This window comes from Arvicanthis niloticus, chromosome 12 (assembly GCF_011762505.2).
Source record: "Arvicanthis niloticus isolate mArvNil1 chromosome 12, mArvNil1.pat.X, whole genome shotgun sequence".
In the NCBI taxonomy this organism is placed as follows: Eukaryota; Metazoa; Chordata; class Mammalia; order Rodentia; family Muridae; genus Arvicanthis; species Arvicanthis niloticus.
This window is the reverse complement of record NC_047669.1, coordinates 35,200,559-35,344,737: the sequence shown is the minus strand read 5'-3', so window position 1 is coordinate 35,344,737 and position 144,179 is coordinate 35,200,559. Positions and strand designations below refer to the sequence as shown.

Genomic DNA, 144,179 nt, shown 5'->3' with positions numbered 1-144,179 from the left:
TCTCATGCATGTGTAAACATTGTGTTAGATGTGTACTTCCAGGGTTCTACAGATTTTTAGAAGGACTTCTGTATTTAGTTATAGTCACAGCTAAAATTTATTACAATGAAAAGATAGAGCAAGATCCACCAAGGCAAAAGGTTCATGGTACAAACCCTAAAAGAAGCTAAGTAGAGGTTCCAGTGGTACTGTTGCATCTTAATTCTCCAAGGCAACCTGGGAAATGTCATCTACTAGGGGAACACTTTAGAGGCTCGGTGTTCAGTATCTGAATTGGGAGTTGATGTCATAGACAGTCTTGCTATGACTAGTACATATCAAAATTTTAGACTCCCAGAAGGAAAGCAGATGGTCAACATAAAAACTCATATTATTCATAGAAGTAGGCACAATGTGCCACTCTATCTGGTGGGGATGATGAGAACACCCCTCCATTTCTAGTTCTCTGCTGCTATTCTAATGTGTAAACCATGATGTCAGTAACATGGACCAGGGATGCAGACCTTCCAGGGTATAGCAGCAGGGCCAGTCATAGACCATGTCATATCATGTATGTATGTCTAATTCTCGCCCGTGGTTATATTTCATTTCCTAGACAGATGATGTATTTTTCATTCTTATATAGGCAGATATCTTTTTAAATGGAACTACTTCTGTACCTGCAGTATTTGTGTATGTTTTACATAGGCATCCAGATACAACAATAACAATAATCCAGAATAACAACAGTCCTGTTGTTATTCGATTTGATAAGGAAGAAAGGTCACTGTGTTGGTATTCTAGTGGATCCACAGGACTGTAGAAAGAGTGTGAGAAAGAGGAGAATTAGGAGGCAGGTGGCAAGGTCTAAACTAAACCAGGGGATAGACCTTGGCAATTGTGCCCTTCCCCCAGGCCTGAGCAGGCCTGCAAAGTCATTTACCACAATAGACCAAGCAACAGTAGGACCTGGGAGATGCATTGCATTACCAGCCTTGGAGCCTTGGAGCCTGCTACCTGAGCTAAGAAGAATGGACTGCCTGCTGAGCTAGCCTTGACACCTTCGGGACTGCTATCTCCTTGCCCAGCCCCTGGGCTGAACCGAGAAGAGACTCTGGGGGGGGGGGGGGGGCTTCCCCTTTATATGTGAAAGCAAATTATTAAACTTCGAGCCTTGATCAGAGAACTTTGTCTTGGCTTCATCTCTTCCTGCCTGTTTCCCTATTCTCAGCCTCTCTTGCAGGTGAACCCATTCAGCTGTTGCTGCAGGTGGCAACAGGCAATGAGCAGAAGTGGTGTTCACGTCAGTGGAAGGCAATAGGATAGTCCCTAGTGATGGATGGAAAGTGAGTCAGGAGTAAGTGAAGGTGACATAGTTATATGGCCTGAAAGCTAAGAAGTAAACAGTTTGTAAGGACATCAACTATGGAGCAGTCACAGGGACTCAGGGCCAATGGTAGGCACTTAGATTTTCAGTTATTCGTCCATCGTTCATTCATACGTTAGGCAAATGTTCCTGCTGGTGCTTACAATTTTAAAATTTTTTATTTTCATTTTTTTTTTTTTTTTTTTTTTTTTTAGCTAGCAATGATATTCAATATAGATTTTAGATAACTTGGCCATTCATCAACTTCATTGCTATTCTTTTGTGAATGGCACACAGCTCAATAGAAGCTGCAGAGAGTGACGATGAGTCAGGTCTCAGATGCTCGAATAATTTGCACACACACTCGAGACTAAAAACACAAGGAGGGAAGAAGAAGAAATTATGAAATCTGAGAGGATCTCTCTTATGTCTGGGTTTCCAGATAGACTCCTTCCAGAGCTCCTATCTCAGACAGGTGGCCTTTGTACACATGAACAGGTGATCTACCTCCCTCCTGCCTGCAAGAGTCCTTTCTTCTGCAAACTGCAAGCTTCCCCTCCTGGGCATCCCTGTGATGTGGGAGAGAAACAGAAATCAGCTCTCTCTATTCAGTTCATTGATTTGGTCTCCCTTTCGCACCAGTCTCTTCTTCCTGCCCTGGGAGCCTAAATACACACATCATCCGGACACAAATTGAAGGATAAGGGAAATTTTATTCCCATAGGGTTTTATGCATCCCTTCAATAGACATATAGGTCTATGTGCATTTTATTTGGCAACTTGTTTGAATTTGTATTGATGTATGCATCTGGATGGAGTTTAGTTGGCTGGGAGAGAACCAGTATTACTCATTCATTTGTACCCAGTATGTATGGGTGGGAGATCATTCTTCATTCATTTGCACTCCCGGTGTATGGGGCACATGGTAGCACAGCTTCTTTGTGAAAAAAAAAAAAAAAAAAAAAAAAAAAAAAAAAAAAAGAGTTTCCTTCTTCTTAAACTCATATTAGGGAAGAAGTCACTTTCTTTATCCTCCTTAGTTACTTGAGTGTCTTTGTTTTCCTTTTTATTCATCTTCAAAGTTGAGTTCTATTCTCCAGAGAAGATACATACAAGGCTGTAAGCATTTGAAAGGGATGTTCAGCATCATTGGTTAGTAGGAAAATGCAAATCAAACTCTCAATGAGGAACCAATCCTCACTCATTAGGACAGCTCTCATAGAAACCCCAGACAACAGCAAGTTCAGAGAGGATGTGGAGAAATCAGTTCTTGTCCATTGCTGGCTGGAAAATGAAAGAACCCTGTTACTGTAGAAAACAGTGGGGGTAGTTCCCCCTAAATTAAACCTAGAGTTACCCCGAGAGTCAGCAATCCTGAGTAGGAGTCAAAGAGCAGGTCCAAGTGGCTCTTCTTATACTAGTGCTCCAGTAGCGCTGTTCACGGTAGTGAGAAGTGGAAGCTGCCCAAAAGCCCACTGAGAGATGAGTGATCAATAAAATGTGATACATCCATCTCAAAAACTCAACTTTAAATGAGTTCTGACATATGTTGCAATCTGGATAAACATCATTCCAGATGAAACTATTTTTAACCCAAAAGGCAAATTCCCTGCACAGTTCTATCAATATATTCAGTTCTTAGACTGTCAGCTTCATAGAGACAGGGAGCAAGACGGAGGCGATCGGCCTGTAGGACTAGGAGAACATGAGCAACTAGTTATCATATATTTGTAGAATAGAGTTTCAGTTTGGAAAAATGTTAAAAGGTCTGAGGTTGGGTACAGTGATCCTAACACTAGGAAAGTTAAGGCAAGAGAACTATGCCATTGAGGTCAGCCAGATCTGCATAGTGAGAAGTTATCTAAAAATTAAGAAAAAAAAAGTCTGAAAGCAGATTATGATGATGGAGATGACTGTACATCAATGTGAACATACCTAATGCCCTTGAACCATCCACTTAAAAATGGTTAAGACAGGGTGATAAGATGGTGGAAGATAGTTCTGTTGCCATACATGTATGGGGACCTGAGCTTGATTTCTAGTAAAAAAAAGAAAAAAAGAAAGAAAGAAAAAAAGCAAAAGATGGTTGTGAGCACCTGCAATTCCGGTGCTTGAGAGGCAGATACAGACAGGATTCCTGGCTAGCCAGCCTAGCAGAGTCCATGAGTTTCAGATGAGTGAGAGACTATGGCAGTAAGCATGCTGAATAATAATAGTACCTGAAGAACGGCACCCAATGTTGACAACATACAATTCACTCTAAGTGTCTTTACTACTATTTTAAAAATTCAGTAAAATAATACAGTCAAGACTTGTTGAGTGATAGTTACTATTGCTGTGACAAAACACTGTGACTAAAATCAACTTGGGAGGAAAGTGTTTATTTGGCTTACGTGTCCTGTGTCACAGTCCATTGAGAGAAGCAAAGACAGGAACTCAAACCAGGAGTGAACCTGGAGGCAAGAGCTGATTCAGAGGCCATGGAGGCTGACTTGCTTGTTCCCCATGTCTTGCTTTTATAGACTTGAGGACCATCAGCCCAGGGAGGTACCATCCACAATAGGATGGCCCTTTCACATCAATCACTAATTAAGCAAATGTTCTAGGGCTTGCTTACAGTCTGGTCTTATAGATGCATTTTCTCGATTGAGGTTGCATCTTCTCAGATGACAGACAGCTTGTGTGAAGTTGACACAAATCTAACCAGAACACTGAGTAAACGTGACCTTTGGCCACTGATAATTTCCTTCCCTTCTTTTTCCTTGTAGCACTTCCTCTAACCCCGAGCTGTGTTGCAATCACTGATCCTCAGTAGCTATGCAAGCCAGCACTCTAGGCTTCCCTGTGTCTCCACTGAGGCTTATCTGTAATTTTAAATGCCTGGCTGTATCTCCTAATGAAGAAGGTTTTCTTGGGCCCCTAAAACTATGCCCCTAGACTCCCCATGCCTTCCCCAGAGAACTGATGTCATGAAAAAGAAGTCATCCTAGGCATTTCAAATAAAGAAAAATTTAATTTAGAAGTGGAACCATTACCACAGACACCAGGTTCTGAAGTCTTCTCCTCCAGGAGCCTCCTTGCTTCTGACTCTTGATCTTTGCTGCCTACTCAGATGTTTCACAAGCCAGCAGTCACAGGCCATGGCCCTGGACAGATAGTCTACCATTGACCCCTCTGTGAAGTTATGCCAGGCTGTGCTGCTGGCGTGCCTAGAGCACCGCCCACAGACCACTGAGGAGAGACAGAATGGGGGTCTTCAGCTTGTGTTTCCACTGGTGGAAAACATTGGGGTCTGGGATGATTGTTGGGGTTCCCAGTTTTCTGTGTACAAGGGTGCTGCTGAGGTATGGCTGTGAGTTGGGAATAGGGGTCCCCAGTCTGTGCTTCCCCTCAGGATTCTGTATGCCAGTCAGGAAACAGAAAATAGATCCAGGGACTGAGGTGGAACTGGGTTTAGTTCCAAGTGAGTGCTGAGAGTACTGAGGGGTTGGGACAGAGAAGGCCTTCTCAGGAGATTTAGTCCTGGTTCTTTATGACTAACCTCCTCCCACCCCCATCATTGGTGAAGAGATGGTCCCCGCTTGTCCAAACTGCTTTATTTGATGGCCAGTGTAAATGAATACACCTTACCCAGAGTGAACCAGGGATTAAATACCTTTTGTAGGAAGGAATTCCCAGGAAGGGAAGCTCATTGGCCGAACACCCAGGGCCCATACCTCATTAGCAAGGAGAACTCCAGGCTTTTATGCTAAGTAACTGATTGCTATGGTCCTCTCAGTGAGGTCCTCATAGTTACACTTTCCAGAGCAGATAGAGTTTAGCAGGGAGCTGGGCCCACATCCAGAATTTGGTTGTGCATTTCACAGGATTTGGATTCCCTCAACCTGACCAGTTCTTCTGTCTAGTGGCACGGTCCACTTGCCCCTCAGATTTAGCATTCAAGTTTTGCTATCCAGCTGCATATGATCCACTCTTTTCCCATGAAGGCAACCCTTGGGCATGATCTATAATGGAACCCACTGGCAGAGAAGTCTGGGAGATGGAGTTTAGATGTTTCTGGCCCTTGTTATTCCACAGAGCACACACAGAAAGGTAGCTGCTGCACACAGCAGTCGATTTCCTGCAGGGAGAGACTCAATCTTGAGCAACAGCTAGAGTGAAAACTTTGCTTTGCATAGATGAGGTAGCTTCTCCTCTAGAAGGATCATGGCTCCCATGTGACACAGGCATGCCTTGAGATCCCTGTGTCCTTGGGCAACAGCAGCAGAAGCCATTTTCCCAGCTCCTCCAGGAAGACACACATGCTCTGTGAGATACTTTAGACCTAACACCAGCCAGTTTGTGAGGGAAGGTTTGTAATTTGCATTTTAAATATTAGGTTGGACAAATGACAGAGCAACTGATGGTGGGGCTGCTGTCCAAATCCAAGCCTGACGGACTCCTGTCACATCTTAATCTTCTGAGCTCGGATTTTTAATTCCCAGGGCTACTGGAGTTTCAGCATGATCCTGAACACCCACCTACACTTTTGTGTTTAGTTCCTCGTCTGCAGCAATATCGTATTCACTCTTCTACACTGGCTCCTGTTTCCTTCCTGTCTTTCTTTTCTCTTTTTTTCCTTTTTGTAACATTTGTTAAATTTGTTTGTTCCTTGACAACTCAATATATATAATGCACTCTGCCTCTCATATCTCTCTTCTTCTCTTCTGCTCATCCCCACCTCTCCTCACCTGTCTCTTTCCCACATCCATAGCCATGTCTTTTTTGCTTTGTTTTGTGACCCACTGAATCTGACCAAGGCCATCCGTTTGACCATGGAATGGTTTGAAACTATCCACTGGAACTTGGTGAAGTCTACAGCAGAAACACAACTAAAACCTCTGGCTGTCCCCTCTCTAAAACCTTGAGTAGTGGTTCTCATTTTCACTGGGCTCCTTTGTCAAAAACAAGTCCTGCATGTTGTTGTTGGGTTTTTTTTTTTTTTTTTTTTTTTTTTTTTTTTTTTTTTTTTTTTTTTTTTTTTTTGTTCTGAAACTCTACCTTCCTCTGCAGAAGAGGGACAGGTCAAAATTCCTGCCTCCTTAGCTCTTAAGAATGCACTTCCTGGATACAAAGAAGTCAGGAGACTTCTCATAATTTCTGCTACCGAGCGACTTTATAGTTATCATCTGTATCTGTTTACAGTTTCTGCTATTGTGAATAGCCCTCAATTTGGTAGCATCGCAAACAGAACTATCTGTTATTCCAGTTCTAGAGAACGGGAGTCTGTAATCTAGCTCTCAGCAGCCATACGTGAGGGTGATCTTCTGTCTTCTGGTGACTTCAGGCATTGCTTGAAGGTTCCCCATTCACCTGGTGTCATCTTCTATGTATATAATTTCCTGTTTGTCTGTTAAGTCAACTTCTGTTGGTTTCTGGCCTTACCTGCCTGATCCAGGATAATCTCTTCGAAACATATTTAACTTAATCCCACTTGCAAAGACCCTTATTCCTGGACGATCAATCCCTGGGGAAAGAAAATCAGCTCTCTTTAGGCACACACTAGGAAGTTTGGTGTTTACAAAGACAGTGTTGTTTTCCCGCTCACCTATACAAAATTAAGCTCAGTCCAATCTCATTTCCAGCCACTCAGTCCAGCAACATTCCTGCTCAGTCCCCACCCCTTACAGAAACCACCCAGACGAACTCCTGTTTCTTCTGTCACAAACACACCACATTCCATTCTGGCTTCTTCTTCCTGGAGTTTATTTCACAACAGTATTTCTTTAGATTGCCTTGTTTCTGAATTACTCCACTGTTAATACTCTCTGCTGAATCCTCAGAACCAAACTCCTGATTCCTCCTGTTCAACCCGGGACCATTCAGCATACTAGCGTTCCTCACTCCTTCCCAGACTGTTATTTATATGAAGTTAAGGTACAGCACTGAAGTTGATAATATACTCCCATAAGGGGGAGAAAATCACTGGTTGCTATTTTACACAGGATGTGGCAGAAGTGATTTCTGCTCTCTGGAATCTCAGTGCAAAGATGGCTTCTCATCTACACGATGATAAATACCTTTATTTCAGTAGTTAGTTCCACAAGACTCATGGGCTCTCACTGTTCAGGCTTCTATCCCACTTAGGGGACACACCTAGGGACGTTTTGACTTAGTCCATCCACTGGCCACTCTGGGCACAGCTGCTCTAAAGTCGGAGGAATACCTCCTATTTGCGCATCTCCAGCTTTGGAGATTGTTTGCATCCACTTTCATTTCATACTGAGAAGCATGAAGCAGTTGGCTGGAGATCACTACCTTCATTTTACAAATTGAGACTTCGTGGTTAGATGATTAGAATGGAGTCACCAGCCTGAATATGGCAAAGTTGTAACCTAGGAATCTCGGCTATGTAGGTAGTTTGTTTCCTATGCCTGGACTAGTCCTCATAATCCTGGTTTCTTCTCCATTGGAGTGATAAGCACTGACAAAAATGAATTTGGGAAAGGAAAAGGTTTATTTCAGCTTACAGGTTACAGACCATCATTGAGAGATTCCAACTGATGCAGAAACCCTGGAGGAACGCTGTTTACTGGCTTGCGTTCCATAGCTTACACAGCTGCTTTTCATATACAGTTCAGATCAATCTGCCTAGGGATGGCACCACCCATAGTGGGCTGAGTCCTTCTGCATGAATTAGCGACGAAGAAAACACCCATAGACATACCTTTGGTGGGAATAATTCTTCAATCCATGTTTTCATTTCCCAAGTGACTCCAGTTTAAGTCAAGTTGACAAAAGCTAATCAATACACCCCTTACCCTGTTTGTTGTTGTTGTTTGGTTTTGGGGTTTTCTTATTTTTTTTTATCTTTGCTCCCACCTTAACTCAGTTCTCTACCATCTATCTTCCTCTATTCTCTCTGGATCAAAATACACTAGCTTCATCATCACCTGTAGAGTCTTTGGCACATTTCCTAGCATCTTTGATTTTCAGTCTCTTGGTCTGAGAAGAGGGATATCATTAAATTTCCATGTAGGACTATGGTTTGTGTTCAATGAAGACGTGAAGAGAGATAAGAGACTTTAAACACCAACAACAAAGAGACTTTAGAAAGACCACATGTGCATAATAATAATTAAAAGTCTGCAACCTGCTTGGCAACCAGCAGATATTTCTTTGCTCCATTTTTAACAGCAGGGATTCACAGCTAAGATGGTACACACCCATTCCCCATTCACCTGCATCATCCTTATCATAGAACTGCTATATCTGATTTATCAGGAGACCCTGGCTGTGCTACTGTGACTGCGAGCTGTGACCAAATGAGAAAATCCTGATAGATGTGGTCAGAGTGATTAATAGCAGCCTGTCTCTAGAGCTATGGGAGTGGCAAGTGACATGCTGTGCCCTGACTCCCCTTCTAATTCTGCACTGTCTTTTTCACTTGTTTGGCTAAGCAGAAGCCCCACCACCTCAGCACAGTATCTGGCTGTGGTCCTTGGGTTTCCTGTATCACAAAGATATATTCGCTGGGTGTTGGCATTTATCCAGAGTACAGTTTGAGCTCAGGATGTGTGTGCAACTGCATGACTACACTTGACTGATTGCATCTCAGGACAAAGTGTGGGTCAGAGCAGGCACAGGAGAGTCACGCCTGTGTATGTTTCATCCCTGCTACTGCAATGTCACTGTCTGGAGCTTTTGCGACGAGCAATCCATCAGTAGAGCCTCATGCTGTACAGTGTTAAGAGCCGTGTCAAGCCAGAGACTAGTCTCATTTTCAGATACTGTGGTTACTGATGACACATCTTCTGGAAATGAAATAGTAGCCTTTTGCTAAGCCCCGTACTTACCAACTCCCCCTCTGCAGATGTCCAGATGCCTCTAGGCTTAGGTCAGGAAGATTAAACAGAAAACAACAACAAACCAGCCAACCAACAAACAACAACAGAAAACAATTCATTGACCTACCAAAGCTAGATTACACCACCCTCATGACAATCACCACCACCATGTCTTAATTGCTGCCATTAGAGCACTCCCTGATTTTATCAAGGGTAAAACAGCAGTGGAAATGGCTTATTCTTCCTCAAGCCAGCTCTTAAATAGAAAACAGAGTTTGTGGGACTGCAATGTGTCAGGAACAGGGAAGTGGAGGTCCTGCCTTGCTGGGTCAGCCTTCCTGATCTCACCCCCTCCACCCCAGTAAAGTTGGAAAAAACACAGCAGTTCCTATTTCAAATTACACAGTTGGATGATGTTTCTCTTGGCTCCAAGTAGAAAGGCTGGTGCCCAGAGCGATTTTTTTTTCTTTTTTTTTTTTTTGGCAAAAATGTAATGTATGAAGTTTTTCTTCCCTTCTAACATTCTCAGCATCACTCTTAATCACTTTTCTCTTGATCTCTATCCAAGTTTCCCAAGAAGGATTTCTTTTTTTCTCTCTTGCCTCATCTACTTGTGAACTCCGAAGGATCTGAAACAGTTTCTCCATCTCTAAAATTCATAGCCGTGTTTCACAACTGTAATGTGTATATGAATCTGCTATACTTAGTCCTGTTCTGATAACAAAACACCTGAGTCTTATCAAATTGTAAAAAAGAAAGGTTGGTTTAACTCACAGTGTAGGGAGCTGGGAATTCAAATAATATTGCACTAGTTCTGGTGAGGACACTCCTCGCTACATCGTATCATAGTGATAGTATCAGTAGGGATCTTCCATATGAAAGGGAGAAATGGCGTGGCAAGACAGAAAGCCAGAGGGCAGGGAGGAACCAGTATTGCTTTGTTACATCAACCTCTTCCAAGAACTGACTCAGTGTTCAGGGAACAGTGTTATTTCCTTCCATTCCTTTTATACCCATCAATCTTGGACACCTAATTTTCCTTCATATTAGGATTTACTACCTCCCAACATGATGGCATCTGGGCAAAATCAGAACACAAGAACCCATGTTGAACATACTCAAACCACAACTAAACCATACATAGTATTGTGAAAATGCAAATTGAGATCCAGTAGTTCTGGAGTGGAGTATGAGTCTGCATCTCTGACACGATTCTAGCAAGGATGGTGTGGCACAAAGCCATAAACCAATGCCAGGGGAGGAAGCCAACCAGAAGAGTCATGGGAGTATTTAAGCAGGAAGAGGAAGTTGGGACAGGTGCTGAACTCCCTGGGAATAAATGATGATGGCTATGGTCTGAGTTTCTGCATGCTATTTTAGTCTAGGAATTAAAAAGTGATTGCTCACGATTTTACCTTTGTGGGGCTTACACTCAGGAAACATCACCAGCTGGACACCTCAGTACTGGATGTCCCCAGGGAAGGAGGACCAGATCAGCCCTCATTCCACCATGATTAAAATGTTCCAAGTAATGGGATTTCTGAATAAATTAGCTATTCATCATGAAAGAGGTATTATAGATAAATACCATAGCTCATTGCTATTCTAAGCTGTCCACCAGTCATTGCTTTTAAGGAGAAAAATAGAAGAATTAATGTGATTCTGAACAGTGATCTGCTTAATGATTTCAAGGTTTTTTTTAATCTGAAGAGTATTTCAATAAACTACTTTAAAAGAAGTGGAAGGGGGAAAGATGCATGAAGGGCTGATAAATTGCTGAAAGGTTGGTTCTCTAGGACTAGAAATCATGAAAAAGGGGGAATGTTATAGGAAGATGTTTAAGTACTTATTCAGGAAAACTAAATAGAAAATCAATCAGAAAAATAAAAAATTCATAAATCCAATTGCCTCTAATTGGCTTAGCACATAGTACAGAATTTCTAATGTTTGTCTGTGAACGACTCAGTCTCTTGAAATGATTCCTCTCAGCGAAGGAGAGAGTATTTGGGTTACATTTCTTTTCCTATCAAAGAAAACTCATCAAGCCTCAAGCCCACAGCAGTCCTTCAAAGGCTCAGTTTGAAATTTAAAAAAAAAAAAACAAAAAAAACAAAAACAAAACAAAAAAAACCTCCTTATGGTGGCTGTTTATGGTGAAATTCCACTACTAAAGATTTTCTTAAGTCAGGAAAAACACATTTTCATACTAGTCATTTAATCATTTATTAATTTCCTACTATGTACACAGCACTACACTGGGTCCCACAGGAGGGACGACATACTGAGCTAGAATTCTTGAGAAGTTGTGGTTTGTCGGTGTGTGTGTGGGGGGGGTATTTTTGAAGGAGGAAAGAAATGAAAGCCTAGTTAACCAAAGAACAAGATTGACATGAGTAATTACTTACAGAGATCTCACCACAAGGCCTGAGAAGAAGAGATTGGGTACTTTCTGCTGAAGGGAATTTCAAACGTTTCTTAAAGGAGGTGAAACTCTCATGTCAGTGGGTATGAAGCTATGTCATAGAGGGTGGGAAACCCCACAACTCAGTGAGGCTCAGAGAATGTAAACTTGTAGCTCTTTATAGTGAGCTCAGGACATTCTGAGAACCCGAAGAAATGCCGCCGATTTTGAGGTTCAGTGTCTGCCTCTCCATGTTTAACTTCATTGACTTGGTCGAGCTTCCTTTGTTTCTCTTGGCAGAACACAAGTATTCCACACTGAAGGCTAGAGAGATGGCTCAGTGGGTAGAGCACAGATGACCCTCCCAGAAGATCTGCATTTGATTTCCAGCAGACCTGAGTTTGATTTCCTAGAAGCCATATCTGGCAACTCACAGTCCTCGATAACTCCAGCTCTATGATATCCAACACCTCCGCCCTCTATAGATACCCGTATTACATGCACGTACTCCCATCTGGAAATGTACATGTACAAATAATTTAAAAAGGAAAGTAAATATTTTAATAAAATATTCTTGTGTTGTTGATAAAGTAAGGTTGTCCCTTCCAAGGAGTCTTTCCTTTACTTAAAAAAAAAAATGTATTTCTTTACTGTATATTTGCTTAAGAAATTGAAGAATTGAAGATATGGGAGCTTTCATAATGTAAACAGTAAAAACAACTTTGTGAAACCGTTGGTCTCCTCCTTCCTTGCTTTTGTCTTAAGCATTTTCAGGATTCCAGACCTTGATCAATGTCTGTTTTTACAGTGGAAACAAAGGAAAAGAATCAGTTTCTTTTCCAAGGCGCAATCTTTATCCCCTAGGGGAATTTCTGGCACCTGCTTGATGGTCACATTTTCAGACCTGAGGATGTACCAAAGGCCACCTTTTGTGTAGTACACAAGGAGTATGTGTTTTAGAAAAGGAAAGTCCCAGGTTTTGCTTCCAACTCCACCTTTCATAGCACTGGCTCTCGGTCAGGTTGTTCTGCTTCTCAGAGCTGAGAACTATATTTGTGCAAACTGGAAGTGACTGGTTAGAATCAAGGCCAGATGACATCACAAAGTCTCTTCTCATCAAGACATGAGGTAGCTGGTGTGATATTACCCATGAGCAAGTCATTCTCAGCACAGCTATGGTAGGCACGGCTTGCCAGAAGGGCACAAGGCAGCTATAGTGTAGGTTATCGGGTCCTCCTGCCTGCCACTAACTCAGAAGACCTTCACATACTCTTTCCACAGCCCCTGACAGCATATATCACTGTCTTTGTCCAGTTCTTGCAGGTGGGTGTAATCAACACTTGGCTTTTAGGGGAAGATTTCTTTCTCCAGAAGACTTTGCCCCCCACACACAAGGCAAGTGCTGGTCTCTTCTCGCTGCTGTGGTGATTTCTAGTTTACAAGCATTCAGTGTCCTCACTGCTTCAAGCACCAGCCTGACCTGTTGTGGAAGAGCACAGACATTCTTGAGTGAATTAATAAAGCAAAAGGGAAAGTAAGGGAGAGAGAAAGAGAAGGATGGAGGGAAAGATCCTGTTAAAATTCACTGCACTCCAGCCAAATAGACCAGTGTGGGGGAGTGAAGGATATTGTGTTCAGACTCAGTTGGCAGCCGCCTAGGAAGGATCAGAAGTACCTCCCATTAATATGCTATGATCTTTTCTGAAAAGAGCAGAAAGGCAGCACAGGGGCTCACTCATTCCTACATGCGTTGGCTTCGCTTTCAGCACAATCCTCGCTAATGTTTAACCGCTATCACCAAGATCCTGGGGCCACATGAACTTCACACAATAAATTTCCACAGACTGACACTCCTCTGTGGCTCAAGAGAGCTTCATAGACTCGTTCACCTGCTTTATAAGCTGGTCACCGTTTACTAAGTAGGGTAGATGAATATTTTAAAATAGCCTTTCAGGAAAATAGAATAGAATATTCTATGATGAGATATTTTGTATCTGTTTGCAATACAAAATATTTGATGGGGCCTGGGATGGGGAATTTGGAAGGCTCTCCTTGTTTGAATCTTGGCTGCATACTGAAAGACCTGGAAAAGAGGGGATGAGGTTATACAGAGGCAGGGGATGCTCAGCAGGTGATTTAAAGTCCAGTGTAAGGAATCTCCATGAAGCATTTAGTGGGCTGAGCAGCTTAAAGTAATGTCAAGTGTCAGACACCTATCACGTTAATAATTAAAATGTGTTATGCAAGTGTGGTGTCGGGTACTAACTTGTCCCACTTAATCCTGTCACCTCTGCAGTTGAGACCATACTAGTTGTACCAGACACAGAAATCAATTTAAAGTGTGTACAAGGGACTGGAGAGCTGGCTCAGCAGTTAGGTGCTCTGAGTTCTATTCATAGCAACCACATAGTGGCTCACATCCATCTGCAATGGGATTCAGCGTCCTCTTTTGGTGTGTCTAAAGACAGCAATAGTATATTCATATACATAGACTAAATAATTCTTAAAGTGTGTACAAATCAACACACAGGAAGGACTCATAGTCCTTAACTGGTAAATTTAACAGACATCCCCAGTCTTGGGCAATGCAGCTCAGGCCCAGTTGGCAGGAATGGAGGGGGAGTGGAGTGTGAAGATGCTCCTTATCTTGAAGAAGCCATGGGAGTACAAGGTAGGAGGAACTCACGTTCTCTTTCTCATCCTTCCCAAAATTACAGAAACTTCTTTTTTGGAACTAGAGAGAAGTCTATTGTGCATTGTACCCGCTGTTTCTATAATCCTCTCTTGTCCCTCTGATCCTAATATTGTGGCTACAGCTGACTAAACCACAAATACTGAGGGAAAGAAAACACCTTCTAGGCAAAGGAAATCAACTTTTCAAGTGCCTGTTGTTATAATGCCTCAAAAACAAGCCACTCCATGGAGGCAAGTCTAGACTTGAATTCTGCCTGGCCCTGAAGCCCTACAGTTCAGTAACCTTTAGAATATTATCCTTTAAATATTTATTCAGCATTTGTTTAAATGGGTGTCTGAAATCTACCACATAAAAGAGCAGAAGGAAGGCCATATCCTTGTGTCCCACAGCCTGCCTTTAGGTCTGGTTTCAAGCATCTTGTTGATTCATCAAGGCCAAGGGTCTACCATAAAGAAGATCAGTTTCCCTGTTCCTTCCTTCACTGACTTCCTCATACCTAACTCTTCCTGTCATCACATCCCCTGAGAGGCTAGTCTTTCACCCACTTCCAAGTACCTTAAGCTTTCCAAATGCATGTGGTGATCTCAGAGAAGAGTTGGTTCTCTATAACCATTTGGCACCAAACTACATTTAGATGATGCTTCTAGAACAGTGAGTGGTTCTCAGTCTATGGGTCATGACCCCTGGGTGGGGTCACATATCAGATATCCTGCATATCATATATTTACATTAGCATTCATAACAGTAGCAAGATTACAATTATGAAGTAGCAATGAAAGTAATTTTATGGTTGGGGTCATCACAACAAACTATATTAAAGGGTCACAGCCTGAGGAAGGTTGTCAACCATTGTTCTGGAAGATTCTTTACTGGACTTGATACCTGTTGCTCATCTCTAAGACAAGGAGAGATATATTGCAAAGCTCAGTTCATGGCCACACAGGGCCTTGGCCTAAGGATGGTGGGAGCCACTGGAAGTTTTAAATGGAAGTACTGTGGTTTGTTTTCTATAGAGACTGCTGTGAACAGGACCCTTTGCTGTCTGTCGTTGGAGAGTCTACAGCATTGAGAGTTGGCAATATTAGAACCACTCAAAACCCCAGGGTATTTTTTTTATTTAGTCATAATCATAGCCACAGTGCTCACTTTTGTCTTTCTGATTCAGAAGGCCTGAGACAAAAATGATAATTCAGTTTCTCTTAATAATTCAAAGATAAAAATTAGGCAGGTTGCAGCTTGTTTGAGCCCAGAGCTCACGAAGCCTGTCATATCTTTCCTGTTCCAGAATTTACTGTAGTAGTCCAGCCATTCCCTGTTTCAACACCCATTCTATACTTGCTGACTTCACTGTGCCCTTTGCTGCCTCGTTGTCTCCTCACTATGTTTCTGAATGTCACTGTCTTACTGGTGAGTGTGTCTCAATAATTCATGCTCAGCCCTCACACAAGAGAGAGTCTGAAAAACTCAAATAGATAGCATCCAACAGGGAATGCTTCTTGTTAAATGAATACGAGCAATAATTAATCTCAAAGTCATAGGCTGACCTTGACATATCCATCCAGTGCTGACCAGGCTGTCAGGTGCACATGGCAGATGGGGGTGGAGACACTGTGAAGGGCAAGCATAATTGTGTAATAGACTGCACTTTTAATAAAACAGAATAGAGATGAGCCCTTGTCTGGGCTCTAGACCTAAAAAGAACAAGAGACACAATAGAGGAGGCCAAAGAGGTGGCTCAGAAATTTAAAGTGAGTGTTTCTTGCTCTTCTGGAAGAAGTAGATTTGATTCCTAGTACTCACACGGTGGGTGGCTCACAGCTATCCATAATTGCAGTCTCAGGGAATCTGGCACCCTTTTTCTGACCTCTGGCACCAAGCAGGAAGATAGTGTGCATAGCATATGTTTAGGCAAAAGAGTCATACACATAAAACAGAAAATAAACAAATCTGTCAAAAGAAGGAAGTAGTCTCACGCCCAGCTCTTTCCCTCCTGGTAAAGGATGGGAAATCACCTTACCCACCACATTGTCTCCTGGTCTACCACTCGTTACTGTGTCTTAGTCATGCTTCTTCATCTCTTGGGGCCTCAACCTTTTCATTTATAAAATTGGTACAGTAGTTATGAGGTTCCAATGTCACAGAGTTTTGTGATATAAAATGAGAACAAATGACTTAATATTTTCTACCATAAACTTTTCCCTTCCTTTATTCCTGGATTTCTAAGTGTCTTAGTTAGGATTTTATTGCTGTGAAGAGACACCATGACCACAGCAATTCTTTTCAAGGAAAACATTTAATTGGGGGCTATTTTACAGTTTCAGAGGTTTAGCCCCTTAGTTTCATGGTGGGAAGCATAGCAGCATCCAGGCAGACACGGTGCTGAAGAAGGATCTGAGAGTACTGCATCTTGACCTGAAGGCAGTAGAAGGGGACTGAGTGAACACTTGGTGTAGTTTGAGCATAGGAGACCTCAAGGCCTGGCCCCAGAGTAACAAACTTTCTTTAACAAGGCTCTGCCTCCTAATGATGCTCTCCCTATGGGCTGAGCATTCAAAGACACAATTCTATAGATGCTGTACCTCAAAAGTCCCCATCGTCTATCACAGCAAGCCTCTGTTGAACAGGTTATCTGTTCTCTCTCCATCTAGAAGAGCCATGTTGCTTCTTAGCTCTTTTAATTTTATTCACAATACTTCTACCACTTAGTGGGTCTTCCTTTCTCTAAACCCACTATGGCCTTCCTGAAACTGTACTTTTTTTTAGCCCTGAGACACACTAGGAAGACAGTGTTGAGCACTAAAGCCCTCAGACCTCAGAGTGCAAACCCTCCTGTCATGGACAGTGATGTTGGCTCAGCCCAACGTCTAATGCTTCTTTTCCAACCTCCTACTTACGTCATTCTTCTTACCTCATATCATGACACGTAATCACCCTTGCCTCTGCTTTTCCTGCTCCCTGCTCTAAAAGCTACTTGGTGTTCAGCTCTCAGATCAAAAGGATCTTTCAACTTTTCTTTTCCTCCCCAGAACAGACTAATCTCACCAGCTTCCTGTTCTCCTCATTGACAGACTTCTCCAAAGAGCACGGGGGAATGCCCGCTGCAGTGAGGTATCTAACACCCATCTCCCCCCTTCACTGAAGTGAAAGCTGCTACTGTTTAAAGATCAAATGTTTCCTGAGTGCCTACTGTACGTACTGTGGTAGTGTGCTGACTACTAATGATTCAATGGTCACCCAAGCGATTTGTTCCCTGCCTTCATGAATTCTATATAAAGCTACGTAACTGAAAATTTGAGCGTGAGCTCTTCGAATTTATGGGGCCTCTCATGAGCTGCTAGTACCTCTTAAAAATAAAAAGAGAACGAGGCATTTCCCCCCCTCTAAATTGAAGTGCAACCGTGATGGGATTTCTCTGGTCAAACAAAAACTGATAGAAATATCTCACGATCCTAACAGAAGAAATGGAAATGCCACGGAAAGGTTTTGGCTTAGGGGCTCAAGGGAGATACTGAAGTGGGCTGTCCGTTTAGATTGGAGATTTATTAGAAGAGTTGTCAGTGCCATAGACAGACAGTAGCACATCGAGGGCTCTGTGAGCAGTGTGGGGCCTTTACTGATACAGGTATCAGTAGAAGAAGCATTCTATGTAACATGATTGATCAGCAGTTCTTAGTACATGCTCACAGTAAGACTGTTCCTAATCAGCTCTGAGGGCGGGGAGAGTAAGAATGTAGAAACTATCCCATTTCAAGCAAAATGTAGGGTTATAAAATGGCATGGTCCTACCTAACACTTTGGGATTCTGGTCAAAGAAGACAAGTTACCAGGACTAGCCAGGGGCCCTTTTCACCTGTCTTATTTAAAGGATCTACACACGCCATTCTTATATTGCTACCCACTTAACAGTTTGCTTTAAGAGAGAAATTGGTCCTTCTATTAGACTTCAACAACTCTCACACCTGACTCCTGCCTGGACATCCAACCCTCTACCCCGATGGCTCCCATCCAGTTACTGCCAACTGTGGACTGTCGTGCTAGTCGGACATCACCTCCATCTTCCTCACCCAAATGACTCCTCATTCTTCAAGGATTCATTCAAGGTCATCTTCCAACAGCCTTTCTTCATTTTCTTCTTCTATTTTCTTTCTCTGAGTGTCTTCCTTCTCCCTTTCTGATCCAGTAATGATGGGTCAAGTGTTTCTCTGGGCACACTCAACAGCACAGCAACACTCACAATGCTAAGCCTACTGGGTTACAGTGACCTGCTTTTGCCTGGTAGCTCTACCACTGTTTCTGGGGCAGATATATATTCTAGACCTTGTTTAAAGAGATACTTTGGTGTCTATATTAGTTTTCTATAGCTGGTATAACAAAGTATAAAAACTGAAGTGAATTTCAGAACCATTATGGAGATCTGAAATTCAACATCAGGCTTTCAATTGGGGCTATTCTCCTGCTGACCTCTCTGCTCTATGGGAGAATCCTTCTTTGTGTCTTTCAGCTTCTGACGACTCCAGAGGTTCCTTGGTTAGTGGTTGCATGATACTAATCTTTGCTTCTTTTATGTCTCTTCTGTCCTTCCAAGTAGCTTTGTCATTGGATTTAGGGACCTCTGTTCAATTGAGGATAATCTCATTTCAAGATGTTACTTGTGGTCAGAGTCTGAGTTGGGTATTCCTTGGTTTATATCTAAAGAATTGACTTAAAGACTCATAAAGACTGCAAAGTACTAAGGAAATTGCTCAAATCAGGACTAGGGCAACTTATATAATGAAAGGTTGATTCTGAACTTACAATTCCATGGGGATAATACTCCATGCAGGATAGTGGAGTACAGGCAGCAGGCAGCAAGCAGCTGAAGCAGGAGCTAAGAGTTTACACCTCAAACCACAAATAGGAGACAGAGAGTGCAATGGGCAGGGCACATGGGTTTTGACATTAAAGAGGTCCTAAATGGCACACCTTGTCCAACAAAACCACAGCTCCTAATTCTTCCCAAACAGATACACCAATATGGGGACCAGCTATTCAAATATATAAGTCTACAAGAGCCATTCTTATTTAAACCACCACAGGGTCTGAGAGCTTGTTTTTTTTTTTTTTTTTTTTTTTTTTTTTTTTTTTTTTTTTTTAAGGGCTATCATACTAGCATAAATGGTTCTCTGTTTTGGTTGATATGTTTGGATTATGTAAGCTTTGGCTTACTGTGCGTGAGCCTACCCATGATGCATCTGCATGTTTCCCCCCTTCCCACTTTGGGAACAGATTCTTTTTTTCTCTTTGAGAGTCTCGTGAAATGTGTTTTGCTCATATTCACCTCTCTCTCCAAACTCTTTCCAGCTGGATCTCTTTTCCTTACTCACACAAACTGGTGTCATATATTTTTAAGATCAATTGATGCTATTCAAATATTCTTGGATGTGTGTCTTTCAGCTAGAGAGTGGTCAACTTACTAGGGGCTACATCCTTAGAGAGAAGTATCTCTACCTCTTCTCATTAGCTAACAATAATGCATCTTGTTTTAATCATATGCATGCCTAATTATAATTAGGTATTCTTTCTAAAGGTTCACTCAGAGGACACAGTTTGCCTTATTGATATTCATCCAAAAATGGTCTGAATTGATCCCTTGCTTATAGGTTCCAGATGTGTTTCCAGATGTGCTTGGGTAGAAATGGGCATTATCCAGGGAGCACTAAGGGAAATAGCTTACTTCCATTTTTAAAAGCAGTTATGTGCAGCCTGATATAGGTACAGGTACCAAGTTACCAGAAGGTTGTTATATGTATTGTTATAAGAGAGGCGTGTTCTATGCCATTCTCTATGCTTACCTCAAAGAGTTTTAGCTTAATTGTGTCTTCAACAATCCTTTTTTAAAAAAAAACAAACAAAAACAACAATAACAAACAAAAACAAAAATACTATCACAGTCTCAAGTCCCAACTATTAGAAGAGGGTATATTTTGAGAGGGTCACTACCCAACTGTGTAGACTAGGCTGTGCCCTGCTCCAAGTTACTGTCTTTCTCTAAGTTTAAGACTGTGATTATAACACTGTGCCTTGCCATGAGTAACTCCATTTTACTAAGCAGAGTTTGGCTTCATGTTGAGGAAGAATGACTGTGCATCTCATTTGTGCATGTGGACACCATCTGTCCAGCAGCAACCATAAGGAACTAATAACAGATAACTTTTTCCTGAAAATAAAAGGATACTGCCTATAAACTTAGCAAAGTAGATCAGAAACACATGGGTACATGGACATATTAAAACCACATGAAATAATCTAGGCTTCTGAACTTCCCAAACACATCAGACCATCAAAGATGTCAACATCCTTAAGAATAATCCATGAAAGGAAAGACAACAAACATATACAACTAGGCTGGTTTTGTCATCTGCATACACACCTACACATATCTGGGAACAGGATTTTAATTATAAAAACACTTCCATAAGATTGGACTGTGGGAAAATCTATGGAATATTGTCTTGATTAACAATTGAAGGCACTGTGGGCAATGCCACCCTGGGCAGATGGTCCTGGGTTGTATAAGAAAGCAAGCTGACCAAGCCATGAGGATCAAGCCAGTAAGGAGCTATGATGGTTTGAGTGAGAATGGCCTCCATAGGCTTATAGGTTTGAATGCTTGGTCTCCTTTTGGTGGAACTGTTTGGGAAGGATTGGGAAGAGTGGCTTTGTTGGAGGAGGTGTGTCACGGGGAAGAGCTTGCAGATCTGCCTCTCCACTGATTCTACTGCCATACATACACCCTACCATCATGAACTCTAATTCTCTAGAACTGTAAGTTCATCTGAACATTTTCTTTTATAAATTGCCTGGCCATTATATTTTATCACAATAGTAGAAAAGTAACTAATACAGCAATGTTCCTCTATGGTCCCCCACTTCCAAGCTCCAGCCTTGAGTTTTTGCCATGCTTCTGTCAGTGATTGACTATAAACTGCAAGCTGAAATAAACCCTTTCCTTCCCAAACTACTTTTGGTCATGCTATTTGTCAGGGTAATAGAAAGCAAATCAATACAACTGCAATAAAGATGGGCCCAACAACCTGTCATGAGACCACCCTGTGTGGTGTGTGTGGTCAAAAGACTGACAGGCAGAGAATTCCTGCCTTTGAGGCTTGAGTTTAGTATTTCCTGACTTAGTTCACTCTAATACCTATCCATCAATCCTTCTATTCAGATCTGGACATCTGCCTACCCTAATGATTCTTTGTCTCCAACCCAGACCTCAGCCTTTGGTCTCCGTAGATTTAGTTTAGTTTCTCCAACCTCTAGCAGAATTCTGAATGGGTACATTAATATCTAACCACTTGCAGTGACTTCCTCTGCATCTGCATCAACTAGCTCCCTGCCTCCAGCTGTAAATAGTCTTTAAAGTCTAGGGATTCTTTAAATTTCTTGTAGCCATTCTATAGTGTGTGCAAAGTGTAATACATGATCTTAGCATTGATGTTAGGAATTAAGCTTGGAAAAGAAGAAAGTGTGATTGTGGATAGCCACACTGTCAAGAGATAGATAGAGTGATTATCTGGTAAATTGAAATCAGTGAGAGTAGCATAATTTGTGAATTTATTGCTATTCAAGAAACTCTGATATTTATGTAAAGACACAAATGTGTCTATGTTTCTGACAAGGAATACCCCTGATGCCAATACAGTTTCCAATTGCAGGAATTGATACCTCAGTTATCAGTGGGCCACCTGGTGGCTATTCAGATGAGTCACTGAGAGTTAGTCACTCTGTCTCTGGGAAGTGACTGGGAATACCCATGGTCAACCACATTCTTTTTTATTTTCTCTTCATTACGCTGGCATGACTCACTTTCTTGGAGTTTCCCTCCATGTAAATTTTCTAAGGTCCTTTATGTCTCTCACCTGAGAGGTTGAAGTTGCTAGGGGAGGCATCCAGTAGACTTCCTGCTCCTCCTGCTCCGACCTTCAGGATAGGAAAGCCTTGATTACTTATGATAAGCAATAAAGAAAAGTAAGTGCTTTAGAAAAGGAGCAAGGTCATGCTGTCTCGGGCTCAGTTTCCAGAACTCTGACGTCAGACCATCCTTTGATATCTGACAGTTTCCAAAACCAGCTTCTTCTCTGCAAGCCTCTACGTGTAGGTTCCACTCACAAAAGAAAAGTTCCATGCCTACCTTGGACCCCCATGGGGTTATAGAGTGAGAAGGACTTTCAGCAGAGACTGGGAAAGGAAAGGCAGTTCACTAGCTTGACAAACTAGGGGGCAGAAGAGACTGGGTGTCTACATAGAGAAGGAGGAATTGCCTTTGGGAATGGAAGATTGCAGGGTCTCTGGTATAAAACAGTAGGTTGTATATGGATGGATGGATGATTGTACCCTCAGCTGTATAGGGGTTGCTCTGCAGCCCAGTTGAAGGCAGAGCATGGAAAGACTTCTGAAAGAGGAGTCAGAGAGGGAGGAGCTGAACTTTTAAATTATCATTATTTTTTACTTTTAAGGATTGGGAGGAGTATGTCTTTTGGTAGAACATTTTCCTGACTTCCCCAAGGTCCTGGATTTGACCCCAACACAAGAAAACATAGGAAATATAAACGAAACATAAGAAAGTAAAACAAAAGCTGATTTACTCTTATCAAAACAATAAGAAGGTGAAAGAGGAAAATGGGGGGGGGGTATGCAGTGGTTCATGCCTTTAATCCCAGCATTTGGGAGGCAGAAGAAAGTGAATCTCTGAGTTTGAGGCTGAGTGAGATCTAGGCCAGCCAGAGTCACACTGATAAACCCTGTTGTCTTGGAAAACAAACAAAACCAATGCAAAAACAAACAAGGAAGGGAAGGAGGGAGGGATGCACATGGGGAGGGAGGAGGAAGGATAGAAAGAGAGACAGAGAGAGAGAGAGAGAGAGAGAGAGAGAGAGAGAGAGAGAGAGAAGAGAGAGAGAGGAGAGAGAGAGAGAGAGAGAGAGAGAAGAGAGAGAGAGAGAGAGAGAGAGAGAGAGAGAGAGAGAGAGGTGGATAGAAAGGAAAAGGAGAAGAGAACAGGGAGACCAGCTTGAGAAGCTGCTGTGGGTGGATCCCCAGGTGTTTTCCAGGCCAGGACTTAGAACTGAGGTGACAATGATGTCAGAAACCCATGAGGATTGTTGATTTATTAACTGGGGTGAACTTTAAAGGGAGAGAAATCTCAAATCATGCCAAACTGAAGAGCGTGGGAGACATTTAAGAGTACAGATTTTTTTTTTTCAAGATGGGCTTGCTTTGGGACATGTTGACCTGCCATAATGTCGTGAAATTCAAATAGAAATGCCCAGCTGTTTGTTAGAGATGCCTCGTGGTTGTGCTGTCACGGCTGCAGGTTCGTCCTGTCACAGGCTGCTCTAACAGGCTGTCTCTTGGGGAGACAGCTTCCTGTTAACTCCACCAAAGCTTCCTCTGCCTTATCTTGAATGTGACCTTTCCCTTAATGTATAAAATCTCCTCTGCAATCTTTCATTATGGTAGTATTCATTGTATACGCTCTTGTAGTGGGAGGAAGGTCAGGGCTACACATTTATTTGTTCATCAGATGTTTATCAAGCAGCATTGTTGTGCCAGGCACCGTGTTAGGGCTCAGTGTGCAAGAATGAACACAGCAAACATGACCACTATATCGGGTAGAGCAGATAAATGACAAATAAGGGTGACATGCGTGAGAAGAAAGGGCAAGCTATTTAGCTATACAACTCGAAGCCTGGAGAACCCAAAGGTATACTATGCATTGCAGTCAGGTCTTGCAGAACTTTGTGAGCTGGTCAGAATTGATCCTGCCTCATTCTAACCAAGCTCATAAGACATTAATAAATATAAACCCACTTATCTGTTTGTTAATTTTCATGCAAAATTAGAGTATCTGTCACGAAGATCAAAGATTGACAGCCTAGAGGTGCTGACTCATGCCAAGTAAATTCCCAAGGCATAAATATATGCAAGCCAGCATGCCGATTTGCTAATTTTTTTTTTCTATGAGAAGCAGAGTCTGTCTGTCAAGCAGACCTGAGATTGACAGCCTGCCCTCTCTCTGTATAAAGGGCTCCCTGGGAAGCTTAATTATCCCAGTGCTCCTTAGTGAGCCTGGAATCAGAGTCAAGAACAAATAGTTACATGACCCACAGATTTATGGACTTCAGCCTCTGTGTCAGATGTACTTGTCTCTCGTGGGGACAGGCTCAGTGGGCTTGTCAAGAAAAGGAGCACAGGGTGACCCCCACTTCTATGCTCCAGAGCTCATTAACTGGCCTGATTCTTCATTCCATTCCCTAAGCTTAATGTGTTTACTACATAATTTGATAAAATCAACAGGGTGTTAATTGAGTAGTTTAGTCCTATTGCCCATACTCTCGGGTGACTTTCCTGCTGTCTTTAGGCCCCCTTATACCTACGAGCTAATTTGAAACCTTAGTGCTGTGGTTCCCCAAAAGCTCACAAGCTTTTAGTCTCCAGCACAATGTTGAGAGGTGAGACTTAAATGGAATTGCCAAAGTCATGATGGCTTGGCCCTCAGGGATGAAAGGATGCTATCCTAGCAGGAGTAGCATGGCTGTGGCCAGAGTGGATTCTCGATAAAGAATGAGTCTGTGTACTTTCCCTCCTAATGCATAGAGGATATCTCATCTTTCTGTGTTCTATCAGCATATGTCACAGCAAGATGATCCTCAATAGGTGTGGGCTCTCTACCTTGGGCTTCTAGTCTTTAGAGCTCTAAGGAGTAAGTCTCTCTTCATAAATTACCCATTCTCAGACATTTTGTTACAACAATGCAAAGCAGGCTAAGATACTGGATATTCAGTGATTGTAGACATTGTAAGGGAAGGTAAATGTAAATCCACACGTGAGTCACCCTGGGGTATCATTTAAGTCATCTTGGAACGATAGGAATTCACACCTTCAGACTTCCTGCTCCTCACTGGTAGGGCTGACCTGGCTACATACCCCCAGGCTCTGGCCTTCGTATACTCAGTCCTGCTTGGTTTCATACTTAGTGTGTGGCTAGCATGAACCTTACTCTTAGTCCATTTCTGGTTGGTATAACAAAAACCACAGACTAGATAAGCTATAAACACTTCAACTTTGTTTATTTGATGCCTCTAGAGCAGTGGTTCTCAACCTTCCTAATGCTGTGACCCTTAAATACAGTTCCTCGTGCTGTGATGAACTCCAACCATAAAGTTATTTTTGTTACTATTTTACAAATGTTATGAATTATAATGTAAATATCTGATAAGCAGGATATATGATATGTGGCCCCCATGAAAGGGTTGTTTGACCTCCAAAGGGAGGTTGAAAAGTCCAGGAGCTAGAGACCATATCTGGTGCTGTCATTTCTCTTGCTGCATCTTAATGTGACAAAAGGCATCTCACAGTGACAGAAGACACATGGTGAAGAGCACCCAGATTCTTTGATAATGAATATTGATTCCCGACTTGATTCAATCTAGAATCAACTAGGAGATGACCTTGGGGATGTCTGTGAGAGAGTTTCTAGATTAGGTTAATTGAGGCAGAAAGACTCATCCTTTGTGTGACCACTACCATTCTACAGGTTGGAGTCCCCAGTTGAATTTAAAAAAAAAAAAAATGAAGTGATCGGGCCGGACACTGGGAGCCACCATTCTGCTTCCTGTTTGTGAATGCAATGTGGCTAGCTGCCCCATGCTCCTGTCGCCGTGCCTTCTCTGCAATGATGGACTCTATCCTTAAACTGTGAGCCCAAGTCAACCCTTCTTTGCTTTAGTTTCTTTGGTCTGATTTCTTCCTAGCAACAAGAAAAATAACTAATGCACTCCCCCCCCCCCACCGCTTTTATTCTCAAGTACCAACCTACCCTTGAATAATCAACTAGTTCCTCCGAAGGCCACACCATCACAACGGCCTTCACATTTCAAGACGGTGAGTTTGCAGAAGACATTCAAGCCATCACACCACCCAGAAACATACACATCCTAATCTCTACAACCTGCAAAGACACCTTGCGGATGTGACTGCATTAAGAGATCTTGAGTAGGGAAGTGGATTATCTGGACCCAGTATAATCACAATAGTTTATATACAGAAAGGAGGAAATAAATAGGAAGAGATGAGAGTATGGATCACAAGTTAAGATTTAAAGATGCTATTCTGCTGGCTTTGAAGATGCATAAAAGGGCCAGGGAGTGTGACAGCCTTTAGAAGCCGGAAAACAAACAAACAAACAAACAAACAAACAAACAGATTCTGTACTGGAGCCTATGGAAGAAACACAGCTCAGTGGACATCTTGATTTTAGAACACCGAACACAGGACTGTAAGGTAATGTGTTTGTGTTGTTTCATAGCATGTTTGGGGATGTTTCGACTGAACTGGAGGAAAATACCTACCGTTGGTTTTTCTCGGTTAGTTTCTAAGACCTGCAGGGCATGGTTAACTCTAACTTCTCTACACTCACTGTACACATTGAAGGTCATGTTGGTGGGTGATAAGTCCTCGATGTTTGTACAGGACAGAGTCTTATTTCTCACAAATAGTACAAAAGCATTAAATCCTCAGCTCACTGTTGCCTGTGTGTTAAGTGATGACTCCATGCCCAGGACCAAAAATATTGTGTGGCCACCTGTGTCTGATATAGCCCTCCTGGAGTGCTGTTGAAGATATGGGCTTCTTTTGAAGTTACTTGTTCAGATCAGCTCTATGGGGGGCCTGAAGCAAGATGAGAAATAGGTCCAAGACTCTCATCATGATGCAGGTTTCATATCAAAATGCACAATCAACTGACTGGAACAGGAAATAATTAATCAGGACATTACAAAGTAGTTAAGTATAATTAATTCATACAAGAGAACGTGAGTGTGTGCAGTTTTAGCTGCCAGAGTGATTTTATTTCCCTGCAAATCTAATTCACAATAAACAAACATCAGAATCAAATCATCTTTTCAATTTTTTCCTGACTCATGGGTTATGACTTCCTAATAGTTACCTAGGATATTAGCAAATCCATACATGACCATCTTAAGGTTGTCTGTTCTTGGTATGGGAACCTAACTGTAAGAGAAATCACTTCTTAGTTGTATTGATACTCGTGTGAGTGTGAGTGTGTGTGTGTGTGTGTGTGTGTGTGTTTGTGTGTGTATGTTGGGAGGAAAGCTCGCTGTGGGTGCAGAATAAAAGCTGGAGGGAAGTTTTTATTTCTGCCCAAACAACTTAAAATCTGAGCACAATGCATAAAAAATTTATGCTGTGGAAACATCATCTGAGAAAGTGACTTGATCCCAAGGGTAAACTTACTGATATTGTATGGATTTTCCTTTCCCCTTATCTTTGTTTTGTTTTCCCTTCGCTATAACTGAAAACTCTTTAGAAGGGAAGAGGTGAAAAAAATATTTGGCATTCGGAGCTGGCTGCGTCAACAATGTTATTATTGGTCTTCAACCCAGTTCTCTTGTCATAGTAGGGACTCCAAAAGCCAAAAGCCATGCCCTATACAGGGAGTTTTATGTAGAGGTAGAAAATTCATCACACAGGATTGTGGGAGGAAATATTTCCTCCCCTTTGTGGCTTCAGAGAGCACAGTGTGCTCTGCCGAGCTGGACAAATAGAACTAGGTTGGTGTGATGAACAGTTATTGTTTGGAAGTGCAGATCCATCAAGGCCACAATAGGAAAGACAGGGTTCAGACAGATTGCAATGGACCAGTGGGCTCCTCTCTCCTTGATGGATGTCTGCGGGGTCTTAATTTAATTCCCAGATTCACCTGATCGCAAATTATACACAAAGGGCTTCTCTGATCACCTGGGTCACACAGGGGTGTCCTGTCATCTGGGAAATACAGTGCTGTTCCAGTTTCTGACCCCACCCACAGTGCACGACGCTCATTTCTTTCTAGGCGAATAACTTGCTGCTGGAATCTGTCTGGTACCCAAGAACATTGCTTTTATGTCTTCAGTCTCTGCCTTCACTGTAGGATGTGCCTTTCAAGATGAAAGTTATGACCCACCTGTACGTTTTAAAATACATTTAGTGGGTCACAACCAGCATTTTTTTTTATTTTAGTTTTTTTGTACGAAGAAGTAGAGCAGAAAAGAAAGTGCCAGGATATGTCACACCTATCTGTAATGGTAGTGTTTAAAACCTAAGTTGCAAAGAAAATATGTGTGCTCCTATCTATTTATCCTCCCTTATATACATCCATGTACACACTGACAGGTTGCATCTACATAATGAAAACTAACTAGCACTGCGGCAAACATCAGAATGCCCCTGCCATATGTGTGCATAGCCTACTGTATCTCCTCCAGAACTATACGTATGAAATGAGATGAAGTAAGTCTAAAACAAGGAGAAATTATGGGTACAGACAAAAAGATGAAGACATTCAGAAACATAACTCATAGAAGCTGGCCTCTATAGCTGCCCCTGACCCTGCTGAGGTTTCTATATCTGCCCACAGACATGGCTCTCTTCCTGAATGCCTAGAATAAGCTGGTGATACTTTTTGCTATGCATGTATATGGGATGTTTGAGATTTCATACATCAAATGGGATGTAGTTAGTAAACTAGGAGGCACATATGGAGTCTCTTAAAAGGGAATGCAGAAGTAGATTGTGTAAGGAGGAAGAGGAGCCTGGAAGAGCCTGGTGCTTCAGTACCACAGGTCCTTCATCACACTAAAAATAACGGAACCCTGGGAGATGATGTGCTACATAACATACATGAGAGCCTCATGGACCACTGCTGACTGAGAGCTCCTTGCAGCCCTGTGCTGCTGATTTGTTTTATGGGTTTAGGTGTTTGTCTTACACACTCAGAACTTATAGTACAGGTTTTGCAATAGAAATTCTTGCAGTCTCTATTGTCCATTTGTTTCTGTTTAACTGAAACAAAGGTGTGTGTAGTGCTATTTAGTTTAGGTGTGGTTCTGTGGGCCTACTATGCTTAAGTCACTGCAGAACACACTGAGGGATGAACAGAAAGCATTGTTGTTTCTTCTACTAAAAGGCATCGAATGCTGAACAGAAGGTGCAGCTGCGTCTCGGACTCACCATTTTTAAGGATTTTGGGGGGCACATGGTTTTAGAATGTGGGACGGTGGTATCAGAAGTGCTGATTAGGCTGAAAGCTAAGCCACATTAATATTAAGCCTAATATTAATTTAGGGAACAGTGATGACCTTAGGGTGTTGTGTTAAAGTTGTAGTGTTTCTTTAAAAGTGTTTATCTTTTAACAGATATAGCACCGAACATTTATTGATGAGAAGCCATGACAGAGGGGATTTGCCTCACAGTTTCCCTGGGGCAGAGAAGGTGTGGGTAGGGCACAGAGGAGACAAGACAGCTCATGTGTTGCAAATCTTGGAGTTGCAGAAAGCATCCATTCAATTCTTCAGAACCTGCTTGACAGTTTTCTTAATGAAAAACTTTAGTGTCTATTTTATGGAGGTATTTGTTCTTCTAACAAGAATATTTTGAAATCATATTGTATACTAGGTATTGATGTTCTGGTCAGACACTGTTTCAGTTTCTCTTTGCAAGATGCCATTGATCTTCAGGATATACAATTATTTTAATTGCAGCTTTTTAATTCTCCTGACTTAAAAGATCCATAGCTTTTCTGAAAGAAAAAGAGATAGGGAGAGAGAGAGAGAAAAAAGTACCACATTAAACCTATGCACTGATTTTTAAGATATATCTTGGGTTTAGAATATCCATACTATGTACCTTAGAACCAAGAAAGAATGGTGATTCTGTTTTCCTCTGTTTGGTTCTATAGTAAAATCGACTGTTCATGTATTCACTTTTAAATGTGTCAGAATGTAGCCATCAAGCTGAAATAGGTCAATCTGGTCTTACTGCCACAAGGCCTGTTAGTCATCCGGATGATATGGCTGCAGGAAGTCACTCTGGTATGTGCTTCAGGAAGACAGCTGTAGAAACCATGTTTGCAGCTGGTATACACTGCTACCCAGAAGCCAACAGATTCAATGGTCTGAGATTCAAGCAGCCTTCCTTGGCATTGTGGTGAACAGAGTGGGGCTTTGAAATCTGCCAGTGTCTGTTATCAACAGGGTGACCTTGGATAACATTTATTTTTCTACAAACCTTGTGTGGCTCATGGATAAAACGTGTCGAAAGAACTTTCCACACAGTGTTGTGGGATTTAAAGAAATAATAATAATTCCCAAGTGCTTAATAAAGGGTTAGGAGTTCTTAGAAGCTTAAGTTGTTATTACCGACTACTTCCTGGAACCTGAAGCGAGCATCCATCAGTCTATATTCTGGAAAAAAGTTTTGTCCCAAATTTCTGAAGGGTGCTTTTGATTACTGGTCATTCTATAGAGCTATAATTGGTGAGTTCATAACTCAAGAATGTCCGTAGGTCATAGCTTAACTTGGTCTGCTGCATCAGTGTCTTGTAGACAAGGTAGCTTGAAGAACATCCAGTTATTCTCTGGATATTGGGACAACACAGGCCCAGCAGCTCTTATGTCTGCCTATTCTCTCTTCTTGACAGCTGACAGAAAGGCCTCACTCTTTTGAATCCAATCTAATTATATAGCCCAAAGATCACGTGCCCAGCATCACCACAGTGGGGGTATGCTTTCCATCTGAATTTGGAGGAGGAACACAAACATTCAGTTGATAATAGGCTGTTTCCACAATGGCTATTGGCACAGAAGCCTTGGGACTTCCATGGGATCGTCTCCTGATAGGATTCACAAGCATCGAAGAATCATCTCTGTGGCCAGCATGGTCATAGATAGTAGAGATGCTGCATTTGTCCAAGAACATGACACACAGTAGGCAGTCATTGAGTAGACCCAGTGACAGTGACTTATGAGAAGAATGTCCGAGTTCAAGGCTTGGCCTGTACTTTATTCCTACTAAGCAATTGTGTGGGTTTTCTCTTTTCTGAGGATGTTTAGACACTATTGCCTTCTTATCCCCATAAGATGCTCTTAATCACAGATTGGAAAAAAGCATATATGGGTAGCCTTTTTATTGAAACATTCTTATGATAAAGTTTATAGACTAGGCATAGTAAAAGACTAATAAATAATAATAGACCAACTATGACAATTGCTACAATAAAAGCCATGCAGTTATTCTATTTGAATACCTTATACAGTAGTCACACCTTTTGTGATGATGTGATACAATGCTTACATGAGAGGACGAGGAGAGGGGAATATAATATATAACTGAGACCACCCACATAAAGATTAACTGACCAAAACACTGCAGTACCATAGCAGTTAATGTGACAACTCAAGTTCAATATGTGTGTGTGTGTGTGTGTGTGTGTGTGTATCCAGTGTTTTAATGATTATATATACATGGTCAGGATGTTTCGAGATTTCATTGTGCTACTCAGATTAGTGTGGAATTTCAGGCCTTTGATTTTTTTTTTGTTATTTCTGGAGTTTTCCATGTAGCATTTTCAGACTAGAATTGCTCACAGATAACTGAAAATCATGGAAGCTGAGACCTCAGATGACAGTGGACAAGGGCTACTGTATACCCTCCATGTGTCATGCTATTCATTTTTCAGTAAAGGGGTCTACATCACATTGCAGCTCTAGAACACGTATTCATTTCCTTCTCTAGACCTTTCTGCTGGGAGCCAGGCAGCACTCTGGAGCCAGAGCAGAAAAGAGAGGCAGCTTCTAGCTGTCTTTGTTCCTAAGCAGCTGGTGATCTCCTCAGGACTTCATGGCCTGGCTTTCATGGTCAGGCTGTGTTGGCAGAGGACATCTCATCAGGCTGCAGGCACCTGGCTTTTCTGTCTGCCATGCTCCACCCACTAGATGAGCTGACAAGGAGGAGCCTGGGAAGAGCTAGTGGGCTTAGAACTAGAGGGCTAGCATACACACATATCACAGGAATCCTAGAAGAAGAGGGAAGGGGACCAAGGGATGATCTCCTTGTCCTTCCCAGGAAATGAAGCAAGGACAAGATGTTCCGTTCCCACCCTTTGGGCAAGTTGTTTGCCTGTCTGAGCCTGTATTTCCTAATGCTTATGAACGGTGGAAGAGACAGAAATAGAAATTCATGCTCTTAACATTCGAAGCAAACAAGCTAAAGGTTAGCTTCTCAAATCCTACCCACTTTGAAGACTGATGGATGAGATTTGCTGAGTTTGCTACAGGCAAGGAAACAAGCAAAGGCTGAAGACTATAGAACTCTTGCCACACTAGTACTAAAGTAATCCCACCATGATGAGAGGAGAAGGGAGTGGGGAAGGAGGAGGAGGGGGAGGAGGAGGAGGAAGAGGAGGACTATGACTATGAAGGGTTTAGAAGAACAGTTGCAGACTGTCTGCTCATTTCCACTTTATAACTTTCCCAGAGAGAGGCAACAAAACCAGTAAGATCTGATTTGAGCAGGTAATGCAAATGAGCCTGGAGTGTTAGGGGTTTGTGAGGAAAGCATTAACATTATTCCTTGCTTCCAAAAAGATGTGCTTTCCACTTGCTGGGAAAGCCCCTGTGGGTATGTGTTTTGTTTTCTCAAATTTTGTAGATTCCGAGGCACAGAGAAATACTTCTGTGCAGAATAAGCACAACACTGAAATGTGTGCTCAAATAGCAACAGTGAGAGAAACTATGAGAACTGGGGTCCTCCTGTCTAGCAAGGGGCCTGGGATGTGCAATCCCAGCTGTGCACTGTTCCCTGTAGGGCTGTCTCCTCTTCCTCCTTCTCTTCCTCCTCTTCCTCTTCATCCTCTTCCTCTTCCTCCTCTTCCTCTTCCTCTTCTTCCTCCTCTTCTTCCTCCTCTTCTTTCTCCTCTTCTTTCTCCTCTTCCTCTTCCTCTTCTTCCTCCTCCTCCTCTTCCTCCTCTCCTCCTCTTCCTCCTCCTCTTCCTCCTCTCCTCCTCTTCCTCCTCCTCCTCTTCCTTCCTTTCCTCCTTTTCTTCCTCCTCATCCTCCTCATCCTCTTCCTCCTCCTTCCCCATCTTCTGCTTTCTTTCTTTCTTTCTTTCCTTCTTTCTTTCATTTTCATTAAAGCTGGAACTTAGGATGTTTTTAATGCAGCATCCTTGCTGGTTTTTTAAAAATTTCACTTCTTTTAATACAAAATTAAAACAAAACAAAACAAAAACAAGCAAACCATGCCTGCCTGCAGCCCATTTGCACTTCATCTTGTACCCAGCTCTCTGAATGCTGAAGGGTCTTTGCTAACATTTTTCTGAAGTTACTCTGGGCCCCCTTAAGCTGCTCCTACGTGACCAGGAAGGCAAGCCTTTAGATTTTACTTAGGCCTAGTTTACTTAGGGGATGCCTCTGAGCTAAAGCAAGTTGGGTAGAGGGGATATCAGTTTTTCTCACCCTGCTTTTCTTTTCAGTGTCTCTGTAATACCTGAAGTGGGAGCTGGGACCCTGGTTTCTTCTGTAAGCCACCCCTGACCTCTCCCTGGGGTTAGGAGAAGTAAAGACATTCAGTCCTGGAGTGCTGAGCATAGGACAGTGGTGACTGGTGAGCAGGGTTGGATGAGGCAGCAAAGCAGCATCCGGGCCAGCCCCTCATGTCCTGCAGAAATAAGCTGGGATGTAGAAAGACAAGTGCCTGTTACAGGCTGACAACTCACCAGCTACAGTGACACACTGAGACACTGGCTGCTATATCACCTGGGCCCCCTGATTGTACTGCAGGCATCCAGGGTCTCCCAGCCTCCCCTGGAGTTGAACCAGGATTCAAGTAGAGTAAATGACTGAACTTTAGAGTTGAAGTTGGGAGAACTGCATTAAGACCAGGGGAAGATCTGAGGTAAATGGGGTGTGGTATGTGTGTGTTAGAGGGGCAGGGGTGTTAAGCAGATTCTGAGAGAATTGTTTCCTTTTCCATCTATCAAAAAACCCCATCTGTTCCTGATTTTCTTTTGTAAGCAATGGTGCCTAGGGGACCTGTTGGCTTGACCTGGGCATGACTGGGTGTGTCTACCACTCTGCACAAAGTAACTAGCATTTGCAGTGAAGAAAGTCAGTGTCAGGAATCTGGGTTGTGTGGGTTTCCCTTCTTAAGGATTCTTATTCTTCTTGAAGCCTGGAGGCCTTTGGGATTCTGGGTTCAGACAGGCCGATGGCTCACTGCTAGAGAAGGATTCACCCACCAAGGCTGCCCTTGAACTGTTAGTTCTGTGATTTCTTGACGCTGAACAGCTGTTTAGCACTAAATACCTCATTTTTTTTTAACATTGAAAAGTTCAACTTCCATCCAACATCCCTTAACATAATTAAGAAATGGGAGGCGCTAGAGAGATGGCTCAACATTTAAGAGCTTTTTTGTTGCTCTTACAGAGGACCTGGGTTTGCTTCTCAGCACCCGCATGGTGGGCTCACAAGCATGTGGGACTTTTCGGTTCCAGAAGACCTGATGCCCTCGTTTGACTTCTGAGGGCATCAGATGTGCACCTGGTGCAAATACATTCATGCAGGTGAAAACACTCATACACAGAAAATAAAAAGAAATATAAAAAAGGTTTAAAAAAATGGAAGAATGTATGGATATAGTTCTTTTTTTCCTCTTTTCCTATGTATGAGTGGCAGGGGAAATGAGTAAAATTCATTGAGTTCCTCATGCTATCTCATTAGCTACTTTTATACGTAAACGAAACTACCTGAGGTGCAGTAAAACCGTGGAGTTCATTTGAATAGGAAGCAGTTTATGAACTGGGGAATGCCAGACTGAAAGAGGTTTAGTGTTCTGATAAGTTATCAGAGGCAAGAGTTTACAAGGAAAAATAGAAGCAGAACAAAGAAATCATTTGATTGGCGGCGTCCAAGATTCCCTTTTCCACTTTGCCGGTCGGAAATTCCCTAACCATCTCGTCCTCTGTCAGCCGCTATTGACTGGGTGTGGCTGCACCTGACACTGCCAAGTGATGACTAACAGTTACGCCAATTAAGTGCTGCTTCTTTGTGCAGTTTAACCAAGAGTAAAGTTATTTTTGAGTCCTAAGTGTGTTTGCTCAAGAATTTTTTTCTAGGCTTTGTTTATATTTTGGTTTGCCATAGGCACGTCTTATAAAACCCAAAGCACCACTACAAAAGGAAAAAAAAGAATATTCCTTTATTTCCTTTTTTCTTCATATGTAAAAAACAAGGGGCTTGGTGTAGACAGAAGGTTGAAATCCACTACATTTTTACATTCCGTCTCAGAAGAACTCTGACTCTGCCTGCGTTTTCAGTCTGTTGCGTTGTCTCCGACACAGGGCGCCATTGCTGATAATGTCATTTCCAGGGAGAACGAGCCACTAAGTGGTACCTTGCCAGCAGTGGAGGAGAGGGATGTGTGGGATGAGGGAGACAGGAGTGAAGCCGATGCAATTAACAGTGACATAAGAAATGACACTGATTTATGTATCGACCCATCTTTCTCCCTGGGATTTTACGGCATTTGACACACTGTTTCACCTGTCTATTTATGGATCCAGGAAATATTCCTGAAAAGTGAGAAGAGACGAACATGGAATGGTTTGGCGAGACTCTTTAAGGCTAAGTGGAGTCACCTCTAACTCCCAGTCTTGTTCCTCCTGTGCCCCGGAGTTTTCTAAAGATGGTTTCCCTCCCACCTCATCCTACCTCCTACTCCCTTCCCTCCACTACAGTTAGCACAGATCAACTCAGGTATCACCCTGGGTGCTTAAGTTCGTGAGAGAGACAGGAAGAAAACAACCTAGAAAGCAAATTATGGTAAGATTTAACAAAGCATTCGCGCTAAAACCCCATGCGTGACCTCTTATGTGTAGGGTGATGCTGAGATCATCACAAAACTCTAGATAAAAACACCGAAAGAAAAAAGTGATTCTTTGCCCGGCATTCCCGTGGTGTGCTGATTGACAGAAACATAACATAGTAATGATTTTAGCTGCAATTTTGTTTTTCTTAGCTCAAAATGGTGGTTTTTTTGTGGGGGGCTCGTTTTGTTTGTTTGTTTTGTTTTATTGTTGTTGTTTTCATCAAGCCACAGACTGAAAGGTACAGGGGAAATAACTTTGTTTTTCTTCTTTTGCTCTATTTGTGTGCATATGTGCATGTGTATATATGTGTATATATGTGTATGTATATGTACATGTATATTATATGTATATGTATATTATATATAATATATAATATGTATATTATGTAAATGTATATGCTGGAGCCAAATCTATCTTCCTCTGTAGCACACCACACTACTGGTTTTGAGGGAATCTCTCACTGAGACCCAGAATCCACCAGTTGGCAAGACTGGCTTGTCACTGAGCTCAAGGATAGGCCTGTATCTGGGTCCCCTCCATCCCATGCCTGTGCCTTCATCACACCCAGCTTTTCTGTGGCTGCTGGGTATAACACTCAGGCCCTCCGGGTTGTACAGCACGTACTTTCCCAACTGAGCTGCCTCCTCATTCCACAAATAGCTCTGCAGTCACAGTTCTAGATGAGTGTATCCAGAATGGAGATCTACAAACCTGACCATTGAAAGGCACGAGAAGTTTGTAGGAGAGTCTAGCCACACAACCACCCATCTTAAAGAGCCTGAGATGCAGAATACTTGATTAAATGCAGATGATGAGATGTCCTGAGTTGATTTCTCTCATTTAACATTAGACTGTGTTGATTTAAGCAGCTCAGTAAGAAGTATAACATGATCCACTCACTTTTAATTATGCATATAGACATTTATTTACTAATTCCAGTGAGCTACTGCTTAATTTTCATTAATGTCGGTGACTTCTAGCTTCTTGTGTAACATTCTTGTTAATATTGCTTGAATGCAGTTAATCATTTATTGTTTATTGCATGGTAGAACAAATGATGTTATATTCGTCACCGATGGGCACATCTCTCTCCCTGTGAATTCCCTGATAAAGCCATGACTCATGGTGCACTTTTATTTCTGAGGAAAGGAATAAGTGATGGGTTCAGAGGAAGGCCTGAGGGGACTGTGTGTACCACTTCCTTCATTTGGTGCATTAGGATTGTAATGTTCCCAGTGGAATGCATGATTGGCCACCCTTTGATATGATTGTAGTACTGTGATTGGCTTTCTGTAATCTTTTTTGTTCCTTGGGGACAGATGACAGGCTAAGGGAGGACCCTAGAAGAGTGATTGTATTAGCCAACATCAAGCAAAAACAAACAAACAAAACAAAACACAAACCTCCCACCACCAAACAAACAAAAACAAACCAAGCCAAACCAAACAAAAACAAGCTAACAAAAACCCACAAAGCATCTTTTAGTGTACCATAGGCTATCTACGGTTCATAAGATCCTGTCCAAACTGAGAGTCAGGAGCTGAACACTAACACAGAACACTTCAGCCTGCTCTCAAAGGACAGTACATAGTGCTGTAAGCCATGAGAGTTTAACAGAAAACCATGCTGCCTGTGTACTCTGGTCCTGGCAGGCATCTTCTCAAACAAGCTTCTAAGCTGCATTTCAAGGATTTGGCCACTTTGCCTACATGATATTTTAGTCCTATTTCAATTGGGCGCCATCCCCGTCATAGAAATGGGCAGAGGAAAAGCTAATAGAAGCTACTTTCAATTCACGGTACCTCACCAGCTGCCTCTTCCTGCTTCCGACAGCACCTGAGAGGGCAGATGGTGCATGGGCCTCAGTCATTTCTGGTGATGGGAGCAGGCTGATTACAGTAGAACCTAAGCCTCAGCCAAACATCCAGCCAGAAACGCTTCCATTTGTGAAGTAGTATTAATGAGACTTCAATTTCTTCAATAAGTAGTCCCACTCCCGTATACTTTGATTTGGTTTCTGCTGGTTATTAGGCTAAGACAGCTCCATGTTCTTAATCACATTCTGTCTAGCGTGATTGGAGGGTCTGCTCTTAACATATTTTTTAAAAAGTCTTGAGAATCAGTCACTGGCATGAAGGAATAAATTAGATTGAGTACTGCTAGCAGGAATGGGGCCCGAAGTGCCCTCCATGTGCGACAGGACTTCTCTTCTCCTCACGTCTTTGCATTCAAGTATGAGGATAATCTGCACCCTAATGTCACTTCCTGTCTTCTGCTTTCACTAACCAGAATATTGTGGCTGAGACTGGTGTTTAAGTTTAGCCACACAGGTTGTTTATACTTCAGTCTATTTGGTTCTTTGGCAATAACAGCATAGGGCAATACAGACTTCAGTGTATGCATGCTCATTCCTGGATTCTGCCATGGCCGATGAGCCTGAGGAAAAAAGAGAGAATCACTTCCACTTACTAGGTGTTTACACTGAGCCTGGCAGTATGACAACCACACTGCTTCTCACAGAATCTCATATTCAATCTTCATTTGTACAGTGAAGAGACTCGGAGACGTTAACCATGCAAGGTGACAGAAGCTGGTGAGGAACGGGGCCTTGGAACCCTCACTGTGTACACGTCCCATCCACACAGCAAGGTCTCCCGTGAGATGCTCAGAAGGTAGGAGTTTAGAAAGCATCCTTCTTCCGTAGATTAAAAAAACAACAACAACAACAAAAAAAAAAAAAAAAAAACGGGTATCAGGAGCCACTGCTTCCAGGGGTAACAATAAATGCGACAAAGCATCCTTTACGGCACTAATGATCGCTAATGATTACGGTTCTGAGCACCACCATGGCTACTACTGTTTTCCATCTGACACTTGGTCAGGTCTTTCTCTTCTTCACTTTCAGGCTAATAATTAGATTTAAATAGCTGACAGGACTCTAAACATCACCACAGGGAGTTGTACATCCCCTTACTTCTGCTTACAAAGGTTTCATTTTTAAAAGATCCTTTGAAATGATAAGTAAGTTATACTCAGCAATAGCTTTTAAAAAAAAATCATCTGTTCCCTTATTGCGTCTTCTGAAAACGTCTGCCGAGCTCTCCCTTTGTGCCTAGAGAGACCATCCCTTCTCTTTAATCTCCAGCTGGAAGAATTAAAATGCCCAAGAGGACCAGGGTGGATTGATGAAGACAGCACCTATGGCCCTAGAAAGTGGGAATTCAGGAATCCTGTCTTCATTTCATTATAAAACGAATTTGTTTTCTATAGAGAATGAAATCGTGGTGGCTTTGTTTCTCAGGGGAAACATGGAAAAAGAACTGTTGGTTGTAAATTAATCTCTCAACCTCTATGTCTCAGTTGTGAGGATCAGAACTGGAGAAGGCGTGGCATAGGGGTGTCTGCCAGCCATTGCTCCTCTCCATACCCATCTTCCCATCTCCAGTGTGACTATAATCTTGGGAAGTCACTTTCCTGTCCTTTGAGGAACAAGGGGGGGGGCTCACACAAAGAAGCCACGAGCAGTGACAGGGGCCTCATGAAGACACATGAAGGCAGATGGGTATCCTCCCTGGAAGATTATGTTCTTGGGCCTTATTGCCAGGATTGACTACTTATGAGAACCCCAGTTGGTCTTTCTGCTTTCTCTGCTGAGTTCTCTTGTTCTGGCTAGTTTATGCCAACTTGACACAAGCTAAAGTCACTGGAAAGGAGGAAACCTCAGTTGAGAAAATACCTCCAGAAGATCCAGCTATAAGGCATTTTCTTAACCAGTGATGGATGGGGGAGGGCCTAGCCCATCCTGGATGGGATCATCTCTGGGCTGATGATACTGCATGGCTTTTTCCATGGAGATATCTGTATAGTATAAGGCTGTTGGCCTGTTTTCGGGGGATGGGGGTGAGGGTGGGGGGAGAGCAGTCTCTCAGCTAGCCTCTAACTTAACCCAGACTTCTTTGCTATTGTGTCCCTCCATGAGATTCTCACAGGATCTCACAGGATTCTCTGCCTCCCTGCTCCATTCTGTTCTTCCTTCTGTCTTTCTGTGTCTTTGCCTGGTTGGTCTTCCTGCTGGTCTTTCCGCCCCAGTTCCAGCTGCCAGCTTTTTATTATGCAAAAAGCCACACTCCTTACTCATCCAGTTGGCACTGGGTGCTAAATGACCTTCCCTAGGGCAGCTTGCCTTTCTTTTTGGGCAGATGAGGAATCAAACAAACATTTACATATCCTGCTAGCTAGGGCCACTCGCCCAGCAATAGAACACACTTTTCATAGCTAGTAAATACAGAATTTGTGGGTCATCCCAACATGGTGGTCCTGGATTTTTATCTGACATTTAACACTAGTTGCTACTAGAACCACTTTCAGATATACACATATGATAAAAGACATGGCACTACTGAATCCACGACTATCAAACTAAAGATAATATATATTATAAATGTATCTATTTATAATATATATTAACTTTAGATAATATAAAGATAATGTATATATACACATATACATACACATGCAGACATACATACATACACATGCAGACATACATACATACATACATACACATATACAGATACACACATATATACACGTACATATACATACATACACATGCATACATACATATACATACATATACATCCCATCCATCTTTGAGAGGAACACTTTATAACCCTGGAGAAAAGGTTTCTTCAGGTGACTAAATATATGCTTCTGCTAACTTGCAAATAGGAGGCTTATGAACACCTTCTAAAAACCCCAGTTGAGCTGGGGGTGGAACTCCCTGGAGAGCATATGAAGCTGTCCTAGAAAGAGCTGCCTAGGAGATTAGAGGCCAGCCCACACAGACTGTAGCCTAAGGTGATGGGGTAGCTATTCCCACAGAGAGGTGTTGGGAAACCAAAGGCCTGTGGACTGACCAGCTGCTCTTAGAAATTTGAGTTCTCTTACCCTCTATTTAGAAAGCCTGGTAGCATCTAGGCTGTCACATTAATCTGGAGAAATTTCTCTGGTACCTATGACAATTTGAAAGAAACCTGTAGTAATTAGCTGGGTGGGATATTCAATTCTAGCACTTGGGAGGATGAAGCAGAAAGACCACGAGGATTGAGGTCAGCCTGGTTTACATAGCAAGTTTGATGGTGAGATTTCTGTATCAAAGAACAAAGTGTGTGTGTGTGTGTGTGTGTGTGTGCGCGTGCGCATGCATGAGAGCACACTCATGCACACATGCATGGTATTTGGAAGAAGGGTCTGTAAGCCAATATGTTTGCTTTAAGTAGAGGCTCTCAGAAGCCTACTACCATGCTATAGTGTTCACCATTTGTCCACAGAGAGCAAGTACACGTAGTAACACAAAAACTGCAAACTCTGAATGCTGTCACCACAACTAGCACCACACTGCAGTGTTCAGATTTGCAGAATCTTAAATCTCCAAATTTGAGAAATGCATACCGTCACCCAAATTGGGTAAAGACATTTGGTACCCTGCATCTGGCTACTTCTGTGAAGTGGAAGGGTTGTTGCCTTCGGGTCAAATGTCTTAATATGTACCCAACCTATTCATGGCTAGAGTTCTGATCACTTATGTGGTCTATAGGGCTGTTCTCCACGTTAAATAAGCAGCCCAACTATCTGTACCTTAGGGTTGAATCCTTCACTCCCCTCTGCTGTGGTAGGTGAGTACCTGAATCTAAAGCTTACAAACAGCCTGCTGTGTGAGTTCCCATAAGGCAAAGGCTGTCAACTGGGCAACTTCAGATATTACCCTAATCCATCGTTTTGTAAAGTTGTCAAACCTGAGACTTTGGGTGGAAAGGTGCCATACAAAAGTGGAACCCAGTTGCACTCGAAGCCTATACCTCAGTGGGAGTTCTAATCAGGTTGAGTACAGTTCTGTGCTACACCAAGCAGCTTTCAGTGCAGGAGGCAAGCCATTAAATGCTCTCCGAATTCCATTAGTCACTCCTGCTGTGAATGAAAGTCCTCCTAAGTGCATAAAAATTAAATTGCCTATGATGTAGGGAACAAGATGGTACTCTGCTGCCAAACATTGTTTTCCATTGAAAGGGTGGACAATCACACATGTAACGTAGCCTTGTAAGAAAGACCTGTAGGGATGTGGCGCTGCCTGGGAACCTGTTTTCTCAAATCTAATGACTTCAATTGTCTGGTAACTACCCAGTTCTACTTTAAGAGACTGCCCTCTGTTCTCCAACCCCCCAATTGGGTTAATGTGCTGTGGATACAGCCCATGACCTCCGTTCCAGGCTGGATGTAGAGATGGGTCTGGACAAGTGAGAGCAGAAAAGGCTTGGCCTCAGAGACTCCGAGACATGTACACTGCTATCGATAATAACAGCATCCTGTAGACAAGCCTCTGGGCATGTCTACGAGGGACCATCTGGATTAGGTTGCAATAGGAAGACCGAGCCTAAGTGCTGGACGGAGTATAAGGAGAAAGGAAGCTGAGCAATAGCAGGCACCCGTTTATCTCTGCTTCCTGACCGTGGATACAATATGGACTGTAAACCTCAAACTATGCGCCAAAATCTGCCCTTTCTTCCTTAAATTACTACTGCATCACAGCAGTGAGACAGGTAACTAGAATGTACATGCCTCTCAACTCTCTGTGTTAGGCCCTTTCCTGTGAAATAAACAGAGAAGGCAGGGCCCATGAAGAGAAAAGCTGAAAGCTGGCAGGACAGGACCCTCAAATCCTCGACTAGCTCAGAGGCCAGACTCCAGCTGTTAACAGCTGAATTTTCAGATTACGTTAATCAAAGGATCTACATGTTCCCCACCTTAGATCTGAGTTTTCTTTAACTGCAGTTAAAGTAGCTTAACCGAGGACAAATTAAAATGGAGATGCATATGCTTCAGTTTGGGCAGAGGCTAACCTCACCCTTGTTCAGAGCCACGGGTTAAGTGCTTTGCCAGGGTCTTTGGCTGGGGAGCAGTACTGTCAGGACTAGAACCCAGGACCTCTCTTTTCTCCTGATGTGTATTCTCTACTGTGGGAAAAAAAATTATGAAAACTTACCTATAACAGACACTGCCTATGTTTCAAACTCCTAATTAAAATCCTAAGAGTCACATATTGAATATACTTAAACTATTAAGTAAAAGTTCTTCTACAGAATCACCCTCTTCATTACACAGAATCTTAAAGACTAGATACACGTATTAAAAAAAAAAAAAACAAAATTTCTCAGAAATATGCTTGTGGTCGGCTGTCGCAGCAACAGAAATAGCCCAACAAAATAGCTTAAAATGTTTTATTAAGTATATATAATATTACAGGGTAATATTTACACAGTTATTTTTTTTTTAAATAAAAAAGTATCTTGGCAAAGATTGCAGGTATTCAAAGCTTCAAACAGTGATAAATTGATTTAATACATAAAAAAAAAAAAAAAAAAACCCCAAACCAAACCAAAAACCTTTAAGGGTAACACAGCTGTAAAACAACTTTGGTCTTTAAATCACTGCAAAAAAAAACGGCTACTGACAAATACCATACCTTTAATTGCTATGCAAAAAGGCCCCCAGGAGAGTCCCTTGTGCATAGCAACACTGGAGTTCTCTTACAATTTAGAATGGTTAATGGATATTTATATGATGTGAGAACTAATTCTCAACAATGGCTTTCTGTAAATAATGCTCTGCTTAATAAAAATTAAAAAAAAAAGTTTTCCTCTTTCATCCTCGATAACACCACCGAAGATCCCACCAATGCCGTCTTACAGAAATGCTTGTTAAAAATGCTTTTTCTTTCCCTTCAAACACTAGACTTATGGAAAATTCAGCATTCAACAGCCATCATTAAGGGCAGTCAAAGGTAAAGGCGGGACGATCTCCTGGCTACTGCTCATTTTAAAGTTAACTTGGATCATCTCCACCAGCCACCGAAGATGGGTGAAACAAGACCCCCAGTGGGGTGTGGCAGTTAAAGAGATTTTTGAAGACTCTTCTCTCTAAATAAACTGTCAATTAATTACAGTAAAAAGGCAAAGGGGTGCCAGACATTTTTTTTTTCCCTCCAGTTCTCAACAACAGGCAAACACAGGCGCTTATATTTACACATCACCTCTGGTGGCCATATTTGAATACCCACCGTAAGACAGGGTAAACCTAGACAATGATACACAGCTGAACTCTTACTAATGTGATAACAGCGGAGTGAACACATCGCTTTTTAAGTTTTATAAACTCAAGCCCGATTCGGCCACTCTATTGACTACAACATCCTGAAAGAAAGCCTACTATGATACAGCCCCGTGACTTTTAATCGGATATTTCTCAACGATTTAAACAGACCAGAACTGCAATTTTTTCAGGTGAACTCTCACCTTTTGTAATTTTCAAAGCATGTGAGATTTGTCAAAAGAAAGAAAAAAGAGAAAAGAGAAAAAATAACTCTAGCTTACCCCACTAAAAAGAGAAATTTAAGTGGAGGCAACTTTGCCATCAAACTTCAGCACTGAATAGTATCTAAAGTACGCAGAACACTGCGGGCAGAAAAGGGAGGCGGTGCTTTTGCTGTGGAAGGAATCTTAAAGTCCAGTGAGAAGAATAAGACAAAAAAAAATATCCACAGAGCTAAGCAGAGATCCATGAAGCACCAGGAAGGGTAAGTGAGAGATGAAAGAGACCCCCAGATGGATGGGGTGGCCGTGCAGGAGGAGGGCTGGAGCAAACAGTTTGAAAGAGAAGAAAAATGGGATTCAGCCATAAAGGCTCAAAAAACTGTTGCAGAAAGTGACAAATGGCACTGCTCTCTGCTATTGTATAAATGGAGAGCAGACAATAAATAAAAATTGAATAGAAAATATGACAGCAGAAATCGAGATCAGGGAGAGAAAAGCACATCGTGGGACAAAACAGATGCCTGGTGCCCACCATACTGTTAGCAATTTAAATCGGGTGGGACGAGAACTGGGAGCCACTGTGGGTTTGATTTAAAGAGGGTGAACTGGCCCAATAATGCCCAGGCAGGAGGACTCTTAAAGCTGCCATCCTTCATACAGAGAAGCTGATTATTGGGAGCAAGAGTTGAGTTCGTCTCGTGTTTCCCTGGCTACCACCGATGGGACTGTCTAGGGCACTCAGTGCCTCAAGTGGCAGGCAGCATAGAGAACATGACAGCTGATTAAGACCCAAGACTGAACCCCGAGCAGAGGGGAGTTGACTACATATTAAAAGGTACAACTTTAGTTGGTAAAAAAATTTGACTATAAAGATTTTCACACCTAACTTTCCTAAATAAAGAACAGGAAAAAAAAAAAAAAATGAAACTGTTCCGAGTCCATCTGTTTTTTTTTTTTTTTTTCTGTCTCCATCAAAATCGAGTTTAAGTACTCAACAATATGAGCAGAGTGTAAATATTTTCAGAAGGAGAACTAAAAGCATCAGGAGCCATCAGATTTGTATAAAGGCATTCAGCTCCTCCGCACGTTACGCTAATATCTGCGACAGCTACGAAACCAGGGAGGAAACCTACTTTTCTTTGAGAAGCGCTATCTTGGTACTGGGGTCAGTTTTCCCAGAGGCCTCAGCAGGTCATAGGTTTAGGTTTGCCAAAGACAAACCATTTGGTCCCCACATGAAAGATGACAAAAAATTTGGCATACGAGAGGCACATGGAAACATTCATGGAAATAACCATTAGCAATGCAAACACAAACACGAAGGCCTTCATTACACAAACAGGAAAAAGTACTGGTGTTGTGTCAGAGGGCACTGCTGAGCAGTCATGAAAGCTTGGCACATTACCTAGTTTTAACGTTTTAAAGAGCTCAAATAGTTGCATCAAATATCATTCCGCCCAATAAGGACCTTTGTTTTTTTTTTTTTTTTTTAATGTATTCACTAAAAAGCACAAAGTTAGCATCTGCCCTTCTGTAGATGCCCCACTTTTGCCCGTACAGAAGATGCATGTGCCTACTTTATACATGTGCACATACGAACACGCCCACAAACGAGGTAAAAAACAGGTGCTAATAATCTAAAAGTACTCCATGCGATCACAACTGTCAGGACGTTGGTTTTCTTCTAACTGGGTAGGGAATGTGGTAGTTTTATTTTACGTTTCAAACTTAGGGGAGCAGGAGGAGGAGGAGAAGAGGCAGAAAGGGGGAGGAGGCAGGAGGCAGGAAGCAGGATACAGGAGGAAGGCAATGAGTGTTCGGCATGCAACATAGAGACAACAGGCGGAAAACCCCCTCCCCGGGCCTTGCAAGGGCCTGACGGAGACACATGTTGCCATGCAGGAGACACACAGTTCAGATTTCAGTCTTGCTTTGTCATGCCTCCGATCAGAAAACATGGGAAGAAACACTGCAGATTTATTTATTTATTTATTTTTTTGCCTTTAAACCAGAGGTCTGGAATACATATGTTACAACCATAGCTTTTTTTTTTTTTTTTTTTTCTGAAGAGTCTGAGCACAGTGCTTTGAGAATAAGTCTGGCTCTTTTCTGCAACTGACACTATTGTGTCACAGGACCATGTTTAAAGAGGAGAAAAGGTATTACATCTTGTAACACAAATGAAAGTAGCAGGACGGACGGGACAGGGAGCAAAGGGTCGTGTGCAAAAAGGAAAACCACATCTATTTTTTTAAAAAAAAAGTATTCAAAATCTGGGTGCACTGTATGTCAAAGGGTGTGTGTGAATGATGGCAACCCCCAAGAATGAAGACATTAGTGCCATCAAGATCATAGCACACAGAGGGGCCACATGGGATTTGCCCAACCACATTCCTCTTTCTACTCCAGTCTCTATCACTATGACCCAGAAGTGGCAGTCTTGTTATTCAGCTAGCAGCGTAAGTGGCAAAGCTGCTGGGAACCTGAGTTTACTAAGGCTTGCTGGATACCACTGTTTTTCCGTAGGTATCTCTGGGTGACTAACCCTCAGGTTAGTGCTTGGTGAGTCTCACTCAGAATCGATTTTAAACTCAGTGTTCAGAGACTCAAGGATCTAACAAGCATCATTCTTGGAAGTTGCCCCTGAAACATTTGCCCCTAGTTGAGTAGAAACAATAGAAAAATGGATTTCGATTGGTTACACAGCACATCATAATTTTTTTATTACGTAAATTACAGCTGCTTTGAATATAAACTTAACTGTAATAATCATTTATGGTTCAATGACATTTTTCATGAATGAAAGTCAGTTACTGTTGTCTGTTCCTTCCAGCAGTAAGTCATGAAGGCCATGGCGCTTAGACAACTGTATTCTTGCACTGCTGACTTCCAAGTTACAGTCTGTGGCTTCCCTTCACTTATTCTGGAAAACAGAAACATCGGCATTTCGTCACTACTCACGCCTACTTCCTATGCATCAAGACATGATCTGTTTCTAAAGCTTGAAACTGTTTCAGATATATCATATCAAAAATAATGAAAATGTATCTGTAAAGGTCACAGACAGAAATCAGGCAAATCATTAGCCTTTCTAGTTTGGTAAGTAAAATGCCAACGACACAGGAAAATAAAATCAACACAGACTGATAACCTTGGTTTTTGAGGTAAGCTCAACAAAAGGCAGGAGATGTTGATTTTTCAAAGCAGAAGTTATTGATCCAAGAATAATACTCTATCATGTTCGCTTTAGATTTACAGATTTCCGTTAATATAAGTGAAAATGACTTGTGATCTGGCATAGGTGAGGAGAAAGTCCTTAGGAAGGCATCCTGAACTTTGTTCAGGGTGACATGCATGCCATGAGTCCAGCATGGACATCAGAAGCCACAGCCCATAACAAACATTTAAAAACCAAACTGTGATCAGCTAAATGTGGACAAAATTCAGGGTGTTTTCAAGGTCCTCACAGACCTCTTGTGCTACACAAACAAGCGAAAAACCAAACCAAAGTAGTAAATAGTTCTTTATGGCATCTCCTAAAACAGTGACTTAAAAGAAAAGTCATATTTTAAAGAAAATTAACCACGAGGCACTGAGGGTTTTCACACTGGTTTTCTGCAAATGGAGAATAGTTTATTTTTTATTTATTTATTTTTTCTCTACTCACAGAAACTTGATACCACAGTAGGTAGAAGAAAGAACACAATAGTTGAGAAACAAGACACAGAGAGGGTAAACATGATAAAACCATGCTAGGAATCCTGGCATGGTTAACATTTGTTCCCACTGTAAACAATAATTTTAGGTAGCAGTAGCTTGTGTAGCAAAACGTACATTTAAAAGCTATGACAAAAGCCTGTAACCATGGGACCATTCTGGACTTCCCGTTAAGCCAGAGCCTGTTTTAAATTTAGCTCAGACAACACATGAAGTGTTTTTAATCTTATGCAGAAGTTAATTGTGCTCTAGGGAAGAAGGCCTCTGTTACCTGCAATTCTTTGTTATGAAGGTGAACAGGCAGGTCACAGGCTTTACAGCAGTCAAATACAAAGCAAAGCCTACTTGAGAAAGGATCGGTTGCAAGCACGGATGGCATGAAGACATTTTCGAAAATAGACTATAAATATAAATGGAGTTACTAAATGCCAATGGGGCTGGAGAATCATAGCATATTAAGGTTAAAGAATATATGAAGGTGGAAAAGTCACAGACGTCTTTGGGAAGAATTAACAAGTACATGTGTAGGTCATATTCAGGAGATGTGTGTTGCTGTTGATCTGGAGTTCAGAAAAGAGGGAAAAGCTGGGGTGAATAAAGAAGTTTCTGCATGGAAAAGTAGATATGTCACCCCCAGTGTGACATGCAACAAAATCTCTCCACGAGTATAAAACTCTGTCAAGGTATGCCATAATATCTGCACGTTTTATGCAAGGCATTTTAAACATTCAATCAACACGTTCCCATCCATAAGACCCTACGAAGTCTCTTTTTTATCTACCTACAGAAAAGTGACACTGTCACAGGTAAAAGAAAGAACACAATACCAAACTAGATCTAAGGTGTAAACATCACAAAACCTGGACATTCACGGTTCACAGTGTCCCTGCCATTTTTCAAAAGTTGTAATTTCAAGAAGCTCTTGGCTTTCCTTGTAAATGTCCACGTGTGAACCAACACGCAGTCACAGGTGAGCTTTAAACTTTAACTGTCCATGCATCAAGCAGTGCGCAATCACATGCGAACTTTATACTTACCGTCATTCATCATTCCTTTTGACTCTTTGAATGCTGAGGATTAGTAACAAGCAGGCAGTTAGTCAGAAGGCAGGTTAGTAAGACTTCACAGTTAGAAACAGTCTCAGCATAAACAGATATGCAACAACACAACGCCAAGTATCCCTTAACTAGACAGCTAGTCTCATTTGAGGCTATCAAAGCAATTTCTATGGCTCACACCCACAGCATCCACAAAAGCAAACAGACTTGCTGGGGAATACAGATCCAGATTTACACAGAAAGTAAGCGACACATTTTTGGTATCACTCCATAGTGGCAGCCTGTATTTTTCTAAAATTGACAAATTAGAAATCAGAAGCCACAGAGATGTTTCTTTACTGAGGGTGTGACACTTCATCCTGTACAGTATAAAAAGGCTCAGAGGTCCACTTGCCCAAATGTCACTTGGGATAGCACAGGACAGTGAGAATATTACAAAAGCAATACTACCGATTTCTGATTTAGAGTCAAGAAAGAATCAGGAGATCAAGGCAAGAGAACATATGAACAAAAAAGCAATCAAACAAATATACTCCCAAACTAGATTCTTCCCAAGGGATTGATGGGTATTCTAATGTCTTTGAGGATCAGTTTAAATTATTATCTGCTAATAGACCCAGACTACTAAGCTTATAATAATCACATACCGTTAAGGGGTTCCTCTACAGCTTTCTGGAAAATATTTAAAATATATGTATAAAATATATGTTACTTTATGTCTTTTATGCTAAAACTTACACTATCATTGAACCTGTATTATAAGTGGAGAATCCAATGGTCTAAAAGCAAATTAAGACAGCAAAAGCTAATGAAACAAAGCTTCCCAAGGCCAGTTAATAGTTTAATAATAACTGTATTATTCTCTTAGTATTTTTTCCTGTGAATAATTCCCCACTCCACCCACCATTCTCAGTTCAAGAAATCCTTATAAAAGTATTAATGTACAAACATGCAAATTGCAATAACAGAAAATACAGTTAAATAAGAGATGGTAGCGAAGCAGAATCATTTTCACATCATGCAAATTGAACTCTGTAACAGCAAGAAAATTGTTAGGATTTAATGGTGCATTGCTTAGGTTATCTCTAAGAGGCACTAGGAAAACTGCTAGCTGCGTGTGGCTAACGCAGCTGTGACACCAGTCTCCTCAGAATAAAAGGCAGAGGTGAATTAACACTCTCTGCCCAAACCCGCCTTTTGGGCGTGTCCTTAGAGGCTGCCAGATTTATCTGTCAGTCACTATGGACAGGAAGCTGAGTACAATACAGTCCCCTTCAGATCTTAATTCCACATAAGAACTCTCAGGCCTGTCACCATGGTGAGTTTATATGGTAATTTTTTTCTCATACATTTCCTCCTGAATTTGCTCTTTTTCTTAGAATTTTCCCAAAGACCTTATGAAGCTATTCAAATACAATGAAACCATTAGGAGGGAAAAATACTGATAAAATGCTAGGTCATTATTTGGAATGGATCTTTTCAACAACATATATCTTACATACTATACTTTTTAGTGAAGTCAATTTAGCACAAACTTCTCTTCCTTAATGTCATTCTTGAAACTGTCACTCTGTGAACTCACATCACACAAATCCAACAGATGAGGAGACATAGTGGAATCAGCTTCCTTCTGATAGAAGAGATAACTATATTCCTCCTCATAGAATCTGGATATATAAAGGGAGTACAATCTTACAGGGACACTGCTCCTATCTCAACAGTACTTATATGCCTCAAGGTAAGTCTTATGACAATCAGACCTATTGATGCACAGGCCTTGAAATGACTTCAGCATTGTCTTAATTTAATGTCACATTAAGCAGAGAACAAAACAGTCCAATGTTCCAATCACCAACTCGTCGTCATTTTAATCCACCAAACAATTGCTCTTAATTCATTTAATAAACTTGAGCTTACCCTAGGTGGTTGTATAGTCCTCTGGTTGGAAGCTAGTATAAATAAAAACATAAATGCAATCAATAAATACATGAAGCAATATAATACTTAATTTTAAGATAACACGTTAAGGACTAAAACCAGAAGGTACTAGGTACGCCAATGCAGGAGTTCTAGCTTTGACAGTATATTCAAAAACTACGGAGGAGTCTAGATTAAATGCATTGACAGGAAAAAAGGAAGCAAAAAGATGCCTACTGCAAATAATAAACATAGACTTACTCCCTTTACAGGGAACAGATTAGCTAATGAAGATGCAAGAATAGAGGGCAGAAACTAAAGACAAGAAGGAAAAGAACAACATTAGATTGGTTTTAAAAAAAAGAAAAGAAAAAACTTCCTTGTAAAACCAGTTCAGGAAGCCATAGAGCAAGCAAAGCAAGTCTTAACACACAGCCAGTGTCCCAAAGATGGGGAAAACATGATTAGAAACAGTCTCTCAACAACTCAGGATTCTTTCCTAGGCACAATTTCCTACCCCACCCATCTCAGTTTAAGAAATCCAAGCGGCTCAATTTTATAAACAGTGTAAGCATTCTGAGAGCCGCAGCAGAATGCACAATGTAGTTTAAAGACGGGAGCATAGCGGAATAATTTCCAAGTCATTTTGGACTGCTGAGAAACAATGTTAGGACTTACAGGATTCCACAGAACCCCAACTGGCTAGCACACAAAGGCACGCCCCAGACAGCCAAGTTCCCTTCCCCCGCCCACCCAGACTCAGTGGCTTCTAAAGGTAATGAAGATCAGGCTTTCTCAAACAGGGCAACTGCAGCCAACAGGCCGTACACATCACATTTGCACTAGAATTAGAGGAGGTTAAATAAAAACATCTAGAAACTCAGGGATAGGAAGGACAGAGTTAGAAAGGAAACAGAAAGTAGGTAAGGAAGAATTGGGAGTGTAGATCTACAGGTAGGAAAGAAGAAGAAGGCAGCTATGGAATGTATCCAGTTAAGTAGGAGACTGTCATTCTTAAGTTATGTAAACCGAGCTCAAGACACAGAGATAAGTTAAGTGTTCAGCTATAAATGAGGAATTTACACCATCCCCCACGGAGGCTCGGGAACACTGGGGAAGAGAGGGCAGAAGGACAAGGGGTGGACAGAAAGAAGAGCTACATGACTGCTATCTCCGGGACATGCTGCACACATTCTAACCATGAACCCAATGCAACTACACTTGTCTACAGTACACATCAACAAGAATAGGCCTGTCAGAAGCCAGGCATTGATGGAGAGGAACCCAAGGGGCCTGGGTCCCTACCATCCAAGGAATGGCCAATGATGGATTCTGAGCACTGGAGAGGCATTCCCTCAGTTGAATAAATACTCATGAACTTGTCAGGTTCCAGTAGACAGTTCCAAACTCAGTCACATAGATGGCCCCTGGTTAAACCAACTAGGCCTTAACACATAAGAGTAACTCATGAATACAGCAAAGAGATTTGCAGGGAGGACAGTGGGTTGATGGGGTGCTGAGGAAAGGGCATGTGGAAGGTGACAGTAACCAGAATGTATTGTATATATACGTGCATGAGAATGTTGAAGGACACATTCAATGATAAAAGACTGAAAAAGCACAGTAGTGTTTGCACCAATTCAAAAATAGAAAAAAAAAAAAAAAAAAAAACAGGTGTTTAACTGAGAGTCCCATGGGGAAGCCAGATTTGTGCTGCTCTCAACTTTACTCAGAGAAGTTTCTGTTTGTGGTGGTTGTTTGTTAATGGTGGATGCAGACTCATCAGGAGCCCAAGTGCTGAGAGTCAGTGACCGGATGCTTAGCCACAGATGGGCCCTCTATCTCCCTCCACCCCTGGCCCCGTGAACATCTCAGAAGGCAGAACTGAAAGAGCTGGAGGGTGGAGACGAGAGCTGAGAAATGCTGCCTTCAGGACACGAAGTCATTCACGGACACACCCAACTCACAGCAGATGCAGTTGGTTGCACAAGAACTGCCCAAGATCCAGCCAATCAAAATTCCAGCATGGTTAGAGGCGGGCTCATAGGACCAACACCTCTAGATAATGAGCTATTGGCAGGTGATGGCTGCTGAGGGGGAGAGAAATCAGTTTTCTCTGGAGATGTGGCTCCACTAATTGGACTCAGGAGACTATCATTATCATCATTATGATTATTGACAAAATACTGCCATGCACATGTGGTCAGCGTTATTTGGACTAGGAAGACTGTTAATAATAAAATAATAATAATAATAATAATAATAATAATAATAATAATAATAATAATAATTTTAAGTGATTAAGAAGGGAAGACATAGAATCAGAAGGAAAATGGGTTAATGAGTTCCAGGGAGAGTTGGAGGGAAACAATTGGGGGTCTATATGATCAGAACACTTTATATATATATATATATATATATATATATATATATATATATATATATATATATCTATCTCAAAGGATAAATAAGAATCAGTAACCATAAAGATTTTTAGAAAATTGGGACTCATTATTTTATGTTTATTAGACTTGTGTGTGTGTGTGTGTGTGTGTGTGTGTGTATACACACACATGTAATTTAAATAAAGTTACGCTACTTGGGGTGACAATACTTCCCCATGTACCAAAAACCCCACTACAAGGCATGAGAAACCTTTCAAAGTGTTGATCAGGGGAGTTCAAGGACTCCTCAAACAATATAGGCTATTGCCATGGCCCTTAGTTATCTTCTCAAAATGAAAGTTAAGACCCTATTGCTGAAGACACCACACATTTTGGACTCAGGACTTGGAGGAATAAAGCTATATCAACCTGGAAGTCTCTTTTTTTTAAGACTAGATCTCAGGGTACAGCAAGGAAGTATGAAAGCTGCCAAAGCAGAAGAGCAATCAATGATGCTGCCCAGCTGTAACACTCACAAATCATGATAATGACCATAACAGCAAGACATACCCAAATGTATGGCAGTGGCACTTCTATACTGAGGGTAACTAGCAGCTGTCTAGTTAGATATAAGGCCTGATCCATAGGAGAGAATTCACACTTGACATGGTTTAATCCTAGCCAATTACTTGTGACTGGTGAGGCCAAGGACTCAGAAGAGAACCTACTCTTGCTACTTTACCTAAAGCAGACCTGTGCTCTAAAAACTTATTTTTGTACTCACAGGTAAGTGTAGTTCCCACTTTCTTTCTGAAGCAAATGGAGACGATCACATGGTCAATATGCTGAGGACAACTGACCATGGGGTGCCTCACCCAAACTCATTAAGCCACAAAATAATCCCTATACCTATAGATAAGCATACAGGCTGGCAACTCTACAGAAGAAGGGGCAGAAAGCATGTTAAAACCAGATGACCAGGATGTTTGCTCCAGGATTTTACGTAATGTACATGACTTCACTAGAGTGTCTTTTATAGGACAGGCAAGCTGCACTCATGAAATCTCAACAACAGGGTTGCCTAAACAAGACCTGCAAAATGACAGCACCAGTTGGCATGACAACACGGGTGGGGAAAATCTCATCCTCACCATTAGGTCCCTGATTTTATTTTTCAAAATGTGATTTATATTTCACTTTTAGTAGTTAAGCATGTACATTATACAAAGCTCAGGACTCAGCAGTAATAAACAGTATGTTTGCCCTGGGATATACCCATTGCTAGCAGTGAATGAGTTAACTTAGAACAGCTTGGAGAGAACCTCTACTGAAATATTTATATATTTATCAGAGTCAAACACTACTGTCTGTGGGGGGTGGTTTACTTCTTCACTTTTTTTCTAAATAGTAAACTTTAATTCAATTGTCTTTCTTATATCAACAAACAAATTTCTTGAGGAAAACTGATACTCTGAAATCTTCCAGTTAGCAGTGATTTTTTTTTTTAAAGAAAAAGAAGTTTCAATTGATTTAATTCTCAAAGATGCCAGTAGGAAAGATTAATTGCTATTTATTCATCCTCAGATCAGAACATTTTAGTAGTATGATTTTAGCAGTACAGACCACCAAAAGCCAAGGAGTTATCTTTAGGATGCATTCCTCTCTCTCTTTAAGTAATATTCTTATTTTATATGAATATGGTATTTATATCATTTCTGCCCAGCCTTACTACTCCTCTGGTTCCCTGCCTCAAGTTCATGGCCTCATATTCTTTAATTATTTTATATATAGGTAATGTAATGTATGATATATGTATATATGTGATATATGTACATTTATACATATACATGTGATATATACATGTGATATATAATATATACATGTACATGTGATATATACATTTATATATACATGTGATATATACATTTATATATACATGTGATATATACACATTTATACATATACATGTGATATTTCTATATATACATATATAGATATATGTATATACACACATATATAATGTAATTGTGTAAGCACAACCTGCTGAGTTCATTAAGGGTTGCCCATATGTATGTGTCTGTGACTGAGTCCTTGGGATTCATTCATGCACAGGAGACTCATCCCCAGAGAAGACTGACTGATCCTCCTCTCAGTCGTCATGAGCTGCCTGTAGCTCTTCATTGAGGGGCTTTAAATGAGTAGCCTTCATTGTGGTGGCACTCAGGGAAGGTTTGTTCCTCGAATCCAAGCAAAAAGGCGAGCTCTATTTGAAGTGGCAGAGAGTGGTAGAGATGTACCATACTCAGTTGGCTCCCCAGTAAACTAAGCTGAGTTAGAACATTGTGGCCATCAAGGCACTGTCTCTACAACTCAGTCAAGCATTACATGTAAGTAAAGCAAAGGAACTATGTAAATTTTTGATTGGCAATACAACGCATTCTTGTGTAGCACTTTCCTCTCAGAGTAGAATCTCCTCCATCCTACAGGGAAGCTCCCTAGGCTCAGAAAGTTAAAAAAGTCCTTGAAACTGACCGGATTGGCCAGGCTCCTCCCTCTCTCAGCTCATAGGAGCAATAAAGGCTGCTGTTAGTCACTCTCAGACTAGCTGTGCTGCCTAAAAGAGACTCAGACCAGCCAAGCTACCAGGAAAAAATAGATCATCTAAGCTGCCTGGGACAAGCTCAGAGCAACCGAGCTGTCTGCACAGGACCTGCCCAACCTACTGAGCTGCCTGCAGGCTGGGTAGGGTTCCAGTTTTCATGGGCCTTTTGCCACCTATGCTAGAGTGGACTTTTGGGAATGCCAGTGGTTTTTGTTTTGTTTTGTTTTTTGAGATATTCCTGCTCCTGTAAGTAACCCCAACAGAACTCACTGGATCCCCAAATTGAATTTTGGGGTTATCCATGTTTTGACCTGTCATTGTTTTCCTATGTGGGAAATATTTTCACCACCACCCCCCCCAGGAATACATACAAGGGTCAGAGATAACATTTCAGAGTTATATTCGTGTTCATAAATGTGTTCATCCTAAGTAATTCTTAGGGTGCGCTCTGTCATGCTAGTCTCCTGTCCACTATCACTAGATGGCTGCTAAGTTCTCCCTTTCAAGTCTAATTCAGCTAGCTCTTCCTGAAACAGAACTCTAGGAACGGTGGCTATGAGGGATACTAGTCAGTCACAATCCTCGGATGTTATAAAACTAACTGTGAGGGATTTATTTTACCTGGGTTAATTCTCTCTAATGGTGATATAAGCCGTGTGATAAATAAAGGGGATGATGGGTCTGTTGCTCTCATGTGTCATGAGCCTGGGCATTGGTAGTCATTTAAAAAAAAAAAAAAAAAAAAAAAAACTCAAAAGCTTTAAGCATTCCACACGTGTTCACTTGCAGTCTTGCAATGATTCTTGCTGTGTTGCTCTCACTCTTAAAATACCTGACTACACTCCATAAATATGCTTTCTGGCTTTCAATTCCTCGGGAACAATTTTTCTAGTGATTTATATACAGCTTGTAAAAACAGACGACCAGAGCTATGTGAATAATTATACACACAATATATGTGTGCTTCTGTATCATTTTCAGAATACCTGAGACGTTGTGGCAGGCGCAGTTCTGACTCCCACCAAGTAGATTTGAATCAAAACAGCTGTACCTGCCCTTATACTGCACCGAATAGTAAAGGCTTAAAAAAAAAAAGAACAACTCTTGTGCCACACAAATAACAACTATGGCTGCCCTATACAAAAATGAGCTCTGCTATAGTGAGTACAGTTAGTTTCTATTAATCTTCTTATGTGCTCATATGAAGTTATAATTTCCCGACTTCATACGATTAAAATCCTTCTTATAAGAAAAAAGTACAATACAATTTAAAAATTATATTTTGCTATAGAAAGCAAACGTTAAAATCATATCCCTTAAAATTGCAATTAAGGCTACAAATTTAAACTCAGAAATAATAAAAAATATATAAAACTTATGATTATCACATGGATATTACCTAACTTTAAAGAGAACATTTCAAAAAGGTATTTGAAGATTTTATTGCATTCAAACCAAAAGTCACCCATTTCTACAATGGTGTCTGCCACCAGCAGGAATTATTTTGGAAACATGACTTTCACTTCCTGATAAGAATGCTCAAATTTGCAACCTTAATGCTACGCATGTTTAGATTTAAGCAGTCAGAACACATAAGCAAAGCACAATCGTTGTCCTAGTCTACCATGGTATCTAAAGAGCAGTCATCCTGTACCTTTTCTTCTTGCCTTTCAACTGACCGAAGGTGTCTCTCTCCACTCTGGTGTCAGACAAGTTGATTTAAAAAGTTAATTTAGGATAGGCTCCAAGTATCAATAAAATTGTACTAAATTCTTATATTACATATAATATATTTATCTAGCAAATCATCATAAAAATACTTTGGGTACTTTGATTTCATTTTCATTTAACAAGGTAATATGGACAATTACCATGGCTTTATGATCTTCACAGAGCTATAAGCCATGGAGAAAGTTTGAAATCAGAGGGAGAAGGCAGCCACTGGACAATCACAATGCTCATGGCAGCTATATGCCACAGAGCTCGATCAGACATGGAGGCCTGAGAGCAAAAGCATGCATTCCAGATAGAGAAGAAAAACGTAAGAGTGGAGAGCCGACCACCAGCCAGAGACACCTAAGCCCGTGGCGTCAGAACTGTATGAATACTGCAGGTCACATACTGTTCTTAGCATTCAAGGCAGCAGCCAAACCAGCAGTGTCAGCTCGCAAGTCCAGACACAGGCTGATTGGAAGACTAACAAAAATAGAATATGCATCCAAATTCAAGGCATCAGAGTCAGCTCTGGAACGCCAGCCGGCTACAGATGTCTTAGCTGTGCTTGATGTGGCCTAAAGTTGGGAAGATTCAGCAAGGAACAACTAATACTTACGAATACACAAACTAAAGGCAGGTAGACTTTGGAGTTGTTTACATAAAAATATTAAAGAGAAAAGAATATGTGTGTGTGTGTGTGTGTATCTCAGATCAAATTTCATGATCAGAGATTAAGAAATAAAGTTCAAAAATAAAGGTGAAAAACTTTTTGAAAATCTTATGTAAATACTCTAAAAAGTTTACTGACTATACTATTCACCTTTTTGTATTCATTTTTAGAAGTTCATCTAAGAGCACATCAGAAATACTGATTTGTTTCAACGACATAACTTTTGAGTTTCTTGTTCCATGGTGAAGAGTATGCTATATTGCATAAAAATAACAAACTACTTCTTTTAAGGGAGACTCAAAAATCCTATGGCTGGGGTCAGGTGTGGCTTACTCAAGGCATATCTTGTTCAGGTACCACTAAAAGCACTTATCCATGTCTATACATGTCCATAATAAGAATGCAGAAATCCTGTATTTGAGATTGACAGATTAAGCACCAAATAGTGAACCCAAGTCAACACTTACTAGAAGCTGATTTTAAAGGCAATAAAATCTTGAATTTAAAGATCTCTTTTAATATACTGGTTTTTCACTAGAAGCGTTTTAAAGTAGTGCACTGGAAGTAACTGCATATTAAATATAGACGTGACAGGCTTTAATTTTCAGTCCCTTTCTCTGGAGGGGTGTTTGTGTATGTAAGCAGTGTATATAGAGACCAGAGGAACAGACAAAGCACTCCACAAGAGGAACCTGGAACATGGACAGACATTTCATACTAATTAAAACGGAGCCTCCTAAGGTAGCCTCTTTTGCTTATAAAAATAAATTTTATTCCTCCTAATACACTGAACCATTTTCTTTCTTAGTTTGTAACTCCAACTTCATAAATCTGCATGCCTTCCCCCTCTTTAATTGGCATCTCTCCAATTATATTTTCTCATTTTTGAAGACATCAATATGTTTCTACCCTCAGCTGGAAGGATGCACTAAATCCATTTTCTAAATATCTGAAATTCTTTGCAGAGGCTTAAAAGGTAAGATTCACTTACCGACAAACTTCATGTAAACTAGTCCAAGTAGTTCTGCTAGAGCTATGATACCCAAACCTGAAATCAAAAGGGGGCCGTGCACTGGTTCACAAGCTGGGGAAACAAGAGAAATATTGGTAGAAATGCATATAAAGTAAAGAGATATCAACTTAAAGAAATCAACAATAACTATTAAGATCAAGTATATATTTTCTTTAGGTGTACTTGCAGATTCCCCAATTCTAGATTTACAAACTAGGCAAACAGTACTACCACTCAGCTACATCCCAGAATATGTCAGCTTGAAGGATACGATGTTTTATTCTAATGACCAGTAAAACCTTTATCTACATGTACACAGTAAACAAATATCTTTATTACTAGTGCACTAAAATAACTTAATAGGATAAAAAGCATTTTTAACATAGTGTATTCTTACTGTACCAAGATTAGTGAAAAATAAAGTCAAGGTAAAGTGAAAGAAAAGTAAAGTCAAAAACATCATTCATGTAGAGCCTGGTTATTTGACAAGCTCTCCCACAAATACAGGCACCATCATTGACTAGGAGAGCGGTCATCTCATAAGCCATATCTAGGCAGCATTCTTGTAGCAATGGGAAAAATACTATTTATACTGGTGTGTGTGTGTCCGTCCACATATGGTTGTGTGTGAGGGGGGTATTGAAAAAGAAATGCTGAAAATTCCAAATACTGAAAAATATGTGGAGAAGCAAGATATCTCTCACTGATGGTGTTGCCAAACACTGTTTGCCAGTTCACTACAAAAATTAACTGTACCTTACCACACAATGCAAAAATTACAGCCCTTGGTATTTAGCCAACTAGAGCTGAAAATTTATATCCACAAAACACATGCTCATTGATGTTTACAGTAGCTTTATTCATGTGTCATAAAAAGAGGAAGGCGACCAGAATGGCCCCCTCAGTAGGTGAATGCAAAATACTAAACACAGTATGGCAATAATATTTTCCAGCACTAATGAGCTATTAATCTATAAAAAGACACGGATGAAACTTGAGATTTATATCTAAAAATGAAGGAAGCCCACATGAAAAGGCACACACGTAACCTCTCTATTGTGTGTAGACAAGACCTGTGCTTTCCTCACAGTAAAAACCCAGCTCTAAGGCATTTTGAAAAAATGCAGAACTACGTGGAAAGTTAAAAAGGTCAGTGGTGTCAGAAGTCGGGGGGAGACAGATGAACAAGAAGTACATGGGGGAGGTTATTCCATGTGACATCATAAGTGGTATCATACATGTCACTACACATCTGTCACAGCCACGGACAGTATGTACAACACCAGTTACCAATTGTGATATAAGCTATTAATGTGTGGTGGGAATGATTGTCTCCACAATGGTTCATGCACTGCACCAATGTGAAATGCTTAGGGAAACTGTCAGTCTATGGGGAATAGAAACAGGGTAGGATATATGGTAACTCTCTGTACTTTCTACTACGTTTTTCTATGAACCCACAGCTATTCTAAAAGAAAAATCCATTTAGGAGGAAGATGAAAAAGAAGAAGAGGAAGAGGAAGTGGAAGAGAAAGAGGAAGAGGAGAGAGAAAGTAAGAGTGCTAACCTAACTGAAACTCAGCTCATTAACAGTATGACTCACCCATGATGCAGAGACACAGCCCGACCACAGCAAGGACATAGCCCAGCACTTGAGTGATCAATATGGCAATGGTGAAAGAGGTCATTCCAAAAGCTGAGGGAGGGACAGGAAATAACAGAAACGTGTTGAGAACTCTGATGTAGCAATCAGTCCTGTGGACTTTTGACACTCTCAAAGGTGGACTGCAGTCCCTTGTCAGATGATGTTTCCCAGTTAACCTTCACATAGGACTGTCAGCTCCAGACTCCACATTCTGCAAGCGTATATTGCCAGGCATCTGAGAGGGACTGGTGTTTTTTTCTAAAATCCTGATGCAATGTTGTTGTTACATTTATACACTGTGCAGTATGAACGGCTTGTTATGCATGGCTTCTGCACATGCACACAATGTTCTGAGGGGGAGAAAAACCTAACACACAAACATAACCTCTATACTCTGTGGGTGGACAAGAGCTGTGTCTTTCTAATGAACCTTGAAATGCAGCCTAGGGATTCAGTGCTAAATGAGACTCTTTAACAGTAACAAAAATATGACCTTGACTTATTTTTAAATGCACAAAATGATATTGATTATGTTCAGAATAGCTATACAATTCAGTGTTACCAATGCTTCTGAAATTCGTGACTTATAATCCCACCTCACAGAACCAGTCTTTCTACTGCAAAGGTTTACTAAAAGAGGAAAGAGAGTCCTAATACCGACTCATGGCTACAAAAAGCCCCCAAATTAGAACATGCAATAGCCATTAAAAATTATACGCCATGCTTTAAAATTACACCAATGCCATCAGATATGCAAGAAAATTGCTTTGTACAAAATAATTTTTGAGAAGACCTAGCAACCTGAAAATTAATCTGTATGGGAAATGTCACTAAGAACACAATGCACAATGGAATAAAGCAGCTTTTACTGAACTGTTAAAACCATACAAGAATATTTTCACCAAGGTTTTTTTTGTGTGTGTGTGAAGAAAAAAGGTAAAAACCAGACTGTAAGAACAAAGACTCACCTGTCATAAACACATTGTACTGAAGCAGTATTAATATTCCCGTAGAGATTACAATGAGGCCAAGTCCAGAGGCGTTCTTCACGGGCTTTTCTCCTGTTAGACAATACTTAGATTTAAGGTATTTTCTTGTGTACTTCTTTTTGAAGTTATATACTTACTCTGCTAAATGTTTTAACCTCAGTGCTACGTTATAAACTGTGAAAGGCTTAAAAGGGTTTCCGCAAGTCCATACAAAGTAAGTAATTCTTATTTTATCATTTAAGGCCAAACTAAAGGGTCCATGTCACAACGTGTTGCATCTTTCTTTCATTTGGCTTTAACTCTTTAACTGCCTTACAGGATTCCAGATGATAAACTTGCCCGCAGCTTGCACCATACATTCTCAGGATTCAGCCTGTCCCCCAAGCTGAATCAGCTACTGTTTCCTGATTTCTTCACCTCCTCAGGCCTGGATGCAGACACAGTCACCAAATCTGTTCCTAATATCCTCCTGTGCCACAGCGTCCCCAAGAGAGCAGTGGCCGGCTATGGTCTGCCACGGTGAGCCTAGGCTTTGCTTTCCTTCCCATTTTCTCTCTGCCTCTATTTCCCACTCACACTTCCCCCTCTCAGCTGCAACGAGCATTTCAGACAGACACAGATCCAGGTTTATTCCCATTTCCACATCTTAGCCAGGGAGCTTTAGCTCCAGAGTGGGTTGAATGAAGGCTCTGGTTATATTCCCCCCTTTCTGTCCCTAGGAACCATGAATACAACCTCATGTGTCAGAATAAACACTGAATGGGAAAAAATATGCTACTAAGTTAAGGATGTAGAATGAAGATCTGACCTGAATTGAATGGGTGCCTGAATACCTAGCTAGTGTCCTTGTAGAGGAGATCAGGGAGGCAGATCTCAAACAGACACAGAGGTCACAGAGGTCACGAAGAAGCAGTGATGGGAGCCACTCTACTAGGGAATAAATTCTAAGCACTGTCTGTCAACACCAGAAGCTAGGAGAACAAGGACAAGAATTCTTCCCGGGAGTCCCCAGAGGGAGAAACAGCCCTTGAGAGAGAGTTCAGACCACATCGCTTGCCACAATCTGTCACAGAAGCCCTAAAATCCAATACACGCCCCCCTTGGGATGCTGCCTCACCTCAGCCCACAGCCCTAATCCTGGTACCCATGAATCTTACCCGGGATGAGAAGGATGGCTCCAACAACCACGATGACGGTGAGCACCAGCCCAGCGACGAGCAGCAGAATGATTCTCTTGTTCGTACGGCTGGATTTATATTTGAGTGCTTTAAGAGAAAAACAAGGAATTATATAACTCAAATTGCAAGCGATGCCATTTCTGTAGCATACAATGTGAGAGAGAAACAGACAACCCTCCGTATGTGAGAAACTTCTGAAGCACCAATCCTCAGCCCCTACCCTCTTACCTCCATGCATTTTTATAAGTCATGGCCATGTGAATGTAGATGTTGAAGGGGTAGGTGACATTTTATTCCCTGCACTTTATACAATCAAACTACACATAAAAGGCCTTCTAAATTGAAGTATCATTAAGCCTTTTCACATTTTTTCACCAAGCAGTGGATCTGTGCATAGAATATGACAGAATACCTGGACCCTACATATTAGATGTCAGAAGAGCCCCCTTTCCCTACCTAGCAATCAGTGTGCTCCCAGACACTTTCAACTCCCTCCACCCTGAGAAGCAAAATCACCCCAAATTCATAACACTGCAGAGCCACACACAATGCTGGTAAGACACAGCTACACAAAGAGAGACACTGAGAAAACAAAAGTCCCTTTTAAAGACTTTGCAAGACACCTAGAAATCTAGGAGACACAATGTGAAAATGAGAATAGAATAAACAATAAAGAAATCATATCATTAGAATCCCAACAGAGAAAAACTCCTAAAACTTTCAACTAAGACACTGAAGTAGAAACACTGCCAGGGTTCAAGAGGATCCATGGTGGAAATCACTGGTCCTGATGCAGGCTCAGTCGGGTGCTATTTTCCTCGCTGACACAAAATGTTTCAAATGATAGGTTGCATAACATTTTCTTTTGTTCTCTATTGATCTTTTTGTTTTGTTAATGATGAAGGTTTTTGTTTTAATAAGAAGAAAGGAAGGAAGGAAGGAAGGAAGGAAGGAAGGAAGGAAGGAAGGAAGGCAGGCAGGCCATTAAAGGCCACCAGAAATAAGACTGAGGAACAGAGAGCTGTAGGATGAGAGACTGACATGCTTCTAGTGCCACCTGCAAACTGATGTCCTGTTGCTGGCAATGAAGGGGGTGTGATGGTGTCAATCAGAAAAGTTCCTCACAGGCTCAGGCATTTGAACACCTGGTGGCACTGTTTGGGGGAGGTAATGCATCTTTTAGGTCATGGAGCCTTGCTGGAAGAAACAGGTCACTAAAAGCAAGCTTTAAGATTTTATATATTCCTCCCTTGCCAGTTTGTGTTTCTCTCTCTCTCTCTCTCTCTCTCTCTCTCTCTCTCTCTCTCTCTCTCTCTCTCTCTCTCTCGTTTGAAGCTGAAGATGTGATCTCTCTGCCTCATGGCTGCCATGCATTTCTACCATTTATGAACTTTCCCTTTAGAACCATAAGCCAAGACAAATATCTCTTTCATCTTTAAATTGTTTTTGGCCACGATATTTTATCACAGCAACAAAAAGCAACTAATACAGGGGGGAATTGTTTAAACGTTGTATTTGGTTTTAATTTTCTTTTACTGAAATGACCAACAGATTAAATGCAATGAAATCGGGAAAGTACTTAATGACCATAATAAAAATCTATCATGGAAACACCTGAAGACTTTTATTACTCTACTGTTCTAGTTCCTTTCCTGTTGTTGTGATAAACACTGTTACTAAGAACAACCTAGGAGAGGAAAGGGCTTATTTCAGCTTACTGACTAGAGTCTACCATTGAGGAGCATCAAGGAAGGAACTCAACCAGGGACTTGAAGCAGAAACTAGGGAGGAACGCTGCTTGCTGACTCCTCATGCTTAGCTAAAGGTCTTATTACGCCGAGGACCACATCTGTACAGGGAATAGTGCTGCCCACAGTGGGCTCAGCTCTCCTTCATGAATTATCAATGAAGACAATTCACCACAGGCCAATCTGATCTGGGCAATCTGTCAGCTGTCCCTTTTCAGGTGACTTTAGGCTGTGTTAAGCTGACAGTTAAAGCTAACTAGGAGAGCCTCCTACTCATTCTTTTGACTAGAATCTCAGTTCTAATCACTTTCAGAGGAGACAGTGGTCCACAATTCTGAGTAACTGACACTCTTAGGAACCAGAGCACATCATGTGGCAAGATCCCTGGGCTTTGTTTGGTTGGTTACCTCTATCAGGCCCTGATGCTCACAAGATGACTGCTCAGTCCCATCCCTGTCTCCTTAGAAATTTTCAGTTTCCCTATTTTCAAAGCTCAAACACCAGCTAGAAAGAAACTGAGGATTTGGGTCACAAAAGACAAAGACCTATTCCAGAAAGGCAGAAACACAAGATTCTCTAGGCATGTGTTCTACTTGCCATTTAATTCCATATATACTGCCATCTAAATATAGTATGAAAAGTCTGTAAAAGTTGCAACATAAAAGCTGTTTCAAATGAACCACAATCAATCAAGCATTCATTAGCGACTCTTCCAAGTTTAATACAAAAATATGAGCAATTAAAATAAAGTAACGGGAATTTAGAATACAGTCTAATTTCATGCAGAAACACTGGCTGGTATCATTCTAAGTAAAAATAAAAGTCTGAACAACACATAAACTTCATCTCCTTCAGGCTCAGTAGGCAGAGCAAATGATGATGCCAACAATAGCATAAACAAACAAACAAACACTACAAAATATTACATCAAAAAGTCTTTCAGGTAATCTATGTGTTGAAGGTTGTGCTAGTTTCTGGTGACTGTTTCAACTACTATTTTCCAGGTTACCTAATCTTCTTAAATTAGATATTTTCTTAAATTAGATATTGCAGCAAATGTATTACTGAGTCTTAAGTAATCCCAGGCAATGGAAGAACATCTGTGTTTCTTGAGCAAGCATTCAAAGGGAGTCTCTTCTGGCTCATAGTGTTTGCTCACAATGGCCACATTCAGCTGGTCTCCACAGCAGGGAAGGAAGGTTATCTACTTAGTCAAGTTACCAGTGTTCTCAGCTACAGCGACATTCCATAGAACCCAATCATCTCAAGGGCTTCTACTGGTGATCTCTTCTTGTTCCGTAACCAGTAGATTTATCCCTACTTATGCAATTTATCAAGATGTTAAAACACAACAGAGACAACATGAGTTAAAGCAATTTACCAAATGTTTAGGATAAAGATAATTTTAGTATATTCTTCTTCCTCTCACTTTCTTCCTGTTTTTCAAGACAGGGTTTCTCTATGTTGCCCTGGCTATCCTAGAACTCACTATGTAAACCAAGCTGGCCTCGAACTCACAGATATCCGCCAGTCTTTGCCTCCTAAGTGCTGGGATTAAAGCTGTATACCAACACACCCAGCTTAATTTACTGTTTTCTTAACAGCCAGTTCTTATCAAACTTCCTATTGTAATTTTGTAGTGTAGCAGAATAATTGGTGTGATTTCAACAATGTGCATGTTTTAAGACTTCCCCTTAGGCAAACCTCCTGAAATCGATACTTAAAATACATAAGACATAATGGCACTTACGGCCTTGCTTTGTTTCTGGAGACACTGTCATACTATGTAACCCTGGATGGCTTGGAACTCAATTTTCAGACCAGCCTGGGATCAAAGTATGTGCCGCCATGCCTCTCCCAGAATTTATATATTTTTAAAAAAGTTTCTAACATTACTGCTGAAAGATACAGGAAAAGCAACTATCAAGGAAAACCATATGACATGTTGTTTTGTGATGTAGTCTCTCTGTATAACCCATGCTGACCTTGAATCTCCATCCCTCCTGCCTCTGCCTCTCAAGTGCTGGGATCCCAGGAGTGTACCACTGTGCCTGGCACAATGTGACAGTATTAGCCATAACATTAGATATTCTTCTAATTCAAATATATGCTTTATAATCTCATATCATATGTACTATAGGATAGGTGGGACCATTCACAAATTTTTACTGTGTATGCTGTAACATTCCCCTATATTGGTCCAAATCAAGGAACAAGTAACACATTGCTTTATTCAACAAAAATTAAGTACTACCAAGCCACAGAAGGCATAGGTCTAGTCTAGTCTTAGTTCCTTGCATACCAAACCTTTGAAATCCCAGTGAACAAAGATGTGCTCTCTTCTAGCAACCTGAATGAGGGGTTAATCTTATGAACAAACATGATTTTTCAGGTCTCTGCCACTGACACACAGCACATGAGATAGCACATGAGTTGTGGCTGAAGAAATCTAGTAAAATAATCAAGCCAATCTGGGGTTAAATCAAATCTATCAATGTTAAATTTTTATGATCCTCTAAAAATGAGATACAAACCAGCCACTAAGGCCTACACAGACTGTAGGCTACCTAGAAAAATCTAACACTTGCTCAAAAGACATGACATTCAAATAGTCCCCAGCCACATGACTATTGAGAAGAGACAGAAGGTATACTATGGAGATAAAATTTATATCAGATTAAGAATAAATCATAAAGGGAGACAAACCATCGATTTAATTATTATACTGTTCTTTTCTGATAACTCTGGCAAAGTAATTTAGACTCCTTTGGCGTCCTTTGGGGAAGAAACCAATATTATTTTCAATATAATTTGATAAAGTACATAGGATAACTTTTAAAATCAAAGTACAATTTCATTATTTAAACACACACACATAGATGAAGGCCTTGTGGAAATGGTGCAGGAGAAAAATGAACTGCCATGTATAAAGTGTTTATTTGCTGTGAGTGAGTAAGATAACTGTAATAAATTCCACATCCTAGCCAACTTCTCTGATGAAATAAGTTTATCAGGACAAACATTACAAAAGATCACATTCCTTATCCACAGGCAAAAAAAAAAAAAAAAAAAAAAAAAAAAAAAAAAAAAAAAAAAAAACAGCTTTTTTTTTTTTTTTTTTTATGGCAAATATATGAGCACAACAGAAGGGAATGTCCAGCTGACATCTCCCGATGACAAATTATTCTGGTCTAATGGAAGGTTCCAGAACTACAGAGGATATTCAGGGGCAGTGTTGTCCAGACTTTGAAAGTGTAAAGGAATTGATGACTACATTTCTGTAAGAGTAGAATGCTGTGTTATAATAGTTTGGCCCAGTTTTTCCTACAGGAAAGTCAGTGAATAACTACATAGCTTAGTGATCATATGAGCACTACAGGGAAGGACAAAGCTTAACACTGTTGAATAAAATTTACATTAAACTTAGCATAAATACACATTATGATTAGGGGGTCTCCAAGCAGGACACAGACTGACTTTCTGTAATAATATTTGTCTGAATAATATTTTTACCTTCTTGTTTGAGTAGAACTCTCCCCTGCAATGTAGTGTTTGTCCTTATTTCTCCTGAATTATTTTTCCTATTCAATAAGAAAAATTCCTATCACATCTCTTCATTTACAAGTGCGTTAGAAGGCCTTGTTACCTTTGTTAGTCTTTGAGTTAGGCTTTGAGGACTTAAGTGAGACCTCAAGGCTCTTGTGACGGAGAATTGCTTTCTTCAAATTTCCCAACAATGATGGTAACAACATTTTCCCAAATAGCACCAAGTGATAATTAAATTCCTTGTGGGGCAATTTTGAGTGGGGATCAGAAGGAAAAGTAAATGAACAGTGTCTAGAATACACAGAAATAAACCCCAGCTGCTCTCACGTTACACATTTCTGGCATGCGTGGGTCCCATGGTTTAACTTGGGGAACTCAGTCTGAAGTTTCATGACCAAAGTGAAACAAGAGAGTAGTTCATGAAATATGCTTCATGAGACATCTTTAATACACAACTCACAATATGACATAAATAGAAAAAGTGTCATCATGTCACAACTACTGACCAGCCATTGCATGGTTATACTCAGTTTGGGCAGACAGCCAAGTGCCTGGTTATGATATCGCCTTGTCTCCCAGTGATAAGTCCACAGGCACCCAGTGTATCATCATAAAAGGAAACTGGGCAAGAAGAGTGAACAAGCCAGGAAATGACAAGTGTGAACACTGAGTGTGACATTCAAATAGACCATAAGCAGAGTTACAGAAGAGCTACTGTGGCGGATGCTGACACTGCCACCACAGAGACAGGCAGGCAGCTCAGGGAAGGCGAACTCACTAACGTGAATGAAGTAAGGACCATGTGACAATGAGAATGTCCCTGAGGATGTGACTCTGGAAAACAAATGACAAAACAAACAAACCAACAATGAAAAACAAAAGCAAACCCAAACCACAAACACATCAAATAAAAAAAAAAAAAAAAGCACACCACACTACAGAATTATGAAACCTGAATACTGAAGTACAGAGCTGCCATGCTGCAGGCTGATATGAACCAACAAGGGAGCCTGACAGTTTACCAGAGGATGTTTGCTCTGTTTCCAAAGTCACAGAGCAATACTAAAAGCTTCAAGCTGTGCTTAGCACAACATTTTAAATACTGACTTTTTAGCAGTCTGATTTGCCATGCATTAATTTCGACATTACCGTTAGTTTCATTTTCTAATACAGCTATAGTAGGGAAGCTTTAATGTCTTCAAAGGTTTTTTTTTTTTCTGTATTTTTAATTTTTGTACAGGCTCTTGCTATGTAACTCTGATGTTTGTTCTGTAACGCTAGGATCACAGGCCCGCACCACCAACATGGCTTGTTTTGACAACATGTTTTGAAGGCCACTGTATGACGGTAATTTTCCTATCTATTATCCGGACTGTTTGCAGAGCTCGGCTTCCATAGCCAGGTTCATGGTCATATGTGACTGAGTGCAAACTAAAGATCATCTATCTATATAGGACCAGGGTTAGAGGAAAAGAAAACAGAGAACCGATAGCCAGCGTTTTATGTATAGCTGGGCCTTAAGCCTGAAAGAACTACAATACCATGCAGTACTTGAAAGCACCTATCAGCCATCAAAATGTAGGAAGGAACTTATATTTTCACAGTATAGGTGAAGAACTCTGAAAATCAGCCAGGACAACAGCTGGTTAACAGCATGACTAACTCTTGAGTTGATCCAAGGCAATAGGTCTGTCTTAAGGTTTCTATTGCTGTGATAAACACCATGACCAAGTGCAGCCCATGGAGGAAAGGGTTTACTTCAGCTTAGAGCTCTCAGGTCACTCATCACTGAGGAAAGGCTACAGGTGCCCTGAGCTGAGCTTCAAGACACAGCTTTCTGTAAACAAACTGTCCTCAATGGTGTAGGGCTTCTACTTGCAGTGTTGTCACAGACATGCAGAGCCAGCAAGATCACTGAGAGAAATGTCCTATGGTCCACTACAGACCAGAATGAAAGGTGAAAACGAACTAGAAATCCAGAAAATAAAAGCCTTGGGTCTGTGTTAACATAAATGCATGACCACACAGGTAGGACAGCATGTCAGAACCAAGGAGCATTTGACAGGGTGAAGGGGAATGGTGATCAGCTGATCAATCAACTGACTGATTGCTTGATTGATTTGGGGCCAAATACAAGATAGGCAGACATACCATCTTGATGGCACTGACTGACCAACAGACATGGGCACACACTACCACACCTCAAACCTTTAGCTCAGTGCCCAGTAGTCCCCAGGGGTACGGGTAGAATAAATCAGCATGTGAGACCAACATTCTACTCTCTTCCTAACAGTTTCACAGGCTCAGAGTGGTGGTCTAGATACCCATCCATCCTTCCTGCAGACATTCAAGACAAGCACACAATCTAGTGGTTAAGAGCACTGTCCAAATCCAGGATTACCAGGAAACAGCTGGGTGACTGTGGACAAACTGCCTGTCTCTTATCTACAAAATAGGAACAATAGCCACACACTGGCAGAGTCCCTGTGGGAAAATAAATGGTTTCGGTGGGGGGGAACTTGGCACGGCGAGTGACTGCTCCTCAGAGCAAGAGCTCCTCAAATATTCAGCTGCTATTATAACTACTTAACTTTTAATGGGAGGCCAAGCCGGGTGAGTCAACTCCAGAGGTTTGTCTTCCACACACCATTCTATCTCCTCTATTCTTTCAGGCTCCTCCCTTGTTTAAGATGAACCAGAATCAAACATTTCCCATAAATATTTCTTTCGATTCATATATATACTCTTTAAAATGCAACTGGTATAATAAAAATACTAAAAAAAATATATATATATATATCCAATATAATGCGTATAGAACACTGAGAGTTTTCTTTTCCCCACACATCAAATTAGGGGAAGGGTTTTTAGAAGTATAACAGTGTCAGGACCCTGAGATGAATGGTGGACAGCAGTACTCATCAGAGGTAGCTGTAATTGACAGGGTGGATCTGCAACACATGTTGGCAGAGTTTATCTGCAGGCTTAAAATACCCCTGCTGTCCAAAAGCTCATACACTCTTATCAGAGTTTCACGGTATAAAAATTTGGAAACTTCCTTAATACCCATTAAGATGAAAGTTCAATAAAACATTACACAGCCATGGCAGGAAAGTACAAGCAGCCATGGCGACACTCTGAAGACACCAGGACACGGGCATGTACAAATACATAAGCCGTATGAGCCAATTTACCATTTCCTTTTATAGAAGAGAAACACCAAAGAAACAAAGACAGACAGAAATGGAAAATGGAAGGAAAAAAAAAAACCCTTATTTCTAGATACGTGGCCAACAGATGATTTGATGACTTCTTACATAACATATTGCATAGCCAGAAAATAATCATTAGTTTTATTGTGTATAAATATGGATGATCATAAATGGATTCATTCCTGATCCATTCCACTGAGAATGGTATTGCTAATGATAATGTCATAACCAGAAAACTTCTGTCAACCCAAATTCAACAGCATTGCAGTGAAATCACTGTATGATCCTTAAAAGGCTGTTTTCTGCCTGAATCACAAGACAGCCCTGAAAGCCTGGGTCTGCCAATGTGGCTGAAAGCTTTCCCTAACACTAGTGATTATGGAGTAGGGCCTGAGGCCCTTTCCTTAAAATAAGAGGCTTACTGAAATTCTAAGATGACTTCAAACAGTGTCTGCAGTTTTGGAGGTAAAGGACTATGGTGTCTTGACAGTTGCCACAGTCAGGTCTTGTTCCCCTCTTTTTCCATTTAGACATAACCTGGGGACATTTCCAAAACCACTAAGCATTTCCACAGCCCCGCGCATTGTGCAAAATTTTTCAAATAAACCGCAAGTCATCTCACATCTGTTTTTATGTCTCACGGAGGACACACAGGCTCACATTCCAAGGAAGGCACTTCATGAACCATCTATCCAGAGCAGGCACCCTCTGCAGTAACTCACTAGCATTCACCTCTCCGGAGGCCGAGGAGTAAATTTAATTAGCACTATTTGCTCCTTACCTGAATAGGTGTTTGGTGGTCCTCAGTGACTATACTCGGGGGGCTTATAGGGCAAATAGATCTTATATTTTTAAAGCTTGAAAGTTTAGTGTGTCACTTCAGAACTTCACAAATGTAGTTAATTTCTCTTACTACACAGTATGGAAATATTGAGGAAATGGGGCATGTTCCTGGAGGAACGGCCAAAGGCTGGTATGTGGATCCTATTGTGTATCAGCCTGAACAAGAATGCGTGGAACTGGCTACCCTGTGATGACAATTCTGTACTACTGATGGCAAATCAGTTACAGCATTGGGTTTGGCCTTCAGAGATTCGGTTATCCAAAGCAAGACCACAGAGCCCAGCTCTATCAGGGGCTGCAAACAGGCATAAACAGGGCTCTGTCTACAGACAAGCTCCAACTGGGGAAATGAGGCACAGCATCCTAGGTCCCCAGAGCACAGGGGCCCTTTTCTACAGGCTAGTTAGACAGAGCTAATTAGAGCACCGATCATATCCCAGAACAGTGGCTCTCAACCTCCCTAAGTCTGCAACACTTAATACAGTTCCTCATATTGTGGTGACCCCAATATAAAAAATATTTCATTGGTACTTCATTAGTAGAGTAATGGTTGCAAATCCTAATGTAAACATCTGATATGTAGGATATTTGATATGTGACCCCCCAAAAGGGGTCACGACCTATAGGTTGAGAATCACTGCCCTAGAAATACACATTGTATCACTAATGCATACATGGGAAAAATGCATTGAAATACTTACTTAAAATACCAAACTTTCCCCAGAACAGGAGTATAGCCAAAATTGGGAAAATAACAATGAGGATCTTTTCATTTGGAGAAAACCACGAAACTGTGGAGAAAGAAAACAGAAATCATAATTAGTGTTTACTATTCTCACTGCTAATGGTCTCAAATATATCCTTATTACTCTAGTAGACAATAGAAATAACTAGAGATGTGGGCCATGGTTTACATACACACACACACACACACACACACACAGAGAGAGGTAAACATATTGCATGTATAACTTACTAACAACTTCTCTGACTGTATGTAGGATGTGTGCACCCTGTGGAGCCCCGAGGTTAATGTCTGATGTCTTTCTCAATAGCTTTCCAATGTGTTTTATGCGTCAGGGTCTCTTGCACACCTGAATATCATTGATTAGACTAGGTTGTGGCCATCAAGGTTCAGGGGTCTAGCTGTCTCTGAGTCTCCAGTGCTGTGCCTCAGCCTCTATGGATGCTGGGGATCTGAACTCAGACCCTCAAATTTGTATCACAATCACTTTAACCACTGACCCAGGCCCCTAGGCCCATAGAACAACATATTTTCTTCAGGAATCCTACAGTTCTGGTTACTTGGGTATGCATCATCACACTCCTCTGTCCTATGATCTGAGGAAGGGCTGGAAGCAGTGGACAACAGGCTCTGGCCTCATTGCCAGGGGTGAAAATCAACTCTGATTCAAAATCTGTGTGACTGTAGACAATGTCTGAACACCGACATTCTTCAGTCCCCTTGAATGACACAGATTCTGTTGAAGAATTTCTACTACTACTGAAGATTATATATGCACAGGGCACAAGGCTGCTGCTTACCACTTGCTCAGTGACTGTGAACTGCGGTTATTGAGTTGGTTTTTTTGAATACCTGTGTGCGCCTGATAGTCATCAGGAACAGTAAGTGATCCTATAAAGCCTGACTTGGGGAACGAGGTAAAGGACCCCCAGGACCACTAGGCCCTTCTGATTACTGTGACTAAGACCAACAAAGGTGTCCCTAGCCTTTTCTCAAACTGGTTCTGGGAGAGGAGACTTAACTTATAAACTGCTGACTTCAAAAAGATAGTTTAATGTAAACACAAGGAATTTTAGGTTATGAAGAAAGCTGTTTAAGGGTATTATAGGTCGCATAGTGAAAATCTATCCTGGCCCCTCGTCCTATATGTATGGAGCTTAGATACTAAGATTACAAATAAGACTTACTCAGAACTTTTAGAATGTTATGCTTCACTTCAACTGATAATCCCATTGGACTGAAATTTTATGTATGAATTTTATTTTTCTCTAACAGTGAAATCAAGTAAACTCACTGAAAGATTTCAAAGTTGCCTATACAGGGGTGTGTGCTAGAGGAAGGGCCCCTTTGCTCCTGGCTCCTGTCCCAAGAGAGAACTGGCATGCCTGAAATCAACGCCATGCATTACTTCTGCCCTTAGTGTCAGTGCAGAAGTTCGTGAGCTTTCATTCACAATGACAGCCAGGTGTTTCTTTTATTAAACTTACATACTAAATACTGATGAAAGAAAGGTTTATATCAATCCCTATAATGAAACTGTAAATTCTATCTTGGAAATACCAGTGCTTCAGAATCTAGTGTTCTGCCCTAGTCACAGTAGACACAACATATTTGCTGTTGAAAATAACAAATATTCCAAATTAGTGAAGTAACCATGTGCTGGCTGGGATTATGTCACTTTGACACAAGCTAGAGTCATTCTGGAAGAGGAAACCTCAATTAAGAAAATGCTTCCACCATATTGGTCTATGAGTGAGCCTGTGGTATTTTTTCTTGGTTGACAATTTTGGTCCCAGATAACAGTGGCCAGCACCATGGTGAGGCTGATGGTCCTGGGTACTATCAGAAAGCAGGGAGAGCAAGGCATGAGGAATAAGCCAGTAAGCAGCACTCACCCATGACTTCTGCTCAGTTCCTGCCCTGAACTCCTGCTCCAGCTTCCCCTCAATGAAGGAAATGAAACCCACATTGCTTTTGATAATGGTGTTGTATCAGAGCAGTAAAACCCCTAACTATGACAAATGGGATGCCAGTCTTTGTTGCTCATTGGTTGCAGATCTCTGAGAGAAATGCTCATAGATATCCTGAATGTCCAACTATGTCACTCAATATCCTTTTATACCACTTCATACAGTATCAAATCCTAGCAGCAAAGAAATAAGGTACTATTCTTCTGCAAAGATGTGAGCAAAGCCTTATGGCTCGATAAGTATGCTCAGTCAATTCATTTTTCCTAATCAAGGCCTTCTATTATTCTGCTTTGAGTTGTATAGGTTAGCTATTCATTTCTACATAATATGTAAAATTATTAACTTAAAGAAAAAAGAGGCACAGTGAATTAAGGAGCTAAGTACCTTCTGTTTTCAAATCCCTCCTTCTCTCCAGTATTCCCACCATCCTAAACCTTCTCACCAGGCTTCCTCATTTCAGCCATGGTCACACCATGTTTTTTAAATTTTACTTGACTCATGTCTCTCTCACATCCCACATCTGTGTAGACAGAAACCTGCTAGCTCTCACACTAAAATATAGTCAGATGTAATCTTTTGGTGGATAGCCCTGGTCTTGTATTTTGATGTTAATTCCACTTCCTGGGAGTAGCTGTAGATAAAGAGTGAATCAGTATACAGGCGACTTCTTGTGAACCTTCTGCTCGCCTTGATTTGTTAAAATAAGGGCTAGAGCCAGTGGCTGGGCCGTAGAAGAGATAGGCAGAGCTAGGAGTTGGGAGGAGGAGGAACAAAAGAGAGGCGATAGAGGAGAGAGGAGAGAAGATGGCCATGAATGTCCTCATGTCTCTAGCAGTCTAAGGTAGTTATTCATATCAAAGTTAGGTAATTGGGTCAACAATTCCAATTGTGTGGGCATCTTGTGTATTGAGAATTTGCTGATATATAAATCTATTTGGTTAATCTTAAACATTTAAGAGTCTTATTTCTACCAGGTACTGGAATTGTTATATCTACTACATGGGGGTGGCAGATATTCTCTGGGTTTTGGGGGCTGGACCAGACCGGTGGAGGCGACAGCCATGCTAACGTCTCATGGGTCCCGGCCTGGCACTTTTGACCAGCTGGTGCTGCTGTTAGTGCAGGAACTTAGAGTGGGAACATGGCAGCTGGGAACTAGCCGGATCATACCGACTTTTCTAATGCCTCCCGCTACATAATCTCATGTTTAACTTAAGCTGACAACCCTGTCCCTTCACTGACATTTCCTCCTAAACACCAAACAATCTTAGGACACAGTAGCAGGAATCCATTAGCAAAAACAGGTATTTTCAACAATTGTTGTCTCTTCATTTTCAGTTATCTTACCAACATTCAAAGAAAGCCCATCATAGACAACACTCTCTTTGATACAATAGCAGATTAGCAGTTAACTCTAGGGGACACTGACCCTAAGATGGAACAAAAGTAGAGGCCAGGCTCCTCTGGGCAGTGGTTTAGGAAAGGCCTCTAGGAAAAGGAACTGATCTGAGTCTTGTGTGGGACGGAGCCTGCCATGTTAAGACTGAGAAGAGGGGACACCAAAGCACAGCAGATCAAGGAGCCAAATGGATGACCTCCATGGATGGAATCTAGTGGCACAGACTTGATTGGAAGGGTGTGTGAAGGCACAATCATGGCGGGCCTTAACAGCTTGTTAAGGCATAGAGATTTAATTCCATGAGTGATGGATGACAAATGATTGAACGGCTCTTATAATGGAAAGAAAATAACCTGATTTTCTTACCTCATTCTCTCTCTCTCTCTCTCTCTCTCTCTCTCTCTCTCTCTCTCTCTCTGAATGTGTGTGTATGTATGTGTGTGTACAATAAATCTTACAGAAGCTGGTTCTCTTGTTCTACATGTGTATGTCCCGGGGATTGAACTCATGAAGTCAGACCTGGCAGTGAGCACCTTTATCTGCTGAGCCATCTTGCTATTCCACAATAAATTAAAATGTTTGTCAGTACTGCAGGATGGGTCACAGGATCATGTCAGGCAGGTCCCTGGGAGGTAATGGTGCCTGGTGTCTGGGAGGTAACGGTGCCATGGTGTACATGGAACAGTAAGTGGCAAGCTGGGATGGTCACAGGCAAGCTGCCTGGCACAAGACAAATCAGGAATGAGTTTCTGTGACAGAGTCGATGACTACTCAAGGCCTGGAAGATTCTATGAAGAAGTAATGAGAAATAAAAGAGGGCAGTTCAAGGACCGGAAGAAAACAATACACAGCAAAAAACATTATGGTTCAAGATTCTTATTAGGAGGAACATAGAAGAATCAGCCAGAGATTGATGAAAATTTCACATACTCTGCCCTTATTACCACACTAAGATGTCTGCATGTTCCCTGGTGGCAAGTGTTTGAGGGGGAGGGTGACAGGAGGATGTCTACAACTCCTTGTTTAAAATGACTGCCACAGATTTCTGCTTCTGCCACAGCCCCAAATGTGTTACCTTTCTCTAACTTGTTATTCTGGGGAAATGCCAATTCACTGAACTGGACATTTAAAAATCAACTGAGCTGACTGGAGAATCGATTGAGCTAGGCATGGCGGGTTCACTTCTATAATGTCAATGCTCAGAAGGCTGAGGCAAAAGTATTATGAGTTCAAGGCCAGCCTGAACTACATAGCTAGATCCTGTCCCAAAAAAAAAAAAAAAAAACAAAAACAAAAAAACAAACAAACAAAAAAACACTAGGGGAAGACCCCCCCAATGTTTTATATAAACCCATTCAGATGTCCATTAAACCACTGATTTACAGAAGTGTTGTCAGGTGCCATTAACTCCTCCTCCCCAAAGGGAGTGAGAGACAAGGCACGTCTCTAAGATCCATTTCAGCTCTGACTTTCTATGGCATTAAGGAAATTAATTAAGCATAAAATGATCTAAGAACAGTATCTCAGAATTGGGAAAGATACTCCAAGGACGTTCACTCTGATTCTACCCAAGCTATTGCTGACAACTCTCCCCTACGTGCTCCAAACCGCCCATGTCTCATCATGAAGATGGCCCCAGGAAAACGAACCTCTTATATCAAAAAGACAGATGTGATACTAACGAGGGTGTGGTCTGTAGATAAGTGTTTAATCTTTGTCTCCAATCTGACTGTTAGTGACACACAGGATGCTACTTCTGCAAAATGGGGCTGTCTAAAAAGGTGAAGGAACCATCCCTCTTCTTCAAACACACACACCCACACACACACACACACACACACACACACACACACACACCCACACACACACACACACACTGTTTAAATAACATTTTCTCTTCTGGCCTGACAATGCTCTCCACAAAAGCCATAGACTATCAAAAACACCAACACCAGGCATGAGGATCTCCTTTTGAGTTATTGGTAAAGACTGTCCAAGATACTCCCAAAACTTTATAGGCTATTTCTGTTGCATGTGATTGGCTCCCCGAGGTGAAAGGTAACCCTGTTGCTGAAGACTGCATGAACTTTAGACATAAGATTGAGAGGACATGAGATGGATCTGGCTCAAAAGTCTCCTTCCTCCCTGAGGACTATGGAATCAGAAGGTACTATGCAAGCTTGCAAAGGAGGGAAGCAACCAACAGTTGATGCCTGTGAACAACCACAAGAAGCATCGTGGTACAGTAATACTAGGGGTGAAACAGAGGTATGTATACCTCGGTGGTATCCATATGCTCTTCAGTTGGACCTAAGGCCTGATCAGCAAGAGGAAACTCTGCCTAGTACTGTAACCTAGCCAACTCCACAGGGCTAGTGTGAAGTCATGGCTCTTGGAGGCGAACCCACCAAAGCCAAGTCACTAAACTGGTATAATCCCTGAAAACATTCTAAGTATTCGTCTGTATGCCCACAAGTAAGTGTATTTCTCACACTTCATCAAAGAAAAAAAAATCATAGCTGATCAAAATACAGAAAACAAGAGATTGCGTGATACCCAGTCCAAACAGATATATCTGTGACATAATTCCTGCAATCAAGCCTCAGGGATTTTTGCTGATGTTGGGGCAGAAAGACTGTTAAGAGCTAGAGGAACAGGAAATTTCCTGTGAAAATGTGTCTCATCTACATGGCTACCTAAACAAAGACATCACCATTGGCCATGCTAACCTCAGACTGGGAAAGCTCATGAGCCTCAACTCCAGACAAAGAACTACTGGCAACTGGGGAATGCTGAGAGTGAGAGAAAGAGTTTTCCCCAAGGAAGAATTCCTTGACTGGTTATGCAATACCCAGTGGTCAACCCTGAGATCATATACATTCAAGTAACATTATATGGACCTAGCAGTTTGCATTTGAATATTTAGAAACATGTGTGTGTGTGTGCACAAAAAACAAATAAAAAGACACCCTGAACTTAAGAGAGTGAGGGATGCTTACAGTGTAGGGGTTAGAAAAAGTAAAAGGAAGGGAAAATGGTATAATTTCAAAAAATAAAAAATACTATAAAATATACATATGTGAATCTCCAAAACATAGCAAAATGAGGTTTGGCAAAAGATTACAATAAAATTTATAACATGAGGATTCAACCAAAGTCTTGACTTGATGCTTCAGGATTATAATGGCTTTTCTGGGATGTCAACATGGCTATATTTGCTAGTCAGAATTCTAAGGTAACCTCTCATCCCTGACAATTACCCATGCAATTCTCTCTTTCTGTACCTAGGACTGAGTATGTTGGAGTTTCTCTAACTAGTACAGCTAGAAAAGGAAGTTTGCTCATGCAATTAAGATGACAATCAATTGACATTAACAATGGGAGGTTGTCCTTGAAGGACAAATGTTGGTCCAATCGAATGATCCTTAAAGGGCCCTGGACTCTTCCTGGAAAAAAGAAGTTGTAAACATTAGAACGATTCAATGAGATAAAAGTCCCTTTCCCTGGCTTTGCATATGAGCAAAGAACAGCCTCAACCCGCAGGAGTGGAGACAAGACCCTGGCAGACATCCTGCAAAGTAGGGACCTCAGCTTTGCTATGTCAAGAAACTGAATTCTGCTGCAATTATGTGAGCGCTTAACAGGTTCATAAAATCCCAGTGAGAACAGACTGTGGTCAGTATCTTGATTTTTGTCATAGAAATGAACATAGGGCATAGTCACATCATGATCAGAACTATAAAACTGTTAGCTAATAAATGTGCATTGCTTGAAGCTTCAGCGCTTGTGACACTTAACAAGAAGAACTCTGCGGTAGCTTCGAGTCAGTCATCTCTAAGAACACAGTTTATAGCATGCTGATGACAACAAAACTTACAGAAGTGTTAAGCTAATCTGTTATCACAAAATCGGGAAAGCGTAGGGCCTTAGAGAAACTATCCTAAATTTTCTTTACCATTGATAATAGAAGTATTAATAACTGATTGTAAGTTTTATTATTTACATATTTATAAATGTTTTCATAGTCATTATATCTTATGCTATTTTTTTTAAGCCAGGGAAATCAAGGTTAAAGTCCTGGATGTGTGTTTGACCTTGAACACTTTACTTGAATCTCATTTGCTTTCTGTACTGAGAAGAGGGAACACCTACACTTGTGTCCCAGAGTTTTGAGCAAAGCACAGCACACGACATAAATAATGCATCTGGGATGCATTCAGACAAATGGGAGGCCACTCCACCCTGTCATCTCTATTGTACTCACTACCTAGAACTTTGAAGTAGCCTCTTATCATGGAATCCACACTGACCACCTCAGCACCCAGCCCACAGTCAGTACCTAACGAATCTTTGTCAAGACGATAGATACCTTAGTTCTAACTCAGAATGCTGTGATGGAGAAGGCATCCTCATTTTGCTGATAACAAAAATTGAGGACCAAAGACTTTGAGAACATGCGACTACTGAATGTGCAGTCATAAATGGGACACTGTACTACCATCTGCAAAACTCAGAAGAGGGAAGAAAAATCATCTAAGCCCGAAGACAGGGCTTAGTATTGTGGAATACTGTCTTCCATGCATGACAAAGCCATTGTTCTACTGAATTCACAACTATGATTACATACAGAAGATCTGCACAAGATTGGAGCTGCTGATGTCCTGTTGTGGAGGGAAGGGGGACTCACAAGGTCTCACCCTTCTCTGAAAACCTACAGCCAGTTAATAGGTATTACAGTTGAAAGACAGACATGATTTGGGGGTTTTGTTCTTTCAGTTTTTTGTTTGTTTGCTTTGTGGTATTAGGTTACCTCTTTGCATAGCCTCAAGGACTTGACCTGACTGAGATGACAAGAGAACGAAGAAAAGACAAATGCTCACAGACAGACAGACAGACAGACAGACAGACAGACAGGAAGGCTGGGGCTGGGTGGAATGGGCTCTCTGATGGGGAAACCGCGGCACTCGGAAAGCTCAGCATGCTTACTTTATACAGTTGAATTAGGAGGCAGGGATATGATTTACAACTATACAAGGATGTTTAGCTAACCTGGATAGCAACAGTCTCCATTAAGGAAGCAGCTTTCAGGCTGCAAAATATCACAGGGAGAGTATAAAGCTATGGTGGTCATTTTTTTTTGCACACAGTATCAGCATCCTCATGGACCAGGCAAAGGCTTTGCTGTTACTCTGAACCTAGCCCCCGAGGGGTGATGGCAGGCTTTGCCATGGACCTTGATGTGGCCATGGCCATGTCAACAGCCCACATTCATTTAAGACTTTGCCTCTCAGGTGTCCACCACTCCTCACATATAGACACTGGCAAGTCATTCCTACTCTTGTATATAAGCACCCCTCAATGTTTCTGAAAGCAACCCTTATAAAAGTCATTGGATCACATATTCATACTCAAAAAGGACATGAAAGTAGATGGGGAACTATTTAGAAAGAAGTCTGGAGATCAGTGGGAACAGGAGGACAGAGAGGGTAGTGGGGATGAATACAATCAAAATACATTATACATATGAATGAAAACATGAGGAAGACCACTATTATATTTAATAAATACTAATAACCATTTTAAAGACCCTGAACACAGGGTAAGTAGAGCCTCTTTAAGTTTTCCTATGTTAGAAAATGATGACATGTTAAAAAAAAAAAAGGAAAATAAAAACCTTTGTCTAAACTCAAGTCATGGCACACCGGCTTAAAAACACATGAGTATCACACAGTGTTTGCACACTCTCAGCTCCCGTGCTCCAAAGCAACAAATGGTCACCATTACCTGTGTTCTACTGAGTGGAATTCAATTACATCCTGGACAATTTCTCTTTCTCATGTATGCTTACATTTTGAAAAAAAAAAAAAAAAAAAAAAAAAAAAACACAACACAGTAAGAATTATTTCTATTACTTAAATCTCCAAGTTCACAAAATAAGCATCATTATAGTAACACATGCATATTCTCCCCAAAATAATGTTGTATGCCAAGGTTTATTTTACTGACCCCTTTCCCACTCAAAATGGCTCCACGAACAAAGAGACAATCTATTGGATGGGAGAATACCTTTCCTAACAACATTCTGGACAGGAGATTATCACCTAAAACCTACAAAGAACTCCAAAAATTAAACACCAATTCATCTGGTTAACAACTGGGCTATAGGACTGAACAGAGTCCTCAGATAGAGAAATCATCCAATTAGCAAATCATCCCAAACCAACCACTTAACAAAGGAGCTTCAGACCTAAACAGTTGTCAGAGGCAGAAAGACAAAGAAATAAAAGAACACTTGAAGGGATAAGCATCCTTCACTTTGAGATTCCATCTCATTCTAGTCAGGATGCTAGCTTTAGGAAAACAATAAATACTGCTAAGTATGAAGGGCAAGTGGAATCTTTATGCACAGCTGAGAAGACTACAACACTGTCATAGACACAATCGAAATCAGGAAATATGTCCCTCCCTCCAAAAACTAAAAATACAACTACTTAAGCTCTATACGAGTCCAAAGTAAACCTGAGGGATTCTTATATTGCTACACTACTTACAATGACCAAGTCGAGGATATAGCTCACACACCCATAAACAGATAGAGAAAAAAAGTGGTGTATACACACAATGGAGTTTTATTTAGCTATAAGAAAGAATAAAATTATGACATCTACAGGAACTTAGATAGAACTGGAGATCATCCTGTTAAGCAAAACAAGCCATCCTTACCTATCCCTCTTGTTTTACATGCATTTACATATATGTAAATAATTAAGTGTGTGTGTGTGTGTGTGTGTGTGTAAAACATGCAAATAGAAGAGTGTGAAAAGGGAGAAGGAAACAGGGGCAGGAACAGGAGAGGATGATGGGCTACATGGGACATGAAAGCCGAAGTAGAGACTAAAGATGAATTGTAGGGGAGAAAGGGACCAGCAAGCAGGGGTTAAGGTCAGGGGAGGCCCGTAAGGGGGTCAGATAAGAACAAAGTATATGGTATAAATGTATGAAAATGCTAATTAAAAAATGCAACCATCTGTAAGCTAACTGTAAAAGTTACTAGGACCTGGACTTTGATGCCAACAGCACTAAAGTTCACAGTATAGCTGATATTTTGACTCCAACATTCCCAGAGTCCACCAGGGGACTGGGTCTTTGGCTCCAGTGTTTACCTGGGAACCATGCCTTTGGCTCCAGTAGTGAGCAACTGGGATTCTGACTCCAGCTCTTAGAAGTTTATAGAGTTCAGAGCAAGACAAGCAAGTTTAATACATGTGATCAGTTGTGTGGCTCATTAGTGATCCGACTATCATCCTAATAAGTTCAGACATCTCAGTGACCTCAGATGACTTTACTAAGATCAACATCAAACTTGATCGGTCTCCAAGGGGGATCTTCATGCAGCACTCCTTTCTAGAATCACAGAAAAACAAACAAACATCCATATAGAACTGGAAGAAACAGAACTCAAACTTTAAGACTAATCCATCCTAACAATGAACAAAACATGACAAAGAAACAAAGAATATTACACAACTTCCCAACACAACCCATTACAACCTTCTACTTATTTCAAACTGATTACATAGTAAGTCACAAATCAAACTTAAAAAAAAAAAAGCCGAGATAATTCCTTGTCTTTTATCAGAACACCAGGAAATACAAGTAGTAATCAACAGGAAGAGAAACTATGAAAATACTGAGAGTCAAGACAATGTATTTTGAAGCCAGAGAGAAACAACTTCTGTAGCCAAGGTAATCCTAAGACTATCTTGTACATGATGATAAGCACTTATACTACTAAGTGAGAAACATCTCATAAACAACACTTCAACTCATATAAATTCCCTTCAAGTCTCTAGAAAAGCAAGAGGACAACTCCAAACCCAACGATGGCAGAGAATAATAAAGTTTGTGAAAGAAAAAAAGTGATGATATAGAGATTAAGCAGCAATACTAAAGATCAAAACCTTGGTTAATGAGATTGATAAACCCTTAGCTAACCTGAGAAAAACAAAGAGGAATATGACCCAAAGCTCTATTAAGTAATACTTTAAGAATACACACTCCAAAAAGCTACAAAAATCTAAGAAGTGGATGCATTTCTAAATGCAGATCATTTATCAAAATTAAAGACAAGATATGAGTGATTTAAATGGACCCATTTCAAGCAACAAGATTGAAGCTTTAATCAAAAGTCTCTACACAAAGAAAAGCCCAGGATAACATGGAATTACTGCTGAATTGTACCACAATTTCAAGTAAGATCTAATTCCAACAGTCCTCAATTTGTTCCACAGAATAGAAAGAGAAGGAACACCACCAAATTCATCCAACAAAGCTATTATTATGCTAGTATCAAAGACATAAAAAAAATAGAAAAGAAAACTACATAGCAATTTCCCTTAGGAACATAGGTGCAAAATTTCAAATTTCTTAAATTCAAGAACATATTTAAAAGATCCTACATTATGACCAAGAGGGTTTCATCCATGGGTGTAGTTCAGCATACACAAATCAGTAAGTGTATACCATATAAGTTAACTTAAGGATCATATCATCATCTCTAGAATGAAGAAAGGGCATCTGACAAACTTTAAAGTGCCTCTACGATAAAAGTCCTGGATGGATGTGTGTGTGTGTGTATGTGTGTCTGTATGCCACACTGCCAATATATATATATATATATATATATATATATATATATATATATATGGCAAAATAATAAAGGCAAGTACACTAGAGCCAACATTGTAGTAAACAGCTAACAAATGAGAGCATTTTCTCTTAAATCAAGAGTGAGATGATACCCATTTCACTGTTCTAAATAAATGTAGTGCTTGAAGTTTTCGCAATAAAAGAGGAGAAAGACATGAAAGGAATAAAAACAGGAAAGGGAGAGGTCAAACCATTCTTATCTGTAGATGGCATGAATATATATATTTTAAAGACACTATAGATTCTAATATAAATCAACACTTTTAGTAAAGTTGCAAGATACAAAATAAATATATAACAATCAGTAGCCTTCATAAATACTAACAATGAACTCACAGAAAAATAAATTATTTGTCATTCCCAATATGGTTAGAAATAGAACTAATCAAGGGAGTGAAAAACATCAGCAATGAGAACTTCAAGGCACTGATAAAGGACATCAAAGGAAATACTGGACAACGGAAAGGCCATTCCGTACTCCTGATGTGAGGAAATTAATATCGTGAAAATGTCTATATTATCAAAAGTCATTTACAAATTGAATGTAGTTCATATTAGAATTCCAATGCTATTATTCAAGGAACTAGAAAAAAACAAAGGAAAGCCAATCCAAGAGTCCACATGGAACTACAGAAGAGCACAAATGACCAAAGGTATCCTAAGGAGGAAAGCAGAGCTGGAGGCATTGTGTGCAAGTCATACTACAGAACTACAGTGATGGAGGCATTGTGTTTATGACTGCAAGTCATACTACAGAACTACAGTGATAAATGCAGGTAACAAACTAGGCAAGGAGACCAATGGAGCAGAACATAGAAACTAACAAAGATGTCAAAGATATGCAACTGAAAAAAGACAACATATTCAAAAGAACGGTGATGGCTAAATTGGACACCTTCCTAGAGAAATTTCAGATCCATTTTGTTTATCCCGTATAAAAATCAGCTAGGACAGGATCAAACACCTTAGTTTACAAAACAAAACACTGAAATTATTAGAGGAAAATATACAGTATACATTTCAAGATAAGGTAAGAACTTTCAGACTAGATCTCTTATTAGAGAACCAACTCCAAAAATCACCAGATGGAATTACAGAAAATTAAAGTTTCTGCGAAGCAAAGCAACTACCAGCCAAGGCGACAGACAGCTACAGTATCTTTAGCAGCTATACTCAAATAGGCTAATATCAGAATTTACAGAGAGTGAAAACTAAAGGGAAAAAAAAAACCTGTCAATCAATAAATAGGCTATTACATGAACAGTTCTCAAAAGAAGAAATACAAATGGCCAAGACGTGTTTTAAAAAGTCTTCAGCATCCTTAGCCATCAGGGAATTGCAAACTAAAGCTAATTTGAGAAACCATCTCATCCCAGTCAGAATGGCTATCATCAAGAAATCTGACAATAGATGCTCATGAGAATTCAAGGAAAGAAGCGACATTTTATTTATTTATTGCTGGTGGCAGTTCAAACAAGTAACAGCCATTACGGAAATAAATATGGAAGCTTCTCAAAAAAACTAGTAAAGAAACCTATTGTATAAGCCAACTATGCTACTACTCTTAGCCACACACACACAAATGATGATAGCCTCCCAAAGAGACAGGAGGACAGCCATGTTACCACGGCACCCCATACAGCACCAAGGACAGGGAACCAGCCTAAATGAATAATGGATGGATAATGAAAAGTGGTACACATACACACAGAATTGTATTCAGCTGCAGGAAAACAAAACAATGAAGCTTGTAGGAAAAGCGATGGTTCTGGAAAGACAAAAGACACATGTTCTCTTTCACATGCAGATACTAGGCTGGGGTGTGTGTGTGTGTGTGTGTGTGTGTGTGTAAATATAGGTAAAGTCTAAAATGCTATAAAAGAGACCAAGAAAGGATGAAAATGGATGATTAGAAAAGACGGAGAGCAGGCAAAGGACACAGGGTATGTGAATGAAGCAAAGAGATTGGGGGAGGGGCTCCAAGAAGGGGATCAGGCGTAATGGGAGCAGGGAGATGACAGGGTAAGAGAATCCACTAAAACACACTCTGAAAATGCCATAATAATGTTTCAATATCTTGTACGCTGCTAATTTTAAAACTAAAAGTTCCACAACTTTTAAAAAGAGAAAATGTTACAAAACAAGAGCACCATATCACAAAAAAAAAAAAAAAAAAAAAAAAAAAAAAAAAAAAAAAACCATGCAGGGAAATTAGGGCATTCATTCATATTGCTGACAATAATGTTAAAAAGAACAGCCACTCAGGAATCCTGTTAGTGATTTCCTTTTTTAAAAAAAAATCAGCATATACTTAATGGATAACCCAAAATTGATCAAAAACCCCAAGTGATCAAAATGTCTTGCAGAGGTGAATGATTAAACAAGCTAGTAAGAAATCAATGGAATACACCTTAGTTAAAACCCACCCATGGGCTTAGCATTTGTTATGAACATGTGTTACATTGTCAACAAGCAAACAAATAAACACAGTCCAACACAGAAACCCGCCATCTCAAGGGCAACATGCCGAGGGGAGGGGCACACCTTAGAAGATCATTTGTTACTGGTTGATTATAATTCATATACATTCATTATAACAACTCAATAACTAATGGATGAATTGTTATTGAGTTGACAGAGTCACAGATACGGATGACAAATTAGAGTCTGCCAGTCAGGAGTAACTCAAGGTGTGGTGAGTGCCTGAAGGGTTAGCATGGGAATGCTTGTGCTGATGTACCTGTGCCACACTGCAACCATAATGGTGGTTAGCCAAGTGTGATGAAATAACAGAGAACCCCCTTAGGTTCTGATACCATGGCACAGCTACTTAAGATGCAACCACTCAGGGTGACTGAATTAAGGGTACACAACACTACTCTATCTCTGCTTCCTCCCATGCGACACCAGTTATTTTTTTTTTTTAATTAAAAGTGTATAAAAAGTTAGAAACTTACGTTTATGGTAGAATTTTTACATTGTATACAACAATCTTAGTGGTACAAAATAAAGCCTGGCTCTTAGTTCTGTGGGAGGGTATTTCGCAAACAAGTATAAGACTGTTATACACAAAATAAGCTTTGTCTTCACCTCAGACACTGGAATTCCCTTCCTGCTCATCTCTGTTCCATTTCTGTCTTTTTCAGTATCAAACGAAAGGCTTGTTTTTGTTTGTCTGTTTTGCTGTTGTTGTTTTTGTTTGTTTTTTAGTCAGTTTTCCCCTCCATGACCCAAACCACTGTTCCTGATGTCTGGCCCTTTCACTCCCATGAACCTATCAACTCTCTCAGAAAACCTTCAACCAGGTAGATCTCTCCCTGTACACACTCCTGACTGACTAGATTGTCCTAAAATACAGATATTTAAAAAAAAAAAAAAAAAAAAAAAAAAAAAAAAAAAAAACTTTTTAACCCAAATTAACATCAGTCATAAAGTAAGGAATACGTGAGCTTCTGTGCAGAGGCCTTCCAAATTCGTCTTGCCTCCAAAGCCATTCCTCCCCTTCTCAGCAGGCAGACTTCCGGGCAGCACATGGACACCACATCACATAAACACCCCGAGAAAATGAGATTTTCATCCTCCTTTTAGATACAGGCAGCTTGGACTCATTGAAGAGTCTTCCTTCATGAATAGGGTGAACAGTGAGTCCTGACTAGGGTGTGGAATTTAGACTGCATGATCTCTAATCCTGGGTCAGAATATTTAATCAGGCCACTCCCCACCCCCACCCCCACCCCCCCAGAATCTGCTAACAGACATTTTGTAATTTTAAAGGCAAGAACAGATGGGAAGTAGCTGACCTAATTCAGCAGTCCTGATCCCACCCGGAGCTGGTTCTCAACGTGTCATCAACCCTGAGGTCGGCCATACACCTTTTGGTTTAAGTAGAGCTTAAGATGCACTCTTTAAAACTAAAACTGTTAGGATTCCTTGTATGTGGTTCTAAAAAAAATCAGCCAGCACAGCAGAAAAATAGAAAAGGAGACTTTATTTCAGATAACAACACTGCTGTCCACAACTCACCAACCCACTCATGAAAAGTCTGGACGCTAGCATCAAGACTGAATTCAATTCGGTTAAGTTGAATCCCTGCTTCCCCAGTTGCTGGTAAAGGTAGCAAGCTGGCCACAGAAACCTCCAGGAATCAGCATGATTACCTAATTTGCAACCTCCTTTCTCCTTCTCGTCCCCTGCCGGGGTAGTGGGGTAAGAACAGGCTGATCCTTGGTCAGTGTTGAAGGCTATAAGACCACAAAAAGACAAACCAGGAGGAACTTTACAAATTAATAGAATAATAAAAAGTACATTTTGTTTGCAAAAGCTTATTTTGGTCTGGTAAGGCAGGGTCTTGCCCTGAAGCTCTTCTGTAACTCACTAATGGAGTCCAGGTTTGCCTCAAATTTGCAGCAATCCTCCTGCCTCGGCCTCTGTAGCGTTGAGATCACTCATGGGCCACCACACTCAGATAAATTACATCTGATGACAACAAACAGAAGCCCCCATTACCTCAATAGAAGAGTTGTCTTTAACATGAGGTTTCCTGTTGCCCTGGCCTCAAATGTGTTATAAAGCAGAGGCTGGGTCCTGCTCCTGAGGGAAGGAGCTATAGATGAGAGACAAGTCTGGCTACTACTGTGCTCTTTCTAAGAGGGTCAGTTTCATTAGGACACAGGAGGCCTTGAGGCAAGTTTTACAGTCTTACTTTTACTTGCTTTAAAGTCTGTTTTCTCCTGCTGTAACAGGGTACCAGGAGAAGGTGGCTTAGAAGCAGCTTAACCTGGTTCCACTGCACGGTGTTGGCACCTGATCAGTTTCTGAAATGGATCTCTGTGCTACCTCACAGCACTGTAGATGGGCTACATGATGAGGGTGTGTGTGAAAGAGAAAGAAACACAGAAACACGAGTGTCAGACTCCCTTTCTCTCCAGACGGCTGGCCCACCTGCCTGAGAAGAGCCTTCATTCCTCCTACTGACTTCTTCAAGGTCCCACCTCAGAGGACTCCCACAATGGCAACCACATCTCAACACATGTTTCAGGACAGGCCAACTGTGTCACTTACCCGTGCGGTTTTTCAGCTCTATGACTGTTTTGCCTTCTCTGGATAACTCCGTCACTTCGCAAGTATAGTTTCCCACCACGGCCTCTTGGGTATCCATTTTCAAAGAGGCATCGCCGTTGAGTAAGTCTGAGACTGAGATTTTTGCACTGGTAAAGTTTTGTTCTACAGTAGAGCTATTTTTATTTCCATCATAGATGAAAATATACGACTTGTTCAATTTCCACTTCACGAACATCTCTTCGGTGCTCTGCGCCTCCACATTACGGACGATGCAAGGGATGACCACAGTTTTATTGCATGAAGTGAACTCTACGGATTTGACTGTACTAAACAGTAGTTGAGCTGAGCCTGGAACACAGACACAAAAATATTTCATCACCATCTGCATATATGATGTATTATCTTAGGTGTACTGCATACCTTTAACGTAAAGAAAACTACTTCAACTGTTCATTGACGTTTGTAGTACAAATTTACATTTACATTTGTAGGAACAAGGTGAAAAATAACGACAAATTATTTGCACACTAGCTAGTAGACTATAACTGTTCTTTATTTGGTCTTAATAGTACAAAAATATGCATTACCATACATCTTGGGGATAAATTTACCAATTGTGTTGGAATATGCAAGGTACAGTATCTAGCTTTGAAAGCTCTGAAGTGATCATGTCTGCTTACTGATATATGTAGGAAAATGCTATCCTTACTATGGGAACATCCTGAATAGAAAACCAAGTATTCTATTCGGGCTCAACTTTTTACACGTCTTCTAGATGGAATGTGCTAAAGTGATATGAAATTTATCTCTTCACTCAGGCTGCATAACCCCCAAAAAAGTGGCCAGTTCTATTATACTTTAATATACAAAGCAACTGGAATGAATCAAATCTTATCTTTCCAAGAGGATGGGAAGTCTCGGAATACTAACGAGGGGAAAAAAAAATGTTCTCTGTGGTTATTTCCCACTTCAAAGAAGACAGCGGTAGACACTTTGTATGCAAGTCTCACAAAGGAGTACACACAATTGAATGGCATTTTCCCTACCCCGACATTTCATTGAATCTACAGAACAATTCTGAAATGTAGATTACGGGTATTTCTTCCTCCAATAAACCATAAACTACCCTAAAAGCTAAGAAACAAGTTGAAACCAAGAGCAAATACTGCTGATGAGTAGAGAACAGCCATCAATGGCATAAACCAGCCGAGTGTCCTGCTTACCATTCGACTCAAATGGCAAAGATGTGGAGAAACTCCAGCTGTATTATGGAACATGGGCATTTATCAAAAACTCTTATCTGAGTAGCTTGTTGACTTTTCCTTCAGAACCCAAAGTACCAATAAATATAAAATATTAACTCTGTTAATCTTTAATACTTCCTCCTTCTATGTAAACGAGACATAACACTGAGGGCATAAAATGTTACTCTAAGAACGTAATTATTAATAAATACTCATCGGGTTGAATGTAAGTAGAGGCCTTCACCAGAATACACTCTGGACTGCACTGCGTTCAGGAAAACTCAAACACAAGTCCTCTGCCTGGCACACTGGTGTGCAGCAATACACAACTCAGTTTTCTATAGCATGGTTTAATAAGAAGGGTCAGAACAAACAGTGGGTGACTTCCTAGGTCGCTAGGGAGCAACCCAGGAGAAAACATCTAAGAAACGCTCCCTAAGCAACAGCATGCTGCACCAGGGCAACAGCATAAAACTGGACATTGTGACATCTACTAAAATGAGCTGGGCCCTCTGGACACTCCCGGTAATGTACCGCCTGAAGCAGCCTTGGGGCCATCCACAGTTCACCTTTCCCACTTCTCTAGATTTCTTGCTACCCACATATTAGGAAGCCCCAGGCTTCATGTCCAATCACAATCTCTATACCCTTGGAGTTTTGTGTTATTTCCCTGGAGAAAGAGGCATTGAGGGCAAGGAATCATACTGTACAAAGGGAGATGGGGAGAAGTGACGTCACAAAGGAAGGAAAGTATCAGAAAATACCTGTAAAGATTCTGAAATGGACAGAAAGTTCCCAGAGTGTCTTGCTGGTGCTGGGCACTGCCTAGCAGATCTGCTAGTTTAAGACTCTACACAGTTTCTGCTCTGCTGACTTCAACTTGACCATAACAACTGTGCAAGTTGTTGGAATGGGGGAGGGGTCATTCACAAGATTCTTCTATATAGACAGAAATGTTTCTTTGTAACTGATTTGTACCTCATGAAAGAGGGTTCCAACAATATTAATTTAAAGAACCTGCAGATCCTGACCAGTTTTGCATTCGTTAATAAATCCTTTAAACAGTCTTGCTTGCCTATGATGTGTCTGCTCTACCGATCTGCCTTCAAACGTGGTTTTGTCTACTTGCTAATTTGTTTCTTAAGGAGTAAAATTAAAATGTTGATGTTATATCCATTCTATTGAAGCACGAGTCATTTCAAGACTTAAAAATCATATTCATATGAGTCAGCTCAGAATTACTCTTTTCTAGAAGATTCAAGTGAAGGGATCAGCTTTTCCATGAGGTTTTTATCCCTCAGAAGACCCCAAGTGAGAATGAGGTGGCTGACAAACACTGCAAAAATTTCTAATTTGTTTGGAATATACCTCTTTCAGGGACTCCACAAGCTATTAATTACACTGTGTTACTTCTTGCAGTAAAAAAACATTTCATAGCTGAAGCAATTTAAGCAGAATAAACGCTGTCAGTAAAATGAAAAGTAAATTTGACCTGGCTAAGCCAAGACAACCTTCATAATGATGAGTAGCCCCAAATAGCCCTAAACATGTTATTAGAAACACTAGCATCATATGATAGCATATGATTAAGTAAATTTAGGCTAACACTGAGAGTAAATGACAGTAAATAATGAACATAAGAAAATGCATCCAGGTAAGACACGCTGTAGCAGTCTTATTCCAGAAGTATGGAAACGTAAAAGGAGGATGCCAGAGTTACAGGCGAATTACCAAATAAACCAGGGAAGATTAACTTGTATTAAATACCAGACATACTAGATCTCACGGTCTCCCTGAGCATAACACCAACAATGTAAACCTCAAGTCCGTCCAGAGCACAGCTATGCAATGGCAGAGAGGTATGATCCATCTGTTACAGCTCATGTGTTCAGCTCAGAAAAGTGGACATGCAATCAGCAGTTAAGAATAACCCGGATGAAACACTGACAGGATGGAGGGATATGATAATGAAAAAAAAAAGTGGGACTTATCTTTAGGGGCTTAGAATTCCCATGGGGGGGGGATGTAAGCAGGTTATACAACACAAGGTCACATGTGTAGCTCTTTCTGCACCAACAGTGCTGTGGAGGGCAGAAAAGCAACCTGTCGAGCAGGTTGCGGAGAGAATTTGCATTGCTCCTGAAGAACAGGAGGTTGTCATGTCGTCACTGCTCATCTGGGCCCCTAATGTTTCCAGACATCCCATGTAAAAATTCTCCCCTTTTAATGACTTGGAGACAATTCACCTTCTGCTTCCTAGCTTGTGCTTTCCAGCAGCCCTCTCTCCCTACTTAACTCAAACTGAGTCCTTCCAGGAAGCCTGAGGCTTATAACACTTCCCACATAAACCTACCCACAGCCTCAACTATCCATAGTTTTTTTTTTTTTTTTTTTCTCTCCCTTCCAGAAATGAGTTCTTTACTCAGAACTTGTTTCCACTGCTGACTCCTGTCTATCATCTAGAGGACTCATGGACGGCCAGCCTCCACATCCCCTTATTCCACTTATGAAATGTTTTAAATCATCTTTTAATAATTGTATATGCACCAAACTTATTCATCTCTCTTACCCAGCATCCTTTTTTTTCTCGGTTTTTTGAGACAAGGTTTCTCTGAGTAGCCCTGGCTGTCCTGGCCTCGAACTCAGAAATCCGCCTGCCTCTGCCTCCCAAGTGCTGGGATTAAAGGCGTGCGCCACCACTGCCCGGCCTTACTCAGCATCCTAAGACAATGGTCTATGTGCATTTCTTAACCTCCGTGTACTCCCAGACTTCATCAACTGGACCCCACTCTGCTCACTATTATTGTACCATTGCTCCAGCTCTTATGTAAATCACTAATGCCCTCTTATGAAAAACCCAATTCACATGGTTCATTTTGTCTTGACTTCTCTACAGTTCATGAGGCAGGGGGCAGCACCTCATTTTTATTTCTTAGTTTGTTCCTCTACCTCTAATATTCCTGTTTACTTTCTCTACCCTGTCCTATCTTTTGAAACCTAATCCTTGCTTCATACTTCCATATCAGTGTTCCTGAGGTGTGGTGGTTTTAATGAGAATGACCCCATAGTCTCCGATGTTTGAATGCTTGGTCCCTAGTTGGTGGAACTGTTTGGGAAGGATTAGAAGGTGTTGCCTTATTGGCGGTATGTCACTGGGATGGGCTCTGAGATTTCAAAAACCTAAACCATCCCAGTTGACTGACTGACTCTCTCTCTCTCTCTCTCTCTCTCTCTCTCTCTCTCTCTCTCTCTCTCTCTCTCTCTGTCTCTCAGATACTGCTCCAGCACCATGCCTGAGTTCTGCTCTTATGTTCTCCACTGTGGTGACGGAGTCCCCCTCTTTAACTGTTAAGCAAGCTCCCAAACTGAATACTTTAAAAAAAATATTTTCCTTGATCATGGTGTCTCTTCAGAGTAAAAATCAATAACTAAGACAAGGGTTTCATAGTCAATAAGCATCCCTCCTTATTCTCATAGTTTTAACAATCAGAATATTTTCTTACTGAATCAGGTCCTACCTTTCATGTAAACGGGAGACTTTAATCAATGGTCTGTTATGCATTCCAGGGAGAGTTACTACAACCATTTAAAAATTAACGATGTCCCCCAAACTATATAACACAATATTTACCAATCTTCACCGTCTCAAAAATATTTACAATTATCTGCCAGTAATCAGACTTGGACACATAAATCATTCTAGATTCCTTTCTTTTTCTCTAGCCATAAAACAAATCTTGTTAGGCTAACCTAGTCAGCAGTTTCTAAATCCAAAGCCTGTTGAATGAATGAATTACACCCTCGCCCTTATCCCTTGAACCATTGCCAGACTTCCAAACTGGCTCCTCGCCTCAGTCTTCCATACTGTTCCATGCCAATGCATTTTCCACAGTCCTCAAAATAACTGTGTACTCAGCTGCCCAGCGACACCCCACCACCCCCATTCTCAAGAAGCCAACTTCTCAGAACATTAGCACAGGAAACAAACAAGGTCCTCTGAGATCCTTTCCTGCCTCATATCATGTACTCTCATTTCCAATCCAATCTCCCATCACAATGACCTTCCTGCAACTCTGCCCCAGTATAGGCAGATATGCTCCTATAAACATGGCTTAGCACTAACTGGTCCCCAGCCTATGAAGGGCCACACCCTTCTCTGGGCATAGAGTAAGTGCTGTGGTTAAGAGCATTCACACCTTGGAGCCAGATCCCACATCATAGTTATAGGACCTTAGGCAAGTTGCTTAACCTCTGTACTTCAGCTACGTCCTCGTCTACAATGCAGTAATAATGGTATCTACTTTACAGAAGATTTTGTGAAGATTTAATGAGAAGATGGCCACGAAGCTCTCACTGCAGCACCTTTCACACACTTAACAACCACTTACTAAAGATGCAGATAAAGTGTGCCCACTCTTGTCATAGCACCACTGAGATGCTAATTCCAGTCCTGTGTCCACCATCAACTATCTCTCTATTGTCCTTTCTTCCTGACCTTTGCTCACTATATAAATGCTCCCACTGGACCGTTCACATCACTTTCCGTTACTCTCAGAAGGATAGGAAGATGACTTCACTAGTATCCTAAGAGTCTCTGCAAGCATTTAGAAAGGATTCTATACATTTCTTGTGAATGGAAACTTTAAAGCAAACATTTAAAAAAAAAATCCAAAAACTGAACAAACAAAAAGAAGGAAAAAAGGAAAGGGAGAAAGGAAGGAAGGAAGGAAGGAAGGAAGGAAGGAAGGAAGGGAGGAAGGAGAAAAGAAAGCTTACAAGTCATAAGGGAGAAGGATCACTCTTCATACACCAGGTGAGTCCCCCAATCCTTCTATCAACCTGCTTTGGACTTGCAAAGTTGCATGTTTTAACAAAAAAAATCTCAAGTCAACTGCATACTCGGATAGAAAAATTCCAGAAAGAAAAAGAAAAAGAAAAAGAAAGAGAAAGAGAAAGAGAAAGAGAAAGAGAAAGAGAAAGAGAAAGAGAAAGAGAAAGAAAAAGAAAAAGAAAAAGAAGGAAGGAAGGAAGGAAGGAAGGAAGGAAGGAAGGAAGGAAGGAAGGCAGGCAGGCAGGCAGGCAGGCAGGCAGGCAGGCAGGCAGGCAGGCAGGCAGGCAGGCAAGCTAGCTACATAAATGTGCTTAAGAATGCCCTTAGAACCCTTAGAAGGAGACATCAAACTGCGTCTGAAGCAGGAGCAGGAGTGTGTTGGAAAGAAAGCACACATTACTTAAACTATCTATCCAATATGTAGAAAAGAAAAAAAAATAACCGAAAGCAGAAAACTGCTCAGGCACAGTCTAGGAGAGGAGAATGGAAAGACGGCTGGGACAATCTGCACAGTGGTCCTCAAATGTCACGCTGAGCAGTTTAGACTTGACAATAGATGGTTCAACTCAGGTTTACTTTAACTTTCAAGACAGCATTTCTCAGCAGCATGAAAGGGGGCTTGAGAGCAGGAAGTGGAGAAGAAAGACCCATTAAGAACCTGTAACAGTCCAGGTAAAACGACCAGGAGAAAGAAGACCTTAAAAAAAAAACCAGCATTAAAAATCAAAGCAGTAAAATCAACAGAAGTCACATGTGGGAGGTGAGGGAGATAAAAAAGGAAAAACGAAAATTGGAAACTAAAATAGTCTGTGGAACTAGCTGGTTGTAGATTAATTATATGGAAAGGGGGTTGAAGATTAAGGGAAGTTATCCTTTCAGTGTTTCAGCCTGAGCATTAAAAATGCCAGTAGTTCAATGAAGTGGCCATGTCCAGTAGATCCCCAGATATATGACTTTGGATTTCAGAGGAAAGGTCACAGCTATAAAGACTTGGGCATCAGCAGGAACATCCCTGGGAGTTGAAATCGGCAGCATAAAGAAGATTGACCACGGGGGCCTTGTAAAGCAAACAGCAGAGAAGGAAAGCTTGGGAGAGTCGACAATCGTGGAAATAATTCTCAAAGAGTAAGTCAGGGAAGAAAATGAAGCAAGAGAAGCAAACAAACCACCAAGGTGATGGCCGAAGGCACGGCAGGGTTAGCATTCCCATGGACAACGGGGATGCCAAACCCTCGTTAAAAGTAAAAATCCAACCACAGATTGAAAAGTAGCTTCTTCCTCCATAACGATGCCATTGGCCAGGAGGGACCACATGGAACTTGCACTCCGGAGGGAAGTGACCGAAGGCCACAGTAGTGCTTCTTTAAATAGATCTCACACAGGGAAAGCAGAGAGAAACGTTCAACAAGTGAGTGCTGAGGCAAGGACAAGGACAAGGATTTTCTGGATCTTCTGGGGCTTGTTTTCTTTTTTATTATGAGGTAAAACTTTGACAATGGCTGTAAGCTCGGGGGAGGAGTCAACAGCAAGGGCAAGATCTCAGATACAAGGATGAGTCTGGGAGCAGGTTTCCAGGGTGATGGATATGAAGGAAGTGTAGACGGACTGTCATTCCCTTGGACCAGTGAATGGGGTTCTTCTGGAGCAGGCTGAAGGAGGAGGGAGAGAAGGGCTCTCTATGAACTTAGGTTTAGTAGTGTTGGGAGGGCAGCTGGGATGCCAAATACCTCCCCTCCATTTTTCCCAGAGAGATACGAAGTGAACCATCAGCTTGGGGTGATGTCCATGAAGGGGTTGAGAGCTGTGAAAGTGACTGATGCAGATCTCTGCTGGCAGAGAGGTGCCCTACAGCTCTCTCCTTAGAATGGCCTCTGGCAGAAAAAAACTTGGGTGTGAAACTAAAATTAAGTTGGGACAGAAGATGGAGAGTCCAAGCTCCCCTTGGGAGATGCTAAAATAAAGGTCAGAGGGGAATCCACAGCTTAATTCAGTGTGACACGAGGCAATGGTGCCATATTTGCTGGCTCTTACAAGGCTGCATAAGTCCTTATAAGAACAGAACTAGTCAATCTAGAATTACAGAGGTTAGGGCAGTTCTAAAGTCAGTTATACCCAGAAGTCTGACCTTATCATAAACTGAAGTATACCAAGTGCCACTGAAAGATAAACATGTTTTCCTTCCATAAACCACACAGTAAGTTACTGAGAGGCACACAAGTTTGAAATGTATCTCTGTGCCTTTAAGAGTAGAGTGCTCAAGTCCAGGCTGTAACAGAAGCTCCCACTTGTTGAAAACGAAGAGAGTAATTTTTCTTGCTTACACTTGGACTCTCTTGACCTAAACCTCAAAGATGGAGGCTGAAGAGATTCCAGATCTTGTGCAATGCTCCATGGGTGTGGAATGAAATATTCAGACAAGGGCGGAGCCTCGCATTTCTGTTTCAATTCCATGCAAGCAGCCACAAAGAGGGGAACTCGACATTTGGAGTCATTTCTAGGGCTGTGGTTCTCAACCTGTGGGAGGCAACCCGTTTTGAGGGGCGAGGCTGAACGATCCGTTTGAAGGATCCTTCCACAGATTCACCTATCAGATATCCTGCATATCAGATATTTACATTATGACTCATAAGAGTATAAGAGCAAGATTACAGTTATGAAGTAACAATGAAAATAACTTCATGGTTGAGGGCTCATCACAACATGAGGAACTGTATTAAAGGGTTGCAGCATTGGGAAGGTTGGGAACCCACTGGTCTAGGGAAATGAGAACCACTTTTGTTGAGTGCTCTGTTTCCTACTTTTGTACTACAATGAGTTTAGCAAAACCTTCTTCTTATTCTTTTTCCAAAGAGTTACTGCACTCATATGCAAAGCGAAAGTAACTTTATAATCTGGTATGGATTTTATTAGACAGAGGCACAAGCTATAAAAACGTAGGGTTTTGTGTTTTATATAAAAAGCTATGCCAGCAAAGGCCTCGAAGACAGGTAAAACAGCTCCCATAAATGAGAGCACAGAAAGAAGCCTGCTGAAGTAAAACCACGAATTCTGATGATTTTGTATTCAGAACATATATCAATGGAGGGGGTGGGCACCTCTTCTGCCTTTCGAACATGGCCTTCCACACTTTCATTAGCGCTTCAGTGATGAAGATAAGCCATCTGCCAAACCCAGAAGACAGCGTAAGTGTCCCAACATAGACATTTAATGCAGTGCATGAACATGCTGCTCCAGACTGCTGATGTAGCCCCACAAACAAGGACACATACAGAGGCAGTCATTCCTTTAAACTGGCAACTTGTGCTTTAAAACAATCTACTCTTCAGGAGGAAAGAAAACCTTCTTATGTGAGCAGCTAAATTACCGCTATATTTAGATAATTAAAAACATTTTTTAATTTACTCACAGTGCAAGCCTGACTTTTAAAAGTCACTCTGAACACAGAAAAATAACTCGACTATCAAAAAAAAAATCATTGGTTTATATATACAACTGATATTATTTATTTAAGGTTTGTATTTACTAAGTGTAACTAGGCAGTGTAACTAGGCATGCTGGGGAGGACTACAGACATTCATTCCACATTTTTTAAACCACTACAGGGGGCTGCACTCCGTTTTAATTGGCTGAAGAGGGTGTTAGAACCCCACCCCACTCCCTTTTAACCACAGAGGTCACTGAAACTAAAGATTACAAGGACGTGGCCCCCTGGTTACCCATTTCATTATAAATGAAACTGAAAACAGAATCGAACTTCAGCACAAATGAACCTTAAAAATCCGTGACTCTCATCTCATTCTAGATTCTAAATCCAGCCTCTGGGCTCCCGTGATACTGCTTGTGTTCTGAGACGGTTAGCATGTTTTCATATGTGTTCTTTTGAACCTACATGTGATGTACACACAAAAGTCCATTTTCTCTTTGACAAACATTATCATTTACTGATTTACAAACATCTAACGACCCAAAACCATGATGCTTGTATTTTGGGTTTGTTTTTCTTTCCTAGTTAATAGCAAACACAATAAGAAGAGTGCAAGTTCTGAATTTTGCAACTCCTTATAGAACCAAATGTGCTAACATTGTACAAAATGAGCATTAATGACTGCGATCATAATTATTGCTAACAAAGGCCTAACACAATTCCTATCACCAACTACCATTCTAATAATTGTGCTTTTTAATCTACTTGAGAATTAGGCTTAAAAAAAACCATAATATATGGCTTATACTTTTTAATCTTCAGACAAACAAGCTTGACTATCCATGGTCTGAATTAGTAGCATTTTATTATAGATTTGCATTTGGCTCAATATGAAAGCTCTGATTATACAACAGGTATTTGAAAACAGTGTTATAATGTTAACGATGGTAACAAGCATAGTAAAGACGAGTGAAATCGGAAAACATCTAATACCAACAATTTAGATAACATGGGTCTTTATTATTATCAGCTACAACACCCAGGATGCTTGGGAGGGGGAAGTGGTGGGCAGGGAATTAAGGGCATCTTGAAAATAGATCCCAAAACACTGGCCTTTACAAGTGACACACTGAGGTTAACCATCAGTTTAACGTTGTTAATTTAGCATCCGAAGACAAATTTAACATTTGCTGTTATCCCGCTTTAAGTCTGTTCCGATTCTTACCAAAAGTTCGCAGAGGAATCTGCGGATATGAAGCTTGACGGGCAGTGTATGGCCACAAAAATTCCTATTCTTTCCTCGGCTTTTTACAAAGGAGGTACGCGTTTATAAACAGCAAAATACTTTGCAAAAGAGGGAGTGCATCCTTGGCAATTACTGTCTTTAGACCACTGGCAGTATCTGGGCCAAAATCCTAAAATACGTTTCCTCCAAAGGAGAAAAAAAAAAAAAAAAACACTTTAATCTACAATAAGGAATACATTAAAGTGCCGGCGAGCGCGGGGGGGGGGGTAGCGGGGGTGTCACGAGAAAGTGTTTCCAGGAAGCTTGTTTTTAGGATTCAAAACAACAACCACCAAAATACGCGGCCAGGAAAAAAAAAAAAAAAGAAAAGAAAAGAAAAAAAGCTTTGATAAAAGCTAGGTGGGAAATAAAACTTGGATCCATCGTGTTCCCTCTGCTCCAGTGCTTACGCGGTAGGGCAAAAGCCTTTCTGGTCGACTTCACCAAAATGCGCACTTCATCACAAGAGGCCCGGTCCTCCCACTCTCTAGTCCTTCAACCCCAAATGCTGCGTGAAAGCACTGAGAAAGGAGAGAGGGGTGCGAGAGGAGGGGAGGGGAGGGGGGTCCCCGGCAGCTGCCCCCTCGCTTTCTTTGCAGTTCGGGTTTGCACAGTTGCGGTTGTTCCCAGTCTTCCTACGTGTGCGCACTGGAGAGTGAGGAGCTTCAGCCCGCTCTCCCCGGGGGGGAAAGGGACTAGGGAAGGAGAGCAGAGGGAGGAGGCAGAGGCGCCGATGCCCCGCCGGGCCCTCCCACAGTGGCGCTCCGGGTGCGCAGGGCCCGCGCAACCCGCCACCCTCTCCTCTTCTCTCTGCTCTCCTCCGGGTGCCGCCTGGCCGGCGGGGGTGCAGCCCACACTCCTGCGGGGGCGCCTGGGTGCTGCGCACCAGCCTGAGAGCCGGGATCCCCGAGCCACTCACCGCAGCAGCAGGAGCCCAGCAACAGCGCCGCCGCCAAGGGCCACATCTCCGCGCCGCCGGGGGGTCGCCGCCGCAGGTGTCTGGAGCAGCCGCCGCCGCCTCCGCTGCCTTCAAGGGAACGACCAGCAGCGCCGCAGCAGTGACAGGCAGGAGCGGCCGCCCAGGCTGCCCGGGGTGCGCGCGCGCGCGTGCTCGCCGCCCCGCGCCCGCTCCCACGCCCCGCCAGCCGCGCACGCGCACTCCGCCCCGCCTGGCCGCCTCTGCTCGTTGACGTGACGCCAGCCTCACACCCAGCTCTGGGCAGGCTCCGGCGGAGAGCACCAAGAGCCAGCCTGCCCCCGGGCTTCGCGGGCTGCACTCTCTGCTCCCGGCCCGTCCCTCCAGCTCTCTTCCGGCTTCGTGTCCTGGGCCGGCCTGGGAGAGATGGAGCGTGGGACACACACGCTCACCGGAACTCACGGCACGCGCCCCTGCGCAGCCCGGCTGCTCTCCACTCCCCCTGGCCAAGCTCGCCCTGACCTCGGAGCCGCCCAAGCTCCGTCCAAGTCCACCTCCCTGCACTCCGGGTGTGGGCGCTGCTTCTGCTTCACCACCTTCCCTCCCAAGGCGCGCAGCCCTGGAGCCCCTGGGCAGGGCGGGGAGAGAGGGCGTTGTGACCAGGTCCTGGCCCCCCAAGGAACTCCTTCCCTCTGGCTCCCCCTGACCCCCCGATCTCTCTCTGGCCCGACTTGTTCGAGAAGTGGACCTCCTCGCCTGTTCTTCTTACTTTGTTGGCTAATGTTTTCATCCCCCAGGCAGGGTTGGGCAATCAAGTTCCATACATGATGAGCAGTTTTAAACGGGAAGAACTAAACCACGGCGGAGAAAGGGAGACAGGCACAAGGATTGTGACAGACAGGCTCCGGTGTGAGTAGACAGATCCGTGACACTACCGGCAGTGTTGGGAAACTGGCCTATGTCTGCATCCTTGTGTAGACCTCTGCCTTGGTTGGGTTCAGTTTTTGAACCGTAGGTTTAAAAGTGTAGCTCCAAGCCACACCCTTCATCCTGAGGCAAAAGTCCTTTGACTAAAAGGACTTGATCTCAGTAATAAGGAGTGCACATTTTGCCCATCTCCTGGGTGATATTCTCTGAGCTGAGGTAAAAGGCAGTAATGGCTATCACTTCTTAAAGTCGTCTACCCCAGCCATCTTCTAAATAGCCAGTGTAACAGCAATCCAATTCAGGATAAAAATTGCCCCTGTCTATGATGCTGTGACAGAGTGTCCTTATTTCATGATTATTTTCCTATGGCGATAACCATTCCCTCCCAGATAGGGTACCAACAACAAACTAAAGTGGGATTCCACCGAAGTCAGTCTTGAACCAAAAGGATTATTGAGATTGCTGTAAGGGGTTACTTCCCACCCAGCAGCGCTGAAGATCTGAAAGCAACAACACCTAAAAATTTCACAGCAGCATGAATTCCTCATTCTTCTGATACCCTCCCATAGTTGGCATACTCTAGCACCTACTTAGGGCTGTCTGAGAGGTGCAGGAGGAAGTAGCTGGAATCTTGAGAAAGGGTTCAATGACCCTCCTCCTGACACTCTCCTTACATGAGGGAACATCTACAGTCAGCAGACCCTATCTTGAAAGTCACAAGTAGTCACAACTTTTTCTGAGGAACATGGTTGCTGTTATGCTCAAAGACTAGCACTTAACAAACATCTTTTAGTATATAAATGTGGGGGGGGGGGGGAGAGAAAGAAATTTTCTCCACATTATCAATTCCTTAAAACCAGATACTGTTCTCTTCTTTCCATTGATCTAGGTGATGGAAATTATACAGTAAGTGTATAGTAAATGTATTGATGTAACTTAAGGGTTAGAGTAGTGATGGTCAAGTTTGGGTGGTCATGGTTAAGGTTTTCAGTGGCAGCCTAGATACTCTGAGGCTGCCAAAGGAACTGGTTGATTCTAGTTTACCCACTGCTGATATGGATACAAAACAATCATCGCTCACCAGACCTTAAGCATTAGGGACACTGTGTATCAGAGAGCAGCTGCATGGCTAAAAAAGGCTGCCAGCTGTCCCTAGATGCAACCAACCCTGTAAAACTGACTAGAAACTGGAAAAGACCGTGTTCAACCTGCAGAAGTGGAGATCCAGTGATGCTCTGTGTTATGCTGGGAGCTCTGAGACAGAAAATGGAATGGGCTTAAGTCGGGTGGATGAGAAGCCATGTGGGTGGTAACTGTTCTCTCAGGCATTTGAGATGGGGGATGGGGTTGGGGTTATCCCAGAAAAATTCCATAGCAACTTCCTCAGATTTGATAGCTTCTCTCTTTGAGATAACTTTAAACTCCAAGTCCAGAACCTAAAGTCCTCAGAAGTTCTCTTTCAATTGACCCAAGCATTTTTATCCAGTCTTTGAGCTTGGCATGAGAGAGGAGGGGATGGGTGCACATTAGGCATTTTGAACACAGGTAGCACACATTAACTATGTTAACTACGAGTCTCCACACAAGCTGTGGGTAGGGTGTTGCATACCCAGTTCAGATACGGAAACAGGAGAAGAGGCACAATGGCCAGGTGTCCTGGAGTTACATATTCTGGTGTTCTCTGGAGTTCTCACCTGGGCCCTTTCCTTGGATTTTCATCAGGCATGTGGTTTCCGCAGAATCACTTCTGTCCTTATAGTTGAGGAATGTGTAGCTTGGTTACAAGCTTAGATAAGTCGCTACCTATATAAGACATCTAGCTACCCCAAGGCCAGCGGAGTTCTCAGCCTTCCTTCTCAATTCATGACTAGTTCCTCTTCTCTAATGGTTAGCCTCGTATCAACTTTCCTTTTCCTCCCAATATTACATCTGCTTCTGACTGAGTTTAAAAATCTTATGTAGATACAGCAATCTACTGAATGGTGATGCTTCTGGTTACTTATATGTCCTTGATATATGCGGGTGACGCATGTTCATACATGTACAGGTACAAGGGCACATGTTTGTGCTTACATGTAGAGACTAAAGATCTACTTTGTGTTTCATTACTCAGAAAGTGTCTATACCCTTAAAAAAATACAGTTTAAAGATGAAACACCTTCCCAGACATTCTGGTTAGCTTTCAAATGAAGATTATATTTTTAACACTTCTGGCCTGAAATTTGCCACATAGGTTAGGCTGGCTAGTTAGCCATCGATAGAAGACCAGCATCTCTCTAGGACTGCTCTGGGACTCCAGAATCAAATTGAGACTGTTGCAATAGCCAGTCTCCTGGACCAAACAACTACTAGAATTTAACTTTTCTATTGGGAGACTGCCATTGTTGGAATATCTGGCTCATGGCCTATAAGCCACCCTAATAGGTCACATATACAGTCTTTGCAAACATCAGGGCTGGCAGAGTCACACCATCTGTGTGAAGCAAGAAGGAAGTTGGATTTAGGAATTCCATGGATCGACCTGTCTCCTCTTCCTCAATGTTAGGATTCCGAAACACCATTAAAAGATCTGTGCTCACAGATAATCACTAGAAAAACCAGGATGTTAAACATTCAGGGCCGTCTCTTCAAAGGAATCTATACTGTTCCCCACCCAGAAGGCTGGGAATGGAGGTGGCTGGTAGCTTAAGTGACTGCTGCTGCACTATCTGTAGGGCTAGGCCATTCCTGGTTCCCCCAAGTTCCCAGAAGCAGGGCTTGAGGAAGGTAATAGTCTAGATGACCTCTGCACTATTTGTCTGGCCCAAACCATACCAGCTCCTCCGCTAGGCCCTTAAAATAACACAGGTAGCACATCTGGAGAACCCATCTTCGTGGAAGACATAACCGTGCTTTAAGAAGAGTTTCAGTGTAATTATGATCCAGTGTACACATGGTATTGTGTTACATCAGGAAACCTTTTCCCAGATTGTACTGTACTTAAATATGCCTAAAATAAACTGCCCAGTGTCAGGGTCTTTAAGTTTGAACTATCACTAGCTACTGAGTCATCCTGAATCCAACTTTCTTCTTGCTTCACACAGATGGTGACTCTGCCAGCCCTGATGTTTGCAAAGACTGTATATGTGACGTATTAGAGTGGTGTACAGGCTGCGAGCCAGGTATTCCAACAATGGCAGTCTCCAATAGAAAGGCCAAACTCTAGTAGTTGTTTTGTCCAGAAGACCGGCTATTGTAGTAGTCTTATTCTGATGCTGGAGTCCCAGGTAGGTCCTAGAGAGATGCTAGTCTTCTGTCTGTGTTGGGATCCTAGAGAAAGAGCTTCCAAAACCAGTGAAGGAATGCCTCAGCAGTGGGGTACATGAACTTGCCATTGAGAATGAGAGCAAACATGCAAAAAACAAAAGCATCCTTCTTCTACATCCTTTCCCAGGGGGCTGCCACGAGAAGGTGTTGTCAAGATTTAGGGTGGGTCTTCACCTCTCAAATAGTGAAATTAAGAAAATCCCTTGGGGCATGCCCAGATGCTTGGGTTTTGGCTGATTCCAGGTGTAGTCAAGTTGACAACCAAGATTAGGCATCACATGACAATTCTGGAAATGGAATTTGGGTCCTTAAGATTGCAAACACTTTCATAACTGTTTTATCCACTACCTACCTGATTTTATTTTTTCCAAAGGAGGACAGGCCATTGCCATCCCACCATTATTTTATGATCAGGCACTTTACAGCAGCAACAAGGATCACTCCACACCTGGAAGATTCTGTTTCCTAGCCTCTGTGTTCCCCTCACATTGCTCCCTCTACTCATGTGTTCTTCCTGAATTCTCGTCTCTTCTCTCCTCACCTAATTCTTTCCACACCATCCCTCAAAACTGACATTAAACATTACCTTCAAGAGGTCTTTCTTAACCCCATTTCTTGTCTGTCCCATAACTCACTGTTACTTCACAGATCTAATTACCTGTCCCCTGACTCTTTGTTCACCTTGTCAATAGATATTTATTTCTATATATGTGTCTCTTCCTCTACCACATTAGCTCAAGAAGAGTTTGTCCTAGGTATGTTTGCATCTCTGTATTAGTTTTATACAGAGAGGCAGCCCTGACAGCCTGTCATATACTTATCCCTTGGTATTTATGAAAGATTGGTTACAGGACTTTGAAACCTATGTAATCTCAAGTTCTATATATAAAAATGTGTATTAGTCAAGGTTCTCTAAAAGAACAGAACCAACAGAATAAAAATATTCCGAAAAGGGATTTATTAGAATGGTTCACATGATAGGAACAGGGCAGCCTAAAATGGAGAGTATGTAAAGATTATATAAAAACACACTATAATGATTCCATCTTAATTGCATCTGGAATCAACTAAAAGACATGCCTCTGGGAAGATCTGTGAGGGCATTTCTAGGACAAATTAACCAGGGAAGGAAGACTCTCCTGCAGAATGGGTAGCACCTTTGGGCTACAACCCAGTTATAAGCAGATCTCAGGAAAAAAACAGTGGTACTTTGCTTGCTGGCTTTTGCTGTTTGCTGGTGAATTTATTTACTCTGCTACTGCTGCTGCTATTGCTTCTATCCTTCACTGCACCAGAATCCTAGTTTTTTGGCATTCCAACATGCTAAAGACCAGAAGCTCTTCAGGAATCTTCCAGGATTTCAGAGCTAGATTGAGGCTGCAGAGACATCCAACCTTGTGGATTGGTCAGGGACATGTTTCTCAACACAAATAATGTAGTTGCATATAATTTATTTGATCATCTCTAGATTAGTTATTAGTTATCTCTAGATTGTATATATACATTACATATATATGTGATATATAATGTACATTGATGTTATCTGTATTATTTAAAAAAGTAATAAAAGGAAAAAGCTGCTGGGCGGTGGTGGCCCACGCCTTTAATCCCAGCACTTGGGAGGCAGAGGCAGGCGGATTTCTGAGTTTGAGGCCAGCCTGGTCTACAGAGTGAGTTCCAGGACAACCAGGGCTACACAGAAAAACCCTGTCTCGAAAAAACAAAAACAAAAACAAAAACAAAAAAAAAAAAAAAGGAAAAAGCTGTACCTATTCCTATTTGTAAAATCACAGTATCTTTTTGTGAATGTTTTCCACACAGTGCTGATTGAATGTGTGAATGCAGAACCATGGATAGGTAGTGTCTACTCTGGGTGTGTAGGTAGGTGCCTAGATAAGTAGATAAATGGCTGTATGGATAGTGGATGGATAGATTGTCACATAGATGGGAGAATTCATTAAAGGAATAGGATTGTATGTTGTAGATGCTAGGAAGCTCTGTGATAGGCCTTCTGCAAGATAAAGAACCAAGAAGCTGGTCCCAAATCTCAGCTCCTGAGAACTAGGGAAGTCAGCGATGTAACTCTCAGTACAGGGTTGAAGATGTGAGAACTTGGTGGACTTCTTGTGTCACTGCTGAAGTCTGAAGACCAGCAGACATGGAGTTCTGATATCCAAGTTCAGGAGAAGTGAAATGTCCCAGTTCCAAGGACATAGAAACCTCTTCTCATCCATTTTGTTGGATCTTGGCCCCCCAGCTGATAACCACTCTACCTATCAATTCACATGGCAGCCTCTTCTCAAAATGTCTCCACAAATATCTCCTGAAGACCTTGTAAGCCAGTGACATAAACACCTAAGTTTAAGGGAAAAAACTGGGAACAGAAGCTGCTTCAGCATATGGTCATAGGACACAGAGGTGGTAATCTGAACTTCTGTACACTCCCCTCTGCACAGCACGCACTATCAGATGCTAACTTTTTCCTTGGTCATGGCAAGGTAGTGATTTTTGCTCCTGTCTTTGTTCTTCCTGCCATTGATACTATCCATGTGGGCAGCCCATAGTCGCAGAAGTACAAAATCACTGGAGACAGAGTCAGCTTCTAGTTAGATTTTATAATCAAATGTGTACAGGTCTTTGATACCGGTTGGGGTCTGGAAGGCCTTTGGTATCTAACTGTACATTTTGAGGGGAGACGACATACATGTAGTTGTTGTGTACAAGAGTGTTTACTTCTCCATTATTGCTGTGACAAAGAGCAGTAAACATAGGGGTTTAAAATCCCACATTGTCTAAAAGTTCCATGGAACAGAAATCCAAGGGGCTCAGTTGATTTCACTGCTCGAGTGGCATGAGGCTGAAATCAAGGCATTGGCTGGGCTGCTGTCCTTTCTGCAGACTCCAGGGAAGAATCTATTCCAAGCTTCATCCAGGTGACAGGCAAACTTCAGCATGTGTAGGACCAGGGTCTCTGCTTCCTTGTTGATTACAGCCTAGAGATCTTTCATCTCTAAAACCCTAGAACCCCATCGGCACACTGATTCCTTAGACTCTTCCATTGCCCTGGTCTCCCCTCTTCTTGCCATGTCTTTCATTGCTAGGCCTCCTTTCTGCCTTTTCCTGTTAAGTCCTCAAGTGATTGGATGGTGCCCACTCTGTAACCTAGGATACTCTCCCGTTTGTAAGATCTGGAACCACCGTCACACCAGCACCGTCTCTCTTGCTTTACAGGCTAACACATTCATTTACTCCTGGGGATTTGGACTTAGAAGGCTTTGAGGGACATTATTCTACTAATTATAGACAGGTGCTTTTTCATATATGTCTGTCTCATACTAATTCTCATAACATTCCCCAGAGAAGAGCATAGTTAGACCTTCTGTTCATGACCAGAAAATGAGGTTCTGGGAGTTTTGTACCACACCTAGTGTACCGGCTGGTTTCGTGTCAACTTGACACAAGCTGGAGTTATCACAGAGAAAGAAGCTTCAGTTGAGAAAATGCCTCCATTTGCTGAGTTAGTGACAAGGGGGGAGAGCCCCTTGTGGGTGGTGCCATCCCTGGGCTGGTAGTCTTGGGTTTTATAAGAAAGCAAGCTGGTAAGTAACATCCTTCCATGACCTCTGTATGAGCTCTGGCTTCCTGACCTGCTTGAGTTCCAGTCCTGACTTCCTTTAGTGATGAACAGCAACATGGAAGTGTAAGCTGAATAAACCCTTACCTTCCCAACTTGCTTCTTGGTCATGGTGTTTGTGCAGGAATAGAAACTCTGACTAAGACACCTAGCAAGTACTATAGCTGGCCTTTGAATCCGGACTCAAAGCTTAGATCCTGAGTCAGTCAGAATGGGAGAAGAGAAAAATCCAGGGGATCTACAGGCCTGCTGCTATGACCATTTTTCCTTCTTCTCTTTCACTGCTGCTGTTCCTAGGAAGGTTGTCATTGTCCACTCACGATGTGCAGCCCACCTTGGAGGCACACTGTTCATGTGTTTTCTGGGTCCCAGCAGAAAACATTATGCTTCAACGAAGTTACCATGGAGAGATTAATAACAGGACGGTTGACGAGGCTGTGGATGGAGTTATGGAACACCAAGAAGACAGGCCAGTCACCTTTGTAGGTACCAGCTATTGCACCCTAGTTGTGAAGGAACACAGGGAAGAAGTAATCAGCAGACACCTAAGAGAAAAAGTAGCAACTGCAGGAAAGACTGCAGGACTGGAGCCACGATCTTTACAGCAAACAGAACCAGCCTGGCTTTGCAGAGGGTGGCAAGAAAGACTGACTCCTTTCTCTGTTCCCAACTTTCATTACTGGCAAGTCTCAAACAGAAACCAGAGGGGAAGAGGCTGTTGGTGGAGGTGAAATTCATTAAGTTTAGCTTGGTTGGCACAGGGCACAGGATAGAGGAATAAAGGGCTTGAAGGAGGCCATCATCCCTTCAGGACCACCCCCCAAGACTCTTTAGGACTTAGTTGTGCCAAGGTTGTTCATTTCTGTGGCTGGCAAAACCAATTACCATAAAAGAGAGGTGTAAAGTCAGAGAAGAGTATTGTGTGAAATTCTGAAGGCCATGGGTCCAGAGTCAAAGTGTTGACTGAGCCCTGATCCTCCTGAGGTCTGGAGAGGACACTCCCCCACCCCTTACACACACACACACACACACACACACACACACACACACACACACACACACACTCCTTGCTTCTTCCTAGTTCCTTCTGGTCCTGGCACTCTTGGCCTTTTCTGTCTTGAGCTCAGCCCTCTAGTCTCTGCCCTGGCTACACATACACTTTGTCTCCATGTCCTCTCTTCCACACATCAAGGTACCAGTGACTGGTTTTAGGATCAATCTAAGTCAAAACCCTCAGCCATATACAACTGCAATGGACCCATTCTCAAATTAAAACCATAGTCTAAGGTTCTAGGTGGAAATGAATTTGCCCACTAACTAATGATAGCTAGTGAAATGTGTTATTTCTTTATTTCTGAACAAAAGCTTCAGTCTCTAGCACATCATGTAATCTCTCTCTCTCTCTCTCTCTCTCTCTCTCTCTCTCTCTCTCTCTCTCTCAGCTTCCTTCCCCCCACACACCCCCCCACGCCACCCTCCACCATGGTAATCGTGTAAGACTGTGAGTATTGCTGCTCCCTGGGGCGGGGTCCTGGAGTGAGGATGAAACAGAAGATGGAGCCCCAGCTGACCTGCTAGGGAAAGCACAAGAATATAAACAAACATGTCATCTTTCCTGACAGATGTCTCATGCAGTGCTCAACCACACTCCTGTTCTTCAGAGATATCCCCAGTTGAATAAAACTCCCAGCTTCTTTTCTTTTACACATGAGCATCCGTAAGTAACCACTCAAACCACTCTGTGTGGTCAAGGTTCCTCTCTGTCTGTCCCATCCCAAGGCAACTTTTTAGTTCACTGAAGCTCCTCCTCTAAGGCTAAGACATAGAAAGAACCTGACTTTAAAGACTGCTGAGGGTCCAGTTCTCCAGGACAAGCAGCATGGGTGTTCTTAGGTTTCTATAGAGGGACACCATGACCATGGCATGCATCATCAGGTGATCACTGTGAAAGTAAACTGGATGAACTAAACCACACTTTCAGATAAGAATCTTAATATCTGGAATTAGGAGAAAACTTGGTGAGTCCATGTCTCTTTAATCTTTCTTATCTGCATTGAATGGCAATATCGGCTGATGCCCCCCCCCCACCACCAATTGCAGCTGCAGCTTCAGCTGCTGAAATGTTCCCCTCTCTTCACCCACCACATCTTCTTATAGCACTGTGGTTAGAGTGTGACCTGAAAGTATGGTTCCCCAGGGTGGCACCTGGACAAGTGGCAGGTTGTCCCAAGAAGTTGCTATAAAATGACATTCTTGAGCCCTGCACCCAACCTTCTAAGTCAGACACTCTGGGAGTTGTTTTGGTTTTAGTGAGTTTTCCAAGGAATTTCAGATACAGACACATACCCACCTCTGGCCTGGAGTAGAACCTAAGAAGGTAGATGGCTTGCCTTCAGAGGGATACATAGTATTCAGATGTCCCCAGCTTTTCTCTGCCCTTTGTTTCAGTGGGAGAGTCCTATGATAGGGTGCAGAAGCTCAGTTCTCCTTGCCTTCTGAGCATTTTGTACCATCCGCAAATGTCTTGGGCTTTGGAAAAACTCAGCTACTGAAACAGGTCAACCTCAAGGGAGGCCTTTCTATGAACAGCAGGGTTTCTAGCATCTAATGCTGAAGGAGTAGATTCCATGTCTGCTCTGACAGAAAGCAACATGTGTTTCCAAGTGGCATGAAGAATCCTTGTGCTTTCTCCAATAATCAGTTTGGGAGGCAGGGTTCTCCATAGTTACAAAGTGCTGTGTGTGTGTGTGTGTGTGTGTGTGTGTGTCCATCAACAAACCATAACTGAAATCTTCACTAATGTCTCCTGAGTTTCCACTTAGACGATGACATTTTCATAAAACTAGGAAAGCTTCTATAAGTGACATCTTTGTCTGAGAATGAAATAAACAAGACCCAGGATCGCCCGGAGGAATGGCAGATCAATAATATCCATTCAACCCAGTGGCAAGCTTTGAAGCCTGTGTGGCATTGTGTGGATGAGGACAGACAGAAGTTGTCCTCTACTATAATTGGAAAGAAAACTTGTTCATTCTCAACAATCATGGTTGCCAGACCACCTGGAGATCGTTCTGAGTAACCAGGCAAAATGCTTAGCTTAACCTGCTCTGTTGAGGGAAGTTTGGGAGCATTCTAGACAGGTCAAGTGTGAGTATTAGTCCAGTAAAGACGGTGTAAGGCATGATGCTTGCTAGTGGGTAAATCCTTCATCTGTTTAGGTGACTTTCTTGTTTGAGAATACTGGAGAGATATGCTTATCTGACCCACTACTGAACTAGTCTCTGTCTCTGTCTCTGTCTCTGTCTCTGTCTCTGTCTCTGTCTCTCTCTCTCTCTCTCTCTCTCTCTCGCTCGCTCGCTCTCCCTCTCTTAGTGAGCCTATACATATACAGTATTTTTTTTTTTATCTCCCAAGAAATGTTTTGTGCCAGCAGGACTGAAAGCTGGACGAAAATCTATGAAAACACTAACTGGAGGAATTGATAGTATTATATGTAAATGTGTCCATCTATCATAAACTACAGGCTTGTTTCTGTGAAAGTTAAGATGTTCCCAGCACCTCTAATTGGCACCCTGCCTAGCTGTGGCATGCATGCTCTGAGGAATATACATGGCTAGACTCACCTTGCAGAGACATAGTAGACAGCTATGTATGGGCTATGGTGTGATTTTTCTTCAGGGACCTCTCTGTAGCTGCCCTAGCTGGCCCAGGCCTAGAGCCTGCTAAGAAATTCCCCCATCGCTTACCCCTTTGCATTCAGGCACTAAAAGTTGTTTAAATGCAAATTATTTTCCAGGCGGTAGAGACATTATTATTCATTAATATTTGGGCTCTAATGAGTTTATCAGCTTAGAAGAGCACGTTCTAGAGTCGTTAGGTAATAGAAACCAGGGAGTCATGTTTTAATAATGCAAGCAGAAAAGTATAGAGTTCTAAAGCACTGTAGAAATCTGGAGACTCGGGACATGGCATGAGACACTGGTTACAAGGTAAGACGTAGAAATGAAGGAAGCAAGAGTGAAGGTGGACATCAAAGTGCCTTCACAAATCTGTCGGTTATTTTTACCTGAAGTTCCTAGCATTCAGAGCAAGACCATTTACAGAACATTCCTGGGATGGGGATAAATGCCACCGGGAATGTGGTATCATTACCTCCCAGGACTTGCTCATCTGTCATGCCCAGGTCCCGAAGGTGTGCCAGGGGAAAGAAAACTATATAAAAATCTACCTTTGTGGTGCTTCCAGAGGTCCATTCAGGTAGAAGAGGCAGAAAATGCAAGGGTCTGCCTCAAGGACATGCCTGGGTTATTTGAGGAAAGTTAGGTTTGGGACAACAGTGCTCAGCATGACAGACCATCACTAAATCAGAGAGAGAGAGAGAGAGAGAGAGAGAGAGATATCAGGTCTAAGGGGATAATGGAGCTCCAGTTCATTCAGGACCGTCCTCCACTTTAGACTTTAACTTTTAGCCTGATGAGAGGTTTTGAGTCCAACAGTGGTATCTCCCAACTGACATTCCAGTTAAAATCCTGGAATGGTATTATGCCTGTAATCCTAGGACTTAAGAGATAGATGGAGGAGGATTAGCGGCAGCCTCAGATACATAGCAAGTTTGAGGCTATCCTGGACTACATAGAACACTGTTGTTGTTGCTGTTGTTGTTTTAAAGACTATTACATGTATTGGAAAACTCAATAAAGAGCCAGAGATGGTAAATATTTTCAATTAGGAGGTTTTTTGAGTGTACTGAATCTTCTATTGTGATACTGACAAAGTCAGTGAATAAATGTGGCCACGGACTACTAAAATGTCAGTCACTAAAACAGTAGCTATTTTATTTTGCACAAACTGACCTTTGTGCCATTGCAATGATACAAGGGAGAGATTTTAGAAAGTTGTTTAAATGCAAGTATTATTTTACAAGTTTACTTAAAACACACATATATATTATATATAGATACATATGCTATATATGTATATAGATTAATTAGAGTTACCTACACAAAGAGATAATGTGCTCTCCTACAGAAGCCATAGATTATTTAACAGAAGCCTTAGTGTCAGAAAAGGGATAATTTTCTTCACATTATTGGCCAGGGGTCCAAGAGACTCACAGAAAATGAAGGTTATTGCCATTGCTCTTGGCTGTCACCCAAAACATGATGGATGATAAGATCCCATTCCTGAAGACATCACAGTCATAGACTTGAAGAATTTAAACTAGTACTGACCTGGAAGTCTCTTCCTCCTCCCATAATGTTAAAAGCTGTTATGACAACTGTCAGAGGAGAATAGTTATCAACAGTCCTATGTGGCTGTCATTCTTATGAACCACAGTAATTATAAGCCCAGCATCTTATCACCAACAGCGCAATAGTGGCTTTTGCATCTTGGGGATAACCAACTGCTCTCACATTGGACTTAGGGCTAACTCAGTAAGAGTGAACCCATGCTTGGTACTGTGAGCCAAGAACTTGATGCTTCAGAGGATCATATACCCTAGAGGAGAACATATAGCTACCATTTTGTTAAATTAATATACTTTGCCTTCTAAATATTTATTCTCGCATGTATATACACACATATAAACACACACACACACATATATGCATACATACATACATACATACATATATATACATATTTGTGCAGCTCTTGCCCTTCATCAAAAATCTTTTGGCAGCAGATGAAGACTATTACTGACATTTGCAACTGGTCAAATAACCAAGGGGTGGCCAACCCCAACTGATAATATACTCAGGGAAAATAAGAAAGAAATGGTGGAAAAATTGTAGAAGCCAGAGGACCAGGACAAAGGCTGTGAAGTAGTGCCTTCTGGATCTGGCAGGAATGTTGCACCCATGAAGTCTCAACAATATGGCTGCCACAGAACACTTGAATAAGACTATATCAATTGACATACTAACATGATTTGGGGGAAGTTCAAAAGTGTACACTCTTACATTGTGTGTGTGTGTGTGTGTGTGTGTGTGTGTGTGTGTTCTCTTTGAAGCCTTCATGGGCAGCAGAGTGATGAGCCTCAGGAGGCAAGTTCAGTGTAACACAATTCAGTAACTAGTGTTGGTTCAGACTTCAGGAGTCTGACCCCAGTGATTTATTTTAGACATATTTAAACACAGCACAATCTGGTAGAAACTAATCTTGTGACAATTAACTCAATCCTGTGTGCACAAGAAAGCATGCATAAATCTCCTTGAGGAACAAAGTAAGCTAAATACAGATAAGTCATGACATGACTGCATCGAAAACTCTCTGTTAAAGTACCTGTGGCACTCCCCATAAAGATGGCTTCTATAGACTGAATGAGAAAAACAAATCCATAAGAAGGATCTGGAAGAGGATCCTAGAAGAGGAAGGGAGGGAAAATTAGTTCTTGTCATGGATGAATCCTTTGATAAGTTGCCCAAGCCCAAGGTTAGCCCTAAACCTGTGTATATATAGGAAACACTAACTGGGCTTGGGATATGTATATTTCATGTATAACATATGTATATGTGTATATTTACACATATATCCCATATATGCTGTGTGTATATAGTTGTGTATGATTTTTTTAAAAAATAAAAGTTCAGCTGTAGAAGAGAAGATAATGCCCAGGAACATAGTTCTATATGTAGAAAGAAGAACCAATAGCATTCGCTGTCAGACCAAATGTGGGGTAGTAGAGAAATTCAGGAGGAAATACAACTCTGTGGTATTCGGTTATGAGGAGAGGTGGAGTCAGCTCTGCTGGGCTGAGGGAAACGAGGAAGGGAGATAAGTGGGAGAAAGGCCACTAGGAATCAGCTTGAGTCATGAGAATTTAAGATGTGTCTAAGATGAAGGAATCGGACAGGATGTTCCCTGACTCTCTGCCTGGCTCTGATAGTCTCTGATCACATAACTGTGTGACGGATGTGATCCTTCTCTTTAGAGAGAGACCTTGCACACTGTCTTGCTCCGCCTTCCCCAAAAGCAGTCGGTTGATTATGCTGACTCGAGAAAGGGGAAGCAATGTTAATTTCACTTCCGTCCACCAAGTGGTCAAGATGAGCAAACTTCTTATGTGTTCACCATCTTCGGAGATCTCCCAAACCGTGTGTGGATTCTGATGGCCGTTTTGCTGGAGACTCCTCCAGACAATCGTAATTTTCTCCCTCTTCCTTTTAGCACTTCACACTGAGCGCTGGCTTTTCTCTGCCTAGATTCTTTGCACCCAGGTAGCCAGCCCAGCCAGTGGGGTTTGTCTGTGGCATAGGGCACCCTTCCCCCCTCTGTGGAGCTGTTTACAGCATAAAGCAGGCGAAACCGCACTGGGCGTATGCTGATTGTAACATATTTAAAATATGAGCATTTATCAGAGGTAGCAGATGGAGGCAGCAGAGTGGAGCTCCCAGAACCGAGGGCAGGGAGTGTTTCATTCAAGTGTAAAGCTCGCGCCATCTAGACTCAGCTGGCACCAGCTCATAAAACCAGTGAAGAGAAAGCGGGATGGAAAAAAAAGCCACCTTTGTGCTAAGTTCGGAAGGTCACAGCATTCCCTGACCTTGAGTCCTCCAAACCTCAAAGACAGTATTCACTGCGGGAGGGGGAGAGCAAACCTTCCCGACTGCTGTTCTTAATGTACTTTACTTTCTTAAAATCCAATCAATCTAAGGAAAATTCAGAGGCTCAGAGTAAATAAGGAGAGAAATCATTTGACTCTTCTGACAACCTTTTGTTGCGTGCTTTACCCAAGAGCAGTCTGAGACAAGGAATTAGGCAGGTCTGTACATGGAAGCTCTTAAATCTTAGATATGTTCCGTTATTTCAGTTTTGATTTCTTTTTACTGTCTTCCTCGCTGCTCTCCCTGAAAGCATAAATATATTCAAAGTCTACTTTATTGACTATTTGAACTAAGAAGTATGTTTCGGCCGTGAACTTACTACCTCAGGGCTCAAGTACCAAACTCAATACATTAATGGTAAAAAGAAAGAAAGGAAGAAAAAGAAAGAAAGAAAGAAAGAAAGAAAGAAAGAAAGAAAGAAAGAAAGAAAGAAAGGAAGGAAGGAAGGAAGGAAGGAAGAAAATGATTTTAACATGTCTGTTTGAGAAAAGAGATAAGATTGTGTCATTCTGTTAGGCAAAGTCAATTTTAACAGTTGATGTCAGGTTTGCAGAAGTGCCTGGAGTTGCTCAAAAAAAAAAAAAAAAACAGCCAGTACGTTAGACCAAAACAGTAAACCTTTGTTTGATACTTGCCTTCCATTACATTTTGAGAGGCACTGAAAAGTGAACTGGGTAAATCACATATTTCCTCCCAGTGCCCTTTTATGAGATTCTCAAGGAACCTTTGCATCATTATATATGGAAGGTATGGATCCCATTCTCTGCAGAACCCCTCCCTCATGCCCTAGTCAGAATTAATCACTATCCCCCCCCCCCATAATGGCACCACCAAGAAGGCATAATGTCACATTTAAATATACCACATTTGTACTTAGCTGGTGCTCATGATGCATTGTGAATCTGTCAGAGAAAGTATAGCTTAGTGCCTGGCACACAATTGGTACTGAATTCATTGAATCAAAGACTAATGACTATAGAGAAATATGTAAGGTGATGTGAATAGGAAAAAAGATCATCAAATGTCCCTTTTTATCATAGTGTCTTCATCTAGAATAGATCTGCTAGAGACGCTCCCATTTGGATTGGGCGACAATATCTACAATCTATTCTCAGGGTTGTTCTTATTTCTTCTGTTTTGTTTGTTTGCTTGCTTTTTAACATTTCTTTTGACAATTTTATTGAGCATTTACTGAATTCATATTAGGTGATAGCTGGGGGAACAATAAGACGATTAGGAGACTTTCCGCTCTGCAGGTGCCTGTACTTCCTAATGAGCTGGACCAGAGTCCTGGGTGGGGAGAGTCACTGAGAGCAGGAGGGAGGGGAAGAGCCAGGAAGCACCAGGACACAGTTGATGCTTTGAAGGAGCTGCAGAGTCTCAGTCAGGGCAGCAGTTCTCAGCAACAATGGCATTCTTTAGACAGTTTGGACATTCTCAGGGGCCTTCCCCTTGTCATATAACAGGAGTACATGTCTATCATACAGTCAGCAAAGACCAGAGATGATCTATGTACTTGTGATTGGTTTAATATGTTCCACATCCCAGCACGATGGGTAAATGTGCCCCAGATATTCATGTGGGTGAATGTCTGGTTATAATTTTCACAGCCTAACACCTAACCCATGTCATGTGTGAACACAGGGCATGCACCACACACCTTCAGAAAATACTGCATTTTCTAGGAAAATAATTTCTTTGTGAATAAAAAAAAAATATTCTGGTCCTGCTGTCTTTGGGCCCTTGCCAGGAATTGTTCACCATTTTGAAAATTCATAGAACTTTGTAACATGTTGGTGCTTAGAATCTATTTCCCCAACATAGTGCATCTGAATCAGTCTCCATTTGGAGCCAACAATCCTCAGTGCTTCTAGGGAAACATTTCGTTCTTAACTTGGTTTTGTTAGATCCTTTGTGTGTGTGTATATATTTTGTTCTAAACTAGGGCCTCCGTCTGCATCTCTAGTTGGCTCTGAAGCCTTGACTAGCCTAGACCACACAATTTTCCTGCCTCCACCTTCAGGATGCTTAGATTACAGGCCTGTGCCATCACATCCAGCCTGAGTTATGTCTTACGATAATGGTACCCAAGGATGCACATACAGAAATTTTATTTAGTATATTGCTTGTCCTTTTTCTTTTTTTCCTGTGTGTGTGTGTGTGTGTGTGTGTGTGTGTGTGTGTGTGTGTGTGTACACACATAGAGGCCAAAGGCAGATATAGGTTGTTTTTCAATCATTTCACCTTACTCTTTGAAACTGGGTCCTTCATTGAACCTGAAGATCACGAGTTCAGCTGAACTGATTGGCCAGCAAACCCAGGTATCCTCCTGTCTCTGCCTTCCCAGCACTGAAACTACACACCAGGCTTTTCACATGGGTGCTGAGGAACAAATTCAGGTCTACAGGCTTATGCAGTAATGACTTTACTAACTGAGCAATCTTCTCTACTTTTGCCCATTTGCTTGACGTAGTTAAATCACTATATGGAAGTTTAGAATATAGATACTAGTGTTTTCTATAACATTTCAAGAAAGTAGGACAGGTTGCACTCATTTTAATTAATTATTAATTATTTAGATTTTAAATATTTCACAATATAAGAATTGTCTAGTGATCTAGATAAAATGTGGACACTGATTTGGTGGTTCTGGCTTAAAGTCCCGGCTTCTACGTTTTCATCAAGACCCCTGGTCATGCTGATGGTGTTGAGATGCAGACAGGCCACAGTCTCAGAGGAAAAGAAATCAGGAGCCAAGGTATAGAGTCTCTGAAGAGGCTTCCTGGGAGATGATGTGTAACTTCGTGTAATTAGATAACTAAGTATTTGGGGCCATGTGGTAAGAGATGAGGTCTGAGGGGATGTAGTCAGAAGACACAGGAATTTGCCCAACTTGTTCAGTCTTCACTGTGTAACCAGAGCCGTGCTGTGTTAATCCTCTGCACCAGAGGATGTGGCTCTATGGATGCAGGATGTCCAGAGAAGATGTTTGTACAAGTGTGTTGCCAAGAAACCACGTGAGCCAGACCTGAGGAAATCACAGTAGAAGCAGAAGAAAGAGGAGGAGATACTCCTTTGGAGTTACATTTCTTAAGACTGTGACTGCCTGCGTGTGGGTGGTGAGAGAGGATGGAAGAGTACTTGTAATTTCTGGTTTGTGCCCGGGTGGAGGGATGGAGAGCATCAAGCTCAGGACAAAGTTCAGAGATATCAAAGAATAGTAGCAGTGACTGGAGAAGGCACGTTGTGCATCATGATCTCCTGGGTGTCAAAGATTAGCAGACAGATGGGATGAGTTTCCCGCTTCCTAGGTTTAGTCTCTTTCCTTCTTTTACATTCGAACAACTCTCTCTCTCTCTCTCTCACACACACACACACACACACACACACACATGCACACACACATAAACACACAGACACATACCACATACGCACACATATATACACACATATACATTATACACATGACACACACACATACAAATGTACACACATATTCCATACATACAGACATACACATATACACACATACAGATACACAAAACACCCACCATACATACATAACGCATACATACCACACACTCACACCACATACACACACATATAGATATATACACATATACACACATAAACAACATATACCACACACAAGTTCATACAGATGCACACACATAGACACAAAGGAACACATACAGACATACAGAAACACACATACACCATACACCATACATACCACACACACATACAGACATATATATACACATATACAGATATATACATATACACACATACACACACACCACACACATGCCACACATATCACATACACACCACTCACATATACAGACATACAGATACACATACCATATACATACACATGCCGACACACACACCATACACACATAAACACACATCAGACACATACACCTATACCACACACAAATACCTACAGACACACACAGGAACACATATAGACATACACACTCACAGATACACAAACACACACACACACACCACACACAGAGAGATATAGACACATATATATACACACCACAGACACACATATATATGCATATACCTACACATACACACACACACACACACACACACACACACACACACACATTCTGCTACTTTATACCTCTTCAGACAGGAACTGCTTCAGTCTGGAACCCTCCTACACAAAAGTCCACATCACAGTATTATCTAGCATTTTTTTCAAAACCCTTCTAGGGGTGCCCTGTCTGTGCAGACTCTTTTCAACCTTCTGCCTTCTGCTTGCTCACAGCTCTCTCTTGCCTGTATCATACAGCATCGGGAGCTGGGCTTGCTGTTTTCCATCTCTCTGTGGGCTCCTGAAGGGCAGGGGTGTGTCTCTTCCATCATTGCTAGCTCAGAAAGTCATAACATTTACATGGACAACTTTTTCACCAGAAGTGGCTTCCACACTGGGTTTCCTCCTCCCTCTGAGCGCTCTCACCATTAATATTATGCTTAATTATTTAGATTTGATTTATTGGGAGTCAATACTTAATTTAAAAAAACTAATTTCTATTTTAGATTTTAATAAATGATAACATTAAATAACTATCGAGAACAAATTAGAATATAAAACACTTAATTCTTCACATAATTAAATTTTAAATAAAATAAGTCCTTTACACAAAATTCACTCCTTAGTTAAATTCTAATTCTAATTTTCATCCTTGTTTGTCTTTGTCCTGTCTGTTTCTTCTGTTTTCTGTCTCTCTCTTTCTATTAGTTCTTTAGTGAGGTTTATGTGGAAGAAACTGGACTTCCTTCAGGCCTGCAATTAACTAGGGAAACTGCCACTGGCTTAAGAAATGCATAGCTCCTTTTAATGTAAGAGGAAATTTAAAATGTCTGCAAATTAGCATATTTGGGTTTGGATATTAGATTTCAACTTTTTGCAGCAATTATTGAATTTTATTACAAAATAACAAATATTAGTGGTTAAAATATGTAGAACACCTGCCTTCCGACTTTGTAATCAGATGATGTACACAGTAAGGACATTCATGTGCATACAGCACTCACACCCACACATGCTCTCTCTCTCTCACACACACACTCATTCACACATACATTTCCGGAAAGCAACCGCGTTTGTCTGGCTCATAAGGAAAAACTCAAGGAGAACAAAATCTATTATGAGACCATGTTTTTCCAACTGAGGTAGCCCTTGTCTCGAGCTGAGAAGTATGGGAAGCAACTGGAGTAAACAATGTAGCTGATCCCCTAAATTGTTTATTTTAGCCAATGAATTAAACATCATTTTTTTTTTTTTGTATAAAAACTAGCACAGATACTCGAAGGAGGAGAATGCAAATTTCCCATGAAAATTTAAAGATTGTGGCAACGTGAGACTGCAAAGAAATACTGAGCTTGTGATAAGCTGCTTGGGCCCTGTCCCAGACTGCCAGTCACACACAGGTTCTGTTTGTTTCTTTGTTTAAGAGGGAAAGCCAGGCACAGGATTCACACAGAAACAAACAACAGCAGCTACCACCCCACAGAAGCCAGTGTGGAGACTGACATCCTGCTCGAGGAACTGAGTTAGCTCAATCTCGGAGTGGTTCTGGTGACAGAGTTATCATGACACCCCATCAGCAGCAGAGAGCCTCATGCCTTTGCCCTCAGGGAATTCTGATAAAGCTCTCTGTATCAGAATCAACAGCTCCTATGCCCACCAGCTGACTGTCTTTCCACACTCTACATTTCTTTTGGTTTGGGCTCCTGATAGCTCTGTTCTCTAATTTTGGGATACAAGGTCTTCTTGGTAGTATACATTCATTGTACAAGATGGGTTCCGGTAGGACACCTTTCCACATGTACACAATGTAATTAAATCATATCTACAATCCCATTCATGTCCCTTCTCCTCCTTTCCCCTCCAATTGGGTCCCCCTCCTTTTCCTATATAGACACCTTTCTACTAATGTCTTTCTATTAACTTTGGGAGCCAGTTTTCTCCCTGGCTTTTGCTCCTATTTCATATCCAAACTGTCTAAATAAATTTGTATGTTAAATGTCTAACGCCACAAAAGAGAAAACAATCCCTTCATTGAACTACAATTATGCCCATTTTCATATAGATTTGGTGCCATGTTGGCAGAGAGGGCGTTTGTTTGCTACATGCTGTTTGCCCTTGAGCCAACTGTCTGCTTTTGGAAAGGGTTGGTGTGCAGGTGGGGGTGCCACAGTTTAAGGATGATAGTCATGCAGCTTTTGGATCCACCATGGTCATGTTTCCTCTGCACTGGAAATACTCTATGGGAATCCTGACTCACTCTGAAAGATGTCAGATAGTATCGAGTTAGTGACAGAGTAAGATAAAGAGCCAAAGGGTTTGCACTGAAACCAAAATTATATACAATTTAAAGAATGGGCTCTCTAGGTGAATAAACTCCTGCATGTTGTGGGTATCTTGTTTTATATGTCTTCTTTTAAAGGTTTTATCTTTTTAAAATTTCTGTTATAGTGTGAAGTTACATACAATCCTTAGTTCTCAGCCCTCCATCACTATGTGCTAATAGAATTCACTGCCTCAGAATATTAGTGCTGCTATGACAACATTCCTGCTACTAAAATATTTATTTTAAGAGAAAAAAAAATGTACTTGTCAGAGTTCTGAATGCCGGGAGTTCAAGATCAAGACCCAGTAGCTTTAGTGTCTGCTAAAAGTCAAGTCTATTCATCCATTGTGTTGCTTTGTGACATTCTCTGGAAGGGAAGGCATTGTAACTTCAAGTATATGAAGGGAAAAGGGAGATTTCTTCATATACTTACCATGAGAAAGCTAATTCTAGTCACCAAGGTCAGAGTCCTCAAGTTACCTCCTATCGACCACATCTCTTAATACTTCCGAGTGGAGAGTATGATACATGGTTTACTTTGAGCCATGTATTGTGTAACTTTCCCCTGAACAACCAGTTCCAGGTAGGGAACTGATCACAGACCAAGGCAATGACTCCCCTAAATATGGCTTAGTACAGCAGTGAGTTTACTGGAGTGAGTTATAGGAATGTAGGTGAGGGGTTACTTATAGAAACATAGATGACTCAAAGGTAGGTATGTCACCTGCACCCCTACCCCAGCTTGAGTGACAATTTAAGATCACTACATCCCTGGAGCTCCCTGACTCCCTTGAAGGCAAGTCTATATGTCAGTGAGTTTCTTCTCCCCAGAAATAGCTTTAACTGCTTTTATAATCTTGAGTAGTGATGGCTTACCTCGATTGTCAACTTGACACATGGAGGAAGAGGGAATTTTAAGAGAATTTCCTCCTGTTAGATATGCCTATGAGCATGTCTCCAGGGGCATTTTTTTGATTGGTGATTGATATGTGAAGGCCCAGCCAGTACACCGTGGGAGGTGCTATTCCTGGGCAAGTGGGCCTGGTTGTACAAGGAAAGCAGTTGAACCTGGGAGTAAGCCAGTAGACAGCATTCCTCTGTGGTTTCTGCTTTAGTCTCCACCTTGAGCTCCTGCCATGGCTTCCTTCAATGATGGACTATAATTTGTAATCTAAAATAAACCCTTTCCCGTGCAAGTTTCTTTTGGTCATACTGTTTATCACAGAAGACCTGAAATTGGTACCTGACACATGGAGTTGTTGCCTTGATGAACTGGACTGTGTTGGTTTGGGGTGGGGAATGTTATGGAAATGTTTGAAATTTTGAGCTGGAAAAGCCATTGAGGGCTCAGAGCTTAATGCTCTGTGGGTTGCATAAGACTAACAGAATAGATGCAAAAACAGAATCCATCCTGCTGCAGCACTCAAGAACATCAACATCAAGGACAGACATTATCTCTCGGTTAAAAAGGATAGAAAAAGATATACCAAGCTAATGGACCTAAGAGACAAGCTGGAGTATCTATTTTATTACCTGAACAAAATAGGCTTCAAACCAACTCTAGTCAAAGGAGATATAGAAGGACTCTATACTCATCAGAAGAAGAAAAACTCATCAAGAGGACATTGCAATACTTTTTTTTTTTTTTTTTTTTTTTTTTTTTTTTTTTGAGACAGGGTTTTTCTGTGTAGCCCTGGCTATCCTGGAACTCACTCTGTAGACCAGACTGGCCTCGAACTTAGAAATCTGCCTGCCTCTGCCTCCCAAGTGTTGCTATTAAAGACGTGCGCCACCACAGCCCGGCTGACACTGCGATTCGTAATATCTATGCATCAAACACAAGGGCACCCAAAATTGTAAAAGAAACACTACTATAGCTTAAATCACATATCGGCCCTCAGACACTGAGTGGGTGCCTTTAATATCCTGCTCTCACCAATAGGCAGATAATTCAAAATCTAAATAGAGAAATGTGGGAATGAATTAGCATTATAAGTCAAATGGACTGAACTGATATTTACAGATTTAACCCAATCACAAAAGAATATACCTTCCTCTTAGCACCTCATGTAACTTCCTCCAAAATCGAATATACACTCAAACTCAAAACAAGTCTCAACAGATAAAAAAAAAAAAAAAAAAAAAAAAAAAAAAAAAAAAAAACCTTGAAATAACACTGTGCATTCTCTCTGAAAGTTTACAAACTCATAGAAATGAAACTACACACTATTGAATAAAAAATGGGTCAAGGCAGAAATTAAGAAAAAGATAGAAGATTTTCTAAATTGAATGACTATGAATATATAACATACCCAAATGTATGAAAATAAAATAAAGGCAATTCTAAGAGATGAGTTCATAGCAACTACATTTAAAAAAAGAAGAAGAAGAATTGGAATTATCTCATATACTAACTAACAGCACACCTGAAAGCTCTAAAACAAACAAATAAAAAAAAGAACTCATATTCAAAAGGAGTAGATATCAAGGAATTATCAAACTCAGGGCTAAAATCAATAAAATCAAAACAAACAAACAAATAAACAAAAATACAAATAATCAATGGAAGGAAGAGTTGGTTCCTTGAGAAAATCAATAAGATTGAGCAAACCTTACCCAAATTAACTAATATGTGGAAAATTTCCAAACTAACAAAATCAGAAATGAAAAGTGGGGCATAACAAAAGACACTGAAAAAGTCTAGAGAATCAGAAGGACATACTTTAAAAACCTGTAACAAATTGAGAAAAATCTAAAAGAAATGGATAATTTTCTCCATAGGTACCACATACCAAAGTTAAATCAGGAGCAGGTAAACAATTTAAATAGACCTATAAACACTAAAGAAATAAAAGCAGTCATTAAAAGTCACTCAAGGGGCGGGAAGAGCAAGGGCTAAATGATTTTCGTACAGAATTCTACCTTACTTTCAAAGAAGAGTTAATGCATTAATGCCAATACAATACTCATCAAATTATTTTACAAAATAGAATCAGGAGGAACAGTGCCCAGTTCATTTTATAAGGCTACAGTTGTCTTGATTCCAAAACTACATCAAGATCCAACAAAGAGAATTACAGAGCAGATTCCCTTATGAAAATAGATGTGAGATTAGAGAAAAAAGGAGTATACCTTAATGTAATAAAGGCAATGTTCAGAAAGCTCACAGCCAACATTAACCTAAACGGAGAAAAACTCAAGTATTTTCACTAAAATTAGGAACAAGAAAATGTTGTCTCCTCTCTCCATATATGTTAAATATAATACTTGAAATCTTAGCAAGAGAAATAAGACAACTGAAGGAGATTAAAGGCATACAAACTGGAAAGGAACAAGTAAAATTACCTTTATTTGAAGATGATATGATTGTGTGTGTCCTTTAAAATTCTACTGGGGAACTCGTACAGCTGATAAATATTTTTAGCAAAATAGCTAAATACAAAATTAGCCAGAAAAATTAATGCCCTTCCTATATACAAATGACAAACTGAGAAAGAAATCAGTGTAAGAACACCTTTCACTGTAGTCTCAAATAATACAAAAATATGTTGGGATAACTCTAACTAAGCAAGTTAAAGACTTGTATGATAAAAGATACTGAAGAAAGAAATTGACAAAAGGTATCAGAAGATAGAAAGTTCTCCCATGTTCATGAATTGCTAGAATTAATATAGTAAAAATGACCATCCTACCAAAGCAATCTAGATTTAATTCAACCCCCCATCAATATTCCAACACAATTCTTCACAGATCTTGAAAAGACAATTTTCAGGTTCATATGGAAACACACACACAGCTCAGAATAGCTACGACAATCCTGAATAATAAAAGAACTTCAGGAAGTACTACTATTTCTGATTTTAAGTTGTACTACAGAGCTAAATGAATAAAAACAGCATAGTGTTGGCACAAAACCAGACATGTCGATCAATGGAATTGAACTGAAGACTCAGATATAAAGTCACACACCTATTGGCAGCTCATTTTTTTTTTTTTTTTTAAGAAGCTAGATCTACATACTGGGAAGAAAAAAAAAAACCTCTTCAACAAATAGCAAACTGGAGGGGGGTATGCAAAAGAATTCAAATAGATTCACACCTAACACCCTGAACAATACTCAACTCCAAATGGATCAAAGACTTTAAGGAAACAAACAGATACACTGAATCTGATAGAAAAGAAAGTGGGGAATAGTTGTGAACTGATCAGCTCAGGAGAAGGCTTCCTAAACAGAATGCTGTTAATACAGGTCCTAAGATGAACAGTTAATAAAAGGGACCTCATGATACTTACAATCTGAAAATACTTACAAACTGAAAATGACATTGACATTTAAACAAAGGAGCAGCCTACAGTATAGGAGATTTTATCAACTATATCCAGTAAAGAGCTACTATCCAAAATACACAAAGAACAACAATAACAAAAAAACCAAAACAACAACAACAAAATTGGATGTCAAAAAATCCTGACTTTAAAACAGGGTATGGATCTAAAGAGAGAGTTCTTCAAAAAAGGAACTCAAATGGCCTAGAAACACTTAAAGGAATGTTCAGCATCCTTAGCCATCAGGGACATGCAAATCAAAACTACTTTGCAATTCCATCTTACACCTGTCAGAATGGCTAAAATCAATAAAGAGATAGCTCATGCTGGTGAGTTTGTAAAGTAAGGAGAACACTTACCCATTGTTGTCAGGAGTGCAAAGTTATACAGCCATTATGGAAATCAGTGTGGTGGTTCTTCAGGAAAGTGGGAATTGATGTATTTAAAGATCCAGCTATACCACTCATGGGTATATACCAAAAGGATGCTTCATCTTATCACAGAGATACTACACAACAATATTCATTTCTGCTCTATTCATGATAGCCAGAAACTGGAAAGAACCTAGATTTCACTCAACAGAAGAATGGCTAAAGAAAATGACATTTATTTACACATTGTAGTATTGCTCAGCCATCAAAAAAAAAAAAAAGATGACATTATGAAATTTGCAGATAAATAGATGGACTTGGGGAAAAATTTCATCCTGAGTGAGCTAGTCCAGACAGAAAGATAAATATAGTTTATAATCAGTCATATGTGGATATTAGCTGTTAAGTCAATGATAACCAATCTATAATTCATAGAATGACAAAGGTTAGGTAAAGAGTAAAGGACTAGGGGATAAATAAATCTCCCTAAGAAAGAGAAATAGAATAAATAGTTATGGATGAATGGTGGGGGCTCTAAATCAAGTAGGAGGAGGAACTGCAGCAAAGAGGGCTGAAATTAGGGGTCATTTGAAGGGCACGATGAAAGTTGAGTAGAGCAGAAGTTGACAATCTAAATGAAATCACCAAATAATGGGAAATAAAGATCCCCAAGTAGCCATCTCTTATGACCAAATGAGTCTTCCAATACTATTAATGGGTTACATGTAATTGAGTTATTGAACAAAGGGGTGTCTCATGGACCTACAAACAACTCAGGCTGTTGCAAAAACTATAGGTTGCTCTCCATTAACTAATGGCAAGGATCCACTGGTGAGGACTACTCCTAGTATCCTCCTAGAATATGGAGAAGTCACGCTGGTCCTTACATACAGTCTTCACCCCTAAGGGCGAGAGTCTTCGGTATAAGGGGCACTTTGCATGCTACAAAAGTAGAAACATAAGCACCAACTTGGCTTCAAATGCTTTGTCTACAATCATGTCCTGCCAGCAAGATGTGCTAGTGCAATGGTGGCACAAAGCTTGTGGAGTAACCAACGAATTTGATTTAAGGCCCACTCCAGGAGATTAAACCTATATCTGACCATAGCAGTAAATATTTAAAGTCTGCTCTATGTTCCCCGTGGGTGCATGTGCATCTCTGCACCCACCCAAGAGCTCTGGAATCAAGAATGAAAGATATGCACACACAACCTTTATATTTTATGACTTAGCTAGCTCAATGGCTGGGCTACTTCCAAACCTCCCCATGGCTAACACATTCTCTTCTTTGATATTCTTCAGTTATTACTTTCTAAAATCTATACTTCATCTCTGCTTCCTCAGACCTCAAGGTATCAACCCCTGGGACCACTTTCCCCTGATTCTTACATGCTGGTTCTCTGTCTTCCACAGCTCTCATGATTGTATCTTCTTCCTTCTTTCTGTTCTGGCGATTCTCCTTCTCCCTGTCCTGAGTTTCCTCTCCAGGAATTCTCAAAGTACAGCTTCTGTTCTCCTGCCCAGCCATTAGCTGCTGGCTCTTTATTTACCACTCAAAAAACAACTGTTGCAGGAAACTGCAGTGGACATGTCTCATGTAAGCACAAATCAAATTCCCAACATCTCACCCTTTTCATCCATTAAATAGCCCTTTTCTCTCATATATACATTAAACATAGTCAGCAGTTATGTAAACTATAAGATATGCTATATTAATAATGTCCAGCCCATCAATTATATATATATATATATATATATATATATATATATATATATATATAACTTAGAGAGCTTACATTTCTATACCCAAATTATGTTTTGATTTTAACTTGCATTACCACCTGAAAAACGTCCTTTCAAATCAACATCATTTTCCTCAATGCTAAACAACTTAAGTTTGATTATGAGACTATAATTAGTCTTCAACCCAGTCAGAAATCCAGGAATGAATTAAATATTACCTGAATATATAGGAAGCACAAAAACATAGCTTTCAAAGCTTAACCAAATTGTAGAGACAGTAGACTACGTGGACAGTCCCCTGTTTCTCAAAACATTGGAACATTTGTCTTTAGCCTTTTGGTCCAGGATTATCTGACAAGCTTTAAATTAAGCAGGAACTGTGAAGGACTAGCTTACTCGGTCTTGGCAGAGCTAAGCTGTCAACTATGCTATATTGTATGTCCTTTCTTAGACAGTATTTTTTTTTTTTTTTTTTTTTTTTTTTGTCTATAGGGCAATGAGTTAGGGCAATTCTTGACCAGTGGCTACCTTGCCATAACTGGAACAACTCCATATGGAGGTTTTGATGCTCAATATCTTCTTTGAACTGTGAAGGGGGTACTGTCTGGAGCAGACATGTCTCTAGTCAAATTATCTTTAATAATGAATTAGTATTAAATGTCATTCTGTGGATTTCTGATGTTTCTGAACACTATATAAAGTATATCTAAACTGTTAAACCTTGACTATTCTTAGCTACTTCTATTTGAATGATAAACACTTTATTATAATTAAAACAAAATCTAATATATCTATGAGTTTACTATCTGGCCCTTAACTTGTGTTACTTAATCATCCTAAATAGTTTGTAATGGTGGCTATAGAAAGACTGGGTCAAAGCCTTGTATTCTTAAATGAATTTCATAGGCACAATGTCTATCTAAGAGTAACAATATTAATTTCAAATTTTATATCAATATACAAAGTTTATGCCAATGAAAAACATAATCTGTGTCGATATATTAACTCTGCACCAATGTAAGAAATTATAACATCAATTTTGCATCAAATATAAAGATTTCTACCAATATAAGATTATAGCTATGCAATGTTTTGCTCAAGGATAAATTTAGTAATCCATCCCATCTATTTCCTCCATGTTCAAGATAATGACCATTTCCAAATTATCCGTTGGAATGATAATTTATCTATAATTTATAAAACTAACCATAATCAGACACCAAAACCCAAGGGATTAGGATGGCAACTCTCCACAACTTCTTCCTGCTGAATAGGGGCAATGAAAAATTTCTTAAAGTAGTGGGGAGGGGTAGGAAAATTAGAAAAATTGGTTATACTTAAGAAAGCTAGCTTTAGCATCTGTTATCCAGTCTCCTTGTTTAGAAGGCACAGGGATTGACTCACGTTTTGATTGAATCTGTCTGAAAGGCTAGGAAGTCGGGGGTAGGGACTGAGGTCATATCAGCATCCCTGAGGATGAATCTTGCCAGAGGTACATTCTTCAATATATGAATCTCACAAACAAAATGTTAACACTATAAAGATATTCATATTGATTATGCAAGGTGCGCAGATCAATTAAAGATGAATTTTTGCTCCTTTATTTGAGCAGGTGAAAGACAAGTATTCTTTTATGAGTTAATTTGATCAATACCCAATTCTAATAAATCTTCATTCATCCCATGTAAAGGATGGCATGATGAATCTTAAGGATTCCACATCCAACAAGATTTATTGTCTAATTTTAGCTGAAGTTTTGGCTACAGACATTTTCATGTCTAAGCTAGTTATAAGGCTGTTCCCATATTGAAGAATCAGCAGATCAAATTGCCTGTCCTGTTTGATTTTCTCGTGTTTTTCTTTTCTGTAGCTGAGATCTTCAGGGGTCTTCTCCATCATATCTGATCCATATCACTCTGGAAGGGGCCCAAAGCTTCTTCTTCTTTTCTGTTAATACAAATATGAAGTCTTTCTCCCAATATAGCATGCCCTTTGTCCCGTAACTCGAAATCATTAAAAGTATAGCTTGATTTAATTTAGTAGCTTGACCACTCTCCCAAAAGATTTTTAATATCATAAACACCACATCTTCATTTTTATAATTAAAACAATTAAAAGCAATCTAAACAATTATTATTATCTGTTGAGACAATGCTTCTTCACCACCTTCTGCTCCAACCTATGAGATCGAGGCCTAAGTTTCTATTATCTGTCTGAAATAAGACAGATAGTGTCTGCTGCTTCTAACCTACAATTTGATAAAAAGCCTCAAATTATTTATTTATCTATGTATACTTAAATCTTCCCTTCTATGAAGATTAATATCTCTGTGGGTACATATCTCCCCTTTCTCTTTATATAACTTGAATTAACCTAAGTTTCTAATATCTGTCTGAGATAAGGTCCTTCTTACCTCCTGCTCCTGACCTACAATTTGATTAAAAGCCTTTATTCATTCATCTATGTATTAAATGTTAATTAAATTAACTTCTACTTACTGTATAAGCCTACTTTGAGGCTCTAATTTTGTCATATCAGGCCAAGCAATCCCAGAAATTCCATGGAGTCCACATTCAAAGATCCCAAGTATTGTCCTGGCAAGATCTGTTTTTTTTCATCTTACCCAAATTAGGGTGATTTTATTTTTTAAATTCTATTGGTTATTTTATATATTTACATTTCAAATGGTATTCCCCCTTCCCAGTTTCCCCTCTGCAAATCCCCTATCCCATCCTCTCTCCCCCAACCCTGCTTCTATGAGGGTGTTCTTCCACCCACCCACTCACCCACTTCCACCCCAGCACCCTAGCATTTCCACTATGCTGGGGCATTGATGCTCCATAGGGCCTGCCCTCTCACTGATGTCCGACAAGGCCATCCTCTGCTACATACGAAGCTGGAGACATGGGTCTCTCCATGTGTAAGGAAGCTCTGGGGGTTGGGGAGGGGGGATCTGGTTGGTCTGGCAAGACTTTTTCAGTTTTCTTTTAATGCATATTTTTTATTCATTCTATTCTCTCTATCTCTGGACCTTTGATTCTTACATCTGATACCAAAGGCCTGGATTCTTTTATTCCATGTATACTTAAAAACACTTAAACAATTATCATTATACTCCTTTCTATTCTTGAAAAACAATTAAATCAAATTTCATTCACCTTTATTGTTTATATATCTGGTTGTGAGAGGCAGGCAGCTGCCTCATCTGCCTTTGGAGTTGCCCGTCTCTTTGCACAGTAGGGGCTGCTTCCAGCACCTCTGAGCCCAAACTTTTTGTACTAGTCCAAAGCACGGGAAGAAACCCCCAAGTGGCTCAGGCAAAATCTGTAGCCTGCTAAGAAGCCAGTTCTCCCCACCTTCTAATCTTACATCATGGTGCATGTGTATTCCATTCGGTAATCTCTAATTTTTAACAGTGAGTGCAAGCCTAATACGTTGAGTGCCATCTGTAGTGGTAATTATTTAAGGTCTGCTCTATGCTCCTGGTGAGTGCGCATGTGTCTCTGCACGTACCCAAGAGCTCTGGATTCACGAATGAAAGACAAGCACATACAACCTTTATATTTTAATATGCCTTAGCTAGCTCAATTGCTGGGCCACTCCCAACCCCTCCCGCTATGGCTAATACATTCGCCCCTCTGATATTCTTAAGTTATTATTTTCTAAATATCTATACTTTATCCTTCCTTCTTTCCTGGCAAATCTCCGTCTCCATGTCCCGCATTTCCTCTCTAGGAATCCTCAAAGTCACACCTCTGTCTCCCTACCCAGCCATTGGCTGCTGGCTCTTTATTTACCAGTCAAAAAACCAACTGTTGTTAGCGATCCTCAGAGAATTCCCATGTGAGCACAAATCAAATCCCCAATATCCAACAGTGTTTGGGTGACCAAGAACCAAGACTACATAGGCAGAGGACCTAGGATAAAACCAAATACTGTTCTACTAAAGGAACTTGGCAGTAAAATGACTCCTAATGACCATACTCATACATCAGTGTCTTACTCAGCCATCACCAGAGAAGCTTCCACCTGAAGCAAATGGGAAAAAGTACAGAGACCCATAGCCAGCCATTATTTAGAGAGTGTGAGATTTTTGGAACATTCAGCTCTGAATGGGATATCTCCAGCAAATCCCTCCTTTCAGGACTCAGGGGACTTTGCAGAAGAGGGGGCAGAAAATGTGTAAGAGCCAGAGAGGATAGAGGACACCAAGAATCAACATCATGAACACACATATGTACTCTCATACACCTAGGCAGCATGCACAGGGCCCACAAATGGGGTCCCAGAACTGAAAGAAGTGATCCAAACTCTATCCTTAGCCCGGAAGCTATCGCCAATTGATAACCACTTGCAAATAAAAATTTAGTTTTCTTCAAGGTAGTCTCACTGAGGAAACAAACTACTCTTAAGGGTAGGTGCATACCCAGTAGGAGATGCCAACACGAAAAGAACTCAATGGGCTCTTTGGAGGCTCCTTGTCTTGTAATGTCATTTCATGGTTTTTCCCTTTGGTATTTTTTTTTAATCTTAATTTTGTTTATTTTATTTTTCTTAATTTTTTTCCCCTTTTAACCTAAACGTCCATTGCATGTATTACAGCTTCTAGTTTGATGTTTTTTATAGGGTTCCTGAATGTGCAACTTTGTGTCTTTATCTGTTTCTTGTGACTTTTCTGGAGCTCTTTTCCTACGGTTTGTTTGTTTTGTATTATTCCCAGGTATTGGTTTTTGTTTTGTCTTTTGTTCTACATTTTATTTTGTTTTATTTTTATCCCTTGGAAGCCTGTTTGTTTTCTGATGAGAGACAGAAAGGGGTGGATCTGGGTAGAAGAGAAGGTAGGAAGGAACTACAGGAGTGGGAGGGATGCAGAAGGAGAGGGAATTTTAAAAAATAATAGCACTGAGCAAAATACAGATAATGGATGCAGGGTTGTGACATTTCTAAGGGAAGCAAAACCTCTACCAAGGCTGTTTGTTTTGTGTGATATTTTTATCTTAAGACTGTATGAGGGAAGCCTGTGCCTCCTTGAGATAATGGATGTCAGTCAGCTAGGACTGGAGAATCAGTTATGATTAATAAGAGATCAGCATCATCGATTCAGTCTTATGGCTCAATGATAAACTGGAGGGATGGGGGAGCATTTTTGCAGAGTCAGCACACTGAAGCTGTGGTCCAGCAGGACCAAGGATGGATGCATCTTAAATTGGCAGCTAATTCGACAATGTCTGAGAGTCCCTCCTGTGATGATGGCTTCTACATGGAAACTGCAAGACTGAAGGGGTCATGGAAAGAAGCTGAGGATTGGAACCAGGTGGCAGGATTATAGAGTCCCTGGAGAAGCCAGGAGAGTTCACGTTGGTAAAAGTGAAGTCTTGTGTGATGGAGACCCCAAGATACCGTAGATTCCAGGACTGTGGCATAACTACCATGAGCAGAGATGGATATAGAATGAGCCATCTGAACCAGTGTGTGCTTCAGGTGGCAAAGCCAGAGAAATAGAGCCTCTTCAGCTCTTTGAAGCCAGAGATCATGAGAAAGTTCCAGATGTCAGATACTGAACTAACTCTACTGTTGGAATGTAGTTTTACCTAACTCTGATTAGAACTCTCTCTGGTTCTTCCCTTTTAGAATTAGAACATATGCAATTTAGTTTTGGTTTTATAGATACTCACAAATAAGAGGCTTTTGATTTTTCAAAGAGACACTGAACTTCTATGTGTTGAAATGTGTAAAGACCATGGGACCTTAGAGGCTGGGCGATGTTTTATATTGTTATGTTAACATGCAATCTTGGTAAAAAAGTAAAGGTTATAGTTTAACAGTGATGTGTTTGTGTGTCAAGCTGACAAGTGGTAGATTCATGATAGCTAATCTTGGTTGTCAATGTGACACACTTAAGACAGAACCTCGATTGAAAAGTTGCCTCCATCAGACTGGCCTGTGAGCATGTCTGTGGGGCATTTCCTTGATTGCTAACAGATGTGGCATGGTCCAGTGCAATGTGAATAGTACCACCCCTGTGCCGGTGGTCCTGGGCTACTCAAGAAAGCCGTCTGAGCAAGAGCTAGATAAAACCAGGAAATAAAGTTTCCTTCCCAGGTCCTCTTGTTTATCACAGAGCAGGAAAGCAAACTACAACACTGGTGGTTTTTCAAATCTGGTAAGTTTTAAAAACTTGCTGAGTCTTGTACATTTTATTTTTATTTTTATTTTTTTTTCTTTCATGAATCTTAGGTGCCTCCCTTCCTCTCTCCAAGAGAGAATGTTTACATTGAGGGGAAATGGCTTTCCTAGATTGTATTGCCTAAGGAAAACTTTCCCAGATTATAAATTCCTAGCGGTGGTGAATCTTTAAAGTTCTAATCTCCCTACACCTTCAATTAGCCGTAAAGAAAACTTCCAAGCTGCCTCAATGTGATAATTCCCTCCATATTCTAGAAGTGTGTTGCTTTAACTCTCTAGATTGGGTTTCCTCCCCAGCCTGTGAGCCATCTTGCCTGTGTAAGGGACCTTCATAAAATCCCCAAAGACAAAGTTGAGCGAGCTTGAGCTTCCGGTTAACTGAACACAAGGACGTTCACAGAGGGTGGCAGGAGAAGGCTCGGAAGTGAGGGTCCCTAGCTCCTAAACTCTCACTGTGCATGTATTCATTTGTATCCTTTAGAATAACACACCTTCAAATACCAATGCTTCCCCAAATTCTGTGACTGACTCAAGCGAATTAAGCAAATTCCAGGAAGAGGTGTGGGAGCCCCCTCCCTATTGCTCCAAGCACAGGTGGAGTGATCTCGGCTGTGTGACGGGAATCCAAAGCAGTTTTGGGAACTGAGCCCCAACCTATGAGCCCTGATGTTATTTCAAGGAAGATGGTGTCAGAATTAAATTGGATTAGAGGAGAGGCTCCGGATTAGAGCAGAGCAGCTGCTGTCCACTGCTGCAGAACTGCCTTCTGGTAGGGAAAAATGCATGTTTTGAGGTCACAGAAGTTGTTTATTGACGGTGAGCGAGAGTAGATGGAAAACAGACAGTTTTCTTTGTCTTGACACAGAGGTTAAACTTCAATGTGAATTTTGGACAGCGGCAAAAACATTCCAACGACAGCATCTTCTTTGATTGATGGATGATGGATTGATTGACAAAATGCTTACCCCAAGATGCATCATGGGTATTTTAACGGACTCCTAGAAATCACTGTTTCATAAGGGCATCATCTTACTCCACACAAAGACCTCTCTAATATTTAGAAGATTATTTCTAACATCAAGCCAAAATATCTTTTTGGATTTTGGGTCTTTGTGGAACCATACAGGAAACTTTCTTCCCTCTTCAAAATAGAATCTCAACTCCATCAGTTCAGCTACTATAAAACCTGAGTTTCACTTTCCCATGTGAAACAGTCTGTTTCCTTACTAATGTAGGATTTATATACCTTACTGTAGCAGGAACAGCAGGGCTTCCTCTTTGTAAAAGCTGCCCCCCCCCCCCAAAGCCACAAAAGCATCTCCTGCAGGAGGACCTAATTGAGGACTGCCTGAGAGACCAAGGATTACTGGTGCAAATAATTCCAGCCAAACAGGAACTGTTGTTTAGAAGAGATGCTTTCTGGGGCTGGTGTGATGGCTCAGCGGTTAAGATCACCTACTGCTTTTCATGAGTTCATGAGTTCAAATCCCAGCAACTGCTTGGTGACTCACAACCATCTGTAATGAGATCTGATGCTCTCATATGGGTGTCTGAAGAGAGCTACATTGTACTTTGGGCCAGAGAGAGCAGGGGCAGAGTGCGTGGGGGCAGAGCAAGTGGGAGAAGGAAAGGGGGGGGAACAAAAAAGAAGAGGTGCTTTCTTGGGACCAATGGGAGCACAGGTGGAGGATATTAAAGGAGTCGCAGCAGCATTTTTCACCAGACTCCCAGAGTCTGTGTTGTTGACTCTGTGCCAACTCACCCTCAACCCCCAGTAGGGCAGAGAGCGGTCCAGGGCACAGGCAACACCTCACGACCCAGTTGCCTTCTGTACTGGCTGTTTTTTGTGTCAACTTGACACAAGCTAGAGTCATCACAGAGAAGGGAGCCTCAATGAAGGAAATGCCTCCATGAGATCCAGCTGTACAGCATCTCAATTAGTGATGAGTGCAGGAGGGCCCAGGTCATTATGGGTGGTGCCCTCCCTAGACTGGTGGTCCTGGGTTCCATAAGAAAGGAGCCTGGACAATCAAGGGAAGCAGGCCAGTAAGCAGCACTCCTCCATAGCCTCTGCCTCAGCTTCTACCCACAGGATCCAGCCCTGCTTCACTTCCTCCAGTGATGGACTGTCTGGAAAGATGAATCTGAAAGTGGAAGCCGACTAAACCCTTTCTTCCCCAACTTGCTTTTGGGTCATGGCGTTTCGATGCAGTAATAGAAGCCATGATTAAGATACTTTCTTTTATACACATACTGTTCAACATGAGTTCTTAAACTTTAGGATGTATTAGTCAGTCAGCACAGAAGGAGGAGGAGAGATAGGGAACACATAACAACTGGGTTCTTTGATAAAACCTCAAGAAATCCATTATTTAAAATGTACCTAAAATTATACTATTTATGTATCTTGAGGGAAGTGATGTCACTTGGGCTGGTAATGCTCCCCACGAAAAACATAAAATAACAAAATCCCCACTACCAGTCAGGAGAAACCTCCTTTCGAATGGTCAGTCAAGTGTGCTGATGCAACTTGTAGTGGTTTGAATATGCTTGGCCCAGGAAGTGACACTATTAGGAGGTGTGGCTTTGTTGGAGTAGGTGTGGCCTTGTTCGAATAAGTGTGTTACTGTGGGGGTGGGTTTTGAGACCCTTCTCCTAACTTCCTGGATGTGATTCTATTCCTGGTTCCCTTTGGATGAAGATATAGACCTGTCAGCTCCTCCAGCCCTGTATCTGCCTGGATGCTGCCATGTTCCCACCTTGATGATAATGGCCTAAACCTCAAAACCAGTAAGCCAGCCCCAATTAAATGTCTTTTATCAGAGTTGCCTTGGCCAAGGTGTCTCTTCACAGCAATGGAAATTCTAACTAAGACAAGACTGCACACATAGGACACATTTGAGCTGGATCTAACCTGAAATCCCCTTTATTGACAACTTAGCTTCTGTAGTAAAATCCTATACCAGCTGCCAAGTGAGGAAAACAATGAATAATTCTACATGGTAGTGACACCTGTGAACCACAAGAATGACCAACAAGGGAATATATTCCCAAAGGTACATAAATGGCACTTATTATATTGGTAGTAACCAACTGCTATTAAATTGGAATTAAGAACACTCAACAGGAGAGAAATCATGCCTGCTACTGGACAGCTAGCCAACATCCTGGGGCGAGTAAGGTCACAGACTTCAGAAAAGAATCTGCTACTACCATTTTGCTAGACCAGTAACATTTTCTAACTACATTCTAAATCATATCCTGTACCCGCAGGTAAGTGTAGCTGCCATTCCTCATCAAAGAAGCCTCTCCTTACAGCAAATGGAGATCATCATAGTAAATCACAGCTGGACACAACATAGAGATCAACAGATCATGGGGATCCCAACCCTAGTAGATAAATCCACAACCCGGCTCCTGCTTCTGTGGCTCAGGGGATATCACTGAAGAGGGAACCAAAAGTTCTAAGAGCCGGAATATCAGGAAGTCAGCTGTGGAATAGTCTGTCTTAGAAAGGTTTGCATAAATAAGACCAGAACAATGGTAATATTATTAAACATGCCGATGTGAAAGAGGGAACGTTTCTTAGAGTCTCAACCCTAGACAAAAAACTATATCTAACTTCTGGCTATTCAGGGAGGGAGAATCGCCTCCTTCAGGGTGGAGTCCCTGTATTGGTTAGCAATAAAAAACAATAATCCCTGAAGAAACACCTAAAACAAACTCAGGAGATTGTATTTATATGCATATATGTATATATTATATCTTATATATTGTATATATCTTATATAATAACATCTGTATATCTTATATATACAATAATAGGTAATATCATATATATTATTATTACAAACAATAACAAAGAAAAGAAGATTAATTTGGGAGTTGGGTGTTTGGAAAGGTTTGTAGGGATGATACCTGGGAAGGGCTGGAGGGAGGAAAGGGAGAGAGGGAAGTAATATAATTCTATTTTAACTCAAAGTGTATAGAAATTAAAAACAATGAAAACGTAATCATCACCATAACAGTACTTGAGGCAGCTAATTTATACAAAGAAAAGATTTACTCATGGTTTTGGAGATTCAAGCACAAAATTAAGATGGAGGGTCTATAGCAAGGGTGACATTCCTGACATTCTTCATGCCAGGAATGCAGGACAAAGTACGGTTTTTATCCTATGCTTCAGTAAACAGGAGGAAACAGACATACTATGGGCCTATCATTTCAAGGGCTCCTATCCCATGACCTACTAACGTCTCAGAGGGTCTGCCTTCTAATGCTTCTACCACTTCTATCAGTACCAATCTGGGGGGCAAGCCTTTACTACATGCTTGACCAATGGCAGATAGCCAACATCCAAACTATAGCAAAGTCCTTTAATCTATTTACATTTTAAAATATTCCAGAGTAGCTGTGCTTCACCAGTTCACAAAGTGATGGGCACAGTTTTGTCCCTCCTCTGCTTAAGTTTAATTTCTACTAATGCCTTCTAAAATTCGTAGGAGTTTCTGTTAAAAATAATAGCCCCTTTTTGACTCTATTGAACTTTAAATCTTTATCAAGTGAACTGCTGTCAATCTGAAGCCTTCCTACCTTGTATTTAAGCAGTTGATTCTTTGAACTTGGATGCAAAACTTAACATTTAACCCTATTAAGCGTGTATTGTTAATTTTATTCCATTCCTCTCCTTTTCAAGGTCTTTTGACTTAAATTTGATTTTTAAAATCTGTTTTATGAGCTTTACTTTTATCAACTTTCAGTCCTGTGTAAATTTGATAGTCCGAGTTTTTGTTTTATTCTTGTTTTTGTTTATATGGGGCAGACAAGTCATATAGCACCGACTTGTCTGTGACTCACTGTATAGACCAGGCTACCCTTCAATTTACAGAGATCTTTCTGTTCTGATTCCTAGGTGCTGGGATTAAAGGTGTTTGTCACTACACCCAGCCAGCCAGGTGTATATTAGAATTCAAACGACTAACTGATTAAAATGTTGACATTTTTTGGAGGGTGAAGAATGACTTCACAGTGGTTCTCAAACTCATGTTAAGGAATTACTCAGGACATGTGTTCAATGTGCTTGATCCCTGCATCTCATTTCCTGAAATTTGGATTCAGTGAGTCTGAGACGTGACTCCAGGAATGTGCATTTTTAACAAGCACCATATGCTATGCTGATGCTTTTGGTCTTAGGCCACATTTTAGAAGCAGCTTCAGAAAGTTTCTTTAGGTTGAAATTGACAACGTGCTCCTTAGATTTCACAGGGTGCTCCGGCTTTCTGGCACTGTGTGGAATATAGAATGAATGCTGACTGAATAAAGGTGTGAACAAAGGAAGGGCTGGAAGGCGGAATGGCACTCAGCTCATAATTTAACTATACTTTCCAGCTTAATTACAAAGCCAATATGATCAGCCTTTTCAAATACTCTGGGTAATTAGATGAATTGATACCTTTGATGTTCCCCACTGGGAGAAAAATAAAAGGGGATGTTTTGCATGACCCATGCTTAATGAACATATGTTGTCTCTTAGTGATCACTACATTCCTTTCCAAGTGTTCAAGAATCACGTACCTACTTCATCTGTCTGCACTGAGAATTAAGCAGTGTCTTATATTAACTAACTCCCAGAGTCTCTCTTCACCCTTTCCAGCTTCACTTGTAAAAAACTAGAGTGTAGGCTTAGATGGCAGCCTCTCTGTGTGTGTGTGTGTGTGTGTGTATTCACAAGCTCATGTGAGTATCATTGTGTGAGTGTGTACATATGTGTATTTATCAGTTCATGTGAGTTGAGTGTCATTGTGGGGGGGGCATGCATGCCCACATGTGCACACACATGCATGTGTGTGCTTGGGCTTCTAGAGACTAGAGCAATGGTTCTCAACCTTCCTAATGCTGGGACCCTTTAATATACTTCCTCATGCTGTGGTGACCTCCAGCCATAAAATTGTTTTGTTGTTACTTCCCAACTGTAATTTTGCTACTATCATGAATTGTAATGTAAATATCTGATATGCAGGATATCTGATATGCAACCTCCAAAAGGGCTTTGACCCACAGGTTGAGAACCACTGGGCTAGAGATAATCTTGGCCATTGTTCCTCAGGCATCTTTCCCTTAAGACTGAGTTTCCAACAGGTCTGAACTCGTCAAACAAACCAGCAAGCCCTAGAGACATGCCAGTCCCTGCCTCCTCCCTGCTGGATCACACGTACACTCCACCATGCCTGGATTTTACATGGGTTCTGGTGACCAAACTAAGATATTCGTTCTGTAAGGCAAGGAATTTATCAATGAAGCCATCTGCCCATCTAGTCGTCCTTGTTCTTTAATGCTTCTTCCAAATAAGAATCCAAGGACCAGGTAATTTGACCAGTCTGTACTTTTTAGTTTCCCCCTAAATATATCTTCAAAGAAAATTTAAGGATCACCAGAAAAACTCAGACATTTGACAGCATTCTTAACCCAGATTTGTTTCCATTTTTCCATTTGCCAGGTTTTTTTTTCCTGACCCAATGGATTGTTGTCCTTCTTCAGTCTCCTTCCACAGAACAACGCCTCCACCCTGTTTCCTGTCTTTCCAGATGGCCGCTCAGGTTCTCAGAGTACACTTCTTAATTTTGTTTGTTTGCTTACTTTTTTCAGTTTTCTTTTTTGGATCGTGTATATTCAAGAAGTAAAATCAAAAATAATTCCCCAAAGCCAAAGCTAAACATTGTTCCTGAAGGGAGACGAGGGTTATACTTAAGTCTTCACAACCAGCATGAAGGAGGCTGGAGGAGGATCACTTAACTATAAGTAAGAGAAGGGAAAAGAGGCTGAAAGGAAGGAGTTAGGCCTCTGAGGCGTCTTAGGACATAGTAAAACAATAAAGGACATCTCCAGGCAAAGTCATCTAACAGATCTGTCCCCACCCGCAGGAAGGTGCCTGCCTGACTATCCCACCAGCTGGAAGCAGAGGTAGGAAAAGTTGCCTGGATACAAACTCACTGAGGGATCGTATATCCCAGTGCCTCAGCTATGGGAGGAGACTCAAGTGGTGACTCTCTCTCTGCTATGACACCAAGCCCCCGTTTCATTCTCCTGGTGGCTGTCTTCTTATTGCTTGAAGAGGTATGAAAGTCGCCCCCCCCCCCTCATTCCCACCCCAACTTGGGACAGACCTGGAGGTTTCCCAGTGAAGACTTCATCCAAGCTCAATTGCCTACTTTTCTCCAACTGCCTTCTTATCTTCCTGGCCCTTGGTGCTCCAGAATTTCAGAGCACCTTTCCGCGTAGCCGTTTTCAGGCACTGATCTGAACTCTTGATGCATATCCAGTCTTTATAACTTTCTGGTGTACATGCCAACAGCAACCTTCTTCCAATTTATTCCTGGGGAAACTGAGGCTCAGGAGTGTGCATAAGCAGGTGTTCCGGTTCTGAGGTACTCGAGTCACTAGAAAGCGGAAGAGGAGGCAACTATTTTGGTTCCTTGTGCCCTCTGATCCGCTACTCACTGT

At 41.2% G+C, this 144,179-nt stretch overlaps 1 protein-coding gene across 6 annotated transcripts; it reads right to left on the bottom strand.

Moving 5' to 3' along the window:
* Nucleotides 1–45,817: 45,817 nt before the first annotated feature.
* On the bottom strand, nucleotides 45,818–102,650 carry Cd47 (CD47 molecule). Of its 6 annotated transcripts, none has more exons than XM_034514904.2 (12): nucleotides 102,206–102,650; nucleotides 90,503–90,850; nucleotides 89,599–89,682; nucleotides 73,320–73,409; nucleotides 63,249–63,356; nucleotides 62,071–62,163; nucleotides 61,061–61,153; nucleotides 59,437–59,529; nucleotides 51,074–51,105; nucleotides 49,804–49,828; nucleotides 49,136–49,168; nucleotides 47,080–47,304 (listed from the first exon to the last, which is right to left on the bottom strand). In XM_034514904.2, the coding sequence occupies exons 1-12, from the start codon at nucleotides 102,249–102,251 to the stop codon at nucleotides 47,300–47,302; spliced, it is 1,050 nt and encodes a 349-aa protein (XP_034370795.1). In that variant the 5' UTR covers nucleotides 102,252–102,650; the 3' UTR covers nucleotides 47,080–47,299. The 6 variants fall into 6 exon arrangements, with proteins under 6 accessions (XP_034370798.1, XP_034370795.1, XP_076799117.1 ...); XM_076943002.1 differs by lacking the exon at nucleotides 102,206–102,650 and adding an exon at nucleotides 101,227–101,360; XM_034514907.2 differs by lacking the exon at nucleotides 89,599–89,682 and having other exon boundaries at nucleotides 45,818–47,304; nucleotides 102,206–102,420.
* Between the last annotated feature and the right edge of the window lie 41,529 nt (nucleotides 102,651–144,179).

What these genes read in the sequence shown, in the direction of transcription:
- Cd47 (XM_034514904.2), bottom strand. Translation starts at nt 102,251, where the DNA reads ATGTGGCCCTTGGCGGCGGCGCTGTTGCTGGGCTCCTGCTGCTGCG. An exon ending in GCTGGGCTCCTGCTGCTGCG is followed by an intron (nt 90,851 to 102,205) that starts GTGAGTGGCTCG and finishes TCTGTGTTCCAG; the next exon opens with GCTCAGCTCAACTACTGTTT. An exon ending in GCTGTGTCTCTGCATCATGG is followed by an intron (nt 59,530 to 61,060) that starts GTGAGTCATACT and finishes TTGTTTCCCCAG; the next exon opens with CTTGTGAACCAGTGCACGGC.